Source organism: Camponotus vicinus, unplaced genomic scaffold, assembly GCF_025532165.1.
Source record: "Camponotus vicinus isolate PSW18456_S1 unplaced genomic scaffold, iyCamVici1.0 SCAF_11, whole genome shotgun sequence".
In the NCBI taxonomy this organism is placed as follows: Eukaryota; Metazoa; Arthropoda; class Insecta; order Hymenoptera; family Formicidae; genus Camponotus; species Camponotus vicinus.
The window spans coordinates 3,840,065-3,977,500 of record NW_028141947.1 but is presented as its reverse complement, the minus strand read 5'-3'; the positions used below and the strand labels follow the sequence as shown (position 1 = coordinate 3,977,500).

The 137,436-nt window shown below is 33.6% G+C and overlaps 2 protein-coding genes and 1 pseudogene across 4 annotated transcripts; all 3 read left to right on the top strand.

Moving 5' to 3' along the window:
• Positions 1-2,440: 2,440 nt before the first annotated feature.
• LOC145961651 (uncharacterized) lies at positions 2,441-9,093 on the top strand. 3 transcript variants are annotated; one of them, XM_083082081.1, is made up of 9 exons: positions 2,441-2,553; positions 3,582-3,658; positions 6,135-6,384; positions 6,566-6,841; positions 7,348-7,404; positions 7,584-7,634; positions 7,740-7,987; positions 8,257-8,416; positions 8,945-9,093. In XM_083082081.1, the coding sequence occupies exons 3-9, from the start codon at positions 6,183-6,185 to the stop codon at positions 9,049-9,051; spliced, it is 1,101 nt and encodes a 366-aa protein (XP_082938207.1). In that variant the 5' UTR covers positions 2,441-2,553; positions 3,582-3,658; positions 6,135-6,182; the 3' UTR covers positions 9,052-9,093. The 3 variants fall into 3 exon arrangements, with proteins under 3 accessions (XP_082938207.1, XP_082938206.1, XP_082938208.1); XM_083082080.1 differs by having other exon boundaries at positions 3,582-6,384; XM_083082082.1 differs by lacking the exon at positions 3,582-3,658 and having other exon boundaries at positions 2,498-2,553.
• Positions 9,094-33,442: 24,349 nt separating this feature from the next.
• LOC145961788 (aminopeptidase N-like) lies at positions 33,443-91,140 on the top strand (annotated as a pseudogene).
• A 10,778-nt stretch (positions 91,141-101,918) lies between these two features.
• On the top strand, positions 101,919-122,241 carry LOC145961337 (aminopeptidase N-like). The gene is made up of 13 exons (XM_083081424.1): positions 101,919-102,005; positions 102,134-102,614; positions 104,007-104,459; positions 106,747-106,927; positions 110,477-110,624; positions 111,992-112,073; positions 112,535-112,830; positions 117,228-117,508; positions 118,340-118,530; positions 118,764-119,102; positions 119,189-119,258; positions 119,371-119,475; positions 122,098-122,241. The coding sequence occupies exons 2-13, from the start codon at positions 102,154-102,156 to the stop codon at positions 122,239-122,241; spliced, it is 2,751 nt and encodes a 916-aa protein (XP_082937550.1). The 5' UTR covers positions 101,919-102,005; positions 102,134-102,153.
• Positions 122,242-137,436: the final 15,195 nt, after the last annotated feature.

The following is a 137,436-nucleotide window of genomic DNA, read 5'->3' as shown; positions in this document are numbered from 1 at the left end:
ATCGCGTGTCGCGTGTCGCGGATTCGTCGCGGGAGGCGCGGAGGGGGCATGGACCCCCGCGAGGATCGTATAAATACGGAGAGACGATCGATATTGAAATCAATAATCGTTCGATTATTAGAAGAAGAGTTAAGAGAACATGGCAAGCTATACGATTGAAGAATATTACGACATGATAATGTCACTCGGTGCATCCGACGGGCAGCATTACGTTGCTGCAGGACGATACGCCGAATTATACCCAAATCGGACGAGACATCCAATGCCTGATGTTATACTCGGAGCAGCCCAAAGATTATTCGAAACGGGCAATGTTCTCCCGAATAAACACAACGTTGGAAGAAACCAAACCGCAAGAAATTTGCGGAATACCGAAGAAGTGATTCGTGCTGTCGAGCAAGAGCCTGAGACAAGTATTCGGACTATTGCTCGAGAGCACAATCTCTCATATTCAACGGTACAGAGGATATTACGAGAAGAAAAGTTGCACGCTTATCATTATACCCGCGTGCAACATTTAAGACCAGAAGATTATCCTCTGAGAAGAACATTCTGCGAAAATTTTCTCAGGAGCGTGGATCGGATATTTTAACCAGCGGAGCATATCTGGAATTATTGGAGAATAATTTACCAGATTTCCTAGAAGAAGTGCCGCTATTGGAAAGAGAAGAAATTATATTTCAACAAGACGGTCCACACAATGCCAGGATTGTGACAAATTTTCTAAACAACAAGTTTCCTGGACGTTGGATGGGCTGATATGGTCCGATACGTTGGCCTGCAAGATCCCCGGATTTAAATCCATTGGATTTTTTTCTTTGGAGATACTGCAAAGAAACGATCTACAAAACGCTTCCTGAAGATGTAGAAGATTTAGAAACAAGATTGCGATATTCCATATGGTCCATAGAAGAAGACGTAATGGAAAATATTCAACAAAATTTATTGAAACGCATGAGAGCTTGCGTTAGAATGGATGGGGGCCACTTCGACCATTTATTATAAATGTTCAAAATTAATCCGCCCTTTTTAAGGCGATCAAAAACAATCCGCTCTTTTCAGAGCGACCAATTTTTTAACGTATGGAGTATCTTATTTTGCAATTAAAAACACAAGAAAAAGAGAGAGAGAATAAAACGCGATTAATTAATATGTTTTCATTTATCTATTTCATCTATTTATTTTTAACTATTTATTATCAATGACCGATTTTCGATCATTGATAATAAATAGTTAAAAATAAATAGGTGCAATAGATAAATAAATAGATAAAATAGTTAAATAAATATTTAATATTAATATTTTATATGATAATAGTAAAAGTAATAAATATTTTAAAAACACTTATTTAATCTAATTAATTTTTAAATAGATATCATACGATGTATGGATATCACACACATTCATGATAATAATAATATTAATATGTTAAATGTTTATTATGTTTATCGCATTCTTCAATCGAACACATGATCGCGTTCGATAGCGCCAGTAGTACCTTAACCTACCGCAACCTACCATGACAAAAAACTGCTTGCAGTCGCCGAGTCGTAATTATCGTCGCATTGTCGCGTCGTCGCGTCGTGTAGTAACGTGTCCGCGCGTGTTTCTTTCATCGAGTGATTTTTAATCGCCAACAGTTATTATTCGACAGTGATTAATAGTGATTAGGGATAGAGTCTTTAGTAAATTTCTCGTCTCATCGAGTGAGTAAATAAACCCAGACAGCACCAAATATCCAATGGACATCCAATTTTGGTTTTTATTTAGTCCAAAGATCCATGGATATAATATGAACGTTTTAAAAACATACATTAATAGACATCCAAAATATATTTATAATTACACGTTTTAAAAATGTCCATTTAATGTATTATATATATACAAAAATTTTTGTTCAAAAAATTTATGATTGTTTGTGTGAAACATTTATCAATTTTCTTTGATATCTAATAGAGATACTCTAATCAGAGTGTAGTCTAAATCGATAAAAATAATGGATAAAAAAAATCAGACAGCACGCACATCCAAATAATGTCCAGAAGACATTCCTAAGACATCTTTGAGACGATAAAATATCTACTAGCAGATCAAATTTTCTTAATATATTTGCTAAAAAAAATATATTGTTTTGTTTATTAAATTATAACAACATTGAAAATATTTTTCACACTAAAAATATTTTAATAATTATAATTTCAAGTTTATTCGTTGTACAGTATTTTTGGATTTCACTAGCTGCTATAATATGTGGAGCGTCTGCGCGAGAAGAAATTTTAGTCCAGTGATGCCATATTCTGCTTTGTCGTATATGTATATATGCACAGAAGCGTGAATGCGTACTACACAAGTATATACTGCGTTGGCATCACTGCTTTACCACTTAGGTTATGTTCCAAAATTCACTGCCAGCGCTGAAAATATATAATATTCATAACGTGAACTATAGATTTTCAGCGCTGGCAGTGAATTTTGGAACACGCCCTTAAAACCCTGGAGTGCTGTGTCATTGTGTCTGCAACAGTTATTATCTGGTATTTTTCGTTTTTAACGGTAAGGAATAAATAATATTAATACATATTATTAATTATAATATTTTTAGATACAACATACTGTAAAAAAGTATATAACATTGCTTGAAGAAGAGACGATATTTTAAACTATAAAAATAGTAATACTTTTAAGGTTAGAAAATCTGTGATACCACCGACGAGATACTATTATATCTCGTCGGTGGTGATACTGATATAAAAATAAAATTTATGTATAATATACTTTATTAAAATAATATAAAGGTGTTATTTTATGCACATATATATTATATATATGTACAAAGTTGCAAATATATGTAAATCTTACAATTATAAATATCGTTTTGCTTGTAGCAGTAAGCAGCTTACGTTATAAGTGAAATTTATATTGTAGATTTATATAAGTTTGCAACTTATCATGTAAAACAGGACTACTTCACATATATATGTTTACAATGTAATCAAAAACTGTGATTATATAATATTCTAATAGAATTTCAACTTCTATGCAAAAGAAAATTTATTACTTTGATGAAAGCATAATCAATTTTCTTTTGCGTAGAAGTTAAAATCCCATTTCTTGATAAGCATTGTGAGTATATAATGAAGAACAGATTTTGTTTTACATAAAATATTGCACTAATATATTTCACATTATATGCATATGATATAATATAAAATTATATATATAATTTTATATACGTGCTATGGCACATTATTATTTTAAAATCAAAATAATTTCTATATTGTTAAGAAGATTTTTTAATCTTAAGCTTATATATTTGACTATTTGCCTATTGTCAAGTGGCAATAATTTATTGTTTCTTTTTTTTACAAACAAAGAAACATCGAATAAACATTTTATTGAAAGAGATAAATAAGTAATTCTAAACAAGTATCTCATTTTATTGCTAGATAAAATTTCAAATAAAACTTTAAATAAAACTTTAAATAAAACTTAATAAATTGCTAGTTTTATTTGAATAATATAAGTTACAAAATTAAAATTATAAGTTTAAATTGTTTAATGTAAATTTTATTTTTTTTTAGCTTTATGTCATCTTTACTATTCTATCATTTCATATTCATCACTCATCACTCATCTGTACTGAAGATAAGTATATTGTGTAAGTCTAGTGAGAATAATGTCAGAAATTAAGAAACATTATATGAGAGCAAAGAGAAAGACTTCCCAAGAAGAATCTTTTTCAAGTAATCGTTCTGAAATTGTCACAAAAAGATTCTGTTTTGAACTGAATACAAATGTCTCTGAAAATAGCTCACAGCCAGAACTTTTTGAACATAGCACTTTAGAATCAGATCTATTATTGAATTATGAATCAGATGAAAATCTTTCATTTTCTTCAGATTTACAATTAGTCAACTTTGATATAAATAAGTTTCATGACACTACTGAAGAAAACAATAATTTAGAAGAAGACATACAATTACATCTTATACAGTGGTCATTACAGCATAATATTTCACATACAGCATTAAATGATTTATTAAAATTATTAAAATCTCATATTCCCAAATTACCCACTGATGCTCGAACTCTTTTAGGAACTTGTCGTACAATTGTGAGCAAAGTTATTGAACCTGGTCAATATTATCATTTTGGTGTAGAAAATTGTATAAAAAATCTTATATATTCTTCAAATGACTTTTTTAAAAATAACGGAATGATAGAACTTGCAATTAATATAGATGGTTTGCCGCTAGCAAAAAGTTCTGGAAGTCAAGTTTATCCTATTTTATGTCGGCTTGTCAAACATCATGGTACTGTAGAAATGATTGGTATTTATCATGGTTATCAAAAACCTAAAAACGCTAATTCTTATTTAAATGATTTTGTTAAAGATGTATCAAATGTTATTAATACTGGCATGATTATCGATACTAAACATTATTCTGTGAAAATTTCTCATTTTGTATGTGATGCAGTAGCAAAAAGTTATATTACCTACACAATCGGTCATACGGGTTTTTATTCATGTACTAAATGTTATGAAAAAGGAGTTTATATTAATAATCGTGTTTGCTTTTCCAATACAAATAATTTACATTTAAGAACAGATACTTGCTATAGAACAAAAATCCAAGAAGAACATCACAACGGCACTAGCATATTAGAGCAGATTCCTGGTCTTGATATGATTAAATCTTTTCCTTTAGATTACATGCACCTAATTTGTCTTGGAGTTGTAAAAAAACTAATAGTAAATTTATGGTGTTTTGGAAAACCGTCTACAAAATTATCACATCAAAATATTGCAAATATAACTTCTAATTTAATTAGTCAAGCCAAAAATATACCAATAGAATTTAATCGTAAACCTCGATCATTACTCGAAGCAAAAAGATGGAAAGCTACTGAATTCAGACAATTTTTGTTTTATACTGGCCCTGTTGTTCTTAGAAAAATATTAAACAATGATAGATATATAAATTTTCTTAGTTTACATGTTGCAATAATTATATTAACGTGTCCAAAATATTCACATTTTATTAATTATGCTTCTAATCTTCTTTTGTATTTTGTAAACACATTTAAAATTTTATACGGTGCAGAAAATATATCTCATAATGTTCATAATTTATTGCATCTTTCTGAAGATGTTAAAATTCATGGTCCGTTAGACAATTTTAGTGCCTTTCCGTTCGAAAACTACTTACAAACTATTTTAAAATCTATCCGTAAAGGTGAAAAACCGTTAGCTCAAATAATTAAAAGGAAAAGCGAACAAAATTTACATTCAGCTAAAATAGTAAATATAACAAGTAAAAAATATCCTATTTATGAAAAAGAGCATTCTAATGGTCCGACTATCAACTTGAACATTTGTAAACAATTTAAAAGAATTATTTTACAAGATTGTATGTTGTGTATAGCTCATCCTAATAATTGTTGCACTCTTATCAATGGAGACATAATCTTAATTAAAAATATTGTCTATTACAATAATGAATTTAAGTTTATTGGTAGAAAGTTTTTGGTCGTAGAAAATTTTTATACGCGTCCTTGTGAATCAAAAGAGATCGGAATCTTTGCTGTTGACAATGTTGGTCCTCTCGAAATATTTGATGTAGCAGATATTTCATTTAAATGTGTAATATTAAATTGGGACGAAAAGCATGTAGTATTTCCATTAATACATGCAAATATTTAATTGTTAATATTAGTATACTAATAATTACTATTATGCATATTTTTCTAAGAAAAAAAATTCTATAAATTATAAAAGAATAGTTTCGTGTTTTTAATAATTTTGTTCTTTTTTCATAAAACTGTTTTTTAATTTTAAATCTAAATATTTTCAATTTATATATAGTTGTAAAGATTATTCTGATTTCATTTTATAATTTTCTATTAACAAATGTCGTATGCTCTTTATGAAATTGAAATAAATATGCGCTGCATTGTGTACAATATGTTGATTAAAGAGAAAGAGAGTCAATGACGATTATTTTTAATCTATCCCTTTTTCTTTGTTATTAAATTATTTTATCTTTCTTGGTCACTGGATTTGAAAAAAGAATGATATTTGTGTCGCTTGCTGGAAATTTCTAATATGGGTTGTCTATGGTTTATATGTAAAGGGAAAGGAATATATAAAGGGAGAGGAATTTTATATACTGAAAAGAAAGATGTGCGAACAAACGTGGACCGTAGTGCAATTCGAAGAGGACTCTACTGTGGAAGCAATACCTTCAATATGGATACAAGGACAATTTTGTTATTGGCCTACATATTCGCGGGAAAAGTTAATGTGTGCAATACGAAAGCACGAGCCTTTAAATACATGCTGGCCTAAGTATAAAATTAAGAACTTTAGAAATTCTACTTTCAGTAAGTTTTTACATTTAAAGTAATATATGTACTGAGTTTTACTGTTTACTGTTTCTTTGAGTTTTATTTTACTTTTTTAAAATAAATATTTAAGTTTTTAAAACAATTTACTAGTTTTGATATGATTACATATAAAGCAAATGCAATAAAATAAAAAGATTCAATTTTACAATATTTTTAGATGACTATTCTAAGGCACGCTCGAAAGCGCGTATCGCTGAGTTTACAAGTGATCTAAATACTAGTGAAGCAGAAGATAGTTCTAAAAGAATAAGAATTCAAAAAATATTATCTTCCTCCTCATCAACAGAAGAAAGTTTCCTTTCATTACCACAACCACCAAAATTAAAAAGAAAAACTAAAATATTGGAGCAGGAGAAGGAAAATATTGGAGCAGAAAATTTTAAATCAAAGTATAATTCTCCCAAAAAGATTACATCATATAATATAGAAAATAGTAAGTTGTTACATATTAATAACATTTAATTACATATTTTGATTAATATTTGTGCATATTATATTTCATATATATATATATATATATATATATATATATATATATATATATATTGTTACGTCCTGTCGGCTTCACGTTTCTTCCTTTCAAGATTAAACATATATATATATATATATATATATATATATATAATACTCTTCCAATCGGCGACAAAAAGACCGACCGACAAACAGAACCGTTCTCGCGATACAACAATTTTCCGGCTTGCGATGAAAAAGGCCGGCCGATAAACAAAACCGTTTGTCAATAATGTCATAAACATTTTTGAACATAGGCCCAAACAAATACGTCAGAAAACTTGAGGTATTCCCGCCCCGAAATTTTACACGCCCTCAAAAATTACTATAAAAAGGAAGCACTCGCGGGATCATTTACCATTATTATTACTTATTTTTACTCAGACATATATATTATATTTTATATTTCTAAAATTCTTCTTTTTACAGATAATTCAATTTTTGATAAAGATGTTGCTTCGACAAGTTATGATACAACACTACAAAGTAAGTGTATTTTATATAGTAAGTGTATTTTATAAGTTTCGTCATTTTATAGTCTTATACATATTCATAAAAATAATTTTGAGAGACATTGTCAACGGGCAAACTAATAATAGAAAATTAAACATTTTTATTTAAAAATAAATTTATGAGAAATTGTTATGTGATGTATTTTTTTATAGGTGCTTCATGCAATTCAACATGCAGTTGTTGCAGTAGTAAGAAACTTGATGGTAATACATATGATATAAACATTACACACAATATACACATACATATTGACAATAAATTTCAATATAATAATAAAATTAAATATAAATTAAAATAATTTTTTTCAGAAAAGACTGTTAAAAATTTAGTGGCCCAAAATTATTTAATACGAAGTGCGGTCACTGATATATTATCTGAAGTCAAAGATATTAAATTGAACCTAAAAAATGTCTCTCAGCAAACAAATGCTAACAAAGAAAAAGAACAAATAATTTCAATATTTAATAATAAAGATTTAAATTTTCCCCTTCAAACCGAAGAAGAACTTCAGACAGTGGAACTTATTCTGGAAAATGAAAATGAAATTACTAATGCGGTAATTAAACTTTGAAGTCTATAATATTACTATTTTTACTTATTTTATTAATATGTCATAATTAATTTAAATTAAAAATAATTATACGTTATACATATACATACATATATTTACACACATGCATACATCCACATACATATATACATATATTAAATAGTATGTGTGTAAAAATTAAATCGTATTTATCACATTACATTTCACATGTAAAATATATTATTTTCATTTTTTAATTATATTTAGTTTGTAAGCAACGTTTATTTATTTTTTAGATAAATGAATTGCAAAACCTAGGAGGAAAGAATGGATATGAATTTATTCGAAGAGCACTTTCAATGATAATGACAAATAAACTTGCAGACAAATACAGCTTTTTTGGGAGAAAACAGAAAAAAGCATTCTGTGACCTCAATATTTGTAAAGTTTTAATAAGTGAGTATTATTCTAAAAAATAATTATTATTTCACAAATATTCAAATAAAAAAATTTTAATCCAAATTATTGAAATTTGTAATTATAAACATTAAAAATGAATTTATTGAAAAAAGCTAAAATATGTAAAAAAATTTATCTCATATTTTTACAAAAATTAGAAATTTGCATGCGTTTGATTCACTGCATTCTATTTTATGCATATGCACATATAATTTAAATAGTACATAATACTACATCTAATAGTATACTGATAGTATAGTCTAGCATCTAATAGTATACTATTAGGTTAGATTTAATTAGATAAAGGCGCGTATTATGCGTGAAACGCAATCCTATTCTACTTGTATAAGACACTACTATGTCTCTTGATAATACTTTCTTACAAAAAATTAGCAATTCCCAAATAATTCAAAATAATAAACATATAATCATACACATAGCATAATTTATTTTGCTTATTATTTTGTTAAATTGCATAAATAAAATAATTTTAATATTCTATTTTAATGATATTATTTTAAATAGGTGCATCAACGAAAGGAAGATATTGCGAAACAACTAAACATTCGGAAAAATGTATCCAAGGATGGTTGAGAAGAGCTGCTGAGAGGGGAAAATTAAGACATAATTAAATAAGAAATAATTAATTTTAAAAGAGATTTCGTTTAAAATGTTATTTTAATTTATTCAAAGAATATTTTTGTTTCGTTTAAAAATTTTATTATTTCTTTTATAAATAAAGATATATTATAAAAAATATTTTATAAAAAATATATATTATATACTCTTATAAATAAGAGTATATAATATATATTTTTTATAAAGAATATAAAGTTCGAAAACAGTTTTATTAATATATAATAAAAAAAATATTACAAGAATATATAATCACAATAAATATGTAATATGTTATAATAAAAATTACTATATTGAATTTTTTGTTTGTTAAAATTTGATGTTAAAGCTATATTAGGAACTTAATTTTTTAGTAGGATATTAAAATATTTTACACATTAATATGGACGGTAGTCAATACTTTCAAACATTAAAAGAATTTTTTTAAATAGGTAGGTATATAGATAAAATATTATTCAATTTTAATGCAAATTAGAATTAACTTGTTAACAAAACTCATTGGACGGTATTCATAGTTCAATCTTATTTCTAAGATTGTCTTATAAAATCTCATTCAACTAATGAAATAATGCTGCGGCCATTTCATTGGTTGAATGGGATTTTAAGACACTCTTCAATATAAGATTGAAATATGAATACTGTCCAAGTTTTACTAACAAGTTAAATCTAATTTGCATTAAAATTGAATAATATTTTATCTACATATCTACCTATTTTTAAAAGTTTTTTTAATGTTCGAAACAGGTCCAATTTTGGTCTATTTTGTACTTAAAATGGACATTTTTTGAATGTCCAAGAAAGTAACATTGGATATTTTTAAAATGTCTTAAAAACGTTCAACGATCTAATCTGGATGTTTTAAATACGTCCGAAACGTCCAGTATATATGTTTTTAATACGTTTTTAAAACGTTACTGTGCTGACTGGGAATGTGATTACGTTAAAGTTTATAAAAGAATACAGTTCATGAAAGAAGAAAAACTTTCAGTTAATAATTTAGTGTGAATTTCTTGTCTTTTGCAACGTGATATCTACGTTAAATTTGAGAACGTACGATCTATCGGAAAATTCATTTCTCCTTCAAGCAATTACAGCAATACATCAAAAGTCATCGAACAAGGTAATAATAACTATTTTTTGACGTTATGTGAAAACAGATCTCGGGAAGTCAGAGGGACAGTGTATCAAAGGAAATTCGTGAAAAGAGAGGGGTTTTTAGTGGGTAGGGAGTACCGAGTTGGTAATTCGACTTGGTACTCGAGTCCCACATAACTCACTGGATCGACCGGTGGGTATGCATAAAATGCATTTTCCCCTCTCTCGTAAAAAAAAAAAAAAAAATACCGGTGAGTGAGCGAATGAGAGAGAGAGAGAGAGAGAGAGAGAGAGAGAGAGAGAGAGAGAGAGAGAGAGAGACAGACAGACAGACAGACAGACAGATAGACAGAGACAGACAGACAGACAGACAGACAGACAGACAGAGAATGTATGTGTTCGCATGTGTGTCTGTATGTGTATAGCGTCCAGCTGATCGCAGCAGGCGCCCCGCGTAAGCACCCGCGTCTGACGGTGAATCGCGCCACCCTTGCCTGCCTCTTGTATTCGACCCGTCATACGTTAACTACTTCCTTTAATAATTCAAAAACTAAGCTTCGGACGAAATTTTGTCGAAGGAAAAATCGTCTTAGAATTGATTCAAGAATATGTCATTTCAGGGGGTTATTTTGAATCACCCTGTATATATATATATATGTATGTATACAGGTTGGCCCACGTAGTGTTACAAATTTATATCTCGGAAACGAAGCAATTTAGAGAAAAATGTTTCAGAGCTTTTGAAAACACTATAATTAAGTTAGTTTTCCTTAAGTATTTTCCGAGTTATGAGGCTTGAAATCATTTCTTAATTTTACATAAACCGTAAAATATCTTGTAAAATATTCATTTTTCGATTATCTTACCTTAATACTTTTATGTACAAAATAATAAGAGGAATCAATTGGTGTAAAGAAAACACATAATTGTTTCGAAAGAAAAAATGTAATTTGCAATTAACAATTACATATTTTTTTTAAAAACAACTATGTTTTTTCTTTACACCAATTGAGTCCTCTCATTATTTTGTACATAAAAGTATTTAGGTAAGATAAACGAAAAATGAATATTTACTAGATATTTTATGGTTTACATAAAATTAAGAAATTATTTCAAGCCTCATAACTCGAAAAGTACTTAATGAAGAAATACTTTATTGTAGTGTATTGGAAAGCTGTCGAGATAAGCTGCAAGAATAAGTAATAAAAGGAATTTGATTTAAAAAATTGAAAGTGGCCTTCACATGACCTTCAAACGACTTTTCAACGTCAAACCAATGACACCATCTTATGGCCCCCTTCAAGCCATACAAATTTTGTCTGAGGCATTTTCCGTTATCGCCCCTATCTGAGGAGATATTCCCGTGAACGGATTAAAATGGCCCACCCTGTATAAATCAGCAAAAAAGCATTTCTTCATATAAAGAGCCATACCTTGTGGGTATACACGCGTCGCAAATGTTTGCTCGCGGAAATATATGTGCGATTCATAGGCTGCGGAGACATGAAAGTGAGAGTCCAGTATTACTCTCTCCATGTTCTACAAAAATTGATCCAATTTTTGTTTCATTATACGATATGGCATCTACAGGGTGATTCAAAATAACCCCTGTGTCCCTGAAATGACATATTCTTGAATCAATTCTAAGACGATTTTTCCTTCGGCAAAATTTCGTCCGAAGCTTAGTTTTTGAATTATTAAAGGAAGTAGTTAACGTATGACGGGTCGAATACAAGAGACAGGCAAGGGTGGCGCGATTCACCGTCAGACGCGGGTGCTTACGCGGGGCGCCTGCTGCGATCAGCTGGTCGCTATACACATACAGACACACATGCGAACACATACATTCTCTCTATGTCTGTCTGTCTGTCTGTCTATCAGTCTGTCTGTCTGTCTGTCTGTCTGTCTCTCTCTCTCTCATTCGCTCACTCACCTGTAATTTTTTTTTTTTTTTTACGAGAGAGGGGAATATGCATTTTATGCATACCCACCGGTCGATCCAGTGAGTTATGTGGGACTCGAGTACCAAGTCGAATTACCAACTCGGTACTCCCTACCCACTAAAAACCCCTCTCTTTTCACGAATTTCCTTTGACACACTGTCCCTCTGACTTCCCGAGATCTGTTTTCACATAACGTCAAAAAATAGTTATTATTACCTTGTTCGATGACTTTTGATGTATTGCTGTAATTGCTTGAAGGAGAAATGAATTTTCCGATAGATCGTACGTTCTCAAATTTAACGTAGATATCACGTTGCAAAAGACAAGAAATCCACACTAAATTATTAACTGAAAGTTTTTCTTCTTTCATGAACTGTATTCTTTTATAAACTTTAACGTAATCACATTTATTTACTCACTCGATGAGATGAGAAATTTACTAATGACTCTATCACTGATCACTATTAATCACTGTCGAATAATAACTGTTGGCGATTAAAAATCACTCGATGAAGGAAACACGCGCGGACACGTTACTACACGACGCGACGACGCGACAATGCGACGATAATTACGACTCGGCGACTGCAAGCAGTTTTTTGTCATGGTAGGTTGCGGTAGGTTAAGGTACTACTGGCGCTATCGAACGCGATCATGTGTTCGATTGAAGAATGCGATAAACATAATAAACATTTAACATATTAATATTATTATTATCATGAATGTGTGTGATATCCATACATCGTATGATATCTATTTAAAAATTAATTAGATTAAATAAGTGTTTTTAAAATATTTATTACTTTTACTATTATCTTAAATAAATATTTAATATTAATATTTTATATGATACCGCAACCTACCATGACAAAAAACTGCTTGCAGTCGCCGAGTAATTATCGTCGCATTGTCGCGTCGTCGTGTCGTGTAGTAACGTGTCCGCGCGTGTTTCTTTCATCGAGTGATTTTTAATCGCCAACAGTTATTATTCGACAGTGATTAATAGTGATTAGTGATAGAGTCATTAGTAAATTTCTCGTCTCATCGAGTGAGTAAATAAATGTGATTACGTTAAAGTTTATAAAAGAATACAGTTCATGAAAGAAGAAAAACTTTCAGTTAATAATTTAGTGTGGATTTCTTGTCTTTTGACAAGAACACAACATGATATCTACGTTAAATTTGAGAACGTACGATCTATCGGAAAATTCATTTCTCCTTCAAGCAATTACAGCAATACATCAAAAGTCATCGAACAAGGTAATAATAACTATTTTTTAACGTTATGTGAAAACAGATCTCGGGAAGTCAGAGGGACAGTGTATCAAAGGAAATTCGTGAAAAGAGAGGGGTTTTTAGTGGGTAGGGAGTACCGAGTTGGTAATTCGACTTGGTACTCGAGTCCCACATAACTCACTGGATCGACCGGTGGGTATGCATAAAATGCATTTTCCCCTCTCTCGTAAAAAAAAAAAAAAAAATACCGGTGAGTGAGCGAATGAGAGAGAGAGAGAGAGAGAGAGAGAGAGAGAGAGAGAGAGAGAGAGAGAGAGAGAGACAGACAGACAGACAGACAGACAGATAGACAGAGACAGACAGACAGACAGACAGACAGACAGACAGAGAATGTATGTGTTCGCATGTGTGTCTGTATGTGTATAGCGTCCAGCTGATCGCAGCAGGCGCCCCGCGTAAGCACCCGCGTCTGACGGTGAATCGCGCCACCCTTGCCTGCCTCTTGTATTCGACCCGTCATACGTTAACTACTTCCTTTAATAATTCAAAAACTAAGCTTCGGACGAAATTTTGTCGAAGGAAAAATCGTCTTAGAATTGATTCAAGAATATGTCATTTCAGGGGGTTATTTTGAATCACCCTGTATATATATATATATGTATGTATACAGGTTGGCCCACGTAGTGTTACAAATTTATATCTCGGAAACGAAGCAATTTAGAGAAAAATGTTTCAGAGCTTTTGAAAACACTATAATTAAGTTAGTTTTCCTTAAGTATTTTCCGAGTTATGAGGCTTGAAATCATTTCTTAATTTTACATAAACCGTAAAATATCTTGTAAAATATTCATTTTTCGATTATCTTACCTTAATACTTTTATGTACAAAATAATAAGAGGAATCAATTGGTGTAAAGAAAACACATAATTGTTTCGAAAGAAAAAATGTAATTTGCAATTAACAATTACATATTTTTTTTAAAAACAACTATGTTTTTTCTTTACACCAATTGAGTCCTCTCATTATTTTGTACATAAAAGTATTTAGGTAAGATAAACGAAAAATGAATATTTACTAGATATTTTATGGTTTACATAAAATTAAGAAATTATTTCAAGCCTCATAACTCGAAAAGTACTTAATGAAGAAATACTTTATTGTAGTGTATTGGAAAGCTGTCGAGATAAGCTGCAAGAATAAGTAATAAAAGGAATTTGATTTAAAAAATTGAAAGTGGCCTTCACATGACCTTCAAACGACTTTTCAACGTCAAACCAATGACACCATCTTATGGCCCCCTTCAAGCCATACAAATTTTGTCTGAGGCATTTTCCGTTATCGCCCCTATCTGAGGAGATATTCCCGTGAACGGATTAAAATGGCCCACCCTGTATAAATCAGCAAAAAAGCATTTCTTCATATAAAGAGCCATACCTTGTGGGTATACACGCGTCGCAAATGTTTGCTCGCGGAAATATATGTGCGATTCATAGGCTGCGGAGACATGAAAGTGAGAGTCCAGTATTACTCTCTCCATGTTCTACAAAAATTGATCCAATTTTTGTTTCATTATACGATATGGCATCTACAGGGTGATTCAAAATAACCCCTGTGTCCCTGAAATGACATATTCTTGAATCAATTCTAAGACGATTTTTCCTTCGGCAAAATTTCGTCCGAAGCTTAGTTTTTGAATTATTAAAGGAAGTAGTTAACGTATGACGGGTCGAATACAAGAGGCAGGCAAGGGTGGCGCGATTCACCGTCAGACGCGGGTGCTTACGCGGGGCGCCTGCTGCGATCAGCTGGTCGCTATACACATACAGACACACATGCGAACACATACATTCTCTCTATGTCTGTCTGTCTGTCTGTCTATCAGTCTGTCTGTCTGTCTGTCTGTCTGTCTCTCTCTCTCTCATTCGCTCACTCACCTGTAATTTTTTTTTTTTTTTTACGAGAGAGGGGAATATGCATTTTATGCATACCCACCGGTCGATCCAGTGAGTTATGTGGGACTCGAGTACCAAGTCGAATTACCAACTCGGTACTCCCTACCCACTAAAAACCCCTCTCTTTTCACGAATTTCCTTTGACACACTGTCCCTCTGACTTCCCGAGATCTGTTTTCACATAACGTCAAAAAATAGTTATTATTACCTTGTTCGATGACTTTTGATGTATTGCTGTAATTGCTTGAAGGAGAAATGAATTTTCCGATAGATCGTACGTTCTCAAATTTAACGTAGATATCACGTTGCAAAAGACAAGAAATCCACACTAAATTATTAACTGAAAGTTTTTCTTCTTTCATGAACTGTATTCTTTTATAAACTTTAACGTAATCACATTTATTTACTCACTCGATGAGATGAGAAATTTACTAATGACTCTATCACTGATCACTATTAATCACTGTCGAATAATAACTGTTGGCGATTAAAAATCACTCGATGAAGGAAACACGCGCGGACACGTTACTACACGACGCGACGACGCGACAATGCGACGATAATTACGACTCGGCGACTGCAAGCAGTTTTTTGTCATGGTAGGTTGCGGTAGGTTAAGGTACTACTGGCGCTATCGAACGCGATCATGTGTTCGATTGAAGAATGCGATAAACATAATAAACATTTAACATATTAATATTATTATTATCATGAATGTGTGTGATATCCATACATCGTATGATATCTATTTAAAAATTAATTAGATTAAATAAGTGTTTTTAAAATATTTATTACTTTTACTATTATCTTAAATAAATATTTAATATTAATATTTTATATGATACCGCAACCTACCATGACAAAAAACTGCTTGCAGTCGCCGAGTAATTATCGTCGCATTGTCGCGTCGTCGTGTCGTGTAGTAACGTGTCCGCGCGTGTTTCTTTCATCGAGTGATTTTTAATCGCCAACAGTTATTATTCGACAGTGATTAATAGTGATTAGGGATCTTTAGTAAATTTCTCGTCTCATCGAGTGAGTAAATAAATGTGATTACGTTAAAGTTTATAAAAGAATACAGTTCATGAAAGAAGAAAAACTTTCAGTTAATAATTTAGTGTGGATTTCTTGTCTTTTGCAACACGATATCTACGTTAAATTTGAGAACGTACGATCTATCGGAAAATTCATTTCTCCTTCAAGCAATTACAGCAATACATCAAAAGTCATCGAACAAGGTAATAATAACTATTTTTTAACGTTATGTGAAAACAGATCTCGGGAAGTCAGAGGGACAGTGTGTTAAAGGAAATTCGTGAAAAGAGAGGGGTTTTTAGTGGGTAGGGAGTACCGAGTTGGTAATTCGACTTGGTACTCGAGTCCCACATAACTCACTGGATCGACTGGTGTGTATGCATAAAATGCATTTTCCCCTCTCTCGTAAAAAAAAAAAAATATACAGGTGAGTGAGCGAATGAGAGAGAGAGAGAGAGAGAGAGAGAGAGAGAGAGAATGTATGTGTTCGCATGTGTGTCTGTATGTGTATAGCGATCAGCTGATCGCAGCAGGCGCCCCGCGTAAGCTCCCGCGTCTGACGGTGAATCGCGCCATCCTTGCCTGCCTCTTGTATTCGACCCGTCATACGTTAACTACTTCCTTTAATAATTCAAAAACTAAGCTTTGGACGAAATTTTGCCGAAGGAAAAATCGTCTTAGAATTGATTCAAGAATATGTCATTTCAGGGACACAGGGGTTATTTTGAATCACCCTGTATAACGTCGCATACCTTTGCATCATCTCACCTCTTTTTTCATTGAAGCCCACCTATGCGGCGGATCACGCTATCATATGAATAACCTGCATTCAGTACAGATAACGTGACATATTCCTGTAGCTAGGTAACTAGGTCAACCCCCCCGTGGGCACCACCTTGTCGTGGTGGGGAGGCTTAAGCTGTTCCCGGTCCCTTGGGGCGATTCAGTTAGCCATTGGCTGCTGTCTCGGCCTGGGGGGGGGGGGGGCGGTGAACTAAGAGTGCCCAATGCGTGCGACGGGTGTCGAGCCTGGTCGAGGAGCACGCAACAGCACGTGCGATGGGCGTAAGCTCAGTCAAGAGGGGCACGTACTCGGAGGGAGCGTCATGCTCACTATGGGAGTGGCGCCCACCGCTCCTTCCCGTGGGTATGGGGATGATAGTCATTCCTATTCCCTGCGGGAGGTGCGGGGGGTTGCCTCCTGTGGATCGCGGTGTGGCACCGCGCAGAGGGAGAGGGTGCCCTTTCGCCGCCTCCTATTGCTGGGAGGGGATGCGGTGTCCCCGGCCCTGGTTTGCTCGGGGGGGGGGGGGGGGAGTGGCCGTTAAGAGCCAGCGATTTTCTCAGTAGTAGCCCTTGCCTTGGGCTCTGTCGCGGGGGCGATTGGACCCGCAGCTAACTCGCCCATAACTGCGTCATCCCTTGGCGAGTCTCGGAGTTGGGGCTGCCCGTCCGAGGATCGGCGCGGGGAGGCGCTGCGGGAATGGGCAAGGTTACTTGGGTTGACCCTATTCAATGTCGGGTCCGTTGCCACGTGCGTGAGACCGCAGGGGAGGTCCATTGTCGATTTGACGTGGGCCTCCCCGGCGGCCTTACGCATGGTGAGGGGATGGAGGGTGGCCGCCGAGCTCGAGACCCTGTCGGATCACAGGTACATCGAGCTCAGTTTGGTCGCCCGACATCCGCCCATTGGACCGGACACTCGAGAGGAACGCAGGTTGTCCCTCACCAAGCTGAACCCGGACCTCCTGATGGCCTCGATGCAGGCCACGCTATGGGTCTGGGGGAAGGATTCCTTGGCATGGAAGGGAAAAGGGGTGGAGGAGTTGGCATCGAGGCTTCGCGGTGCTCTCTGGGGAGCTTGTGACGCTTCGATGTCAAGGGTAAGGAAAGGATGCGGGAGGAGGTCGGCGTACTGGTGGACCGAGGAGATTGCGAATCTTCGCGAAGCACAGTGGTAAATTTGATCTAAAAAACTGGCCAAAAATCGATTTTTCCAAAATGGATTAATTCGAAAAATTTTTGTCTCTAAGAATAGTTGAATCATAAAGTTAAAATGACATACAGTTATAATTTTTATAACTGCAACTGTTCGACGATATCAACATCCGAAAGTTGACGATCGTCGCATTACTTTCAGCTTTTGTTAGTGCAAACTATTTATTAGTGTTGTTCGTTAGCGCTGTTTGCAATTGTAGAAAATTTTTTGTGAAGTGTTCAATTATGGAATCTTCAAAACAAGGTATGTACTTCATTTTTATGCATTTCTGACATTAATAAGACTAATCTATAAGTAGTTACTCGTCTTTGAAAATATGTAATAATTTGTGTACTTTTTTGCAAAATGTCAAATATTCCAAAAAGGTTAAGTTATCCTTCCAAAAGCTTCCAAGCTATTTTTTTTACGTCATCTTGAAGAGTAGAGTTTCTATTTCATAGCAAAAAAAGAATCATTTACGCCTTTTTGCGCCTTCGATTTTTATTTACCGTTTTTTCTACGACTACTTAGATAATCAAGAGTGCTAAAATCACGTTCCGGTAAACCTTTGCGGCAAAGTTTCCTTCAATTTTAATAACAATTTTCTAGCAAACATTTGTCTTGCTTCGTTTTGCCTAAATATTTTGAGCAAATTTACGGCAAATTGAAAATTTTGCGCCAAGTTTGCATCATTTTGCTATTTGGTACTGTTAACGTAAATTTTTTGCAACTTAAGAATTTTTTTATTCTTTTAACTTTCAATTGACTAGGGTCGTCGGGAGTCAAAGTAATGGTACGGAGACAACTGTACGACATGATGCAACAACAAGGCCTAGACAAAAACTTGAATATGTGGAAAATATATTGTTGAGACAAGAGAGCTATACTGAAGATGAAGCGAGAAATTTCAAACAAAGATTTTCGCAATTTAAAGCGCAATTTAAAGTGAAATGGTCAGCTGCTCAAAGAAAGGATGAGAGATTTAGAAAAACATATGGTAAATGGCTAGAAGAAACTATTCAGATACCCAAAGGCACAGCTAATCTTAAACCTGGAGCTGGTCGGCCAACTAAGTCTTTTGAAGACTCCAGTGAGTGAAGCAAAAGAAGGAAGACGGAACAACTGCGGAAATCAGCTGAAACCGAAGAACTTATATTTGCCACACAGATGAAGCTCAGAGCCTCTGGCAAAGCGGATGCTTCAAAAATTGTAAAAGATTTCGTTGCATCTCCGAAAAGAGCAACAAGATATAGAAGAGCGTTTGTAGAAAGTTTAAAAGAAACAAGAAAGCAATTGTCTCCTCTTCAAGTCCTTTCTATGTTTGTCGAAGCAGATTTATCCAGAAAACAATACGAAACAATCAGAAGTAACAGTGATAAAAAACTATTTCCTTGCTATCCGATACTACTAAAAGCTAAAAAGGAAGCCTACCCTTTACAAAAATCCTATCGAGTGACAACGACTTGCGCTGAAATTAATCTGCAAGATCTGTTAGATCACACTGTTGCTCGGTTGCTGCAATATTTGGAAGAAGTAATTGAAACCTTAAGCCAGAATGAATGTAATACAATGGAAATTATTTGTAAATGGGGGTGTGATGGATCACATCAGGCACAGTTCAAACAAAGATTTGAAAATCAGGACGACTCTGATAGCAATATTTTTCAAAGCTCTTTGGTACCCTTGCAATTAGTTTGTGGCAACAAGAAAATTATATAGCAGAATCCGACACCCTCTTCTCCTCGCTATTGTAGACCCATTCGCATAAGATTTGTTAAAGAAAGTACTGACATAACAAGAGAAGAGATAAGTTACATAAAATCCAAAAGAAGCAATCTAAAGGAAACCAGGATTGAGGGAGATAAAATTAAAATCATAAAGCATAGTATGGCGTTGACAATGATAGACACCAAAGTGTGCAATGCCGCAACAAATACAACATCCACAATGAAATGCTACATTTGTGGAGCCACATCAAAAGACTTTAACAATTTGACCAGAGAAAAAGAAACTGATCCAAGCACATTCCAGTTTGATCTCTCAATATTACATGCTCGTATAAAGTTTTTCGAAAGCCTGTTACACTTGTCTTACAAATTGGAAGTTAAGAAATGGCAACTCAGAAATGAAGAGGATAAAAATGCTGTGAAAAGAAGAAAAGCCACTATTCAAGAAGATTTCAAGAATATATTAGGCCTAATTGTAGACATTCCAAAGGCTGGCTTTGGTAATACAAATGATGGGAACACTAGTAGAAGATTTTTTGCAGACCCTGAGTTTGCCGCTAAAATTACCGGTCTAAACGTTCAGCTCATTTACCGTTTGAAAGTTATATTAGAAACAATGGCATCTGGACACAAAATTGACACCGAGAAGTTTGCTACTTATGCCATGGACACAGCAAAACTATATGTAGAACAATATCCATGGCATCCAATGACTCCAACAATACACAAGATTCTAATTCATGGGGCAACTGTAATAGAAAACTGCTTGTTACCTATTGGCCAACTTTCCGAAGAAGCGGCTGAAGCACGGAACAAGCACTTCCGATCTTATCGTTTATCCAACTCTAGAAAATTTTTCAAAGAGTCATGCAATATTGATGTCTTGAACAGGCTTCTTTTAACATCAGATCCTCTTTTGACTGGCATAAGACCTATCCCAAGAAAAACCACAAAGCCTTTTTTAAAAGTAACTTTAGGACTTTTGCTGCCTTTTAAAACTTCAAATATAGAAGGAGAAAGTGAAACTGAAGAAGAGTCATTTGTAAGTGAAGCGGAAGAAAATTATGATGAAGAATCCTAAAAACTTCCAATTCTAATTAAATTTACATGAAAATTTATATGTAAATAAAAGATTATATACTCACAAAAATTCTATTATTTAAGAAAATAGCCTATCCTTTAATTAAAAATAAAATTACCAGTTTTTACACTCGAAAAATGTCATTAGGAGAATTACGCATCTTTATTTCAAAATTTATATAAATATTTTATTATTATTCAGGTATTATCTCTAGAAATATGCCTTTTGTCTCCAAAAACTACTTTAATTCCTATATTACTTCATAAATTAATGAATCACAACCATTTGAAAGCAAAAAAGTACAGAAATAATTTTGGCCAGTTTTTTAGGTCAAATTTACCACTGTGCGACGCCTCGGTCCGGGCCAGACGCCGACTTCAAAGATGTATGCGAAGGAGGAACCGTAGCGAGGCCTGTATTGAGCAGGCGCGGGAGGCCCGACATTCCCTCGGCGCTGCCATCGGGAGGTCAGGGACCAGGGCTTGGGAGGAGCTGCTCGCCTCCCTGAATGAGGATCCGTGGGGGCGCCCGTATAGAATGGTTGTCAAATCAAAAAATTGAGGCCGCGGGCGTCTCCGACCACGGAATCCCTGGCTTCCTCGGGGGGGTGGTTGAGACTCTCTTCCCCGGGGGAGCCGGGGGCGCAGTGCCCTTCCCCCTTTCGGACCGTATGTCCGAATGGAGGGAGGGCTGGGAGGTGACAGCGGAGGAGATGGGGGATGCCGTCCGGAGGATGGAGCCGAATAAGGCCCCCGGTCCGGACGGCATCCCGGGCAAGATCTGGGCCCTGGTCATGGGGGAGGTTAGCGGCTCTCTGAGGTACCTCTTCACGAGGTGCCTCAGGGAGAGGGTCTTCCCCTCCCTTTGGAAGGAGGCGAGACTAGTCCTCCTCCCGAAGGGAGGGAGGGACCCCGACGACCCATCGGCTTACAGACCTCTCTGTTTGTTGGATGAGGTCGGTAAGCTGATGGAGCGTGTATTGGTGGGGCGTCTTAACGAGCACCTGCAATAGGTTGCGGGGCTCAATGACCGCCAGTTCGGGTTCCGGGCGGGCCGGTCGACCATCGACGCGATCGATTGTCTGCAGGCCTGCTCGGACCAGATAGTCCAGCGCGGGGGGGTGACGTTAGTTGTGTCCTTGGACATAGCCAACGCGTTTAACACCCTCCCGTGGGACAAAATAGGGGCGGGGTTACTGGCGCACGGGGTCCCGGGTTACCTGTCCAGGGTAATCCGGGACTATTTCAAGGGGAGGAGCATCTCCTACCGCGATGCCGAGGGGGTGTGCAGGCGGCGGCCCATCGTGCGCGGTGTTCCGCAGGGGTCTGTATTGGGCCCGTTGCTGTGGAACATCGCGTACGATGAGGTGTTGGGGAGGATCCTCCTCCCCGGCTGTCATGTCGTCTGTTATGCAGACGACACGTTGCTGGTGGCCGGGGGGAGGGACTGGAGGGACGCGATCGCGTTGGGCAATATCGCGGTGGCCGGGGTGGTCCGCGGTATAAAGGCGTTGGGCCTGGAGGTGGCTCCCCGGAAGACGGAGGCCGTCTTTTTTCACGACGGCTCCCGGGGGGCCTCCCCCAGGCTCACCTTCGTGGTAGACGGGCACGACGTCCAGGTGGGGACCCGGATGAAATATCTGGGTCTCCACTTGGACGGAAGGTGGACCTTCGAGGAGCACTTTGCCCAGCTGGCCCCCAGGATGGGGGGGGGTGGCGGCCTCACTGGCGAGGCTGTTACCCAACTTGGGGGGGGCCGGACGGCCGTGTCCGCAGGTTATATGTGGGCACGGTCGGATCGGTGGCCCTTTACGGGGCTCCGATCTGGGCGGATGCTGCCTCGGGGTCCAACAGGATCAGGGGCGTGCTGCGGGGGATGCATCGTCCCATAATTTTGAGGGCTGCGCGCGCGTACCGCACGGTCGCGTATGCGGCGGCGGCGGTTTTGGCGGGTTCCCCCCTCCTGGAGCTCCTGGCACGTGGCCAAGCGACTGCATACTGGAGGGTCAGGGAGCTCCGTGGGGGGGGGGGAACCATTGTGGGTCCGGGGGCCAAGAGGGCCATCGGTCGTAGAGCGGCGGAGTGGGCCCTCGTGGACTGGCAACGGCAATTAGCCGGGCCGGCCCACGAGGGTCAAAGAGTGGTGGAGGCCGTTCTGCCTGTATTCAGGGAGTGGATGGGGAGGACCTGGGGGCGCATCACCTTCCGGGTGGCGAAGGTGATGACCAGACACGATTGCTTCGGTTGTTACCTGTGCCGCATAGGGAGGGAAGCGACCGCCGGGTGCCACCACTGCGGTGGGGACCGGGACACGGCGCAGCACACTCTCGAGGCCTGTCCGGCATGGGAGGTGCAGCGCCGTGCCCTGGTTGCGGTGGTGGGGGAGGATCTCTCCCTCTGTGCCGTGGTGCGGGCTATGGTGCGGGGGGAGGAGCAGTGGCGGGCAGTAGCCTCTTTCTGTGAAGAGGTCATGCGGAGTAAGGAGGAGGCGGAGAGGGACCGGCGGATGATGCCCCCCCCCGGCGGGGACGCGAGGAGAGGCGGCTGCAGCCAGGAGGACCCGGCGAGGGAGGAGGAGGCTTCCTGGGCCTCTGACCCCCCCGCGGGATGTGACCTGAGTGGGGGGAGGAGCCTCTTTTGAGGCTATTCTCCCCCCCTCACTGCAAAGAACGAGGAGGTAAGCGGGGCGTACATGGGGGGAGGTTTCTGGGGCTGCGGGAGGTCCTGTGACCTATTCGTGCGGCCCCCCCTCCTCCCTCCCCGCCCCGCTCAGCAGTGGAAGAGGCCCCGTGTCTGGGGGCTACGGCGAAGGGTACCCGGGGGAGCGGGGGATCTCCTACCGCGACAGACCCCAGGAGGCGGAACCGGGAGGTGGACGGGTGTCCTCCCTCCCGGCTACAACGAGGGAGCGCGGTGGGAGGGTCGCGGAAGAATGCCGGTGGCGTACCCGTGGCCCCCCCGTGTCACCGCCGTGGAGGACACCCGCAGGGGTTTTAGCCGGTAAGAGTCCGGCATAATCGCCTCTCCCTCCCCGGGGAGAGGAGGTATCCATGAGGATTTCCCCTGCGTACAAAAAAAAAGGGAGCAAGGGATGTGCTTGGGGGGGGGGGGGGCTTGTCCTCCCCTTCGTGCACTTCCCGGCGCTGGGGTTGCGGCCCGTGGTTTGGAGGTGGCAGGGTTAAGTGACTCGCCCTGTCACCCGTTGGGGCTAACATCAGCCCCAACGGAGGGGACCTCTCTCTTCTTACGAGGGGGGGTCTCGCGTGCCTGGGGGGGGTCGCGGCTGAATGCGAAAGCGATCCCGTGGCTCCCCCTTGTGCGCTAAGGAGACAACCAAGGAGTTTTAGCGGGTAATCGGGTTTTACCCGGAATCCGGCGTACCCCCCGTCAATTACCCAATTGGCGAGGGAATGCCTAAATGCATTTCCCCTTGTAAAAAAAAAAGGTAACTAGGTCAAGTTCATTCCGGAGACGAGATAATATAGTAAACACACGGAAGTCTTATTTTATCACGGTCACAATCGCGCTAAAAAGTTATATAATATTTCCGCTAAATTTATTGATGAATTAATAATATTTATTGCTTTTAATTAAAATTTTTTATTGGTATAATTTTATTAATAATTCTAGTAAATATATTCCCCTTTATACATGCTTCCCACCACTAATGATTTTGATCTTGACATATGTTGTCAAGGTCATGTCCCTGAGTAATATGCAAAATAAAATGCGTTTTAATTTCCTAGGGTTTTAATTATACTGGGTAGGATTTTGTCCTGCAATGATACTCGATGCGTTTGTATGTATTATAAGAATACTTCATGCATGATTACAGATTTTCTTATCGCTCTGCAAATCTGAAATATTTAAATTGTACTATTAATTATGCAAATGAGAGAAAGTTATATTTTAATACGTAGATTAATATATTTTGTTAATATTATAAAAACGAGCTGAATTCTGAATCATTAGTATAGTAACTCAATAACTATAAAATTACATTTTAATATTTATTTATTTATTTTAACATCTCTTAAGTTTTTTATTATATTAATAATGTATATCAATATATGTACATTAGTGTTGCATTAATTATTACATAAATTAATATATGTATATTCAGGGTTGGGAAGTAACGCGTTACTTGTAACGCCGTTACCGTTATAGTTACTTTTTTTGGTAACGGACTGATAACGGCGTTACATTTTTTTTTTCTGTAACTGTAACGATAACGTAGTTACATTTTTTTAGTAACGATAACGAATTTAACAGTTACTTTTACCGTTGCTTTTCATATTTTGAAAATACTTATGACATCGTATTTCTGTCATATTCAATTTTTTAATCATTGACCGACATTCATATAAAATTCGATAATATTTCGGATGAAATTTATTGCTCTGAGAGGTGTCTGTGAAGCTGACACGACAATCTACGAATTTCAAAAAAATACTAAAAGTTCTGATAGCACTTTTCATAGTTCTACAGTTCCTGATAAAAATTAAAGAGTTTCGCATTCCTTATATTAAAAAATCGAAATCGAATAAATGTGCTAACTTCGCGAATCTAGCACGACACTTTTCCTTCTAAAGAACCAAAACGCATTGAATATTATTATTTTTAGCAAGAGTTCCCAATAATTCTGTTATAGTTTAGCCTATATATGCAATTTCAGACTGATATTTCAATAATTAATAATTTTTAATGTCCTCGTCCAGCACGACACTTAGTAAAAATGTGTCGTGCTGATGATTTTCCGTAGTTTTAACTGCAGTTCTGGACAGTTCTATAAAAGTTCTATTCTTTAAAAACTTTTTCAAGCAGAGAGATTTTTTAAATAATTATTTATAAAATAGTAAACGGTCGGAACTCTGCGTAAAAATGTTTCTAAAGGATAGAACTTTTATAGAACTATCCAGAATTGCCGTTAAAAATACGAAAAATTATTAGCACGACACATTTTCACTAAATGTCATGCTGGTCAAGAACATTAAAAATTCATAAAAAATTATTTATTTTCGGAATATCGATTAATCGACAAATTTAGCTGTATTTATAAATTTAATGGAAATTAAAATTTTTTTATTTACATGTGAAGTTACATATTAAATGCTTTAAAATCTATATCTCTTTAAATTTTTTACGGTTTTGTAAATTTAAAATAAAGAATTTGTTGCTTTTATATTAATATTTTAATAAAAAATATTACCAAAGTAAATTTTTTATTTAATTCTATCTTGTTTTAACATTAAAAGTAACGGGAAAAGTAACGAATCGTTACTTTTGAAGTAACGGTAACGGTAACTAGTTACTTTTAAAAATAAGTAACTAATAACGGTAACGAGTTACTTTTTTTACTCGGTAACGAGTAACGGTAACGAGTTACTTTTAAAAAGTAACTTTCCCATCCCTGTGTATATTAATGTGTAATATACAGGGTTTGTCAAAAGTGTGGAAACCCCTAAATATCTCACAAACGGTGCATTTTAGAAAAAAATGTTTCAGGCAAAAGTTGTTTGGTTTCAAAGGGGCCATAAGAAGGTACCATTGGTTTGACCTTGAAGAGTCATTTGAAGGTCACGTGAAGGTCACTTCAATTTTTTTAAATGGGACACCCTATATATTTTTGCACACTCTTGTAGCTTATCTCGAGAGCTTTCCAAAACACTATAATTAAGTACCTTTTCGTTAAGTACTTTTTGAGTTATGAGGCTTGAAATAATTTCTTAATTTTACATAAACCGTAAAATGTCTTGTAAAATATTCATTTTTCGATTATCTTACCTTAATACTTTTATGTACAAAATAATGAGAGGAATCAATTGGTGTAAAGAAAACACATAGTTGTTTTTAAGAAAAAATATGGAATTGTTAATTGCAAATTACATATTTTTTCTTCAAAACAACTATGTGTTTTCTTTACACCAATTGATTCCTCTCATTATTTTGTACGTAAAAGTATTAAGGTAAGATAATCGAAAAATGAATATTTTACAAGACATTTTACGGTTTATGTAAAATTAAGAAATTATTTCAAGCCTCATAACTCAAAAAGTACTTAACGAAAAGGTACTTAATTATAGTGTTTTGGAAAGCTCTCGAGATAAGCTACAAGAGTGTGTAAAAATATATAGGGTGTTCCGTTTAAAAAAATTGAAGTGACCTTCACGTGACCTTCAAATGACTCTTCAAGGTCAAACCAATGGTACCGTCTTATGGCCCCTTTGAAACCAAACAACTTTTGCCTGAAACATTTTTTTCTAAAATGCACCGTTTGTGAGATATTTAGGGGTTTCCACACTTTTGACAAACCCTGTATATGTGATTTAATAGTGGATAATAATATAGTATAGATTTATAATTTTAATATAATATAAAATTATTATGAATGTTGTATATAATAAAATATTATATGTGTAAGTAATATTATAAAATATGTACATATAATTAATATTTAAATGTACTTGTATATAAATATTAACAAATTAGTGCGTTATATTAACATATGTTATTAATATTAACATATGTTATTAATATTAAACGTTATAAGGAAGACTTGTTTAGGACCAAAAAATCGCAGGTGATAATATGTGTTTTAATAAATCTATAATTAAAAAAAAATAATTTCTAAAACATACAAACGTTTCGGTCCTCAGTGTGACAATAATTATTTTAATAGAACATATAAAAGGATTACTAGAATAAATCGACAAATATAGAAAATTGAACCATATGGAAAGTAGCACTGTACAAGTCGAATGACAAAATTGTAAAAATAAACATCAATATCGCGATCGAGTTGGTGAACGTAATCGATAAAATTTAAATTAAAAGTAGATAACACGCCAAAATTAACGGAAAATTCTTGTGACGCAAGACGTTGTCTATTCGTGATAAAATTCGTACGATGTTGAACCAATTACATTCCTCACCATCCTTCGCAATAGACGACGGTCTGTTTTCTTAAATTCGCAATAACGTTTGTTCCTAGCAAAACCGTTGGCTCCCAAATTTATGCTCAAACATCCCAACGAAATCCATCCCGCATGACGTTTTGCCAAAGAACGCATGTTAAAGGAAGAGATTTTTCAGTAGTCAATGCCCAAGCGACAGTCCCATGGCAAACCGATGGCTCAATAGCTGTAAGGAGGAGCTGTAAGGAGGAGGCTGATAATTATTTTGAAGCACGATATGAAATTTGAAAATAGGCAATAATACAGGTTAAGAATTTTACCTTTAGCCTCTAAGAGACTTTTTTGAAAAAAAGGTTGGTTCTAAAGAAGCCTTCCTTATAGCGTTTGATTTATCGTTCGGACCAATCACACGTAGTTTTAATTATTATTTTTATAATTAATTCATTTTGATCTTTGTTATTAATATTTTAAATCTTATAAAAATTATTCACATGTTAAGGATGGCTGGTCCTTTGTTACAAATATTAAGAATAAGTTTATTGATGATGATAATATTATGATATCTTTGGATGTCAGTTTATTATTTACAAATATTCCCAAAGATCTGGTCATAAATGCCATTAAAAAACGTTGGGATGATATTGTTAAGAATACAAAATTTAATTTAGCTCAGTTTTTATATGCAATAGAATTGATTTTAGATTCAACTTGCTTTGCCTTTGATGGACGTTTTTATGAACAAATCTTCGGCAGCCCGATGGATTCTCCGTTATTACCTATTTTAGCAGATATGGTGATGGACGATCTGGAGACACAATGTTTAAGTTCTTTGAATTTTACTGTTTCCATTTATTATAGATTTGTAGACGATGTTTTTGCCATAGTGCCACGTACAAAAATAGACGAGATTTTAACGACTTTTAATAATTATCACCAACGCTTGAAATTCACTTATGAAATTGAAGTTAATTCGTCTATCAGTTTTTTAAATGCAACTGTCATTCGGTTCGATAACAGACTTATTACTAACTGGTATAGGAAACCTACGTGGTCTGGGAGGTATATAAACTACCATTCCAACCACCCGTTGAAATATAAAATTAATACTATTTATTAATTTATTAATTTGATTGACCATGCAATTTTTATTATCTAATGACAGTTTCCAACAAAAAAACATTGAGTTAGTACATAATATTTTACTCAATAACTATTTCCCTGAACATATCATAAAACGACACATACAAAAAAGAATTAATTTTTTAAACAATCGTGACCACAACAAGAACGTTGACGCAAATCTTAAACATTTCGACAGGACATCTTTTATTTCATTACCATACGATAAAGATGTGAGTCATGACTTGTGCCGTTTATTGCGAGGCACTGGCTTTAACGTTGTCTATAAAAGAACAAAAAAACTAAATACCTTAATAAAACGTAGGATAAAAATATCCTTACCACGTTTTATTAAGGTATTTAGTTTTGTAACGGTCGTATTTTCGGGCGTTTTCTTTGTAGCGCGGATAGATCGCCGGTGCAAGGTTCGTTGGAAAGAAAATACGCGATGTGTTTTAAACGAACGTATTTATTCGAATATATAAGTGTACAGAGTATGTGTATGCGAATGTGTGTGTGTGTGTGTGTGGTTAATAACTTCGCTGGCTGATTACTAACGCGACAAATGCAGTTTTCGTCGTTAATTCCGGTCTTTGATCGCGAACAGCTGTTTGGGTTTACGGCGCGCGAGACAGCGCGTGTTTTTGCGGCGCTTTTTTCGCGAGGAATCCCCGCGGTTCTTAGAATCCTCGGGCTCTCGGAATCGACGGTTGCTTTCGCGAGAATTATTATTTCCTCGATGATACGATTTAAAGTCCGCGTTCGGTCTACTATAATCGGTGCTCTTTAATCACAGCGGCGGATGCCGTGATAATTGTATGCGCGTGTTGCGCTTTGACGGCGGCGGCGGAGGCCGCGATATTCGGATGCGCTTATGCGTTCGGTAACAAAATACGCGGCGGCGGAGGCCGCGATAAACGGATGCGCTTATGCGTTCGGTAACAAAGTGCGCGGCGGCGGAGGCCGCGATAAGCGGATGCGCTTATGCGTTCGGTACAAAATACGCGGCGGCGGAGGCCGCGATAAACGGATGCGCTTGTGCGCTCGGTGCGGTTGATACGTGCGGCGGCGGAGGCCGCGATGATCAAATGCGCGTATGCGTTCGATGTTAAAGTACGCGAGATAGGATCGCGTCGCGAAGGATGGTGATCGCGTTGCAGCTGGGTCGAGAACACTCGACTCGGGGCGGCTCTGAGCTCCACCTTCCGTGATGGCCCAGCTGCGGATTAGGCGGTTTGCACTTGCACTTCGGAATCGAGATCACTCGGCTAAGACGGAGCGCGCTCCACCTTTCGTCCTCTGTAATGAGTGCTTGGTAGGATTTCTGGATTGCTGCTGAAGCGTACTGCTTAGAGCGGATCAGGAATATGGAGATTAGACGCCGAGATGTGCCCTTTTTATACCGACTAATTGCCCGCGTCGGCGCGCGGCGGTATAACCCTTTCCGAACGGTTTTTCGGAAACGGTACGGTCGGGTCCGTTCGGAGGGGTTCGGGTTGTGCGCCGAACGCGGGTTTTCGCCGGTCGGCGGTTCGGGCCACCTCGGCTCTGATCGGCGGTGTTCGGCCGTTTTGAGCCCTTAACGGCTCTGGGCCGTAATGAGAACGATTAAAAGATGGGCGCACCGCGCCCCTGCCTCTGCCCGGCGGGTGTTCTGCCGGGCGGCAGCTTCCGGCTGATGTTCTGCCGGGAATCAGGAACGATGCATCGGGATGCATCGTTACAGTTTTTTTGTTATTTTATAGACAACGTTAAAGCCACTGCCTCGCAATAAACGGCACAAGTCATGACTCACATCTTTATCGTATGGTAATGAAATAAAAGATGTCCTGTCGAAATGTTTAAGATTTGCGTCAACGTTCTTGTTGTGGTCACGATTGTTTAAAAAATTAATTCTTTTTTGTATGTGTCGTTTTATGATATGTTCAGGGAAACAGTTATTGAGTAAAATATTATGTACTAACTCAATGTTTTTTTGTTGGAAACTGTCATTAGATAATAAAAATTGCATGGTCAACCAAATTATAAATAGTATTAATTTTATATTTCAACGGGTGGTTGAAATGGTAGTTTATATACCTCCCAGACCACGTAGGTTTCCTATATCAGTTACATAATAACGATAACGTTACATAATAACGATAAAACAAATGTTGTATATAAATTAAATTGCAAAAATTGTAATGTGTCATATATTGGGCAAACAAAAAGGCATTTACGTACTCGAGTGAAAGAGCATTTTAGCAATATAAAATTGCATGAAACGAATCATTCTGTTATAAGTAAACATAGATTAGAATCAGGACACGAATTTGACTGGACGAAACCTAATATATTACACAATGAGAAATATGTGCGAAAGAAAGAAATTGCTGAAATGTTTTATATTAAAAAATCCAATAACTCAATCAATCTACAGAAGGACACGGATAATTTAAACAACATCTATGACAAAATAATAAAGATCGTGTAGTTTATTATTTTGGATTTAACATATTCAGTTTTTGACGAAGTCTCACACTGACATAACGTTTTATCTCTCTTTTTCAAATTTGGCAAGACGTTAATGATCTTGTAATTGTGATATGTAGAGTTTACAAAATTAAGATTTACATTGTTATACTCTTTTATCTGAACCGTAAGTTATTCAAATTGTTCACAGTCAATTCATGTCTATTGCTGTTTTTATTCAAACCGCCAAAAAATCAAAAAATCTAATTATCGATTTCAATATTCCAGTGTATACTTGAAAAGGACCACAACCATATGGTCGAAACGTCGTAATTTTTAACAAATAAACAAGAATTTTGGCTAGTTTTGGTCGATTATATATATTTTTTAATGATCCATAAAAATTATTCTTTACGAATGTGTTTCATTAATGTACTGCTAATGTTTATAATTTAATAATAAATTATATGGCATAATTCTTGGAGCACGCTACTACTATTCCACAGTATAAAAAAATCTTTCTCAATTTTAATTTAAAAATCTGCTTCGTCATAAGAAAGACATGATTATTGATTTGATCGATTTAAGGAATTTGAGGGATCCTGTTGTTTCATTCATATATCCACCATATAAATTTGAAAGAGTGAGCAAGAACCTAAAAAATAATCCATAAAAATTATTCTTTACGAATGTGTTTCATTAATGTACTGCTAATGTTTTTAATTTAATAATAAATTATATGGCATAATTCTTGGAGCACGCTACTACTATTCCACAGTATAAAAAAATCTTTCTCAATTTTAATTTAAAAATCTGCTTCGTCATAAGAAAGACATGATTATTGATTTGATCGATTTAAGGAATTTGAGGGATCCTGTTGTTTCATTCATATATCCACCATATAAATTTGAAAGAGTGAGCAAGAACCTTATTCATTATATTCTCTTATATACGATACTGTAATATTATACTCTAGTGTTAAGTTACGTTTTTTCATTAACTTGTTCCAAGACAATTTACCGATACAAACTCGTAATAATATAGTTAATAAAATTTCATTTGAATGTATATTGTAAATTATAAAAATTCTCAAATTTTTGGTAAAGGAATACTACTTTTAAATAGTATAAAAGAATTCAAATATATATATTTCTAGATATTTTTATATTCTACGTAACGGTAGCCTCTTTTGTTTTATGTCTGTTTCAACCAACGTCGTTTAACTTTAATCTTAGCTTAACTCACTCTTTGTCTCCTTCTAACTGTTCCTTTAGAAAGAGACAAAGAATGAGTTAAGCTAAGATTAAAGTTAAGTGGCGTTGGTAGAAATGGCCATTAGACCAATGCGAAATAGACGGCTCTGCCTTCTTACGGCGCCGCGGCGCTCGATCGCTGGCACGAATTTGGAAAGGGACAAACGGCACCGTACTTTGCTACACCTAACTTTGCTTTTACATACCGTTTCTCGATCGAAACGTCTGTTAACGACCTCAGAAGTTGTGTGTTTACATATGACATACACATTTATTGTAATATCGCCAAGTGTTGTTAGTCTTTGGAAGTTTCTCGAAGTAATAAGAAATCATAAGTGCGCATATATATTTTTCATGTTACATGATAGTGGATAAAACATTAATTTATTGCAGCTAATTATTGTAACGAAACATACACTTGCATAGAATTTGTGATATATCTCATTATACAGAGTAAGTCATTCAAAATTAAGTTTATTTTTATATATTTGTCTTAATTCCTTCTTTTCCACTAAATCATGGTAGAAACAGTACTGTGTTTAATTTGTCCGTTTGTACTTTCTAACAAAAATATATTTTTACAGATATCTAAGATAAAAGTATCATGTTTCTAAAACTATTGTTAAGTAGCAGTTTAACAATCATCGTCGCGGCGGCTTTTTTAACCGACGATCAGATAATTAAAATATCTCAAGAAGAGTTAAACGGGCAAACGAATTATATATTACCGCCACAATATGATATCATCGTTACACATATCGAAAAAAATATTCTTGTCAGCAACTGTAGTATACGTATAAGGATTACACATCCAATATCAAGCATATTATTGTACTTACACGTAAAAGATATTGGTCTAACTGCGTCTTATTATCCATATTATTATTCCAAATATGATATTGAAAAAACGATCATTTATCCATCGGAAAAATCTATGTATGATATTGAGAAAAACTGTCAAATATATATTCGCTAATGATCTATTGCCGGGATATTACGTCATAAAATTAGTTTATAATATAACTGAAGATACAGGCCTAAAAAACTTTTATAAAAGAGATGAGCGACAGTGGTAAGTAACTGTTAAAATGTTAAATATATAGTAATTTCACGATGTTTATGAACAAATCCTGGTACAGCATTCTATTTCTATTTAAAAAGTATTTTCTAAGAAAAACACATTTATACATAGACATGTACGTATCTGAAATGTTTCCATTCTTAATTATATGTTTCTTAACATCTTTTAGTAAAACATTTTGCAATTTAATATTACCATTATTATTAAAATGAATGTAAGCTGCAAATAAAAATTAATTTAATTAAAGTAGTCAGCAATAATACACGTCTTATACAGCATTTTATTGTCAACACTCGAACGAAATCAAATATTCCGGTAGAGTTTCGAATTGTTTTCAAAATATAAGTATGATTTTGAAGGATTTATATTTTTATAGAACTTGCTTATTTGAAATTTGAAATTTGAACAAACATTTAAGCTTTACACTTTACTTTGACAATACCAAACATTAGGAAATTCGTTTCTAATATAAGAAAAACTTATAATTCAGAAGGAAAACGTTTCCAGATATATGTTTATATGAATTCTTTTTATCCTTATAATCCATAAAAATCATTATCAAAATTTAATTAGATCATGAACACTCACAACTTTCATAAAAACACTCTGCATATAATATATATGTACAAGCTATACTTATGCTGTTTCATGTATTTAAACGTGCATCTACACACACCCATACTATTTAGAAACAATACTAATTTCGCCAATAACTAAGACATATATACATATGTGTTTTATTTAATAAACTATCACTAAAATAGACAGTTTCTTGAACTTGTATAAAATTATGTAAGGAATCGTTGATAATATATCAATTAAAATCAATTTAAAAAAGTTATTATTCTAATACTGTTTTATATTAAAATTTATTTTAATTTTATTAAATTTTCATACTAAATATTAATTATTAAATATTTATTTTGTACCTGTATATTCTAAAATAAACATTTTATGAATCCCGCACAACTAAAATATATGCAACTTTTATACAATTTCATTGAAACCACTTTTGCATAAGGTTTTTGCGGTGTTCTTTATTATTGTTAATTCATATTTCTAAATGTGATAGGTTGGCAACGTATGTTGATATTGGGATCCAACACATGATTCCGTCTTTGCCCGGATTTGAATCTTTAAGAACCATCATGCTCTATAGGCCCATCTATAATATAATTGTAGAACATTATCAAAACTATACAGTTTTATCAAATGTACCGATACAAAAAATAGAAACGAATGATAAAAACACGACGAAGACACATTTTAATACGTTTGTAAAGCCTATTTATCTTTTATTTCTGACTAACCGAATTAATTTATCTCTTATGCCTGGTACAAATGAAAGTATCAGAGTTAATATGTGGTGTAGAATGCACTGCGAATTTGCACACAAATTTGCTGACAATATAACTTCGTACTTGTTCGATAAATGGAAACGTTTGAATAAATTTTGGCAAATAAATCATGTTGCACTTCCAGATTTTCAAAACGAAAGCATCATAAATCTGGGCCTTATTCTTTACAGGTAACTATATAATTAGAAAAAATTAATATATTTCGAAGATGAAAAAAAGGATAACAATTCATGGTAACTAAAATTATTTACATATCTTTTCTCTATTTTTAAAATATTATTTGAATATATTTTAAAAAATAAGTAAAATTATATGAAGCAATGAGAGGAGAAACATATCTAATCGTTTATTATTAGTCCAGTTTATTATTTGTCCAGAAAGTTATTGCGATTTTTGTTGTTTAAAATTTGGCGCTTTTTTTACGTTGTCTTTCTTTTGTATCTATGTTATATCAATTTAAAAGCGCAAACTTTGCTCTACATTTTAATAAAAATAACTGTGTTTTGATATTGGTTTGCGATTTAATTAAACTATGAAATTAAGAATGGAAAAATAGCAAATTCCAGCGATTTTTTTATATGAATTCAAAATGAGTCGTAAAGCAGCTGAAGGCTTGCAATATTAACGATGCACTTGGTCCAGGAACCGCTAATGAACGTACAATGCAATGGTGGTTTCCGTAAATTTCAGTGGAGATGAGAGCCTTGAAGTTGAAAAGTTCTGGACGATTGCGATTATTGACGACGACCACTTGAAGGTATTAGTTGAAATAAAGTCACGCACATTGATTCGAGAACTAGCGGAAAAACTTGGCGTAAGCAAGTCAGCTGTTTCTGATTACCTGGAACGAATTGGAAAAACAAAAAAGCTCGACAAATGGATGCCGCATCAATTGAGCGAAAATCAAAAGAACCGTCACTTTGAAGTGTGTTCTGCATTGATTTTGCGCAAACAAAATAATCCGTTTCTTGATCGCATTGTAACGTTTGATGAAAAATGGATCTTGTACGATAATCGTCGACGTTTTGCACAATTGTTTGACCATGATGAAGCGCCAAAACACTCTCGGAAACCAAATTTGCATTAAAAAAAGATTATGGTGACTATTTGGTAGTCGTCTGTCGAGATAATCCATTACAGCTTTTTAAATTCGGGCGAAATTATCGCGGCAGAGAGGTACTGTCAAGAAATTGGCAAAATGCATCAGGAACTGATACGTTTGCGTTCGGTTGGTCAACAGAAAAGTTCCAATTGTTCTACACGACAATGTTCGACTACACGCCGCACAACCGACGCTGCATTAATCAATTGAGCTATGAAGCTCTATGAAACTCTGTCTCACCCATTATATTCGCCGGTTTTCTCACCAACCGACTATCACTTTTTTAAACATTTCGACAATTTCTTGCTGGGGAAAACCTTTAACAATAAAGCTACTATCAAAAACACCTTTGAAGAGTTTGTCGCTTCTAGAAATCTAAATTTTATGCTACAGGAATAAATAAATATTGTTTCTCGTTGGCAAAAATATTTAAATTTCAATGGTTATCTTTTCAATTAATAAAGTTCACTTGACATATTAATAAGTTTCACTTTTAAAATATGCGTATTAGAACTTGAAGGTTAAAAACCACAATAACTTTCTGGACAACCTATATCTTCAATGTACATCAACTTATACGAAAAATATTATTAAAATATATATATCTTATAATCATAAAATTGAAAATTACAAATTAAAATATAAAATTGTAAATTAAATAATTATATTAAGGTATAAGTATAGGCATTAATAATAATATATAATTAATATGTTAATTTAATAGAATCATTTAATTATAAATTTGGAAATACAATATTTTTTATGTGTTATTATACAACAGAAATAGACATTATTTATAATTTTCAGAGAAGCAGATATTATCTACAATGACAATGTAGATTCTGTTGCGACTAAAATCAAAGTTGCCCGCTTCATGGCCCATAAAATAATACAGGAATGTTCTTATTATGAAAATCCACTTTGGCCGTTATCCTCTTTGTTAAATGAAGCTATTGTCGCATTTCTTGGATCATATGTCACCAATCAGGTTATTTTAAGCATTTTTTAGCGCAAAACATGCTCACTAGCAAACAACATGATGGATATATACAGGGTGGCCCATTTTAATCCATCCAGTTGAATATCTCGAAAACCAAGCCCGGGAGAGAAAAATGTTTCAGACAAAAGTTGTTTGGTTTCGATGGGGCCATAAGATGGTACCATTGGTTTGACCTTGAAGAGTCATTTGAAGGTCACGTGAAGGTCACTTCAATTTTTTTAAATGGAATATCCTATATATTTTTGCACATTCTTGTAGCTTATCTCGAGAGCTTTCCAAAACACTATAATTAAGTACCTTTTCGTTAAGTACTTTTTGAGTTATGAGGTTTGAAATAATTTCTTAATTTTACATAAACCGTAAAATATCTTGTAAAATATTCATTTTTCGATTATTTTACCTTAATACTTTTATGTACAAAATAATGAGAGAAATCAATTGGTGTAAAGAAAACATATAGTTGTTTTTAAGAAAAAATATGGAATTGTTAATTGCAAATTACATATTTTTTCTTCAAAACAACTATGTGTTTTCTTTACATCAATTGATTCCTCTCATTATTTTGTACGTAAAAGTATTAAGGTAAGATAATCGAAAAATGAATATTTTACAAGATATTTTACGGTTTATGTAAAATTAAGAAATTATTTCAAGCCTCATAACTCAAAAAGTACTTAACAAAAAGGTACTTAATTATAGCGTTTTGGAAAGCTCTCAAGATAAGCTACAAGAATATGTAATGAGTAGGAGCAAATAGTAGGTTCCATTTAAGAAATTGAAGGTGACCTCCATGTGACCTTCAAATAACTCTTCAATGTCAAACCAATGGTACCATCTTATGGCCCCCCCGAAACCATACAACTTTTGTCTGAAACATCTTTCTCTCCCGGGCTTGGTTTTCGAGATATTCGACTGGATGGATTAAAATAAGCCACCCTGTATATATATATATATATATATATATATGTATATATATATATATATATATGTATCATATTATTTGCAAGTGAGCAAGGTTTGCGATAAACATATATATACAGGGTGTTCCATTTTAACTTTCACACTCGAATATCTTGAAACCATGGTGGTTTCGGTGATAATGTTTTAAACAAAAGTTGTATGGTTTTAAGGGACCCATAAGACGGTGTCATTGGTTTTACCTTGAAAAATCGTTTGAAGGTCACGTGAAGGTGACCTCCAACTTTTTAAACAGGATACCCTATATACTTTTCCATACTCTTGTAGTTTGCCTCAAGAGCTTTCCAAAACACTATAACTAAACATTTTTTCATTAAATACTTTTCGAGTTATGAGGCTTGAAATAATTTCTTAATTTTACATAAACCATAAAATATCTAGTAAAATATTCATTTTCCAATTATCTTACTTTAATACTTTTATGTACAAAATAATGAGAGGAATCAATTGATGTAAAGAAAACACATAGTTGTTTTTAAGAAAAAATGTGGAATTGTTAATTGCAAATTACATATTTTTTCTTAAAAACAACTATGTTTTTTCTTTACACTAATTGATTCATCTCATTATTTTGTACATAAAAGTATTAAGGTAAGATAATCGAAAAATGAATATTTTACTAGATATTTTATGGTTTATGTAAAATTAAAAATTATTTCAAGCCTCATAACTCGAAAAGCACTCAATGAAAAAATACTTTATTATAGTGTTTTGGAAAGCTCTCGAGATAAGCTACAAGAATATGTAATAAATAGGGGGTTCCATTTAAAAAATTGAAGGTGACCTTCACGTGACTTTCAAACGACTTTTCAAGGTAAAACCAATGACACCATCTTATGGCCCCCTTAAAACCATACAACTTTTGTTTAAAACATTTTTACCGAAACCGTCATGGTTTCGAGATATTCGAGTGTGAAAGTTAAAATGGGACACCCTGTATATATATATGTATATATATATATATATATATATATATATATATATATATGGTAAATATTTACCTTTACAGCCACACCCAAATGACTTGACCTTGACATATATTGTCAAGGTCACTGTCCTGAGTAACATCTAAAAGGTTTTAGGCGTCGCTCGTTGTTTATTAAAATGTTATGAACAAAAGAAGTTTCATAAATTCATTAATACATTTATCGAAAGAAAAGTCAATTGTTACATAATTTCACATAGATTTGTAACTATCTATGCAGAGAGAAGTGTATGAATTTAATACAATAGAATACAATTGAAAAATATCACAAATGTATGTGCACACACACACACACACACACGCTGGGGGTGCATGGGGGGCCTTCGGTAGGCAAGGTGAACCTTGCTTTACAACTTACAGCATATATCCATTGTGATTGAACTCTTCGCAATGCGTCCCCTACCGGCGGAGTGGCCGCGGGAGGGTGGGCCGAAGGCCCCCCTTGCACCCCCCGCGTGTGTGTGTGTGTGTGTGTACACATACATTTGTAATATTTTTTAATTGTATTAAATTGTATTAAATTCTATATAAATTTAAATTGTTTCTTTACAATGTCATCCTCAATTATAATCGATATATATGCAAAGGTCAAAGAAATTGAGATGTTCTTCAATATGTTTATTCCTTTATAACTTTTAATACGAAAGGTCTATTATTGTACATGGTGTCCAAAAATTCTGTGAATCTTATAAAGCTTCTTTTGTTTGTAACTTTTTAATAAACAACGAGCGACGCTTAAAACCTTTTGGATGTTACTCAGTGCAATGACCTTGACAATATATGTCAAGGTCAAGTCATTTGGCGCTGGCTGTGTAAAGGTAAATATTTACCATTATAGCGTGTAATTTTTTTTATAAATCAGAATATTAGGCGAAGATTCTACATTTACAAAGAAAAAATATGTAATTTGCAATTAACAATTCCATATTTTTTCTTAAAAACAACTATGTGTTTTCTTTACACCAATTGATTCCTCTCATTATTTTGTACATAAAAGTATTAAGGTAAGATAATCGAAAAATGAATATTTTACAAGATATTTTACGGTTTATGTAAAATTAAGAAATTATTTCAAGCCTCATAACTCAAAAAGTACTTAACGAAAAGGTACTTAATTATAGTGTTTTAGAAAGCTCTCGAGATAAGCTACAAGAGTGTGCAAAAATATATAGGGTGTTCTATTTAAAAAAATTGAAGTGACCTTCACGTGACCTTCAAATGACTCTTCAAGGTCAAACCAATTTTTATTTAAATTAAATTAATTTTATTTTTATTTAAACACACCGTTTCTTTCATACTTTATTATCTTTATTATTACCATTTCCAATACTTTTTACCTTCAATGTCATTAAATATTCAAGATATATTTTCATTTTATATATACACTTATCTTAAAAAGTAATCAAGTTTGGCCATTTCTTTTAAATTATAATTTAAACTGTAGCATCAAATATTTATTTAAAAATTATAAATCATATGATTAATTTTGTAATTAATTATATATTTAATTAAATTAAACATAAAATATAATTAACAATTTTATTTGTGATAATTATATATATATATATATATATATATATATTTGCTTATAATACCTTTCGTTGTCACATCAATAAATTTTGCATAAATTTTATAACTTTAGCAAGCCAACTTTTAACTATTTTGGTGAAGTTATGAAGAACCTTTCGTCCACTCAAATGTCTACAGACAATTTACTTATAAGGCAGCTAATTGAGTCTTCAACAAAACGAAAATATTTTCCTGTATTGAAAATAGTACGAGATTATAATCAGCCTATCGGGCGGATAAAAGCAACGATACAACATAGAAATTTACATAAGATAGTGAATAATGAAATACCTACGTCGTATATTACGCCGTTAGGTGACTGGATAGTATTTAATAAACAACAAATTGGTAAGTTTGCAATAAATTTATTACATTTTATAGTGTATATCATACATACACATTGGAGAAAAAGATTTACATTATTAAAAATATTATTTATTATATTATGTATTATATACATTACATTTATTATACATTAAATATACATACATACATACGTACAATTATTAGAAATATTTAACTTTCATGCAAAATGATTTTATACCTAATATAATATACAATTTGCATTTCCATTTATGTTCACTTTATGATACATTTTTGATCGATTTATATAAATTTTTATAAATCGATTTATATAAATTTTAAAAAGTGAATTTACAAGCTTCAAATCTAAATCTTAGTTAGTCAAGATGTTCAGCTCTTAGTTAAATAAATTTAAATGTTTTTCAATATGATTAAGAAAGTATTACGTAATGTGATTCGCATTTCTTTAATATTACACGAGCCATTTGATTACTAAAATAAAAATTTAATAAAGATGGATAAGTTAAGAACAATTAATGCACTTGCTAGATATAACAGTTATAATATTATAATATTATAATGATATTATCTCTGTGACAGCTGCAGCTCATATAAATTTCTAATTTTATTTTAAAAATCTCTAATTATAAATTTTGATTTTTATTTGTTGAAAGTTACTTGCAAAGTATTATTTATAAGCATTCCTTGCAAACAAAAGAGTTGTTAAGTAAAATATAGTGCAACACAATGCACATAATATAATACAACACATAGTACAATAGAAGAATGATTTTATTCTCATTTTAGCAAATTTGTAATTTTCATAATCCATAATTATTATTTATTCCCATTATATTTAAGATTATTATTATTATTGTATGTATTATATATATGTATTAAATGTATTAATATTATATATATATATACACATACACGAGATAATATTTAATATAATATTTAGTAATATTTATTATAATATTAAATATAATATATATTATAATCTGTTTTAGACAAGCAAATTAACAGAATTAACAGAAAATTTCAGATGTATGCAGCAATATATTTCAAATATTGAAAGCAAGATACAAATGCGCTTTTTCGAAATCAAAAGTCAACAGAATTACTTTCAAAATTTTGTCAAATATCAATAATAATCGTTTAATAAAAGTAACAATTGTGACGCGAATACATCTATATATCTTTGTTACAAATAGTTTTTTATAATGTTTATATTTTTCGATTTATTATTTATGTGTATGTGCGTTAATAATATATAATTAAATGCACGTGCATTTACAAGGATTCATTTTAGCCTGCAATTTACTGATGTTTTTATTTCCTTATTAACAAGAAGTAAAGCAAAGTGTAAATTATATTCATAATAATAATATATAAATAATTATAATTAAAGTGTGTTATATTATAATTAAATTTATAATTAAATTAAGTGTAAATTATGTTCATAATTATAAATAATTATAATTAAATTATGTTATATTATATGAATAATTTTAATTATATTAAATGAAAAAGTATCTGCAATATATTTAACATTATATTACTAATGTACTAAAAATATATTATCTAATTTAAATTGTATTCTGATTTATTTTTTAAATTGTATTTGATTTGTTCTATATTTGTAACTTTATATGTTAATATTTATTAATTATATTATCTTGAATTAAATTTTTATTATAGGTATAATATAGATATAATAATGCATATTAATATTTAAATAACATCTAAAATTAAAAATTTATAAAACATATTACAATTCTTTAATATTTATATATATATAATAACAACTTTACATATATATATATATATATATATATATATATATATATATATATATATATATATATGTATATATATATATATATATATATATATAAATAATAAATATACAAATTTATATAATATTATATGGACGTGGCCAGGTAAAGTGGAGGATGGGGTTCTGATTGGTGGACTAGGATATTGAGAAGTTAGTTTAGGTGCTAAATACCTGAAGAAACAATACTCCACCTCCCGGAAGTCTCGATTTTGATTGGCTTGCACCGTAGTGCACCCAGAGCTGCGTTTGGCCGATTCCGGTTATGTCGCCGATTTAGCAAATTTTTATTTCTCTACCTCCACGGTTCTAGACTCGAAGAAGCAATTCTCCTCCCACTCTAGCTCTGGTATAGGGCTCCAAGTCAAATTCCCGTTATTTAACTCTTAGTCGCTACGTCTTGGCAGAACGAACCCCCACTTACCGACTTTCAGGGTAGTCGCTATATGTCTCGACGAAACAATCCTTACCTCCCCACTCCATCTCGGGCCCGCTATGGAACATCGAAACAAGCCCCCGCTCGAACGGTTCATGACGCGCTTTATCGGAAAAGACAAAGTCTCAGCACGAGACAATAATTATAATGAGACTACATTCTCTCGCGCTTCAGTGGATTCTGATAATGGAAAATTAAAGATAAACAGGCTGATGATCGAACGCGAGGTGGGGTGTTATAAAGGAAGAAGGGAAAAGCTAAAAGTATTAAACACGAATTAAGATAAAAAATTTTCACATTTATTAATGTACCTGCATACAATTCGTAGCACTTTGCAAAAATATTTTTATATCTTCTTACAATTAAACACGCTATTAATTAACATTATATTTTTCATGTTTCTTTTCGCGAAGAAAAATTTTATGAAATAATTCTACGATTAAATGATCGTTATATTCGCAATTTTTGGAAAAAAGACTAAGAAATCAAGATCGTAAGCGCTGCACATATAATATAAAAATACACAACTGTAGTGTCCGCAGGTTTGAGAAAAAAGTCCTTGTAGTTGTTCGGTATTCCATCGATAAATGTTGGAATTTCGTCGGAGACGAAGGAAAAAATCGGGATACAAGGGCGGTATTCCGTAGCTATCGAAGTATGTCCCTGTACCGTGTTCGTCGAGGAAGAGAGCGATCCAGTGTTCTCCAGGGCGATTATGATTGTCCGTATTAGCGACGATAGCCGTCGATCTCGTTCACATCATCGGCAATCTGTCGGAAGGATAGACTCCCACATGTATGACATCTAGCTGACGCAATGATTGCGGAAATTCGCGAGAGTCCATTTGTTTGCAGCGAAGACGAGCGAACAAGCGGTATTATTTGAATAATTTCTTTTGGTGGCTTGTTTTCGGCTTGTACAGCTAACGGATTTTCAATGTCTGTTTGCGTGGAGCGGTTAATAGCCGTACGTTCGATTTTTTGCAGATTTTTCTTCTCTATTTTATTATTTGATTATGCTTTAATATTTTTATTTTCATCGTCGTCGTCGTCGTCGTCGCTTACTATCAAAATTTCGGGAGAACTGCAAGTCGTTTGAGTAATGCTGTCTCCGTCGCTGTTGAAATTATTTTGCGCAACTATCCAGCTTTTTAATTTGTAAGCGTTGCGTAATGCGCAATGAAAGATTCCGAATTTTCGAAATGATGTTCGCACTCTTCTTCTACAGTCAGATTTTTGAATGCCGGCGAGATGCCTTTTAAATTATATATATTTCTAGAAAGTAGATTCTACAAATAACTCGCTTTTTCGTTTCCTCTAACATAAATGTGACGCACGCATCTTGTAATTTGCCGCAGTTGCGAAGTAAAATATTTCGGATTAGTTTCGCCATCGAACCATTCAATGCCGTGATGATTTCGCATGAGTCAGTCGTTTTCTTGCCTTATTTTTTCGGGTAATTAGGCAAACGAATGCGGCGGTATCATAATCCAATGATTGACGATTGGAGCGTCAATCGCTACAACAGCAACCTCCTTAGGGATAAACTTTTTCTCCGCATCGCGGAAACCCTGAATATCGACGATTATATCCATCTTACGAAAAACTTATGTGATTCGACGCGAGGTTCTATACGAAACGACGACGCCGAGCGTGTCTCCAACGAAACTGAATATTTTTCGAAACGTTGCGCAATGATGTTGGCGTTTTGAGCAAAGTAGAGGGGGAACAATTTTAAGCGTCTATAAAAAACCTACCCCGAAAAATCGACGATGATCTGACGAGACGAGTCGATTTCTATGACATTATCGAATTCGGCATAATTAATACAATTAACCGTCTCAGAAAGTGCCTTTACGAATCGCACTTCTAATCGTAAACTACCATGTTTGACGAGATTCCAATGTCCAGCGCAATTAGCGGATAGATCGGGAGTAAGATCAAAAGCGAATAAAGTATATCCTTTGAAATAATCGTCTCTGCTTATAGAATTTCCTTCGTTCAAAAATGAATACCTGTTCTCGAGAAAAGCGTTTGATAAGCTTCGATGTAAAGCGGTTCCTCCACGGAGAAAGCTGGTTGCAAAGGTCTACTGGGAATTTGCGTGCCATCGACGTACAGCGAAAAGAAATTTATTCCGTAGATTTTTGAGATTAAACGGATTTAATTTTCTGTCACCGTTAAACGCTTTATTACTAACGAAACCGACTATTACTCGCTTCGGTAATTGACCAAATATTACATTATCTAACGATTCACCCATAACACTGCTATGAATCGTGAATGTTTTAACCTCGACTCTCGTGAGCGGATACTTGGCTGTAACTTTACTCATCTAGTATGTGCGAGTAACAAACCCGAGCTTATTTTCGCCCTTCTAACGAGCAAGGTAGCATCGAGAATGTGAATTTTCGATGTTCCGCTATTTTCCATGAGACAGAACGAATCTTTCGAACGAACGAATCTCAACCGTACTTCTACACCGTTAATTAAAAATTTGTCTTGATTGAAAACGTCGCAATGGAGATGTCCTACGAGATCTAACGCCTTTCCTCCGGAAATGTAACGAGCGCGTCTCGCGAGAGCGGGATTGCCGGGATTTGATTCCAACAGATCGTCCATGTGTCCAGGTGCATCCATGTCCCATAGACATGAAGTTAGATAGGAAGTCTTTGCGGGTGAAGAATAATGTAACAACGCCTCTATGTACGCTCGGTACGCGTAAGCGTTGTTTGGAGGCGACACGAGCTTTTGATTGAAATACACGTCGATTTGATTGAAGATAGAATGAAGCAAATGATTTACAGGGCCTACGGCTATTCTTTCGGCGCTTGTTCCTGAAGCCTGTCTCGCGGAATCGGCGTTTGTTTCTACAAGACGAAGACTCAGCATGGTGTGCGTGAGATCTAAATATTCTTCTCCGTGTCCGGGGATGACGAATTCTATCGGCGAGTCGTCCGAGAGAGAGGTCACGGGTTTGTAATGAATCCATTGCGAATTTTCGATGCTAGTTTGCGTAGGTGGTAGAGAGAAGAGATCTAGTTCGCTCTTTAAACACTCGCTCGAATGCGTGTGAAGAAAAGACATATTTCTTTATCGCAAATTGCTCGCTGTCATCCGTCGGTCACCACCGTCGTTAAATTAGAATGCTTCGAATATAACCGCTTAAGAAAATATATCGAATACGGTACGTTTTTTTATCGATTTTACGTCGTTTCGCAGACGTCTTAAGTCTTTTTTTCACAACCGTATGACTTTTCTTTTTCTTTTTATTTCTCTGTGCTTTTGTACTCGTTCTTTTTTTCCCAACCGCTTTGATTTTCTTACTCGTCCGTCGTCGCTTACGAGCCGATGTTATTGCGGATCGTGCGATGTGATTATCAAGCCCGACAAAAGGGAACTGAGCTACATGCATTTTCGCATCAGACTTATATCCCGAGCCCTTCATTAGACTACTTATTTTTTCTTTGGCTTTTCTCTCGAGTTTGTCTCGCGATTCTCAAAAACGGTGTTTGATCGCTATCAAGCGACGCGGTAGCGTCGTGACGCCAAGTACATAGAAAACAGGATCCGAGCATTGAAAGTCACTGCGGCGCTACCAAGTAGCTTATCCGGAATTTCACATCATATAAACTTTCGATTAAGATATTCAGAAACAAAGACCGTAATCAAAAATATAACGACACTTTTATTATGTAATGTGAATATAAGCTTTCGATTGCGACCAGTTTGAATAAAATCGGTGCAGTCAATCCCGAGAAATGATGATCGTATATCAAAATTGTGACATTTTACGTTCTCCCGGATTTTCTTCAGTCTCACGTACGTATGCTCGCACGCACACAAGCAAAGCGAGTTTGTCCCTCAAGCGGCGTTCATACCGCTGCGTATACGATTATGCATCGATATGTACAATGCTTTAAGAGACAAAATCATATGTGTGCATGTGCATACATACTTGTGATATGTATATATATGTGTGTACGGACGTATGAAAGATAAATTTTTAAAGTATAGTGCGGAATAGTGTAACAAGGAAGAGAAGTGACACGTTAAGCAATCAGGTTATTAAACACAGATTAATAATAAATAAATAAAAATGATAAAAATAAAAATAATAATAATAAATAAATAAGTAAATAAATAAAACTATAGTGCGGAACAAGGAAGAAAAGGTAATTATCAAGCGGCGCGGTAGCGTCGCGACGCCAAGTACATTTATTATATAATAAAAACACAGACTTGTGTGTGTGAGACACTTAACAACAATTAAGTGGATTGTGAAAAATTCACCAAAAGATAAAAATATTGTAAAATTTTTTTCATTATTTAGACATAATATATTTTGACATATTATATATTAATCTTAATAAAGAGAATAGACAGTTATCATTTTGTGGAATATAATTATGTAATTTATAATTATATATATATGTGTGTGTGTGTGTGTGTGTAGAAATTTACATATTTGACCGCGCGACCATAATTATAGTTACATAGACATTTATTACATTTGCCTGCGTAGACAAATATAGTTACGCAGATATATTCCCTACATGTATAATGCCCCCCCAATATTTATCTACGCAGGCAAATGTAATAAATGTCTATGTAACTATAAGCAGTCAAATATGTGAATTTCTACACACACACACACACATACATATGTGTATATATATATATGTGTGTGTGTGTGTGTGTGTGTGTGTGTGTGTGTGTGTGTGTGTGTGTGTGTGTGTGTGTGTGGTGTGTGTATGTGTGTGTATATATACAGGATGTCCTAGACCACCCGTACACCCCTTTTCTTTCAAAAACTAAGCATTTTAGAGAAAAACGTTTTCGATAGAAATTGTATGGTTTTGAGGGGAACATAAGATGGTGTCATGGGTTTGACCTTGGATGGCATCGTTAAGGTGAGGTCAAGGACACCTTTAATTTCTTAAATGGAACCACCTATTTTTTATTGCATATTCTTATAGCTTATGTCGAGAGCTTTCCAAAACACTGTAATAAAGCATTTTTTCATCAAGTACTTTTCGAGTTATAAGGCTTGAAATAATTTTTTAATTTTACATAAACCATAAAATATCTAGTAAAATATTCATTTTTCGATTATCTTACCTTAATACTTTTATGTACAAAATAATGAGAGGAATCGATTGGTGTAAAGAAAACACATAGATTTTTTTAAGAAAAAAAATGTAATTGTTAATTGCAAATTACATTTTTTTTTCGAAACAATTTTTCTTAAATCCTTTAGTTCCAGGTCTACTTAATAAAACTTATGATCTTAAAACAAGTCGATTAGTTTTTCTCTTTTAAATTTAAAATTGGCGATTAATGCAATCGATGTTATTGCAATACCCATACAGCACCGAATATTGCAGCAATATTATTAATATTGTTGTAACATTGCAGCAACATTGCAATATTGCCGCAATATTACTGCAATGTTCTGTGCTGTATGGGGTAAGTATTAAATAGCTTTATGAGTTTGTAATCTGCAATATAAAACCCGCAATATATTAATGCTATTTCATATATTGTACAAATATTTATTTGGATCACACATAATAATGTATTTTTATATATCATACAAAGTATGGAATTTATTTTGAAAATCATTTTCATTTTGTCCAGAATCTATAATACATAAATGCAAGATTGAATTTATGACAAATATTTTAAATAATCAATTGCTTCAATGTACTTGGCTAATTAATTATTGATTTCATATTTAGTTTTGATTTTTTTTAGGAAAATTATATATATTTTTTGAGGGAAAATTTTTATAAATTATTTTTAGGGATATTTTTTCATTAAACGTTTTGTTGCATATAAGGTAGAATATTTTTTATGTACTTGGCGTACTTTTTTTACCTTTGTAAGGTTTTTTTGGAGGGTCTTAAATGGCGTATTGTTTTCGACGTCTTCGATTACATTAACACCGGCTCGTAAAGCTTTTTTCCCCACAGCTCGTACGGCTTTACCTAAATATGATAGTACGCGTCTGAATAATCCCCCGAGAAAACTACTGATTCCGTGACCGCGTTGATAGAGCGATCCGACGAAAATTCGCGGAATTCCGCCGCCGCGACCGCCTCCGTTCTGTAATTTGTCGCGATATACCGAGTAATAGTCCATTAATAATAATAATGATGAACGGTCAAATGCACTTTTTCTCTTTCTCAGATTCCGCGTATTTTATAATATCTAATCGATACGTCTAAAGTGCAAAGTCACAGTCAACGTTCCGAATTCGAATGGTATACCTTCCCCCTGTTGATCTCTTATATTTATTTTGATTGTTCGGAAACATGTTTGACGCAAAGCGATGTATTGTGCGGGCGAAAAACGGCTTATCTGGCTAGATGCAAACGAATAATCATTTCGAGCGTCGAGTGCGACTATTCGAAAAAGAGGCGATTGTACATCACCTGTGATATAAGGTTCGCAAATGTCACAGTAGACGAAAAGTTTGTCGGGAATGCCTCGCATCAAGCTAGCTGGTTTGTCGGCCATTATATACTCGATATCATCCTCGAGTGCAAAAAAAATGACGGGAAAAGTAAGTGTGAACGTTTTTTACCGTCTATATCAAAACCGAGTATTCGACAAAGTTTGTCGGAAAAATATACGTAATGGACCATCGCATTTCTCTTCTACACAAGAAAGTTTCATAACTCTACCTCCGATTTTTAATTCCCAAACGATATGCGAGTTTACCAATTTGGACGCGTAATTCATCGTTTCTATAATATCGTGTATACTTGAATAAACGCCTGGCGGTACTTCGGCATCGTCTATAGGAATTATCTCTTCGTTTTTCCTTCTAACATTGTGGAATTGTAATGTACCTTCTCCAGGGCGTATATGTAAAAAGCTACACGGAAACTGGATCTCCGTGAGCGCTACTTCCCAACGACCACTTAAGTTTATACTTTACGTTGAGGTAATTCAGTGGTGAAACACGTTGTTTTATTTTCCGGAAAGTATCGCATGCTACTATTGCTCGGGAGGATTATGTAAAATTCTTCCCCTCTCATTTTGATATTAAACTCGAGGCTGGTATCCAAGAATCGAATTTAGAAGGATATCCCCGCCAACTAACTAGTAATTGTTTATTGTTACTTCGTCCCTTGGTTTTTATCACACGGTCTACGATAAATTCTCCCTCTCGCAAGTCTTTAATAACATGTGTTAATTCTTGCTCGTAAAAAATTCCGTCTATAACCTCGCCCTGTAAATCACTTAGTTCGTATACAGGAGGTCTTCTTCCATAAATTTTGGATCGTCGGGATATACCTGACGTGCTAAATGATGAATTTGCGCGCGATCGCGCGGATTTTTGAAAACTACTATATAATTCGCGTTGAGAGATATGTCGCGCTGCCCACGCCCCTGATGGAAAAGATTTTGCGAAATGAGTAAAACGCTGAGATTCTTATGATGACTTCCTTTGGTAAATAGATCCACGATAGCGTCGCACGAAGATGATTCCCTCATAAGATCATCGATTATCACCAATTTCGGAGAAAGCGGATCGTTAGAATAATCTTCCGGGCGCGGTAACCCTTCGTGAAATTTGATTATATTTTTCCTCGTTTTTACTAAAGCATTATCATTATATTTGCTCTCACTTTTCTTCTCTCTCGCCCGTGTCGCAATGTAAGAACACCGAAAAAATTGTATTCTTAACTTAAGAATATGCCATTTATCTTTAGAATATATACCACTAAAATAGGCGCCAAGAGGATCCTCTTAAGTTAAGAGGAAAATCTTCTAAAGAGATATTCTTAATACACAGAGAAAAATATTTCTTTGGATTTAATAAATTTTGTTGAAGTCAAATAAATTTAATTATTGGTCTAAAAGTTTTTTTCAGCCTAATTTCAAATAATCTGTTTAATATTCTGAATCCCAACAAGGAATCCAGATTATTAAATAAATTATTTTAAATTCAGCTTAAAATTAAACTGATAAACAGTGATGTCAGAAAGAGGATGTGGCTCACATGCACACAGAGAACCTGTGTGTGAGCAGCATCCTCTCTTTCGCACCACTGCTAAGGGAAAAAAATATACTTTAGATCTTACGTTAATACAAGTCCTTTATATACATTTCATGATAAATATTGAATACGAAAAAAATTAAGAGTGATGTCGCCGCGTTGTAGCAAATGAAGAAACATGTCGCGCACACGAAAATCGAGTTGCGGCGTAGAAGTCTCAAATTAAGAATATATTCTTATTCATTAAGAATATATTCTTATTTATTAAGAATATTTATTAAGAGGACTTATAAAGTATACATTTCAAGAATACAATTTTTTCGGTGCACTGATACGCATCTTGCCACTCGGCGTAATAAAATAAAATTCTCTCGAATCGGACATCGGACATGCGGGATAAATGTCGAAGAAATGTTTTCACGAAAATTGTTTTCCCGCATCCCGTAGGACCGCAGATGATCGACGTCCAAGGGTGTTTCCAGCGCACGTCCATTACACAAAATAATCGATTTCATGTTTAGGAACAATCTCATAAATATAAAAGTAAACGATGATATTTAACAATAATAACCTAAGTAAAAAATGCGCATGCTCCTCGAATATTATTTGCGGGAATGTAAGAAGAAAGTAAGCTTATTCACTGGGGGCCCCATCCGCGCCGGCCGCGTGTTCGAGCTAGCGTTCTCTGTTACGCGTGCGAGCGGAAAGCACCGCCGATTAGCCGATACACGGCGCGCGACCGCGAGTAAGCGTATTCGCGCGAGGGTAGGCTCGCATCGGCGACTTTCGCGAGCACCAACGAGCTCATAATTGATTCTCCATATACGCTTATAGTATAAAAATAAAATGCTTAAATTCTGGAAAATATATTTTAAATCGATGTATCGTCTAAATTACAAAATACCTGTACATGCTCGTATTTTATGAATCATCCGATAACTGACTCAGACAAACACTATCCCCCGCGATATAATAATATCTAGAAATTCTTAAAAGCCTAAACGCACGTTAAAAACTCGAGACATCCAATAAAATAATCTAATCTTAAGATAACCATCGAAGGTTTTCAACGCTAATGAGCTCATAATTGATTCTCCATATACGCTTAGAGTAAAAATAAAATGCTTAAATTCCGGAAAATATATTTTAAATCGATGTATCGTTTAAATTACAAAATACCTGTACATACTCGTATTTTATGAATCAACCGATAGCTGACTCAGACAAACACTCTCCTCCGTGATATAATAATAATAATATCTAGAGATCTTAAAACCCTAAACACACGTTTAAAAAACTAGAGACATCCAATAAAATAATCTCATCTTAAGATAACCGTCAATGGTTTTCATTTTAAAATAGACCCGCTATATTTGCAATAGCAATTAAGAAAACAATTCTCTTTTTAAATAATTTAGGAAAATATGGAAAATATTCTCACCTTGAATCCACCCTCATCCTAAATCGACCTATTTTTTTCTCATGCTGAAACAGCATATATATCGTATCGACTAAGAAATCTGATAAGATTTCACATTTTTAAAATTAAACATCCGGATATATCCCCGCACATAATATCTATAAATTTATCATTTAGATTTATAAGTCTCTTTCTAATTATTTTAGAAGGTTAAGAGAAATATTTTCATGATGAAAAAATCTTCCCTAATAAAACATCCTTAAATATTTTTCCTGTGGTGAATCACCGAGATATAGCTTGGAGAAAATTTTTAGAAGTTTCTAGAAACGTTTATAGAAGTTTCTCGGTATATTTTCTTTGATTATTGTAAAATATTTTGTTTGAACACGCATTTATGCTCACTTCTGCGCATATTATTTTCCCCCATTCTTTTTAGATTTTTTTGAGAGGGAGAAGCAGTAATATAAGCGCGAGGACAAACCGCGTATTCATTTGAATTCCGTCGTTAACAGAAGTTAAGCCTCGAGCGAAGAAGAAAAATTCTACGCAAATACGCTATCGTTGTTGTGACTATTTTTTACATAGTACATTCGAAAGTTAATAGTAATGGCTGGGACGACGGAAATAGCCAGTTTTGTGAAATCCGCGCACGTTTGCGATATTAAGGAGCCGGAAAATGAAGACAATAAAATCAGCAACGGTGGAAGAAATCGACATTTGTTGCTATCAACAACATATGGACTTAATTCATCCTTCACTAAGAAGATACAAGTGGGATTGCAATCGACGAAGGAAGACTGCTTCGTTCCAATTGTTAAATTAACGAGCAATAATGCCGATGGGATTTGTCTCGACTCCGACACGTGGCAACAATTTCAAGCCTGCATGGATCATATGAGGCAGTATTTGAACGAGGATCAAAAAAGAACGGGGGGATTAAATCCGATTATTATTAACAATATCACCATCAACTTTACCAGCGCTTATGACGCGAGGGCTATTCTAGTGGCATACAAGGAAATCACCGAATATTCTGCGACTAATGTCGAGAAGGAAGAACAACCTTCGTTGAAGAAACGAAAAACTTATAACACCGCTATCGTGATGCAGAAAGTTACTTTTCTAGGCTTGGAAAATATTATAAAATGCGTAGATATGCATTTGTCGCAATTAATTAATATCGTTGATACTGTCAATACATGTGTTAACTATATAATAAACGAAATAGAATTAAAACTTCCCTCATCGTACATAGATTGTGAAATTATAAAACTCACAATTAAAGGAAATTATGAAGAAATCGAACAAAGTGTCCGAACTCAAATTAATAATTTAACTAATTAATTATTTTACTTACGGGTAATTATTTTACTTATTTTATTTATTTTTACTTTCGATGAAAAAATACAAAATATCGCGATTATAAAGTTAAATATTTAATTACTAATTAATCACAGGAAACAATAATCCCGCGAGAACAGCGATGGTGCGACCTTCGCGTAGACGCTGCGCTGAGGAAGAACCCGAGGTCCTTCACGTAAGTTTGCACGTAATAAAAACGCGTGCTAATTTTTCTCGGATAGATTCTTCGGTAGTAATAAAAATAATAATTAATACTAATAAAAAATATTCTACATTTCAGGAAGACCGCGATTACTCGAGGAAAATCCGGCGATTCCCATCGTCGTTCTTGACGATGACGACGACGACGACGGCGAGGAAAACATGGACGATGACGCTGCCGACATCACATACGCAGTCAGCAACCCCGATAGCGAAGTATTCTCGCCAGGTAAGATGATGATGTAAAATATATACTAAAACGAAAATCCGAATATAAAAGTATTTTTAAAACTTTTTTTAAATTTTGTTTCTATAATATTAAATATTCAAATCTTAAAATATTATTAGAATTTCTGCGAGAGATGGAGGAGCGCGAGAGAGTGGAGATTAATGAAGAAGAGCCAGAGGAGAACGGGGAAGAAGAAGAAGAAGTGCAGGAAGAGGAAGAAGTGAAGAAGTAGTGGAAGAAGAAAAAGAAGAGACAGAGAGAGAGAAAGAAGAGAGGGATGAAGAAAAAGAGGAAAATGTATACGCTCCCTCCAGAGAAGGTAACATTATTAATTTATTTTTCGGTATATTTTTATGCTCGAATTTAATCCAACAAATTCTTAATTTTTTTTTAGAAACTCATCGCTGGGGGATTAGCTATTCCCCAGAATATTAGTAACGGAATAAAAAACAACGAATATTGCTAAAAAGGTGAGTTATTTCGTTGTATTATAACATTCAAAGTACGGATTACATTCGAGTATAAAAATATTAAAATAATAAAAATAATAAAAATAGTATTTTATAATTTATACGGTTTTTTATTTTTAACAGTGCAATACGGAGGTGGTGTTGACGGCGAACAAAATTCAACGCTCTCCCGCAGCAATGAGGAAAAAGAAAAAGCGGAGGAGGAGGAGATTGAGGGGGAGGTAGCTGAGTTACCCCGCTCGGAAAATATTTCATCCGAGACTGAGGAGGGTGAAGAGGACGCGGAGGAGGAGGAGCATGAGTACCAGCAGCAACAACAACATCAACAACACTAACAACAACAGTAGCAACAGGTCGGAAATAATAATTTTAATTTTGTAAATTTAATATCGGAAAATGCGCGACAATTTAGAAGATTCCGGGTAATCGGTAGAGAAGCGAGTTTCGCGATACGACCGTTGACTGAAGGCGTCGATACATATCACTCGTTAGAAAATGCGTTTTGCGAAATTCACGCGTATGCATTAAATTCATGCGAACTGTTTACTTAGGAATATCGTTTGATTCGCCGAATTTATCGCATGGTTCTGCGGGTATATATTTTCGTCCGGCGCGTGATTTGAGTTATGAAGCTAGATATTTGGAAACTCGTGAGTTCGTTAGCACAGAGCGCCGGTGGTCTCGATATCGCTGACCAATTTATCATACGGGTTTATAATATCTCGATGCCTTCAGGTCGCGGTCGCGTCGCGTTAACACGCGTTGTCGCGAAACGTTCGATAGTCGAAATTAATCATTCGGATAACCTGTGCTTCCCTTGCGCCCTCGTAGTAGCTCAAACTTATAGCGAACGCGGTAATATCCGTACAGGTGAGCTGTATGAGAAATAGAACGCGATAAGATATCTGCATTCTTCGTTACAACGCGAATGTGCATTGCAATTAACGAGAAATGCCGGTGTCGTAATACCGGAAGAGGGATGCGGGATTCGTGAAATCGAACGTTTCCAACGTTATTTCGCCGACAATATCGCGATTGTTGTGTATAATTTTAATACTTTCGGTCGCGGCGAAAAACCGTTGTATGATGGAATCGAAATACTCGCTTCTCTCGGACGCGAGTCCTCGCGACGATTAAATATCGCGTATTGCGAGGATTCGCAACATTATAATCCTATTTTAAATTTAAAAGCCGCCGCTGGTACACGCGATTATTGTGTAGCGTGTAATGTAGGCTTTCGAAATGATAGGCCTAATAGTCACCGGTGTTTAAATAAATGCCCGCGATGTTTATCCGTACCGCCGTGCGATTCCACTTACGCCGAAATAAAATGCGACGCGTGCAATCGGTTATTTTACGGTGCAGGGTGTTTCCAGCGTCATCGTAGCGACAAATCGTACGACGGTAGAACACGCGCTAATGTTTGTAGCATCGTGCGATTTTGCGACAGTTGCAGTCGTATCGTTAAATCGAATTTAAAACACGAATGCGGCGTTTCTTATTGCAAATTATGCCGTTCACAACAACCGCGCAATCATATGTGTTATATGCAACCTCTTCGTCAACGTCGATATTTCCTCTGCCGGGCCATCTTCATTAGCGATGGTACCGGATGAGGTAGATATATCTAGCACGAGAGAAGAAGAAGAAGCACGGAACATATGTGATAACGCGGAAAAGAACGAACGTGCATATGAACGCGGAAAGGGACGTGTGGCTTTCGTATTTTACGATTTCGAAACGCGACAGGACGAGCCGGTCGAAGGAACGGGAAATATAAAAAAACATATTCCGACGCTATGCATCGCACAACAGATTTGCGAAGCATGCGTGGGGGAAAATAACATGTCCGTGTGGTGTCGTTGGTGCGGTGTGCGAGAGTTCGTATTTCAACGCGATCCGGTTAAACAGTTTGTAGATTTCGTTACGCGTCCGGTAAAATATTTTAAACACATAATTTGTATAGCGCATAATGCGAAAGCGTTCGACGCGCAATTTATCTTGAAATATATCGTGGAAAATTGTAGGAATATTGAACCGAAAGTAATTTTAAACGGCACAAAAATTATTCTTTTAACCGCGGGACATACAAAATTCATCGATAGCGTTAATTATATGCCGATGCGCTTATCCGAATTACCTAAAGCTTTCGGACTAAAGGATACTGAGGATAAGGGCATTTTTCCGCATTTATTTAATACTATCGAAAATCAAACGTACGTAGGACCGTTACCCGATGTACAATATTATTCTCCGGATAGCATGAAATCGCAAGAGCGCGAACGCTTTCTCACATGGCATACCGAAATAAGGGGAAAAAATACCGTGTTCGACTTCCAACGCGAGATAGTGCGCTATTGTCGTAACGATGTTGATATTCTTCGACGAGCGTGCGTAGCGTTTAGAAAAATTTTCCTAGATCGCGAAAATGTATGCCCGTTCGAGGAATGTACAACTATTGCTTCGACCTGCACGACGGTTTTCCGGAAAAACTTTTTGCAAGCTGATACGATAGGCATTATTCCTACGGGGGGGGGGGGGATACAGGTGCGCGAGCAATCATTCGCGTAAAGCCTTATAATGGCTGATATGGATGGAGCGCGAACTCATCCGTCATATAAATCACGCGGGGCGTGCACGGGAATATCGCACGATCGAGGGTACGCTCGTCGATGGTTATTTCGAAACGTCTGTTGCGGGAAGGACGCAGTGTCACGTGTTGCAATTTCACGGTTGCTTTTGGCACGGATGTCCTTCTTGTTTCCCTGTAAATCGCGATAAAGCGCTTTCGTCGGGGGAGGATCGCGGAGATACATTAAATTCGCGATATGAACGAACTCTCGTTGTTTCATGGAGCCTTCGTCAGCGGGAATACATAGTGTCGGAAAAGTGGGAGTGCGCCTTCGACCAAGAAATGCGCGACAATCGCGTAATGTATGATTTTCTTGCGAGACATCCGATGATAGAAACACCACCGCTCGATCCTCGCGACGCTTTTTTCGGTGGGCGTACGGGAAATATCGCAACTCAATACGAAGGTACGGAGAAAATACGCTACGTCGACGTATGCTCTTTATACCCGTTTGTATTGAAGACGTGCGCTTTTCCGATCGGTCATCCGGAAATTTACGTCGGCGATGAATGTAGCGCGTTAGTCGGAAGGTCACCGAATTATAATTTCGACTCGCTCGAAGGCCTCATACGTTGTAGAGTACTCCCTCCTCGTGATTTATTTCACCCCGTACTTCCGCATCGCGTACGAGGAAAATTACTCTTCGCGTTATGTCGTAGTTGCTGCGAAACATTTTCTCAGACACCGTGCACTCATAATGATAGCGAGCGTGAATTCGAGGGTACCTGGGTAACCTGCGAATTACGCTAGGCCGTCGAGAAAGGTTATCTCGTAACGTCGGTAAGCGAAATTTGGCAATATAAAGTTAGCCAATACGATCGTACGTCGAGGCAGGGTGGATTGTTCGCCGAATATATTAATACGTTTTTACAGCTTAAAAAGGAAGCCAGTGATTGGCCGAGCGAATGCGGGGAAAACGACGATGAGGCAAAAGAGTGATACTTGAGGGAATATGAAAATATCGAGGGTATCGCTCTTGATAAGCGAAACATCGCGCGGAATCCCGATTTACGCTAGGTCGCGAAACTGTGCTTAAATTCATTCTAGGAAAAATTCGGCCAACAATCCAATTTGCCGAATACCGAAATCGTAAAAACACAACAACGTTTCGCGACATTATTAACGAGCGTCGAATACGATATAACCGATATATTACCTGTGAATGACGAGGTGAGGTATGTTTCGTGGCGACTGCGACAAGAGGCTCTCGTTCCCTCGCCGATAACAAACGTTGTAATAGCTGCGTATACGACTGCACTAGCGCGTTTAAAATTGTACGAGTACCTAGAACGTTTAGATCGTCGTGTATTATATTACGATACGGATTCGTGTATTTTTATAAGCACCGGTGATTCGAACGAATACGTGTCGCCTACGGGAAATTTTCTAGGCGACATGACGGACGAACTCGAAAGCTACGGCCGTGGTAGCTATATCGAGGCGTTCGTGTCCGGGGGTCCGCGCGTCCCGAAATTTTACGCCTACATCGTGCGAACACCGGAGGGTAATACTCACGAAACTTGTAAAGTTAAGGGTATTACTCTCAATTACGAGAACTCGCGGCGAATTAATTTTAATACTATAAAAAATCTACTATTAGCGAGAGAAAAAGACGCGCAAGAAAACGAAGAAGAAAATAGCGAAACTTCGATAAATCTACGCTTTAATGCGATTCGACGTACGGCGTTTCATGAAATTATTACGCGAAGTGAAACAAAAATATGTGCGCCGGTATTAATAAAGCGTAGATGTATCAATAGCAGATATTCGCTACCATACGGATATGCGGCGGTATAACAATATTCTTATTTCTTGGGTGACTTTTTCTATTTTAAATAAAATTCGCGCATTTTCCGATTTTATTTTAAAAGATAGAATTATAAATATTGTAAGTAGCATAAGAAAAATGTAAAATTTATAACAATATAAATATAATTCTTCTTTGTATATATTTCTGTATATTAATAATAAGCAAAAATTTTATTAAAAAATGGCTGGTTTTGAAAAATATTAATAAATGTGAAAATTTTTTATCTTAATTCGTGTTTAATACTTTTAGCTTTTCCCTTCTTCCTTTTTTATAACACCTCACCTCGCGTTCGATCATCTGCATGTTCATCTTTTTACCTCTGTAGTGCAATGTAGTCTAATTATAATTATTGTCTCGTGCCGAGACTTTGTCTTTTCTGATAAAGCGCGTCATGAACCGTTCGAGCGGAGGGGCTTGTTTCGATATTCCATAGCGGGCCCCGAGACGGAGTGGGGAGGTAAGGATTGTTTCCTCGAGACATATACCGGCTACCCCCGAAAGTCGGTAGGTGAGGGGTTCGTTCTGCCAAGACGTAGCAAGAGCGACTAAGGGCTAGGTAACGGGAATTTGACTCGGAACCCTATACAGGTGGGCCAGAGCTGGAGTGGGAGGAGGATTGCTTCTTCGAGTCTAGTACCGTGGAGGTAGGGAAATAAAAATTTGATAAATCGGCGACACAGCCGGCGTCGACCAATCGCAGCTCTGGGCCACTATGGTGCAAGCCAATCAAACTCTGGGCCACTATGGTGCAAGCCAATCAAAATCGAGACTTCGGGAGGCGGGATATTGTTTCCACCAATCAGAACGCCTCCCTCCACTTCAGCCGGTCACGCCCACGGCGCCAGGGGCCGAGTGATGGGGGTTTGTTTTGACGCACCATAGTGGCCCATATCTACTCCCAATACTTTACATTTATTTATGTTAATGTGACTAAGTGTAATGTAGAAGTAATATATAATTAATTAAAAATTACATGAAAAAGTAGTTACAATAACTCGTAAGAAATGTTGAGGACATTAACATAATAGTAATTATTTTAACTTAAATTATTTGTAATAGAAACATTTGATTTTAGTAAATTTGATTATTTTTGTCTGTTAAAGTTCAAGATTATTTGAAGAGTCACTTTAACTTTTCTTAGAATGTTAAACTGACTTTGAGACATGTTGATTGTTTAAAATGATTATGTTCAAAATGCTCAAAATAATATTCCATTTCTAAGAGACATATACAAAGTATTAAGTTATAAAGGAGACATAAATGTAACACATGAAAACGTTATAAAAATAATAACATATAGGTTGCATGTTAATTTTACATTGAAGTATTAATCAAAATGTGGTAACACAAGAAAATTTTAACATATGGACGCACAATTTTTTACTGTGTAACATCGCGTACCTTTACATCATCTTATCTCCTTCTTCACTGAAGCCTACTACGCATATGAGTTACCTGCATTCAGCACAGATAACGTGACATATTCCTGTAACTAGGTAACTAAGTCAAGTTCATCCCGGAGACGAGATAATACAGTAGACACACGGAAGTCTTATTTCGTCACAGTCACAATCGTGCTAAAAAGTTATGTAATATTTCCGCTACATTTATTGGGAGTTAATGATATTTATTGTTTTTAATTAGAATTTTTTGTTGGTATAATTTTATTAATAAAAAATTCTGGTAAATATATTCACCTTTATATATGCTCCCCACCACTAATGATTTTGATTTTGACATATGTTGTCAAGGTCATGTCCCTAAGTAATATGTACAATAAAATGCGTTTTAATTTCTTAGGGTTTTAACTATACTAGAGATAGGATTTTAATTGTCCTGCAATGATACTCGATGCGTTTTGTATTATAAGGATGCTTCACGCATGATTACCAGTTTTCTTATCGCTCTGCAAATCTGAGATATTTAAATCGTACTATTAATTGTGCAAATGAGAGAAAGTTATTTTTTAATACGTAGATTATTATATTTTGTTAATATTATAAAAACAAGTTGAATGCTAGATCCTTACTGTAACTCCTATCTATTAAATTACCTATTAAATACCTAATAAATACCTATTAAATTACATTTTAATATTTATCTATTTATTTTAACTTCTCTTAAGTTTTTTATTATATTAATTATATATTTTTTATTATATTATATTAATAATGTATATCAATATATGTACATTAGTATTGCATTAATTACTATTTGCTAATACATATAAATTAATAAATGTATATTAATGTGCAATATACATATATGTGATTTAATAGTAGATAATAATATAGTATAGATTACAATTTTAATATAATATAGAATCATTATGAACGTTGTATACAATAAAATATTATATGTGTAATTAATATTAAAATTAATATTAAAATACTGTACATATATTTAATATTTAAATATACTTGTATATAAATATTAACAAATTAGTGCGTTATATTAATATATGTTATTAATATTTTAAATCCTATAAAAATTATTTTTTAGGAACATGTTTTATTAATGTACTATTAATGTTTAATTTAATAATAAATTATATGGCACAATTCTTAGAGCATGCTATCTCTTTAATATTTCTATTCCACATTATGAATAAAAAACCTATCAATTTAAATTTAAAAATCTGTTTCGTTATAAGAAAGACACGATTATTGATTTGATCGATTTGAGGGATTTCCTGTTGTTTTATTCATAAATCCACCAAATAAATTTGAAAGAGCTCGTGAACAAAAATCTAATAAATAATAATTATTTATTATATTCTCTTATATACGATACTGTAATACTTTAATTCGGGATCCAGTAATCAGTGAGCACAAGGGCTTCAGTCTTTCCAGCTGAAAAATGTCCGCGCTCGTGAGCTCGTCGTATGAGCTGTGTCTGCATTCTCTTCGGTACTACAAGTTGGACATCACCGCCGGATTCTCTATAAACTAGATCACCTCGTATTATGTAATCTTTCGTTTTGTTCTGCATTATTAGATCTCGGAGCTTTCTCACGCTGTCGTCCTCCTCTTGAGCCTTTCGCAAACAAGCCGTCAAACCAGCTTCCGACTCATCGATCACAAAGCAGACCGGAAGTGGATTCCGAGTGGATTGAGTGTGTCGACGTGTATCATTCTTTTTCCTGGCCGATGCTCTATACGATAATTAAACTCCTCCAAAAGTAACGCCCATCGAGCAACACGCACGCAAAGATCTTTCTTATTCATAGTGAGAGCGAACGCGCGACAATCAGTAACAATCGTAAAAGCGATACCTAATAAGTAAACGCGAAATTTCTTCAACGCCTTTATTATTGCTAAGACTTCCAGTTCGTAACTAGCATATTTCGACTCCGGAGTAGTTTTACCGTTAGAGTAATAAACGGGGTGAAAGTTCTGATCTTCACTACTTCGTTGCAGTAAAATCGCACCGTACCCTAGCGCAGAAGCATCCGTGTGAGAACTCCGTCTCCGCTCCACTTCGATACAAATATAACACCGGTTTTTCATTCATTATATTTTTAAGCCGCACGAGCCGCATTTTTCTCAGCCTCTCCAAAAATAAAATTTAGTGTTTGCTCGCAGCAGATTCGTCAAGGGTCGCGCAATAGTAGAATACCCAGGGATAAATTTACGAAAGTACCTACTTAACCCAAGAAAACTCTGTACCTGCTTGGCATTCGTAGGATTCGGAAATCGCCGAACCGCTTCTGTTTTACGATCTGAAGGGCGGACGCAACCATTGCTAATTACGTGGCCCAAAAACTCGACTGTAGTTTGCATGAAGCAACATTTTTTCCAATTAATTATAATACCCGCTTCACTAGCTGTCGCTAAAACTTTTTTAAGATTCTTTATGCCGCTCTCGATGTCGTCAGACGGAACAATTAAGTCATCCATATAAGCTAAAACTATTTTTTCTCGTATAAGATCTCTAAATATCGTGTTAACGAATCGCTGAAATACTGCCGGCGAATTGCAAAGACCGAAAGGAACTCGCAAGAATTCGTAATGACCGTCCGGTACAATAAACGCAGTATATTTTTGACTCGATTTGTCCATCCGCACATGGAAAAATCCATTTTTGAGGTCGAGTGTACTAAAGACACGAGCGTCCTGCAATAAATCTAACTGGTCCTCGATCAACGGCAACGGATATCTATCTTTAACAATTTTCTTATTCACCATCCGATAATCAACGCATAATCTATAAGAGTCATCTTTCTTTCGAACAACTACCACTGGACTAGCATAGTCAGAGGTAGATGGCTGAACAATTCCATCCGTAATCCATTGATCAATCTGCGTGTTAAATAGTTTTATGACTTACTATTTATAATCTGCAATATAAAATCCATAATATATTAATGTTATTTCATATATTGTACAAGTATTTATTTGGATCATATATAATAATGTATTTTTATATATTATACAAAGTATTGAACTTATTTTGAAAATCATTTTTAATTTTGTCGAGAATCTAATACATAAATGCAAGATTGAATTTGTGACAAATATTTCAAATTACAAATCCCTATCAATTGCTCTAATGTACTTGGCTAATTAATGATTGATTTCATATTTAGTTTTGATTTTTTTTTTAGGAAAAATATATATTTTTTGAGAGAAAATTTTTATTATAAATTATTTTTAGGGATATTTTTTTATAAACGTTTTGTTGCATACAAGGTGAAATATTTTTTATGTACTTGGCGTATTTTTTTTTACCTTTGTAAGGCTTTTTTGGAGGGATAACTATTATCCGCATTTCGCTTTCTCTTACTAGTTCGAAAAATTTAAATTTATATTTCACATTTAGAGCTTTACTAATTTCTTAAAATTCATATCACTTTATTCGATTGCTGACAAGTTTTTTACGAATACGCGAAACCTGCATAGAAATCGACATATTGATTTAAAATGTTTACAAATTTATAAACCCTTTTTTCTTCGGGGTAACTAAATTTTTGATTCTGAGAAGAGAATGTAATTTTCATAATCTATAATTATTATTATTTATTCCAATTATGTTTAAAATTATTATTATAAATAAAATATTCAGGATATATATATATTATATATACATATATATATATATATATATATATATATATATATATATATATATAGGGCGTCCCATTTTAACTTGGACAGTAAAATATTTCAAAAACTAAGCCCAGCAAACAAAAATGTTTCAGACAAAAGTTGTATGGTTTCGAGGGGGCCATAAGATGGTACCATTGTTTGACCTTGAAGAGTTATTTGAAGGTCACATGAAGGTCACCTTCAATTTCTTAAATGGAACCTACTATTTGTCATTGCATATTCTTGTAGCTTATCTAGAGAGCTTTCCAAAACACTATAATTAAGTACCTTTTCATTAAGTACTTTTTGAGTTATGAGGTTTGAAATAATTTCTTAATTTTACATAAACCGTAAAATATCTTGTAAAATATTTATTTTTCGATTATCTTACCTTAATACTTTTACGCACAAAATAATGAGAGGAATCAATTGGTGTAAAGAAAACACATAGTTGTTTTGAAGAAAAAATATATAATATGCAATTAACAATTCCATATTTTTTCTTAAAAACAACTATGTGTTTTCTTTACACCAATTGATTCCTCTCATTATTTTGTACATAAAAGTATTAAGGTAAGATAATCGAAAAATGAATATTTTACAAGATATTTTACGGTTTATGTAAAATTAAGAAATAATTTCAAGCCTCATAACTCAAAAAGTACTTAACGAAAAGGAACTTAATTATAGTGTTTTGGAAAGCTCTCGAGATAAGCTACAAGAATGTACAAAAATATATAGGATGTTCCATTTAAAAAAATTGAAGTGACCTTCACGTGACCTTCAAATGACTCTTCAAGGTCAAACCAATGATACCATCTTATGGCCCCCTCGAAACCATACAACTTTTGTCTAAAACATTTTTCTCTATCTTGCTTATTTTTCGAGTTATTTGGCTGCCTAAGTTAAAATGGGTCACCCTGTATATATATATATATATATATAGATATATATATATATATATATATCACTAATAATTAATATCGATATAATTTGTTTTAGATAAGCAAATTCAGTAAAAATAGTGAAGAGTTCAAAATTATTAAGCAAGATATTTTAAATATTCAAAGCAAGATACAAACACGCTTATTCGAAATCAAAAGTCAACTGGATTACTTTCAGAATTTTGTAAAATATCAATAATACTCGTATAATGAAAGTAACATTTATGACGCGAATACATCTATATATCTTTCTTATAAATAGCTTTTCATAATGTTTATAGTTATCGATGTATTATTTATGCTTATGTGCAGTAATAATATACACTACTCAAAAGAATCTAGGGAACACTTTTCATACCCTAAAAATTGGGCTATTTTCAAACCGCTGAAACTCGTCGAAAAATCATCGTAGAAAAAAAATTAAAAAAGCATTTTGAAGCATGAAGTTTCAACTTTAACGCGCTATCGGTGGTTTTTTAAAAATCTTTTATCTTCCTTATTCTGCGCTTTAAAAAGGAACACACTGTTTAGTTCCTTAAAATTATGTATTTTTAACACGTTGCAACTTGATGAAAGAAATTTTTCTCGAGAAATTCAACTCAAGCTCTATAAATTACAACATTTTCTCTGTAAAATGCTTTTTTAAAAATCTTCCTACGATTTTTGTTGACCGAGTAATGCGATTTTGAAAATAAACCAGTATTTCTTAGATATGATATCGATACTCGGTGAAAAATCATCGTAGATGAAAAATAAAAAAAGCATTTTGAAGCTTGAAACTTCAACTTTAACGCGCTATCGTTAGATTTTTTAAATTTTTTATCTTCTTTTTTCTGCGCTTTAGAAAAGAACATTGTGTTTTTCCTTAAAATTACGTTTCTTTGACACTCTGCAGTTCGATAACAAAATTTTTCTCAAAAAATTCAACTCAAGATCCAAAAACTACAACATTTTACCTACAAAACGCTTTTTTAAAAACTTTCCTACGATTTTTTTTGACCGAGCTACATAACTTCGAAATCAATTCTTCGAATATTGTTTTCTAGCAATTATTCGTTAGGCTGAAAAATGTGTGAATGCTCTCTCCACAGGGTATGCGTCAATGCCGTTGCCACGGATTCTGTCGCTCGTTGATCAAATGGGCGTAAAGACATGTCCGACTTCCTCCCACATACATCCCTATCTTTTTCTGGAGGCCTGCCCCGGCCCTATCTTAGGGTCCATCCGCCATTGCTATTTGGTACAGTGGGGATTTTAATATATACTAGAGGGATCTTGGGGGATGTGGTCACTCTACGGCGTTGTGCTCGTGGGTGCCGTTTCATACGGAAGGCCAGTCGGAAGCCAGCATGCACGCGAATACCTCCACCGGCACTTATTTGGTCAGCGAGCGACCTTTCAGAGATCCTCCGTGGCAATCGGCATTGCATCCATCGAGTGAGATACCAACATCGCTCTGGAGTCGCATATCACTGTGTTAAAAAGCAGCATTAGGTGTGAGGTCTGGATAGCTCAGTGGTCTAGAGCAGTTGCCCGGAAAGCGAAAGACTCGGGTTCGATTCCCGATCCAGCCACTTGCGCCTCACATATTTTTCTATTCTTCGAATATTGTTTTCTAGCAATTATTCGTTAGGCTGAAAAATGTGTGAATGCTCTCTCCACAGGATATGCGTCAATGCCGTTGCCACGGATGGATTCTGTCGCTCGTTGATCAAATGGGCGTAAAGACACGTCCGACCTCCTCCCACATACATCCCTATCTTTTTCTGGATCAATATGAAGAAGAGCGTCTGCAAGCGGTAATTGATCAGAGAGGAGGTAACACACGCTATTAAACACATATGCACTCATGCGCGCACGCGCTGGCGCACACACACACACACACACACACACACTCACACAAACAGAAAGAGAGAGAGAGAGAGCAGAGAGGGTTTGGAGTCATTAAATACTGCAGGAGTGACGAACTGCGGGGTCCTTATCTCTGCTATGTAACATACACACACACACACACACACACAACACATGATGTGCAAAATCCGATCGGCAACCTCCACGTGGTGCACATTGGATAACGCTAATGCCGGCGGTATACATCATTTTACATATTAGTTTCGAAGTTATGTAGCTCGGTCAAAAAAAATCGTAGGAAAGTTTTTAAAAAAGCGTTTTGTAGGTAAAATGTTGTAGTTTATGGATCTTGAGTTGAATTTTTTGAGAAAAATTTTTTTATCGAACTGCAGAGTGTCAAAGAAACGTAATTTTAAGGAAAAACACAATGTTCTTTTCTAAAGCGCAGAAAAAAGAAGATAAAAAATTTAAAAAATCTAACGATAGCGCGTTAAAGTTGAAGTTTCAAACTTCAAAATGCTTTTTTTATTTTTCATCTACGATGATTTTTCACCGAGTATCGATATCATATCTAAAAAATAGTGGTTTATTTTCAAAATCGCATTACTTGGTCAAAAAAAATCGTAGAAAGATTTTTGAAAAAGTATTTTACAGAGAAAATGTTGTAATTTATAGAGCTTGAGTTGAATTTCTCGAAAAAAATTTCTTTCATCAAGTTGCAGCGTGTTAAAAATACATAATTTTAAGGAACTAAACAGTGTGTTCCTTTTTAAAGCGCAGAATAAGGAAGATAAAAGATTTTTAAAAAACCACCGATAGCGCGTTAAAGTTGAAACTTCATGCTTCAAAATGCTTTTTTAATTTTTTTTCTACGATGATTTTTCGACGAGTTTCAGCGGTTTGAAAATAACCCAATTTTTAGGGTATGAAAAGTGTTCCCTAGATTCTTTTGAGTAGTGAATAAATATGTAATTTCAGAATTTTATTAAATTTCTGCAATACATTTAAATCTTCAATAAAATTGTGTTTTGATATTGTATATTATTAGACATGGATATTTTAATTAAAGTTTAAATACAATAAAAACTTTCTTTTTATTTTGCTTAAATAGTTTTTTAAATTCGCAATATAATTATTTAAAGTCAGATATAATTATATTAATTGAATAATATAATTATATAGATACATGTATATATAAAAGTAGGAATTTTTTTATGTAATTAATATATTTATTATTTGATAATTTAATCAATTTATTTAACATGTTACAAACTATTGCAGATCAATTTCATTTTCAATTTTATTATTTTGGTCATACATTTTTGTATTAAATAGCATTATTAAATAGCATTTTGTGTGTGTGCGCGCGTGCGCATGCATGTGTAAATTTTAAGCTACATGTTTTTAAACCATTTACAATCCACCGTATAACACAAAATATAATTAATGATTATAATAAAGAGACAAAAATATACAACAAATAAAAATCTAAAATAAAAAAAAATTAATTAAATAAATTAAGTAAAAAAAATTAAAAAATTAGAAGTAAATAAAAAAATGAAACAAAAATATTAAGTAATAAAAAACAAATATTTCACGAATATTTAATATTTAATAATAAAAACATAAGCTTAGAAAAGTTTGAAGTAATATTTATTTGTAAACATTAATTCAAACTTAACAATTAACTTTATACTATTATTAAATATTACATTTAAAAAAATTATACACATACATATATGAGAAGTAAAGTTATTATTATTTCAATTTATTCTTATTTGAATTGATTCTCTTCACATATTTAGCGTAATATGATTTACAAAGGCTAGGATTTTAGAATTAAATGGTGTTAACAAATTACTTTGTTACATTGTAATTATTATTAATTCTATATTTTACAAGAGCAGTCGGGAAACGCCGCGCTAGATGTGTTCGGTGTGTATACATGAATGTGTGTATGTGTGCGCGTATGTTTTAAAATTAACGCGGAAGAGAAACTTAATATAAAATATAATAAAGATACATTCCCATACGGAAAATAATTGGTATTAGATATCCACTAGATATCCTTCATGGGCACTAAGGATATCCATGAATAAAATGTTGCGTCCGCGGAACGATATATCTCGAATCGCGCGCGACACAACGATCGGCACTCGCGCACACGCTCGCGCACACGGAAATAACACTCGTGTTAAAGGAACGCAAGAACTTTAATAACACCAGAGAACACAGAATGTAACAGATATAACGATAATAATCACACGGGAAATCGAGACGCGTCCGCCCAGCTTGACAGCTGGCTTCCAACTCAGCTGACTCTCGTTGTTTATAAACAATTGACCACGGGATCCGGACAACGGCAGGGCCGCAACGACTCGGGCGCGCGCGTAACACTGCTCCTCCTCTTCAAGATTGTCGTCCCGACAATCAGCAAGGGGCTCGATGACCAATCTTCGCGGACTCCAAGGACCCCGAACGATATCTTGCTCTCCCTGAGCTGTTGCTCCCGGTTACCGAGCTTCGCTCCGACCAGGCTCCAATCCACTGAGCAGACTCCCAATCGATTCCTTCCAGGGAGTTGGCCAAACCCCCAAGAATCGACTCTAGGGCAGCCTCCCATTTCAATCATCTTCCTCGTGCCCGGCGCAAGTCTTTTTTTTCTGTCCCTTTTCCTGTCCTTTCCGTGCCTTTCTTCGGACAAGAGGGGGGTATCCACCGTGGACCCATCGTCCTAAAAGGACTCCCCAAGTACCTGCCTCGGCATTCGCCCTCCGGCCCACGGGAAAACCACGGCTCAAAAACCGTGGACGAGGCAGCCTTCAATTGAAGATTTCTACTTCTGAAGTTTCGACCAGATCACTCCGACGCGTCTCCAAAATTTTCTTCCCTTTAAATAAAAAACAGTAAAACGAGTAACTAGTAACACTAATTTTCATTAAGTTTCCCTTTTTATCTCTTTCGGGCCTCGGATGTAAAACCATTCCCTAATCAATTTACAATTTGGGAGTCCCTCCCACAATTCTTCGAAGATTACTCAACTATTACAAATACACGAATGCCCTTTACAAACATATTCGGAATCAATACAACCATTTTCCTAATAAACACTAAAAAAACCACAACGAATATTGCCGTCCAGGCATTCTAAGAATGAGGAATTACCCCTATTCGAGATACATCCGAGTCCGCACAAATTTTAAACACAACAGCTTATTCTTTAATAAGTTATATTCTGAAACAAAACATTTTTAACATAACGATTTTTTTATAAACCACGCGTGCCGATCTAACCGCGTGAAGCCGCTCTTACAGAATAACAATTATTCATAATATTGGAGCGATTTAGCTGGATCGTTTGCCTCCTCTCCCCCCTTTCTCGGAGCATTTCGCCGCAGCTGCTCCGTATACTCCGTCCGCTGCCGCATTCGTCCTTCACGGAGCGTTGCCATTTTTAACGCCAGGATGTTCTTTTTATTCTCGGGATTCTCAGATCCTTTCACTCCCGGTATTCTCAGATCCTTTCTCCCCGGGATTCTGGTATCCCGGATGAGCCCCCAAAAATGTTGCGTCCGCGGAACGATATATCTCGAATCGCGCGCGACACAACGATCGGCACTCGCGCACACGCTCGCGCACACGGAAATAACACTCGTGTTAAAGGAACGCAAGAACTTTAATAACACCAGAGAACACAGAATATAACAGATATAACGATAATAATCACACGGGAAATCGAGACGCGTCCGCCCAGCTTGACAGCTGGCTTCCAACTCACTCTCGTTGTTTATAAACAATTGACCACGGGATCCGGACAACGGCAGGGCCGCAACGACTCGGGCGCGCGCGTAACAATACAAAAAACAGTCATTAGAAATGCTATAGATATCCAAATGTCCGCAATTCGAAGTTTCGTAGATATCTACAGGATATGTAAATCAATATCCTGTAGATATTCGTACAACTTTCAGTGGATATTTCTATAGATACATTTATTATTAATATAGATACATTTACTATTATGTATTGATATTGATTTTTGCAAGGACATTTATTCTTTTATAATAAATATATGACGGATTCGCCATAAAAAATAATTAACCGTCTGCGGTTAATTTTTGGAGCTCTGGGGCTCCTCTCACAAAAGATAGAAGAGATACGGCTATAACAGTCTTCGAGCTAATGCGCTCTTTGATCGATAAGCTATGACTCGCGGAACCAGTGCCGCGGTCTTATATACTGTCTTAGATTGGATATGGATCCCTTTCGGGTTAGGCGTTTTCCTTTTACCTAGCGGCAAAGCGTGAAACTCGTGGATATATATGAATATCCATTGGATATCTTTGGTAGCTACTTGGTGGATATACACTCACATTCAAAAAAACGGAATACTAAATTTTAGCAAAATATTTTAATATCTTTTAATGGCAACAAATTAGCAAAAATCACCGTATTGATATGAAATAAAGCTTAAATTAATCAGTCCTCTTAAAAATTAAAAAAACCAAATTTGAGTTACAAAAAATGTTTTACAAAATGACAAATGCTGAAGATAGACTTTGAGAAATAGAAAACAAATTATTTTTTTAAACTGCTGCATTGCTCAGGAAAATCGACTCCCTGGTGCAAATATGTTTTTAAGCTTATTTATTTCTTAACAAATTCATATTTTAATAAATTTTTTATCTTTTTTGATAAAGTTACACCGTTTTGAAGAAAATGTTATAAAATGAAACTATCCTTGTAAAATCTGCAATTCAGAAATAAATTATCATGGAAAACTTTTTCAAAAAAGAAATTAAAGTGTAACTCGATCCAAGATGCTTCATAGAGATAGATGGTCAGATTCAAATCTTTCTTCAAAACGATATAACTTTATCAAAAAAGATCGTAGAAAATTGATTAAAATATGAATTTATTAGGAAATAAATGGGCTTAAAAACTCATACATTTTTGCACCAGAAAACAAAAATTTTTGTAAAACTTTTGTACCAGTTAAAAAAAAATTTGTTTCTCATTTCTCAAAGTCTATCTTCAACGCCTGTCATTTTAAAATATCTTTTGTAAAATATTTTTTGTAACTCAAATTTGTGTTTTTGCTTTTTAAAAAAAATGTTCAGGTTTTAATTTGAGTTTTGTTTAATCTTAATACGATGATTTTGGGCTGATTTATTGTTATTAAAAGATGTTAAAAAATTGTGCTAAAATTTAGTGGCTCGTATTTTTTGTGTGTGAATGTAGATATGTGGATAATATGTGTACATTTAGTAAATATTTCTGGTAGCTATTTAGTGGATATAGATATGTGGATGTTATACAGGGTGAGCCATTTTAAGTTACCCATCCCAATAACTTTTTTATTTTTGAATGTACAACAAAATGTTTCAAATAAAAGTTGCTTGACTTCGAGGGGGACAGAAGATGGTGGCAAAAATTTGACCTTGGATAGTCATTTGAAGGTCACATGTAGGTCACCTTCAATTTCCTAAATAGAACCTACTATTTGTCATTGCATATTCTTGTAGCTTATCTCGAGAGCTTTCCAAAACACTATAATTAAGTACCTTTTCGTTAAGTACTTTTTGAGTTATGAGGCTTGAAATAATTTCTTAATTTTACATAAACCGTAAAATATCTTGTAAAATATTCATTTTTCGATTATCTTACCTTAATACTTTTACGTACAAAATAATGAGAGGAATCAACTGGTGTAAAGAAAACACATAGTTGTTTTGAAGAAAAAATATGTAATTTGCAATTAACAATTCCATATTTTTTCTTAAAAACAACTATGTGTTTTCTTTACATCAATTGATTCCTCTCATTATTTTGTACGTAAAAGTATTAAGGTAAGATAATCGAAAAATGAATATTTTACAAGATATTTTACGGTTTATGTAAAATTAAGAAATTATTTCAAGCCTCATAACTCAAAAAGTACTTAACGAAAAGGTACTTAATTATAGTGTTTTGGAAAGCTCTCGAGATAAGCTACAAGAATATGTAATGACAAATAGTAGGTTCCATTTAAGAAATTAAAGGTGATCTTCACGTGACCTTCAAATGACTCTTCAAGGTCAAACCAATGATACCATCTTATGGCCCCCTCGAAACCAAACAACTTTTGTCTGAAACATTTTTCTCTCCCGGGCTTGGTTTTCGAGTTATTCTCCATTAAAGGTTAAAATGGTCCACCCTGTATATACATCTACTAGTTATCTATAGAGGATATGGACCTCATATAGACATTTAGACATTTATTAGATATCTATTAGATAATTTTTTCCGTGTGGGTTTAAATATATAAATTCTGCATATTCCACACTACATAACTATGACTACACAGAAGATAATTCTTTCTCACATTATGTTATTATTTATTAGGACTGCGCAACAACATAACATAATGTAACAGAGAATAATCTTCTATATAGTCACATAATTATGACTATATACAAGTTTTTAGGGTTGCGCAGCAACATAACATAATGTAAGAGTAAATATTAGGGCTGCGCAGCAATATAACATAATGTAAAAATGAATATTAGGGTTGCGCCGCAACATAACATAATGTAAAAATGAATAATCTTCTGCGAGCCACATAATTATGACTATATACAAGTTGTTAGGACTGTGTAGTAACATAACTGCAATCATAGAAGTTTATATATTTGCTGCGTAGCCAAGAATGATTGTAGAAATATCATATAATGATAATTATATGGCTATGCAGAAGATTATTTTCTCTCACATTATGTTATATTATTTATAACTATGCTGCAAATAAAAATAATTATTATTAATAATAGAAAGAGAGAAAAGCTTACCTATTTAGAAACATTTTCTTCAGATATGTCCATATTTTGTAAAACTTTTTTTCTGATAAATATCACTTCAAAATAAATAACTTCACAATTATTCTTTATTCTTGCATTAGACTGAACTAGAACTGAACTTGCACTGAATCAGTGCAAGCGAGAATTAAGAGTATAGGAGTATAGGAAATAAAAAACGCTTGAAGTGCAAGAGTAACATGACGTGACATCCCAGGCAGCACAGTGACATCTTCAGGACGTCCAGGACGGACATTACGGATATCCTATGGATATCCTAATTTATTCCTAGGACATACTCAGGATATCCTGAGGAAGAACAAAAAATACCCGAATATTAGTTCCTAAGACATCCTCAGGATATCCTGTTAGGCATCCTCAGGATATCCGTCGAATAGCCTCAGAATGTTTTCCCATTCAGTACGTAATATTATTGAAACATTATTGCTGCCATATTTCAAATATTTGAAATATTATACTTTTTAATAGTATTACAGAAATATTTCATGACCGTTTGTGTAACACTTCTGCTATGTTTCACTGTCCGTAATCATTTCAAATCGGCAACTTTGTCGAAAGATTTTAATAATATTACTGAAATATTATTATTCGTTTCTGATAAATGAATATCTTGGAAATTTATAAAAATATATAAATGCCCTCGCGGTATTAAGAATACTTTAATACGCAATAAACGTGCTATTTTCCATTTATCCGATTAATTTCAAATAATTTGTTTTTAAATTATTTTAAATTAAGTCAGTTTATCAGAAAACTGGCTAAAAAGAAGAAATATAGTTCGGATCTTATGTTATCCTTTATATAGCGCCTTCTTGTTGAAAAATTGAATACGATCCAAACAGCACACGAACGTCTCTTGGATCTCCTAAGGATGTCCTGCACGAATATAGGAGATATGCTGAGGATATCTGTTTGTAATTTTCGTACATTCTGAGGATGTCCTGAGGAATAGTAAATGAATGCCTCACATAAAGCCTAGATATATCCTCAGGAGATTCTATTTCAAAGTCCTAAAGATATTTGCAGGATGTCCATAGGAAATCTTATAACTCTTAAAACATCTGCAATACATCCTAAATTGGTCCAGAATATATCGTTGAGATGCTTTATATGCTATTTTCAGGATTAATTTAGTTTATATCCAGCATATTTTTTCACATATTTTATATCGCATTGCTTGATTTGGCAGTTTATATGCCAAATATATGTTTGTATATGCAACGCATATATAATTTTTTAAATTTCTTCTTAAATAATCCTGAAAACATATGCTGGACATAATCTAAATTAATCCTTCAAATAGCATATATATAGTACACCGAAAGAATTGTACTCTCAACTTGAGAATATGCCACTTATCTTTAGAATATATTCTACTAAATAGACGCTAAGAGGATCCTCTTAAATTAAGAAGAAAATCTTCTAAAGAGATATTCTTATTAAATATTCTTATTAGATATTCTTAACATACAAATAAAAATTTCTTTAGATTTAATAAATTTTGCTGAAGTCAAAGAAATTTAATTATTGGTCTAAAAGTCTTTTTCCGTCTAATTTCAAATAATCTGTTTAATATTCTGAATCCTAACAAGGAATCCAGATTATTACATAAATTATTTTAAATTCAATTTAAAATTAAACTGATAAACAGATGATGTCAGAAAGAGGATCCTGCTCAAATGCACATAATCAGAGAATCTGTGTGTGAACAATGTCCTCTTTTTCGCAACACTGCTAAGAAAAAAAAATATACTTTAGATCTTACGTTAATACAAGTCCTTTATATACATTTTATGATAAATATTGCATACGAGAAAAGTTAAGAGTGGTGTCGCTGCGTAGCGGCAAATGAAGAAACATGTGTCATTGCACTGCACGCATGTCCCACACGCGGAAATCAAGTTGCGGCGCAGAAATCGCAAATTAAGAATATATTCTTATTCATTAAGAATATATTCTTATTCATTAAGAATATTTATTAAGAGAACTTATAAAGTATACATTTCAAGAATACAATTTTTCGGTGTATCAATCACATATTTTCTGAACTAATTTGGGATGTAATGAGGAACACAAAAAGATATCCTTAAAATATTTCTTATAGCCACGCAGGATTCCCTTAAAAATTCCAAAAAAACATCCTGAGCTGTTTGGATTATGATCCTGAAAACGTCTTGTGCTGTCTAGATAAGGAACGCAAAAGGATATCCTTAAAATATCTCTTACAGTTCCGCAGGACTCCCTTAAGAGATCCAAAAAATATTCTGAGCTGTTTGGCTTTATATCATATCCTGAATAAATCCTGCGTATATCTCGAGGATATTTAGGATATATTCAGGATCATCCTGAGAATCATCTTGTGCTGTTTGGGGAGTTAGTTAAGTTTGGTGTAGCATCGCGTAGCAGCAAAGCGGAGAAACACATTCTAAATATGTAATATTATATGTTTCCAAACAAACAAATATAAAACTTTTTTCTGAAATATTTCAGATACAAAGCTACAATTGAAATGTTAATGAAATATTTCTAAACATTATAATATTTTAGTAATATTACATGCCGAATGAGTTAAGCATTTATGCACTTATAAGCTTTGTTTTCACTCATTCCAGATAGTAAAAAACTCATCTAAAATGTGTTCACGATGTCTTGAGGAGTTTTATAAAATGTATTCAGGATAGTCTTGGATATGCCTCAAGACATGTTTGGATAGGATATGTATGTATAGGATGATATTAGGACTTTTTATATTTAAATTTAATAAATATACATAGTGAACTCTCTAATGGAACAATGGACATTAATGGAAGATTTATACCTTATTGAAATTTTTAACATCTTAAAATTATTTCAAATATTTTATTATAATTAATGAAGTTCGCAAATATACACATAAAATATTTAACATTAACATAAATATCTTAGAAATATCCCAGAGTATCCTGGACATATTCAGGATAATTCTGAAATTGTCCCAGGATATCCTAGACATATTCAGGATGATCCTGAGGATGTCTTGTGCTATCTGGGATATTAAATAAAATAAAATAAATAAACAGAATATTAATAATATTATTTATTATATTATTATTTATTATTTATAGATTATATATTATTATTTATTATATTATAAATTGTGAAAATGTTTATATTATAAATTTGACAAAATTTTAATTTTTATAATCTTTTTATAATTTTTTTATAAATTTTTAACCTATTACATTTTACTATTAGTCAAATATTACCTTTCGTAATTGGTATTGGTTATAACAATTGATTTAACGCGATTGTAACTTTTATTATATTTTAACTTTATTTAACTATATGAGATATTGAGATATTAAACTATAAATATTATAAAACCTTTTAAATATTGTAAAATCTTTTTTATTTTAACCTTTAAGATCTTTACATTTGACAGTTACTTTACTTTCGTTTGAAATTGCACACGAGTGCTTTGCACTGCTTACTCTATCTCCAGACCGAAGGCAGTGCAGTGAATTCGTGCACTCAGTTCAGCTACACTGGAATAACGAACAGTTACACCAGTAACGGAAAACGAACAGTTACACCAGTCCGGAATAAAAAACGCTTTAGTGTACACTTTTTGAACTAGTTCAGTTAGTGCAGGAATAAAAAACAGACCTTATAACTTCACAATTTAATAATAATTACTGACAACAATTTATTATCATCAATAACAATAATTTGACATATAGGGTTATGTCAATTATTATTCCCGCCACTACTTCGAGATGTCTTAACTTCAACTCAAGTATAATTCCCTATACGGTTGCTTAGAACGAATCTTATTGGTGAATCATTTTGCTTCTTAGATTCACTCGCAGCCAATGAGAAGACGTATAGACGAAATAATATTTATTTTTCTTGAAGTTCGCCAGTAAATAAAATAAAAAACGTAATTAAAATCGACCACACTGGCAATTTTTATTGGTGGTAAAGAATCACAACGTTTCGACCATAGGTTTTGGTCCTTTTCGAGTGAACTACAAAAAACATATTATTTCCAATATTACAAACAAAAATAAATTACATTGATTTTTAAAAAGAAAGAGCAACAAGTTATTTACATACGGTAATTTAATTAAGTATTATATCGTGAAAAATAAGGAAATCACTTCGTCAAGATTATCATGTCAACCTCTCCAAACACACAGAGAAAGACTAGACAACCTTTATTATTCTATCATAAATATTGTTTAAATTTTCAGTGTCCTTTTGTAAGTTAATCGTGTTGTCAAACTTTTTTATGAAAAACATTTCGGCAATTTCTCTCTTTCTCACGTGTTTCTCATTATGTAAAATAACAGGTAACGACCAGTCGAAGTCATGATTAGATTCAACTTTATGTTTGCTAATAACAGAAAAATTACTTTCGTGCAATTTTATGTTGTTGCGATGTTCTTTTACCCGAGTGCCAACATGTCTTTTTGTTTGGCCGATATATGACATATTACAATTTTTGCAATCTAATTTGTAAACGACTTCAGTCCTGTTATTGGTAGGCAACCTATCTTTACCGTTTAATCAATGTGTTTAGTTTTTTAGGTACATTGTAAACAACATTAAGACCTACATTACGGTTACTAAACGTTGGAATTACATCGCTCCTAACACGAAATTCAACTTATCTCAGTTTTTATACGCGATTGAAACGGTTTTGGACTCCACTAGTTTTTCATTTAACGGACAGTTCTATGAACAGATTTTTGGTAGTCCTATGGGTTCCCCCCTGTCACCTATTTTGGCAGATATCGTGATGGATGACTTGGAAACGCACTGTTTAGGTCTACTGGGTTTTAATGTTGCGATGTATTATAGGTATGTGGATGACATTTTTACCATTGTTCCACGCTCAAAAGTTGAAGAGATAAAAACGACCTTTAATAATTATCATCAACGTCTGCAATTTACACATGAAACTGAGTATGATTCGTGTATCAGTTTTCTCGACACGATTGTCATCAGATCGGAGGGTCGCCTTTTGACTGATTGGTACAGGAAACCCACCTGTTCCAACAGATATACTAATTTTTATTCTAAGCGTCCGTTTAAATATAAAATGAACACTATTTACAATCTCGTTGACCGCGCCATTTTGTTAGCCAACGTTCGATTTCATTCCAAGAATATTGATATCGTTAAGCAGATTCTTTCTAACAATTGTTTTCCAATGCAAATTATTAACCGTTACGTGCAAAAAAGATTATATATTTTAAAACGTCGTGATAACGTGAATATTGACAATGAATGTGACAATGCAGTTACACCTTCGTACATTTCCTTGCCGTTTGTGGAGGGTTTGAGTGGTGAAATTAGTCGCGTTTTTAAAAATGTAGGTCTTAATGTTGTTTACAATGTACCTAAAAAACTAAACACATTGATTAAACGCGGTAAAGATAGGTTGCCTACCAATAACAGGACTGAAGTCGTTTACAAATTAGATTGCAAAAATTGTAATATGTCATATATCGGCCAAACAAAAAGACATGTTGGCACTCGGGTAAAAGAACATCGCAACAACATAAAATTGCACGAAAGTAATTTTTCTGTTATTAGCAAACATAAAGTTGAATCTAATCATGACTTCGACTGGTCGTTACCTGTTATTTTACATAATGAGAAACACGTGAGAAAGAGAGAAATTGCCGAAATGTTTTTCATAAAAAAGTTTGACAACACGATTAACTTACAAAAGGACACTGAAAATTTAAACAATATTTATGATAGAATAATAAAGGTTGTCTAGTCTTTCTCTGTGTGTTTGGAGAGGTTGACATGATAATCTTGACGAAGTGATTTCCTTATTTTTCACGATATAATACTTAATTAAATTACCGTATGTAAATAACTTGTTGCTCTTTCTTTTTAAAAATCAATGTAATTTATTTTTGTTTGTAATATTGGAAATAATATGTTTTTTGTAGTTCACTCGAAAAGGACCAAAACCTATGGTCGAAACGTTGTGATTCTTTACCACCAATAAAAATTGCCAGTGTGCTCGATTTTAATTACGTTTTTTATTTATTTTTCTGCTTTTTATTAATAAAACAAATAACGATAATTATATGCTTGAAACCTTCCTTGATTAATAAGAAATTGATGTGCAAAAGATGATATCGAAATAAAGTTTAAAGTTTAAAGTTATCGAGAATACCCGTTACAATCAATCCGAACTCGATAACGCATATTCCCTTTACCGTAGGTTTGCAGTAGTCGGTAGTAAAAAAGCTTTTTCATTTTCATTAATTTTAGATTATGTTTTTATATAAATATATAGATAATAACAAATAATATTATATAATCTAATGCAATTTGATTATTTATATAATTAAAAAATTGGATTAAATTTATGGATTTATTTATTATTGGATTAAATAAAATTTCTTGTACAACTATTATATATACTCAATTTTAGTGCAAAATAATTTCATATATATAATATTTTACAATCCGTTTTTCTATTTACTTATAATTTTTGATACCTTTTTTATCTGGGTAAATGTACAAAAACAGATACTTATATTGATAAATCTATCTGAAAGAATTATAGTCGCTATATAATTTATTTGTTATCGGTAGGATATTATCGGGTCAATTACGATATCGAGAATTGGCGAAAAATTGCAAGTTATCTAAATTCTGAAAATTATATGCAAATACATGTTCTTAATCGTGCCCAAATTATCGATGACGCTTTCCACTTAATGGTAACAGGTCAACTTAATTCCACTGTATTTTGGAATATCACGAAATATCTATCACGAGAAACAGATTACGTAGCATGGTATCCTATGTTCAAAGCCTTAGAATATCTGTCCAATATCTTTCTATTTTCGGAAACAAATTTTGAAAACATCAAGGTAAATATTATAAATTGTCAATAATGATGTTAAATATACTAAAACATACTTATTACATATATTAATAATTATTAATCATTATTACATATATTAATAATTAATAATTATTACATATATTAACAAAAATTACATATATTAATAAATTATGCGCTTTTATAACAATAATTATCATATACTTTTCAAAAAGAGACATACAATAAAATACATGTAGCTAAAAAAATTTGATTACATTTTCTAAATATATTTTGGATGAAAGATAATCTATTTGTAAATTAATATTCGAATAGAGTATGTAGGGGAGACCGGAGACAAAAGTAACAGCGTCATGAAAGTAACAAGCCTCCTACTAAACTACACAATATGTTGAATAATTTATACTATATATACTATATACCCACACGGAACATGACATCCATTGGAGGTCCCTATAACCTCCATATCTCCATGTGACCTCTATCTCCACGGTGGATGTTCAATGGAAATAGAAATCCATATTATCTCCACGGTAGATGTCGTTTGTAAATTCATCATGGATGTCCATTAGACGTCGATTATGGATGTATGATAGATGTGTACACATTCCTCTTAACATAAATAATTTTTATCAATTATTTTTCCTAGTATTGGTAAATATTATTTTTTGTTACTTTATCTTATATCTCACTAATAATTATAGTCAGTGGAAGTAAAATTTCACTGTAAAATCAGTAATCGCGCTAGTTCGTTCGTTTACCGCTATGGTGCGCTATTTTTCTCGTACTTGAGTTTTAGTCATGAGAATTATATAAAGCTTGCAAAAGGCGATAGATAAAATTAAAAGTATTACTTCGATCTAACTTCTGATACAGTTTCAATAGAGGAACTTCAGATATTAAATCGATTTTATAAGTCGGACAAGTAAATGTCCGGCCAATAAACGAAAATGATCCGTTCATTATCTATTTGTTACTCCATATAACGTACATATGACATCCATGAAAGCTCGACAAAATATCTATAATTACTCCATATAACGTATATCTGACATCCATAAGAGCTCCACAAAATATCTATAATTACTCCATAGAACGTACATATGACATCCATGAACGCTTCATTCAATATCTATAATTACTCCATATAACGTACATATGATATCTATGAATACGTCTAATGGATGTCGAATGGAGGTATGAAATGCGGAACTGTGGATGTCTAGTAGATGTTTACGGGACGTTTCATGGACATGGTCTAATGGAGGTTTCAAATCTCCATGGTAGACGTCTAGTGGACATCCATTAGAGGTTTTTGTTCCGTGTGGGTATAGTTAAACGCGTACGTCCCGATTCTCTTCCTTTTCAGTTAATTGTTGTAGAACGATTGCACCAATTGCACATGCAGAAGTGAAATTAGTATATTTGCATTATTCACCTAAGTATTTCTTGTTTTTTGTATCTATGCCTAATTAAAGTGTATATATTGACGTAATTATTTGCCGGTGTATTCTTCTAAAATGTATTCATAAGTATTTATTGTTGATTTGGCTAAGTCTTGCATCATATTTAGATTATAATGCTTTTATTCTAAAAAATGTGTTTGGGGACAAATGTAACACGACACTTTGTGGACGAAAGTAACATGTTTCAATGCTTAGAATGTAAGAGCTGGTCCCATAATAACTGTACCAAAGGCGATTCTTATTACGTATGCCATAATTGTGATTCGGAATAGATATCAAACTCTTTTGTATAAGTAATTATCATACAATTTTTACACTATTATTTAGAATTAAACTATTATTTAGACTTAAAAAAGTAGAAAACTGATGTGATATTAAGTATAATTATTTTATGATATTACTTATAATTATTTTGCTTAACGAAGATTATTTCTTTTAAGTTTTTCAAAGATGATAAAAATAAATATTTATTTTATTTTTTATTTTAACATAACATAATACAAAATAATAAAAGTTATCTTGCTTAATAAAAGATTATAATAAAAGTTGCCTTAAATTGAAAAAAGTCATATTTATTTTATTTTCTCGAAAATAAGAACTGGTACTTTTATCCCCATACTATGTTACTTTTGTTCTAGTATAAAAGTAACAATCAACGTACTTGCGAGAAACTATAGTAGCTCTTTAAATATCCATTATTTGAGATTGAAACATAGGTATAATAATAGAACAATAAATGGAGTTTTTTAGCATATAATCTTTTTTTATATATCTAACGATAATTAATTAGTGACCTATAATACAAAAAATGTTACTTTTGTCCCCGGCCTCCTCTATTAATTATAAGAAGTTGGAGAGGGAAAAATTTGAGAATTGTTACCATTTTTAATCACAGCATGATATTCATAATGACGACTTAAATATCATCAATTTTGAGATACAAAATTAGTAGGAAACATATATATTAGTTATCTGTGTGTCTAATACACAAACAGTTAAAATGTTGTTGCATTATATTATACATATAATGTCCAAATGTATGTCTACATGTTTACAATATATGCATGGAATGTATGCACTTCTGTATGTTTATTTTATGATATGGACATGTGTTAAGCATGTGTGAATTTGCATATAAAAAAATACAAATTTGTGTGTAAATACGTATATAATAAGTACAGCTATATAATATCTTTATAAAAAAAAATTCACAGCTTTTTACTAACGCAGAACGTTCTTTATATATAAAATCATGTAAAATATAATTGCGGAAGGTATCTTTTTATATAGCAAAATGTAATGCAAGAATCGAAAAATATAAAATTTATGTCAATTAACAATATATATGCACTTATATATTTAGATGAAAATGAGTAACTTATTATACGATTTGCTTGACAAACTTGGATACAATGAAGTTTCTAATGAACACGATCTTACAAAGAGTTTAAGAATGGAGGCTGCGAAATGGACATGTAATCTTGATGGTCGCATATGCATAGAAAAAGCCCAACATAACTTAAATCGACATCTCGCAGATCCCGAAAAAAATACGTAATTTTTCTTGTATATTCCCGAATATTTTAATTTAATTATTTTGTAGATACATGTGCAATGTTTATTACATTATTTGATCAAAATTTAACTTTATTAGATTATGTTATAAAATTATAATTTGTTAAATTATTTGATCAAAATATTAGATTAATATATGCAAAACTTTTATAACAGAATTTGTTTTATTATTGATTTTGTTATTGAATCCCGTAGGCTCTTGCCATGGTGGAAAGAATGGACATACTGTCAAGGTTTAAGAGTATTGTACTATTCTCTTAGCAATGAAGATTCTCCTTGTTGGGGAGTATATCGTCTGGGAAAAGAAAAATTTGACACTAAATTTTTAAAATATCTGTCTTGCCCTGAGGATTCACAATTTATCAAAGACTATTTAAATCTAATAAAAAATGATAGTACAACATCGATTATGTTTTTAAAAGATTTTTCCGATCAAGATTATATTAATTATTTTCTTTTTACTATCGCGAAGCATGCAAAGAATTCTGCAGTATTCAATTTCATATTACACAATCTTGAGAATATAAAACCTAAGTAATACAGTTTTCTCCGTAAATATATATCTATCATTCAACAATTTATGTGTGTATCAATAAATTTATTATTTTACTGTTATAGACAAGTCAGCGGGTATGCAACGTTTATTGTTATTATTAATCATGTGTATTCTACGAATCAACTCAAAGAGGTAAAAATTGCATGTGTTTATATATATATATATATATATATATATATATATATATAAAATAAATAATCATGATGCGACATCAATTTATCATTAAATATTGTTGTTCAATATAATCAAAATAATCTGTTTTAGATAAACGACTTCCTAACAAATAGATTTATTAGTCTATTACAAGTTGAATTAAGTGAATATAAGAAGGTAACATGGTTTTCATATATGAAAAAGAAAGATGTGAAAGTAAAGGTAAATTTTATGAATATCATTTTATCGAATATACTGTTACGTCCTGACCCTGGAATGGATGGGCCGTATGGAAGGACGCAACTTACTTACCCCGTGACACACTTTATTCGGGCGTGTGTATGGATCGGGTCGAACGAATGTGAAGGGCCTGACACAGGTCAGCGACCGAAGGTCTCTTTAACGCTGCGTTTTTAAGCCTATTCGTTCGATGGCCCCTTTTCGGTAAAGGAATTTAATCCTTGTTACGCGGGATGGGACCTAGTGCGATCTCAGGATTTAGGGAAGAGAACGGTTTAAATAATTAAATTATACATTAAATTAAAAATACATATATTATAAAAAAAAATAATGAAAGAAAAATACATCTTAGCAGTTGTAGGTGAGTGGGTATCTGTGTGTGTATGTATATATTCTCGCGTGTGTTACAATCGTTCGGAGGTTATCAGTCAGAATATACAGGGAAGAATTTACGTTAAGAATTAAATTCTGACTGGTTAATACAATATACATATAATTAATATAATATAAGAAATAAAACAAAATAAAAAGTGAATGTGTAATAAAAATATGAATAACGCTTACTCATTAGAAGAAGTATAGAATTCGTCGCTTGCGCATATGTGTTATAGTTAGAATTAAAATTTTCTAAATTCGCTAAAACACAGGTCTAAATTAAAATACAATAATAAAATTAAGATAAGAGATTCGCCAAGTCTAAGTTCGAAAATTATTCATCTATTTCAACGGTTTCTCCCAAAAGTAATGATAATTCAAAGGAAAATAATATGAAGAGAAAGGAAAAGATAATAGTAATAATAATAATATGAGGATGGAAAATTAAAAGAAAACGAAAGGGAGTCAAGAAAAAATAGAAATGAAAAGATATATATATAAAGAAGGGCTGAAACGAGATATAATGATAGAAAACAATATAAATTCTCGGTAAATAAATCAGAAAGAGCTAATAAAGAGAAATAAGGAATTGTTCGCGAATCGCCTTACGGAGATTCCCGGCGAACGGGGAATTGTTCGCGAATCGCCTTACGGAGATTCCCGGCGAACTGGAAATTGTTCGCGAATCGCCTTACGGAGATTCCCGGCGAACGGGGAATTGTTCGTGAATCGCCTTACGGAGATTCCCGGCGAACGGGGAATTGTTCGCGAATCGCCTTACGGAGATTCCCGGCGAACGAGGAATTGTTCGCGAATCGCCTTGCGGAGATTCTCGGCGAACAGGAAGAACAAGGAATGAGACTGGAGGAGAGGTGAGACAAGGATTGATTGATTGATAGTAATTAGTAAAAATTTAATGGTTATTAAACCGTTTAAAATTATTTGTCAGACATAGATTTTAAATTATGAGATAGTAAGATATGGGAAAGGGAGAAAATGAAAATTACTCAATTTTACTCACAACTCGTTGGCATCACAAAAATGAGTGCGTTCATAAAATTGCAATGGCTGAGGTCGGAGATTTATAACATGAAGAGCTGGGTAATGGAGATGTTCATCAGAAAATTCACACGATGCACAATTAAATGTTAACAAAATCATTTTCACTGTGATATAAAACAGATGAATAACTCAATTGCATAATGCAAGAAAAAAAAGGATCCCCGAGGCTATATAATTTTAAAATTGAATGACTGAATCTTGACTGGAGCTGTGAACTGAACTGTCAACTGCATTGCTGCTCGTTGGAAGAATTAGCGTACTGAACTGTCAACTGGAGTGTTAATAGCGCGCGTCGCGCCTTGCGCTTGCATTTTAAAGTTATTACTCCTCCTCCTTACTGGATGGTGGGAATCTTTTGTAATAATTTTAATACTCCCTTCTTTTAAGGACAAGGAGGCTGATTTTTGGGAGGAGAGGCGTTTCTTAAGATTTTTATTGGTTAAGCCCTTTGGCTCGAGATTTAGCTCCATCCAGTAGAAAGTGGGAGTGAGCTGATTATCTTATCGCTTGATGATTTGGCGATTCGGAGAACGCTCGAGGGTGGCCTGTCGAACGAGCGCACGTGCACTATCAATTTCAAGAATATTGCTGTATGTTTAGATTTTGACAATCTTCCCGAAAACCAGATCTTTATTTTAAAATTTCTTTAGATAGAGAGGCTTCGAACATAAAGCCGTACCAATAGATACGGGACAGTTAGAGTTTCTCATAACAATTTTTCATCTCATAATTCACGAATTTATTTAGAGTTTCGTTAACGCTATCTCGACTGGCCATTCCCTGAATTAGATTTGTTAAAGTTTAATAGCGATACACGCGGATTAGATTGCGTTCTTCTACGCGTTATCATTATTCCTAAGAAGAATCGATTTACATTCCAAATGCAAGTCGATCCTCGATTTCTTTCTTCCACGAAATCGTTTCGAGGAAAGAAAAGAATCGTGGAGTCCACCGGACGTAACAATATATATATTCCGTTATTAATCGTTGATATTTTTTGTTTTCATACAGAATATATTAATTTAGTCACAGTATCTCAAAGCGACAAGCAAAAATTAATGTTATCTAATTTCTTTTATAAAATAACCATATTTTTATTTCTAATTTCCAAAAATATACTGTTTTTAAAATACACTTCTCAAAAAAAACAAATAGAGAATACTTTTTGTACCCTAAAAATTGGGCTATTTTCAAACCGCCGAAACTCGTCGAAAAATCATCGTATATAAGAAATTAGAAAAGCAAGCTTGAAAGCTTCAAAGCTTGAAGTTTCAACCCAGACAGCACAGGACATCCTATGGATATTCATTTTATATCCATTTTACGTCCACACGTCCATGGACATGAAATGAACATCCATCGTACATTCGATTTGAGACATCCGTTAATGGCCAATATTTGGACGTCCATAAGATGTCCGATCTTGGACATCAAAGTTTCGCGCAAGCACGCAAGGATGTGTTAGTTCGTTCGTTTACCGCTACGCGACGTGCGATGCGCTATCTTTCTCGTATTTAAGTTTTAGTTATGAGAATTATATAAAGTTTGCAAAAGGTAACAAATAAGATTAAAAATATACTGTTCAATTTAATTTCTGATCTAAATCACGAGTTTCAGATATTAAATTGATTTTATAAGTTGGACAAGTAAATGTCCGGCGAATAATTTAATATAAAATAATGAAACAAATTTAATATAAAATAATGAAAAATTTAATATAATAAATTTAAATTTTTTCATTAAAATATTTTGTAAAAATTATTTATACCTATTTTTAAAATATTTTTTTAATGTTCAAAACAAGTCCAATTTTAGTCCGTTTGGTCTTTAAAATGGATATTTTTGGGATGTCCAAAATAGTAACACTGGATATCCATAAAACATCCTAAAGATATTTTAGGCTCTAATCTGGATATTTTAAATACGTATGAAACGTCCAATTTGTTTATTTTTAATACGTTTTTAAGATGTCATTGTGCTGTCTGGGAACTTTAATGCGCAGTTGGTGGTTTTTAAAATTTTTTTATCTTCCTTATTCTGCGTTTTAAAAAAGAACACACTGTTTAATTCCTTAAAATTATGTATTTTTAACACGCAACTTAACTCTTGATATAAAAGGGGCCGTGGAGCTGGGACGATTGTGTCAGGGATAAAGTAAAATATTCTTTGCTAATAAACTCTGTTACGATACTTTATTGGAAAGCGAAACGATCCGACACTCGCGTGATTACTGCGTAATGACGAGTGCACAAAGATAAAGAGATGCGCATACCGGGGAGGATCGACAAAAGAAAAAAGTCTTTAACTGAGAATCTATTACATATCGCCACGGGAGTCGCCACATAAGACGATATAACATTAATAATAAAATTTTCTCGAGAAATTCACTTCAAGTTCTATAAATTACATTTTCTCTGCGAAAAGCTTTTTTAAATATTTTCCTCCGACTTTTTTTGACCGAGTAATATAAAAAATAAATACGATTTTGAAAATAAATCAGCATTTTTTAGATATGATGTTGATACTCGGCGAAAAATTGTCGTAGACAAAAAATAAAGAAAGCATTTTGAAGCTTGAAATTTCATCTTTAACGTGCTCGTTATCTCGCTATCGTTAGTTTTTTTAATTTTTTATCTTCCTTGTTCTATGCTTTAAGAAAAGACATTGTTTTGTTTATTAAAATTATGTAATTTTGACACTCTGTAGTTCGATAAAAAATACTGGTTTATTTTCAAAATTGTATATTTGGTCAAAAAAATCGTAAGAAAATTTAAAAAAAAGCATTTTGGCAAAAAGCGTTTCAGGCAAAATGTAGTTTATGAAATTTTAGTTGAATTTCTCGAGAAAAATTTTTTTATCAAGTTTCGGTGTGTTAAAAATATATAATTTTAAGGAACTAAACAATGTGTTGTTTTTTAAAGCGCAGGATAAGAAAGATAAAAAAATTTTTTAAAATTACCAATTGCACGTTAAAGTTGAAGCTTCAAGCTTCAAAATACTTTTTTTATTTTTTGTCTACGATGATTTTTCGACGAATTTCAGCGGTTTAAAAATAGCCCAATTTTTCGGGTACAAAAAGTGTTCCCTATTTTTTTTTAGTAGTGTATTATAATTCTTAGTGAATAAGAGAGTGAGAAAGAACATGGGAGCAAGCGAAAGCAAAAGAGAAAGAGAATTTCTTTACTTGGAAATTTTAGTGATCTTAATAAAAAATAGATTTATATAAATTTTAAAAAGAGAATTTATAGCTTTGAGATGTTAAATAGCTCTTAGTTAAATAAATTGAAATATTTTTTCAATATGATTGAGAGAGTTATTAGGTAATGTGATTAGCATACTCTAATATTACATGAGTCATTTGTTAAACTAAAACTGTGATAATGATAGGTTAACACAATAATTAATGCAATGGCCTGCTAGATATAATAATTATAATATTATAATATAATGATATTTTCTCTGTAATAGCCATATCTCTTATAAATTTCTAATTTTATATTTAAAATCGCTAATTCTAAATTCTGTGAATTTTTATTTGTCAAGAGTTACTTACAAAATATTACTTATAAACATTCTTTGCAGACATAAGAATTGTTAAATAAAATATAGTGCAACACTATGCACATAATGTAATAGAACACGTAGTATAATAGGAGTATGATTTCATTTTTGTTTCAGCAACTTCATCTCGATATTCTTTCGCCTACACTTTTTTATCGGGATTAGGGATTATTTATTTTAATAAAAATCTTAAATTAAGACTTCGATATTTAGTATCGCATTGAGGAAAGAAATGTATTCCATGTACAACGATTTATTTTGAAAGAAAAATTAATTTTCTCTGAAACTGAGGTTATAACTGTCATCCGCATTTCACTTTCTCTTCCTACTTCGAAAAATTTAAATTTATGTTTCACATTTAGAGCTTTACTAATTTCTCAAAATTCATATCACTTTATTCGATTGCTGGCAAATTTTTTACAAATATGCGAAACCTGCACAGAAATCGACATAGTAATTTAAAATGTTTACAAACTTATAAATTCCGTTTTTTCTTCAGGATAACTAAAATTTTGATTCTGAGAAGAGAATATAATCTTCATAATCTATAATTATTATTTATTCCAATTATATTTAAGATTATTATTATAAATAAAATGATTATAATATATATATATATATATATATATATATATATATATATATATATATATGTATATGTATATATACGAGATAATATTTAATTGATAGTTGAAGTATAATACGAGATAATATTTAATTTGATAGTGAGAATATAATTGATAGTTGCTATTCACTAATAATTAATATCGATATAATCTGTTTTAGACAAGCGAATTGAATAGAAATGTCGAAGAGTTCGAAAGTATTAAGCAATATATTTTAAATATTCAAAGCAAGATACAAACACGTTTTTTCGAAATCAAAAGTCAAAAAGATTACTTTCAGAATTTTGAAAAAAAAACAATAATATCCGTTTAATGAAAGTAATAATTATGATGCGAATATATCTATATATCTTTCTTTAAAATAGTTATTTGTAATGTTTATAGTTATCGATTTATTATTTATGCTTATGTGCATTAATAATATATAATTAAATGCATTTATACAAGGATTTATTTTATCCTGCAATTCATATTTGCACTGATGTTTTTATATCCTTATTTACATGAAGTAATGCAAAGTGTAAATTATATTTATAATTATAATATATAAATAATTATAATTAAATTATGTTATATTATAATTAAATTAAATATAAATTACATTCATAATTATAATATGTAAATAATTATAATTAAATTATGTTATATCATAATTAAATTATGTTGTATTATATTGATTGATATCTTTATTCGTCCCCTTCGAGGATTGAAAGCGCTTTTTCGAGGAGCGTACCCGAACCTCTTACAAACCTTTCACAGAAAAAGAATACAGAATCCGCAAACCAAAATAAACAGAAGGAAAATAACAAGAAAATACAAAATAAAAATAGAAATAAAAATAAAAATAAAAATAAATACAGTATAATACAATAAACCACAGTGAAAATAAAGATAAAGGAAAACGGAGAAAAATAAAAATAAAAATAAATCAAAAAATAAACTAAAAATAAAAATAAAAATAAACCGTAAGCATACTGCATCAAACATAGCACCTATGCTGTGATTCGCCGCGCAGGGAAGACACCGCCTGTCTAACAACCGCTCGCTTTGCTTAACACTAACTTATGACTATCCTCGGCTTATGACTGCCTTACATTCTACCTTACAAACTACCCTATCTAACCTAACTAAGAGAGAGAGATCTACCCCTAACTTTTCGACTTCCGGTTCCACATACTCCACATATTCTCCTTCACTCCACACACACCCCTCCATTCACCATACCCTCTCCTTCCACCTCTCCTCCATACTCCCCCTTTTCCTTCTCTCTTTCACTCTCTATCTCCCTGATCCACCATTCCCCTTCCCCTTCCTGACTCAAGATCTCTTCCATTCTTTCTCACCAATTCCCCTCTTTTCCTCCTCCTCTGCATTCTCCCAGTACATGCTCCCATGTCTCCTGACCCCCACCACACCGCCTACACTTCCTTCTTTCTTCTGATTCCCAATATCTCGCTCCTCTCATCTCGTTATTCAACCTAAATCTTATTACCCTCCTCCATCTACTATCCCCCCAACCCTTTTCCAGATATGCCGGTATTCCCTCCTCCTTCACCTCCCCATACCATCTATTGTACCTTGAATCTCTAATCCTTTCCCATCTTTCCTCCTTTTGCATCTCTCTATCCCTCTGCTCCCACCCATCATATACTTCTTCTCCCCTTCCTCTTTTCTCCTCCATCTCTTTCACTTTATGTTGTATTATATGAATAATTCTAATTATATTAAATGAGAAAGTATCTGCAATATATTTAACATTATATTATTAATGTACTAAAAATGTATCATCTAATTTAAATTGTATTCTGATTTATTTTGAATTGTATTTGATTCGTTCTATATTTGTAACTTTATTTATTAATATTTATTAATTTTATTATCTTGAATCAAATTTTTATTATAAGTATAATTTTTATTATAAGTATAATATAGGTATAATAATACATATTAATATTTAAATAATATCTGAAATTAAAAATTTATAAAACATATTATAATTCTTTAATATTTATATATACATTTATAATAACAATTTTATATATATATATATATATATATGAATGATAAATTGTTCTTATAAATTTAATATGTATTATTAATATTTTAAATATATAGTATTAATTGTTTGAAACTCATGAGCTTTGTAAATTTCATATAATCTTTAATTTATAATAAATCACATGGCACAATTTTCTTATACACCTACATGTCTACTTCTTTATACTTCTTCTTACATATATTTAAAGAAATGTAACATATATACACTCGCGTGCATTCGTGCGAATATTTACACACGCACGCGCGCACTAATGCAAACAAATTATTTTGCGCCTACATGAGCAAATAGCGATATTTTTGAATAAAAAAGAAATTATAATCATGAATCATTTTTTTCTGTAATTTATAACAATACAGAAATGATCAAATTTAATTCACTTGATGTCACATAAAAGTCACTGCTTTTTGTTAGATTGCTATATTGATATATAGATTAATATGTATATTCGTGAATCGCTGCATATTATCCGATTTCAATCCGAGTTCAATCTTTGGATGTTCGTTTGAAAAACGGCGTTAATTACAAATTATTATTTAATAAATTTCTCTTTTCTAAAGCATCATAGAAATAATTCACATTTTAATTTATTTTTCATTAAGGAATATTGTGCTTCTTTAGTTCTGTTTGATTTAAGTTTAATTCCATGTCTCATATTTTATATTTATTCTTTTTTTCTTTTAACTGAAAAAAAATTTTATTTTCAGCTGTTTCTTTCATTCTCTATTTGTTTATATTTTTGTCATGTGTTATGTTTAGATTCTACGTAAATTATTATTTCACATGCGCCATTAAATTGTTTTTATGTAAGTTTCACACAAACGAGTAGATGATTCTCTCTCAGCGTATATCCATGTTCTATGATAAGAAACATAGAGATATATTGTAAAACTAATTATTCGTTTGAATAGCATGACATTATAAGACAGTAAAATAATTATCGTTGTTACATTTTATCAAAGCAGGACCGCAAAAATCTATATAATCGTAGATAAAATATATTCGAGCTATGATTTATATTCTCTCCGCATATTGTAACGTTATAACTATAAAAAATAAATTGTGTTTTGATGATTATATCATGAAATATGTAGAGATATTCCTGTTAATAAATTTTCACTTAAACATGCTATTTATATAACTTGTGTAACGGAATAATTTTTATGAAGAAATTTAAATGAATAGTATGCTTGAATGCAAACTATATAAAATCGTAATTGGAATTTCGCCCATATTGGATAATTTTGATAGGCATAATTCACGAGTTATATTTTTTATTACTTTTATTATATACTCTACGTACGAATTTAGAAGTCCAAGAAATACGAGTAGATTAGGATATTGTGTGAAATGGAATCAGGTATGATACGATATACGTACATAAGGGGAACAAAATTCATCGGTATATTAAAATTTATTTCCAGCCTATCTCGGCGCTAGTAGAAACCTTTAGTTTTTTGCTTTGGTCCACCTACTGGACTTCCAAGAATAAATCCATGATTTTGTGAAGGCCGGTGTGACTCTAGGAGAAACTATTTTCGACCCTTATCTCCCGCGGTATCGGCGACACTCAATAAATGTCAATGAAAAAAAAAATTGCCTGCACGGCAGAGATCAATTAGGAAAATGTAGAACGTTATGTACTTAAATAATCAATGACGGAATTGATATGTATCTTCTTTTGCCTCGCCGTGATATTTGTAAACCTCATCCTCTTCCTTTCGCGGCAAAAACAAAAAGAACTTATCTGTCTGCTAAAAATAACGATGGAATAAAGATGCTTTAAACGCGCGTGGTGAAAAATGCAAAAATGGAGGACGGAAGAAACAACTCTTTTGTAAGGACACTCTTCATATTATTAAATTCGAGAGATAAGCTCTGAAGAATTTGATGATCGTATATAAAACATATTTAATAGTTTTTTTAAAGAGATCTTATATTGATGCATGAAAGATATTTTCTAAGCAAAATCTTATTAATTTCTTCCTGTTTCCGAATTCTGTCTGTTCGAATATTGGAGTGAAGATAAAAACTGCGGAGCAAATTAGTAATGTAATTGATTCTAATAAGTGTCATTATTACGAGCAATTATGTTTAAGATACTTTTGATATTTTGTATGTATAAAAAAGCGTTTCTTTATATAAAGAGCCTTATAGGCATAAACGTGTCGCAAATGTTTGCCCCCGCAGTGTATATGCGATCCATAGGCTGCGGAGACATGAAAGTGAGAGTCCGGTATTACTCTTCGACTGTTCGAAGGTTGAAAGATCAATAATCGGGTTTAAAATGCGTCGATACATATGTGTAATTATTTGATTGTATAATATATGAATATAATGTAGTTGAAAGCAAAATTGATTTAATTTCCATCGATTGTTATCGACTGTATCGAGATTTGCCGTCGTAATTTTTTAAACTTTGTTTTGATTTCATTTACCGTTCGATATAAAGTTAATGTGAAATGTGTTATATAATATAATTATAATATATCTATGTTTAACAGAATATCCATCAAGGTTTCTCTTTTTTAAAAAATAGATCTATTAGAGCATAAATATGTGGAAATTCTAAACAATCTGCAATAATACTTGAAATATATTCGTTCATGTGAAGTATTCATATTTTTATATTATTATATTATAAATTGAAAAGATATTATAAGAAAGATCTTACATACAGGGTGAGACATTTAAAATATTACAAGCCATTCTTGAAAGTACACATTATACCTATGAGAAATTCAGAAAATTACATTTATTATATGTTTATAAACGTCTATAAATATCTAATAGCCATCTTTCCAACCTATCATTTCTCACTGGATAGCAAAAATTGTTTTAAGTAAAGTATTTCATTTAAAAGAAAAAAAAGCAATATATACATATTAGTCTGAGTTTGGGGTGTAAGTGCCAAAATATAAAGATCAATCTAGATTTTTTAAATGGAACCACTCTATTTTTTTTTATATAAATCGATTCGTCACAAATATTGGCATAAAAAGTTATAAAGATACAATGGCTAGAAATTGAAGTTTAAAAAATATTATATATTTTACTTTGACATTTTATATAAATTTTATATAAATTGTGAAATACCATAAAATATTTATTTTTCCATTTTATTTTACTTTAATACTTTTATGTATAAAATAATAAAAGAAATAATAAAAGAATCAATTAGTAAATAAAATATATAATTGTTTTTTAAAAAAATATTTAAAAAAAATTTTGAAAGTTATTTTTAAAATAAATATAAATTTGTAACAAGCAAAGTATATACAGGGTGTTTCATTTTAATCCGACCAGTCGAATATCTCGAAAACCAAGCCCGGGAGAGAAAAATATTTCAGACAAAAGTTGTTTGGTTTCGAGGGGGCCATAAGATGGTGACAATGATTTGACCTTGAACAGTCATTTGAAGGTCACATAAAGGTCACCTTAAATTTCTTAAATGGAATACCCTATATATTTTTGCACATTCTTGTAGCTGACATCGAGAGCTTTCCAAAACACTATAATTAAGTACCTTTTCGTTAAGTACTTTTTGAGTTATGAGGCTTGAAATAATTTCTTAATTCTACATAAACCGTAAAATATCTAGTAAAATATTCATTTTTCGATTATCTTACCTTAATACTTTTACGTACAAAATAATGAGAGGAATCAATTGGTGTAAAGAAAACACATAGTTGTTTTGAAGAAAAAATATGTAATTTGCAATTAACAATTCCATATTTTTTCTTAAAAACAACTATGTGTTTTTTTTACACCATTTGATTCCTCTCATTATTTTGTACATAAAAGTATTAAGGTAAGATAATCGAAAAGTGAATATTTTACAAGATATTTTACGGTTTATGTAAAATTAAGAAATTATTTCAACCCTCATAACTCAAAAAGTACTTAACGAAAAGGTACTTAATTATAGTGTTTTGGAAAGCTCTCGAGATAAACTACAAGAGTGTGCAAAAATATATAGGGTGTTCCATTTAAAAAAATTGAAGTGACCTTTACGTGACCTTCAAATGACTCTTCAAGGTCAAACCAATGATACCATCTTATGGCCCCCTCGAAACCAAACAACTTTTGTCTGAAATACTTTTCTCTCCCGGGCTTGGTTTTCGAGATATTCGACTGGTCGGATTAAAATGAAACACCCTGTATATATTGTATATATATTTTATTTTTTGTATATTGTATATACTTGTATTGTATATATATATTTTTTAAACAACTATGTATTCCATTAACAAAAAGAATTAAGTTGACCTTTATAAAATTTTAGCACTTACACCCAAGATTAAATTAATATCCTTATTATTTTCTCCTACAAACGAAATGGTTTTTATCTAAAACATTCTTTGTCATAATGCGTATTTTATGCAAAAATGGCTTGTAACACTTTAAATACCTCACCTTGTATAATACATTTAAAAAGATACTCTATAATACGAAGAGAATTATTTGGCACATTCATTTGCAACACATGTACATTGATTAAATTTAATATGCTTTCCACATCTATAATTTGCGTGATGCGCTCGGTGATGCTTTTAGGCAGAGAGATATATGCTGCGCATCCTAGCGTTCGGCAGCATCGGAGATCGTGTTTGCAATCGTGAACTTGTATATATTGCCATTACGGATAAAATGCACGTACATCGCGATTCCAGATCTTCGGATGATCAAACGCCGGTTACAGCGGCGAATAAACATGGTCATCGTGTGTAATCATAACTTGCACGTGCATACGTTCTGTACGACGTTGCCTATCCTCGACAAACGGCGATCGGATTATGTATCTACGAGTAATCGCTGACAGGTGGCCAGGATAATCAGGGGACGGGAACTGTCGTTCACAAGAGTTTCTGTTATTAGTTCGCACAGCAATAGAATGGCGTGTAATTGTACCCAAGAGGACTCAAAATTTCAAATTCTATTCTTACCTTCGCTATCGCATATATATATATATATATATATATATATATATATATATATATATATATATATCGTGAGTTCCATAATACAGTCAAGTATTCAGTTGCCACACTTCGTCAAAATAGGACCATAAAAATCTATGTAATTGTAGATAAAAAATATGTTCGAGCTATGATAACATTACAATTATAATTGCAAAATGTTAGATTATATGTTTTGATGATGATTGTATTATATAATGAAATATGTAGAGATATTCTCGTTAATAAATTTTCGCGTAAATATGCTGTTTAAATAATTTGTGTAAGGTAATTATTTTTACGAAGAAATTTACATGAAAAGAATACTGCTTGAATGCAAACTATATAAAATCGTAGTTGGAATTTTGCTTATATTGGATAATTTTGAAAGACATTCACGAGTTATGTTTTTTATTATTATATTTATTATTTTTCACATTTTTAAAAAATTTATATTATATTATTTTATTATTTTTATTATATAGCATGTGTATGAATTCAAAAATCCAAGAAACACGAGTAGAGTAGCTTATTGTGTCAAATGGAATCAGATACATGATCGATACGATGTACGTATATGAGGAGAACAAAATTCATCGGTATATTAAAATTTATCTCGTGCCCATCTCGGCGCTAGCAGAGAAACTTTCGATTTTTTGCTTCGGTCCACCTACTGGACTTCCAAGGATGAATCCATAATCTTGTGAAGGTCGGTGGGACTTTAGGAGAAACTATTTGCAACCTTTATCTCCCGCGACATCGACGACAACTAATGAATGTTAATGAAAAAAAAAGATTGCCGGCACGGCAATCTAAATTAAGAAAATGTAGAACGTTACGTACTTGAATAATCAATGGCCGAATCGATACATATCTTTTTTGCTTCGCAGTGATATTTATAAACCTCAGCCTCTTTCTTTCACGACGAAAGGAAAAAGAATTCATCTGTTTGCTAAAGATAACGATGGAATAAAGATACTTCAAACGCGCACGGTGAAAAATGTAAAAATAGAGAACGGAGGAAAGCACTCTTCTGTAAGAACACTCTTCATATTATTAAATTCGAGAGATAAGCTCTGAAGAATTTGATGATCGTATGTAAAACGTATTTAATAGTTCCTTGCAAATACAAGATCTTACATTACGAATGAAGGATGAATATTTTCTATATAAGCAAAATTATCTTATTAATTTCCTCCTCTTTTGGAATTCTGTCCGTTCGAATATTGTTGTGAAGAGAAAAAATACGAAGCAAATTAATAATTTGTTCTGATAAGTGTCATTATTTAAGCACGAGCAATTGTGCTTAACATAGTTTTTATATTTCGTATATATATATCAGCAAAAAGCATTTTTTCATATAAAGTGCTGTGTACAACACGTGTCGCAAATGTTTGCTCCCGGAGGTGTATGTGCGATCCATAGGCTACAGGGACTTGAAAGTGAGAATCCAGTATTACTTTATCCATGTTCCACTAAACTTGACCCAGTCTTTGTCTTATGATACGATATGGCATCTATACACAGTAAAAAATAAAATGTTAATTATAACATTTTTCATATGTCCCAGAAAATCTACTCTAAATTTTAAGTTAAAATAACTCATTCGTCGTATGTTTCTTATTGACAAACTAAAAATGTTAAATAATTGACCAGATACTTTACATTTATTTATGTTAATGTGACTTTAAGTGTAATGTAGAAATAACATATAAATTAATTAAAAATTACATGAAAAAATAGTTACAATAACTCGTAAGAAATGTTGAGGACATTAACATAATAGTAATTATTTTAACTTAAATTATTTGTAATAGAAACATTTGACTTAAGTAAATTTGATTATTTTTGTCTGTTAAAGTTCAAGATTATTTGAAGAATCACTTTAACTTTTCTTAGAATGTTAAACTGACTTTGAGACATGTTGATTGTTTAAAATGATTATGTTCAAAATGCTCAAAATAATATTCCATTTCTAAGAGACATATACAAAGTATTAAGTTATAAAGGAGACATAAATGTAACACATGAAATCGTTATAAAAATAATAACATATAAGTTGCATGTTAATTTTACATTGAAGTATTAATCAAAATGTGGTCACACAAGAAAATTTTAACATATGGACGCACAATTTTTTACTGTGTAACATCGCGTACCTTTGCATCATCTTATCTCCTTCTTCACTGAAGCTTACCACGCATATGAATTACCTGCATTCAGCACAGATAACGTGATATATTCCTGCAGCTAGATAACTAGGTCAAGATCATCCCGGAGACGAGATAATACAGTAGACACACGGAAGTCTTATTTCGTCACAGTCACAATCGTGCTAAAAAGTTATGTAATATATCCGCTACATTTATTGGGAGTTAATGATATTTATTGCTTTCAATTAGAATTTTTTGTTGGTATAATTTTATTAATAAAAAATTCTGATAAATATATTCATCTTTATATGTATATGCTCCCCACCACTAATGATTTTGATTTTGACATATTGTCAAAGTTATGCCCCTAAGTAATATGTAAAATAAAATGCGTTTTAATTTCTTAGGGTTTTAATTATACTGGAGATAGGATTTTAATTGTCCTGCAATGATACTCGATGCGTTTTGTATTATAAAGATACTTCACGCACGATTACCAATTTTCTTATCGCTCTACAAATCTGAGATATTTAAATCGTACTATTAATTGTGCAAATGAGAGAAAGTTATTTTTTAATACGTAGATTAATATATTTTGTTAATATTATAAAAACAAGTTGAATGCTGGATCCTTCCTTACACTGTAACTCCTACCTATTAAATTACTTATTAAATACCTAATAAATACATATTAAATTACATTTTAATATTTATCTATTTATTTTAACTTCTCTTAAGTTTTTTATTATATTAATTATATATTTTTTATCATATTATGTTAATAATGTATATCAATATATGTACATTAGTATTGCATTAATTACTATTTGCTAATACATATAAATTAATACATGTATATTAATGTGCAATATACATATATGTGATTTAATAGTGGATAATAATATAGTATAGATTACAATTTTAATATAATATATAATCATTATGAACGTTGTATATAATAAAATATTATATATGTAATTAATATTATAAAATACAGTACATATAATTAATATTTAAATATACTTGTATATAAATATTAACAAATTAGTGCGTTATATTAATATATGTTGTTAATATTTTAAATCCTATAAAAATTATTCTTTACGAATATGTTTTATTAATGTACTATTAATGTTTTTAATTTAATAATAAATTATATGGCATAATTCTTGGAGCACGCTATCTCTATAATATTTTTATTCCATATTGTGAATAAAAAAACCTCTCTCAATTTTAATTTAAAAATCTGCTTCGTTATAAGAAAGACATGATTATTGATTTGATCGATTTGAGGGATTTCCTGTTGTTTTATTCATACATCCACCAAATAAATTTGAAAGAGTGAACAAAAACCTAAAAAATAATAGTTATTCATTATATTCTCTTATATATATATATATATATGATACTGTAATATTATATTCTAGTGAGAATAAGTTACGTTTTTTCATTAACTTGTTCAAAGACAATTTACCGATACAATCTCGTAATAATATAGTTTATAAAATTTCATTTGAATGTATATTGTAAATTATAAAAATTCTTAAATTTTTGGTAAAGGAATATACTACTTTTAAATAGTATAGAAAAATTCAAATATATATATTTATAGATATTTTTGTATTCTACGCGACGGTGGCCTCTTTTGGTTTAAACAGCGCGAAATAGACGGACCTGCTTTCTTACGGCGTTCGACCGCTAGCACGCATTTGGAGTGGGAAAAACCGTGGACACCGTGCTTTGCTCTTACATACCATTTCTCGATCAAAACGGCTGCTAACGACCTCAGAAGTTGTGTGTTTACATGACACACATATTTATTACAATATCGCATACTCCAAATGTTGTTAGTCTTTGGAAGTTTCTCGAGATATTAAGAAGTCATAACTCTGTGCATATATATTTTTTATATTACACTGATGATAATGAATAAAGCATTGATTTATTGCAACTAATTCTTATAAGAGGACATACATTTGCATACATTTTGTGATATATCTCAATATACAAAGTAAGTTGTTAAAAATTAAATTTATTTCTATGTATTTGTCTTAATTCTTTCTTTTCCATTAAATCATGAGGCAATGTTTTTGTTTAATATGTCAGTTTGTACTTTCTAACAAAATTATATCTTTATAGATATCTGAGAAAGTAGTATCATGTTTGCAAAACTATTATTATGTAGCAGTTTAACAATCATCGTATCGGTCTTTTCAATTGATTACCAGATAAGCAAACTAAATGAAACAGACACATACATGCAATCATTCTATATAATACCGAAACAATATGATATCATTCTTACATCATATATTGAGGAAGATACTTTTGTCGGCAATTGTAATATGAGTATTGAGATATTAAAATCAGTTCGAAGAATACAATTGTATTTAGACGTAAAACGTGTTATGAATATAACGATGATTAATGATCCACAATATTTTCGCGGAAAAATAATCCCTTATGAACCGGTAGATTGTTTGTATGATAATGAGAAGAACATTACCGAATACATATTCCGGAATAATCTATTGCCGAAGTATTACATCATAAAATTAAATTATATTATAATGGGTGATATAGATCTAAAAAAGTTTTATAAAAGAAATGAACGACAATGGTAAGTAACTATTAAAATATTAAATATATAGTAATTACAGGGTGACACAATCCTGGTACAGCATTCTATTTATTAAAAAGTATTTTCTAAGAAAAGACATTTATATAGAAATGTGCCTATCTGAAAAGTTTTCATTCCTAATTATATGTTTCTTAGGATCTTAGTAACAAATTTTGCAATTTATTATTATTATTAAAATGAATGTAAATTGCAAATAAAAATCAATTTAATTAAATCAGCAGTAATGCACGTCTTATACAACATTTTATCATCAACTGTCAGACGAATTTAAATATTCCGGTAGTGTTTTGAATTGTTTTCAAAATCTAAATAATACAATTCTGAAAGATTTATGTTTACGTTTTTATAGAACTTGCTTATTTGAAATTTAAAATTTTGGCAAATATTTCACTTTTACACTGTTTACTAATAACAAACTTTAGGAAATTATTAATATTTAATGAAACCTATTACAGAAGCATTTATAACATAAAATTAATCTATAATAAAGTTGATGACACAGATCTAAAAAATTGTTTTAAAAGTTATAATAATTCGGAAAGAAAACATTTCCAGACACATGTATGAATTTTTGTATGAATTTTGTATGAATTATTTGTATGAAGTTTATATGAATTTTTATGTTCATATATTTTAGAAGTCACTAACAAAATTTGATTAGATCATGAACAATCACTCACTTTTCATAAACACTTTATATATACAATTAAATATAAATATATAAAATTAAATATATATATAAGCTATATTTATGCTGTTTCTTATATTTAAACATTCACATACACGCACACATAGTATTAGAAACCATTTAGAAACTATTTTCGCTATAATATGCGAATAACTAAAAACATATATATGTGATTCATTTAACAAATTATCACTAAAATATGCAATTTTTTTAACATATATAAAATTATGTATGGAATAGTTAGGTAATATATCAATGTCAATAATCACAATACATTAATTAAAAACAATTAAAAGAAGTCATTAGTCTAATATTGTGTAATATGAAATTTTTCTTTATTTTAATTTTATTGAAATTTATAATTTTGATACTAAAATATTAACTATTAAATACTAACTATTCATTTTATACTAGTATATTCTAAAGTAAACATTACATGACCATTACGTTTTACTAATATCAAAATACTATCAAAATCAGTGTTAAGATATAAATCATGTTAGATTACATAATGTTATACAAGATATAGAACAAAAGAGTAAGAAGAACTCTATGCCATAATTTTCTATAGATATTATTCTTATATATAAATTGCGTCCGTATATCTTTTTATTCAATTTTTAATATTTCTATATAAATGTCGAAAATTTATTATCGTTATTTCATATTTCTAAATGTGATAGGTTGGCAGCGTATGTTGATACTATTGAGATTCAACACATGATTCCACGTTTGCCCGAATTTGCTGTATCTTCTTCGCCTGCCTATAATATTATTATAAAACATTATCAAAATTATAGAGTTTTATCAAATATGCCGATACAAAAAATGGAAATGAATGATGAAAACATGACGGTGACACATTTTCATACTACGTTTGTAAGGCCTAATTATTTTGTATTTCTGTCTAACCGGACTAATATATCTTTCATGTCTGGTCCAAGTAAAAGTAAGGTCAAGATTGATATGTGGTGTGGAATGCACTGCGCATTTGCACACGAAATTATTCAAAATATAACTCTATACTTGTTTAATAAATGGAAACGCCTGAATAAAACTTGGCAAATAAATCATGTTGCAATTCCGGATTTTCCGGAAAACGAGAGCATCATAAATCTGGGCGTTGTTATTTATAGGTAATTATATAATTAAAAAACATTAATATATTTCGAATGAAAAAAGGATAATAATTGATGGTACCTAAAATTATCTACATATCTTTTGTCTATTTCAAAATATATACATATTTTCAAATATTATTTGAAAATATGTATATATTTTATAATCACAAAATTATAAATTATAAATTAAAAATTAAAAACATAAAATTAAATAACGTATTATATTCAAGTTTTCATATTCCTTATCGATCAAAATTTAAAAAACTTTATATATATATATATATATACAGGGTGAGCCATTTTAATTAACGCACGCAATTATTTCGGAAACAAAGCATTTTAGAGAAAAATGTTTCAGACAAAAGTTTTATGCTTTCGAGGGGGCCATAAGATGGTATCATTGGTTTGACCTTGAAGAGTTATTTGAAGGTCACATGAAGGTCACCTTCAATTTCTTAAATGGAACCTACTATTTGTCATTACATATTCTTGTAGCTTATCTCGAGAGCTTTCCAAAACACTATAATTAAGTACCTTTTCGTTAAGTACTTTTTGAGTTATGAGGCTTGAAATAATTTCTTAATTTTACATAAACCGTAAAATATCTTGTAAAATATTCATTTTTCGATTATCTTACCTTAATACTTTTATGTACAAAATAATGAGAGGAATCAATTGGTGTAAAGAAAACACATAGTTGTTTCGAAGAAAAAATATGTAATTTGCAATTAACAATTCCATATTTTTTCTTAAAAACAACTATGTGTTTTCTTTACACCAATTGATTCCTCTCATTATTTTGTACATAAAAGTATTAAGGTAAGATAATCGAAAAATGAATATTTTACAAGATATTTTACGGTTTATGTAAAATTAAGAAATTATTTCAAGCATCATAACTCAAAAAGTACTTAACGGAAAGGTACTTAATTATAGTGTTTTGGAAAGCTCTCGAAATAAGCTACAAGAATGTACAAAAATATATAGGGTATTCCATTTAAAAAAATTGAAGTGACCTTCACGTGACCTTCAAATGACTCTTCAAGGTCAAACCAATGATACCATCTTATGGCCCCCTCGAAACCATACAACTTTTGTCTAAAACATTTTTCTCTATCTTGCTTATTTTTCGAGTTATTTGGCTGCCTAAGTTAAAATGGGTCACCCTGTATATACAGGGTGACCCATTTTAACTTAGGCAGCCAAATAACTCGAAAAATAAGCAAGATAGAGAAAAATGTTTTAGACAAAAGTTGTATGGTTTCGAGGGGGCCATAAGATGGTATCATTGGTTTGACTTTGAAGAGTCATTTGAAGGTCACGTGAAGGTCACTTCAATTTTTTTAAATGGAACATTCTATATATTTTTGTACATTCTTGTAGCTCATCTCGAGAGCTTTCCAAAACACTATAATTAAGTACCTTTCCGTTAAGTACTTTTTGAGTTATGAGGCTTGAAATAATTTCTTAATTTTACATAAACCGTAAAATATCTTGTAAAATATTCATTTTTCGATTATCTTATCTTAATACTTTTATGTACAAAATAATGAGAGGAATCAATTGGTGTAAAGAAAACACATAGTTGTTTTTAAGAAAAAATATGGAATTGTTAATTGCAAATTATATATTTTTTCTTCAAAACAACTATGTGTTTTCTTTACACCAGTTGATTCCTCTCATTATTTTGTACGTAAAAGTATTAAAGTAAGATAATCGAAAAATGAATATTTTACAAGATATTTTACGGTTTATGTAAAATTAAGAAACTATTTCAAGCCTCATAACTCAAAAAGTACTTAACGAAAAGGTACTTAATTATAGTGTTTTGGAAAGCTCTCGAGATAAGCTACAAGAATATGCAATGACAAATAGTAGGTTCCATTTAAGAAATTGAAGGTGACCTTCATGTGACTTTCAAATAACTCTTCAAGGTCAAACCAATGATACCATCTTATGGCCCCCTCGAAACCATAAAACTTTTGTCTGAAACATTTTTCTCTAAAATGCTTTGTTTCCGAAATAATTGCGTGCGTTAATTAAAATGGCTCACCCTGTATATATATATATATATATATATATATATATATATATATATATATATATATTGGAAGCATTACATATATGTTAAGTATGTATCGCATTATTTTGCGATGAGTCATTCATACGCGCAGACATTATAAAACATTAATATATAATTAATATGTTAATTTATAGAATTATTTAATTATATTAAATTTGCAAGCACAAAATATCTTCAACAGTAATAAGCTTTCTATAAAACATTTTCTTAAATTTTCAGAGAAGCAGATGTTACCTACATTGAGAATGTCGATTCTGTTGCGACTAAAATCAAAGTTGCTAACTTCATAGCCCATAAAGTAGTACAGGAATGTCTTTATTATGAAAATCCACTTTGGCCGTTATCCTCTTTGTTAAATGAGGCTATTGTCGCATTTCTTGGATTATATGTCACCAATCAGGTTATTTTAAGCATTCTTTAGCGCAGAACTTGCTCACTAGCAAATAATATGATATATATATATATATATATATGGTAAATATTTACCTTTACACAGCCACCCCCAAATTATTCGATCTTGACATATATTGTCAAGGTCACTGCCCTGAATAACATCCAAAAGGTTTTAGGCGTTGCTCGTTGTTTATTAAAAAGTTATAAACAAAAGAAGTTTATAAATTCATTAATACATTTATCGAAAGAAAAGTCAATTGTTACATAATTTCACATAGATTTGTAACTTTCTATGCAAAGAGAAGTGTATGAATTTAATACAATTTAATACAATTGAAAAATATCACAAATGTATGTATACACACACACACACGCTGGGGGTGCAAGGGGGGGGCCTTCGGCCCTTTCACTTGCAACCACCCCGCCGGTAGGCAAGGTGGACCTCGCTTTACAATTTACAGCATATATCCATTGTGATTGAACTCTTCGCAATGCGTCCCCTACCGGCGGGGTGGTTGCGGTAGGGTGGGCCGAAGGCCCCCCTTGCACCCCCTCCTCGTATGTGTGTGTGTGTACACATACATTTGTAATATTTTTTAATTGTATTAAATTGTATTAATTTCTATATAAATTTAAATTGTTTCTTTTACAATGTCATCCTCAATTATAATCGATATATATGCAAAGGTCAAAGAAATTGAAATGTTCTTCAATATGTTTATTCCTTTATAAATTTTAATACGAAAGGTCTATTATTGTACATGGTGTCCAAAAATTCTGTGAACCTTATAAAGCTTCTTTTGTTTATAACTTTTTAATAAACAACGAGCGACGCCTAAAACCTTTTGTATGTTACTCAGTGCAGTGACCTTGACAATATATGTCAAGGTCAAGTCATTTGGGGCTGGCAGTGTAAAGGTAAATATTTACCATTATAGCGTATAATTTTTTTTATAAATCAGAATATTAGACGAAGATTCTATATTTACAAAGAAAAGTGAGTTTCTTAAAAATGCTAATTTTCAAGTAAATCTGCAACATACATGGATAATACAATGTAAAATATTTTTACATTTTTATGTTTCTTTTATTTTGTGTGTGTGTCAAATTCACTATGTTACATTTGTCCGACTTTAAATTATTATATAAAAGAAAAGAAAAATTATCATTCAGATTCCACATAATATATGTACACATATAGAAATTGTGTAATAAAATAATTTTGCTATATAATATATTTTAATAATTCTAGAAATATTTAGTTTTAAAGTTATATGTCGAGTAATCATTTTTGTTGTATGTATGTATGTAATAGATACTTTATTTCCCCTAAGGGTTCAAAGGGCGTTTTTCCGGGAACGTACCCAAACCCTTACACCATGGCGCTTTTCGGGGAGCGTACCCGACCCCTTACAACCGTATACTTTAAACCCCCCCGGCCTGGCCCTTGTGCGACCATTACAATCTACCATCCCCCTCCCACCCAACGCACCCTCCCCCTCCATACTCTCCCTCCCCTTCCCCCTTTTCCTCCCTCCTGCCTCCCTTCTACTTCCACCCATGCTTCCTTCCTTGCCTTTTCTCTGTCCATCCATCAGTCTCTCTTCTCTCCTTCCCCTGCTTATGCTTCCTTCGCCCTGCCCCTCTTCTTTCCTCACGTCCGTTCCTCTCCTTCTTCATCTTTTCCTTTCCTTTATCTCTCCTGCCTCGGGACTAACTGCAAAATCAGATAATCAAAAGGACAAAATTTCTTATAATCGTTCTTATAAACCTAGCAGTTATCGACTCCCCCCCCTATCCTCCCCTTCCTTCCATTCCCTTCCGCCCTCTCTCCTCCTTTCCCTACCTTTTTCTTTTCCCTCTCTCCCTATTCTCTCCTTTTGACCCTACTCTTACCCCCTTCCTCCTCTTCCTTTCCCCCTCTCCATTTCTTGCCTTTTTCTCTCTCGCCCCTTCCCTCTAACCATCACTCTCCTCCTCTGTCTCCTCTGTCTCCTCATATTACTCCTCTCCCAACAAATCCCACCCCCAAGCCTTTCCGTCTATCCAGATCCTTCTATTAGTCGTAACCACTATCCTCCCCCTTGCCCTCTCCGTCCTCGCCCTTTCCACCAGTTTCCACCTTACCCTCCTTTCCTCCATTGACAAATCCTCATCTACCCCTACCCCCCAATTCCTCCTTATTTCCCATCCTCTTTCTAACAGATCCTTCTTATCCCTCACCCTCCCCATGCACGCTATCAAAACTATCCCCGCGCTCCCTCTCCTTTCCCTAACCTCCCTAATCTCTACCTTTCTCCGCAATTCCTCCTTCAGTATCCCCTCTATCACCCTCTTCCTTTCCTCCGTGCTGTCCCCCTCTACACCTCTCCACACTATGTTCCTCCTTGTTTCCCTCCTCTTCTCCGCCTCCACCTCTCTCTCCCTTTCCTTTCTCTCTAACTCCTTCCTCTCTCTTTCCCTCCTCACTCTTTCCCTCTTTTCTTCAAATTTCCTCCATGCATCCTCTCCGGCAGTCCTCTTGCCCTCCCCCCCTAGAGCCTCTTCTTTCTCCCCTCCTCTTCCCTCCTCCGCCTTCTTCCTCTTCCTTCTCTCCTCCTGTTCCTCTTCCACCATCTTCCACCAATCTTCTTCTCTCTCTCTGTCCTCTGAACTCTCCTCTCTTCCACTTTCCCTTTCCTTCTCTATCCCCCTCTCCCCCTCCCTCTCTCCTGCCTCTTTCATCCTCTTCCCCTCCTCCCGTTTCTTTCCTTTCCCCCTTCTCTCCTGTGCCTTCTCCTTTTCTTCCTTCTTTTCTGTTCCTCTTCCTTCCTTCCCCCCCTCATTCCACTTGTTCCTCTTCTCCTTGTCTTCCACCCTCCCTCCGTCTCCTTTCTTCTCTCCTGCCTCCTTCCTCCCCTCTGATGTCTTTCCTTTCTCCATCCTCGGCTCCTCCACCTTCGCATCCTTCTCTCTTCTTTCTTCTTCCACTCCGCTTCCTTCCCCTCTCTTCTCTCTTGTCTCCCTTCTCCCCTCTGTCATCTTCCCTTTCCCTGTCCTTGACTCCTCTGCCTTCCTAACCTCCTCTCTTCCTCTTCTCTCTTCCTTCTCTCTCCTTTCTCCTTCCTCTCCTCTCTCCTCTCTCACACCTTCTCTCTCCTTTCTAACCTCCTCTCCCACGTGCTCACGACCGGCTTCCTCTCTTCTCTCCATCCCCCTCACCATCCTCCTTAATATCAGCACCATTTCCACCATTACTTTCCTTAATTCTCTCACCTCCTCCACCAGCTCTCCACCCTCTGTCTTCCTTTCCATTACTCACTGTGACCCTGTCACTTCTCACTGACTACTCCGTCCACTATAACCCCCCTCATCGATCTCCTCCGAGTAATCATTTTTGTTATTAATATATTATATTTTGAAATTATTTATTCTATATTTTAAGAGTATAATTAATTATAAGAGTATAACCAATTTTTTTTACATACACGTAGAAAGTAGCAGCCCTAATGCATATTGCTATTGTGTATTAAATATAATATTAATTAAATAAATACATTTAAACCATTTTTTATAGGCTCTCCCAAGTACCCGGATGATGAACTTGTTTGTGGTACAAATTCAACACGAATCTCTTCACATCGATACTGAATATAAAACATCACTTTATTACACACAATTCAGCACAATCAACAGTTCTGTTGAAAATTTTCGTTACATTAAAGGTATGATAATATAATTAAAAATTGATTATGCGTAAATTTTTGAATATAAATGCTTAAAAAACAAACAGAATAACTGATAAAAACTTTAATTTTATATATAATCTCTTCATTATACACATGCACACATATATACATACATAATGGAGCTGTAGTGTATAAAATTATATATAAAAATTATATATATTACATATACAGGATGTTTCTTTTTAAATGATACAGTCGATTATCTCGCGAACCGATGATTTTATTGAAAAATTTTTCGAACAAAAATTGCATAGCTTAAAGGGGTACACATGATGAAAATATGGACTTGATCTTGTCAAAGTAAGGTCAAGGTCATTAATTCTTTTTTAAATGAATCTCTATTTCTTTATTACATATTCTTGTAGATTACCTCGAGAGCTTTTCAAAACGCTATAATAAAGTATTTTTTCATTGAGTATTTTTCAAGTTATGTCTTAATTTTACATAAGCTATAAAATAGTAAATCTAGTAAAATATTCATTTTTCGATTATCTTACCTTAAAACTTTAATGTACTAAATAATGAGACGAATTAATTGGTGTAAAGAAAAAACATAGTTGTTTCTAAGAAAAATATGTAATTTGCAATTAACAATTACATATTTTTTCTTAAAAACAACTATGTTTTTTCTTTACACCAATTGATTCGTCTCATTATTTAGTACATAAAAGTATTAAGGTAAGATAATCGAAAAATTAATATTTTACTAGATATTTTATAGATTATAAAATTAAGAAATTATTTTAAGCCTCAACTCGAAAATCACTCAACGAAAAAATACTTTACTATAGCGTTTTGAAAAGCTCTCGAGATAAGCTATAAGATAAAGCAATAAAAAATGGGCATTTCCGTTTAAAAAATTGAAGGTAACCTACATGTGACCTTCAAACAATTATCCAAGGTCGAACCAATGGCATCTTATGTTCTCCTTCGAGTCAATCAACTTTTGTCTAAAACATTTTTCTCTAAAATCATTGGTTTACGAGATACAGCACTGTAAAAAGAGACACCCTGCGTAGACGAAACTCTCAGCGAGGATCAAGATTAGATGTAGAATGAACTTCGATTTGTCTTACAAAGTACACTGCGTGGACGCAATGAGTTCCGTCTCCCTCCCCCTCATTCCTTACGGGAGAGTTCTACTTCCAGAACGTACAACATAATGCAAACGTATTCCTTTAAATATTATAGTACAAAGAGTATCTTATTGTAAATTAGTACAATGTAAACTAACCTCATACATAATGCTTTTAATATCATATTATGCACTTTTACCATAATTATTAATTATTTACTATAACTATTATCTTATTCATATTCTGATATAAATTATATAATTATAGTATCCAGTGTATTGCGTATATTACAACACATGATTACTGAAGAGATATTTTGGCAGAGTATCCGTACATATGTAAAGGACAAGTAAGTAATACACTATACTGCTATAATTACTATTTTTATTTAAATTAAATTAATTTTAATTTTATTTAAATTTACACCGTTTCTTTCATATTTTATTATCTTTATTATTACCATTTCCAATATTTTTTACCTTCAATGTCATTAAATATTCAAGATATATTTTCAATTTATATATACACTTATCTTTTAAAAGTAATCAAGTTTGGCCATTCCTTTTAAATTATAATTTAAACTGTAGCATCAAATATTTATATAAAAATTATAAATCATATGATTAATTATCTAATTAATTATATATTTAATTAAATTAATCATAAAATATAATTACCAACTTTATATTGTGATAATTATACACACACACACACACACACACACACACACACACACACACATATATATATTTGCTTATAATACCTTTCGTTAACACATCAATAAATTTTGAATAAATTTTATAACTTTAGCAAGCCAACTTTTAACTATTTTGGTGAAGTTATGAAGAACCTTTCGCCCATTCCATTGTCTACAGACAATTTATTTATTATAACGCAGCTAATTAAGTTTTCAACCAAACGAAAATATTGTCCTGTAGTGAAAATAGAACGAGATTATAATATCCCATCGCACTATATTTATCCTATCGGACAGATAAAAGCAACGATACAATATCAAAATTTAAATAACATGGTGGATGATTACATACTTAGGTCGTATACTACGGAGTTGGGTGACTTTATAGTATATAATCTACAACAAACTGGTAAGTTTGCAATAAATTTATTACATTTTATAGCGTTTATCATACATACACATTAGAGAGAAAGATTTAAATTATTAAAAATATTATTCATTATATTATGTATTATATACATTACATTTATTATACATTATATATACATACATACATACGTACAATTATTAGAAATGTTCAATTTTCATGCAAAATGATTTTATATCTATTATAATATAAAATTTGCATTTCCATTTATGTTCACTTTATGATAAATTTTTGATCTCTGTTAATGTACAAAAGTATAAGTACAAAAGTATAAACACATACTTGTACTGATAAACTCTTTGAAAGAATTATATATATATATATATATATATATATATATAATTCTTTCAAAGGGTTTATCAGTACAAGTATCTGTTTATACTTTTATATATATATATATATATATATATATATATATATATATATATATATACAGGGTGACCCATTTTAACTTAGGCAGCCAAATAACTCGAAAAATAAGCAAGATAGAGAAAAATGTTTTAGACAAAAGTTGTATGGTTTCGAGGGGGCCATAAGATGGTATCATTGGTTTGACCTTGAAGAGTCATTTGAAGGTCACGTGAAGGTCACTTCAATTTTTTTAAATGGAACATCCTATATATTTTTGTACATTCTTGTAGCTCATCTCGAGAGCTTTCCAAAACACTATAATTAAGTAAATTTTCGCTAAGTACTTTTTGAGTTATGAGGCTTGAAATAATTTCTTAATTTTACATAAACCGTAAAATATCTTGTAAAATATTCATTTTTCGATTACCTTACCTTAATAGTTTTATGTACAAAATAATGAGAGGAATCAATTGGTGTAAAGAAAACACATAGTTGTTTCGAAGAAAAAATATGTAATTTGCAATTAACAATTCCATATTTTTTCTTAAAAACAACTATGTGTTTTCTTTACACCAATTGATTCCTCTCATTATTTTGTACATAAAAGTATTAAGGTAAGATAATCGAAAAATGAATATTTTACAAGATATTTTACGGTTTATGTAAAATTAAGAAATTATTTCAAGCATCATAACTCAAAAAGTACTTAACGGAAAGGTACTTAATTATAGTGTTTTGGAAAGCTCTCGAAATAAGCTACAAGAATATACAAAAATATATAGGGTATTCCATTTAAAAAAATTGAAGTGACCTTCACGTGACCTTCAAATGACTCTTCAAGGTCAAACCAATGATACCATCTTATGGCCCCCTCGAAACCATACAACTTTTGTCTAAAACATTTTTCTCTATCTTGCTTATTTTTCGAGTTATTTGGCTGCCTAAGTTAAAATGGGTCACCCTGTATATATATATATATATACAGGGTGATTCAAAATAACCCTATTGTCCGTGAAATGACACATTCTTGAGTCAATTCTAAGACGATTTTTCCTTTGGCAAAATTTCGTCCGACGCTTAGTTTTTGAATTATTAAAGGAAGTAATTAACTTATAATTGGTCGAATACAAGAGGCAGGCAAGGGTAGCGCGATTCACTGTCAGACGCGGGTGCTTACGCGGGGCGCCTGCTGCGATCATCTGATCGCTACATACACACACATGCGAATACATACATTCTCATTCTCTCTCTCTCTCTGCCTCTCTCTCTCCCACCCTCACTCTCTCTCTCATTTACTTAATCACTTGAAGTCATTATTACTTTTACTTAAATTATTATTTACTTTTTATTATTACACATTTTCACTTTAATTATTATTATTTTTCTATATTGTACTGTTTTTTTTTTTTTTTTTTTTTTTTACGAGAGAGGGGAAGATGCATTTTATGCATACTCACAGGCCTGTCCGGTGAGTTATGTGGGACTCGAGTACCAAGTCGAATTACCAACTCGGTACTCCTTACCCACTAAAAACCCCTCTCTTTCGCGAATTTTCTCTGACACTGTTTATTTGACATCCGGAAATCTGTTTTCACACAACACCAAAGAATAGTTATTATTACCTTGTTCGATGCATTGCTGTAATTTCTTGAGAAATAAATTTTCCGACAAATCGTACTTTCACTCAAATTGAACGTAGATATCACGTTCTAAGGGATAGAGATCCACTCTAAATAATTAATCGAAGGTTCTATTTTCTTTTATAAACTGTATTCTTTTATAAACTTCAACATAATCACATTCATTCACTCACTCGATAAGATGAGAAATTTACCAATGACTCTATCACTAATCACTATCAATCACTGTCGAATAATCACTGTTGCCAATTAAAAACCACTCGATTAAAGAAACACACGCGCACATACGTTATTACACGACGCGACGATATTTACCCGGCGACAGCAAACAGTTTTTGGTTATGGTAAGTTACAAGGTAGATTCTTCAATCAAATCCATGTTCACGTTCGACAACGCTGTTAGTACCTTAACCTACCGTAACCTATCATAACCAAAAACTATTTGCTGTCGCCGGATAAATATCGTCGCGTCGTCGCGTCGTGTAATAACGTATGTGCGCGTGTGTTTCTTTAATCGAGTGGTTTTTAATTGCCAACAGTGATTATTCGACAGTGATTGATAGTGATTAGTGACAGAGTCATTGGTAAATTTCTCATCTTGTCGAGTGAGTGAATGAATGTGATTATGTTAAAGTTTATAAAAGAATACAGTTTATAAAAGAAAAAAGAATCTTCGATTAATTATTTAGAGTGGATCTCTGTCCCTTAGAACGTGATATCTACGTTCAATTTGAGTGAAAGTACAATTTGTCGGAAAATTCATTTCTCAAGAAATTACAGCAATGCATCGAACAAGGTAATAATAACTATTCTTTGGTGTTGTGTGAAAACAGATTTCCGGATGTCAAATAAACAGTGTCAGAGAAAATTCGCGAAAGAGAGGGGTTTTTAGTGGATAAGGAGTACCGAGTTGGTAATTCGATTTGGTACTCGAGTCCCATATAACTCACCGGACAGGCCTGTGAGTATGCATAAAATGCATCTTCCCCTCTCTCGTAAAAAAAAAAAATAAATAAATAAAACTGTACAATATAAAAAAATAATAATAATTAAAGTGAAAATGTATAATAATAAAAAGTAAATAATAATTTAAGTAAAAGTAATAATAATTTCAAGTGATTAAGCAAATGAGAGAGAGAGAGTGAGGGTGGGAGAAAGAGAGGCAGAGAGAGAGAGAGAGAGAGAGAGAATGAGAATGTATGTATTCGCATGTGTGTGTATGTAGCGATCAGATGATCGCAGCAGACGCCCCGCGTAAGCACCCGCGTCTGACGGTGAATCGCACCACCCTTGCCTGCCTCTTGTATTCGACCCATTATAAGTTAATTACTTCCTTTAATAATTCAAAAACTAAGCGTCGGACGAAATTTTGCCAAAGGAAAAATCGTCTTAGAATTGACTCAAGAATGTGTCATTTCACGGACAATAGGGTTATTTTGAATCACCCTGTATATATATGTATATACAGGGTGACCCATTTTAACTTAGGCAGCCAAATAACTCGAAAAATAAGCAAGATAGAGAAAAATGTTTTAGACAAAAGTTGTATGGTTTCGAGGGGGCCATAAGATGGTATCATTGGTTTGACCTTGAAGAGTCATTTGAAGGTCACGTGAAGGTCACTTCAATTTTTTTAAATGGAACATCCTATATATTTTTGTACATTCTTGTAGCTCATCTCGAGAGCTTTCCAAAACACTATAATTAAGTACATTTTCGTTAAGTACTTTTTGAGTTATGAGGCTTGAAATAATTTCTTAATTTTACATAAACCGTAAAATATCTTGTAAAATATTCATTTTTCGATTACCTTACCTTAATAGTTTTATGTACAAAATAATGAGAGGAATCAATTGGTGTAAAGAAAACACATAGTTGTTTCGAAGAAAAAATATGTAATTTGCAATTAACAATTCCATATTTTTTCTTAAAAACAACTATGTGTTTTCTTTACACCAATTGATTCCTCTCATTATTTTGTACATAAAAGTATTAAGGTAAGATAATCGAAAAATGAATATTTTACAAGATATTTTACGGTTTATGTAAAATTAAGAAATTATTTCAAGCATCATAACTCAAAAAGTACTTAACGGAAAGGTACTTAATTATAGTGTTTTGGAAAGCTCCCGAAATAAGCTACAAGAATGTACAAAAATATATAGGGTATTCCATTTAAAAAAATTGAAGTGTCCTTCACGTGACCTTCAAATGACTCTTCAAGGTCAAACCAATGATACCATCTTATGGCCCCCTCGAAACCATACAACTTTTGTCTAAAACATTTTTCTCTATCTTGCTTATTTTTCGAGTTATTTGGCTGCCTAAGTTAAAATGGGTCACCCTGTATATATATATATATATATACAATTTATTTATTTTTGGCAGGATATTATCGAGTCAATTACGATATCGAGAACTGGCGAAGAATTGCAAGTTATCTAAATTCTAAAAATTATAGGAAATTACATGTTTTGAATCGTGCCCAAATTATCGATGACGCTTTCCACTTAATGATAACAAACCAACTTAATTCCACTGTATTCTGGAATATTGCAAAATATCTATCACGAGAAACAGACTACGTGGCATGGTATCCTATGTTCAAAGCTTTGGAATATCTGTCCAATATCTTTCTATTTCAGGAACCAATATATTTTAATATCAAGGTAATAACACAAATTATTAAACAATGTCAATGATGCCTTAAACATACTAAAAACATATTACTTATTGCACATATTAATATTGTGTTTATTTATAACAATAATTATTAAGTGCTTTCAGAAAAAATACATACAATAAAATACATGTAGCTAAAATAATTTGATTACGATTTTTAAATATATTTTGGATGAATGATAAGTATCTATTTCCATTCGAATAGAGTGTGTACTAATTATAAAAAGTTGGAGAGGAAAATAAAGGAAAATATGAAAATTGTTACCATTTTTAATCCAAGCATGATATTCATAATGACGATTTAAATATCATTAATTTTTAGATAGAAAATTAGTAGGAAACGTATATGTACATCAGTTATCTGTGTGTTTAGTACACACACAAACAGTTAAAAAGTTATTAAATTATATTATACATATAATGTCTACATGTATGTCTATATGTCTACAAAATATGTATTTTTGTATGTATATTTTGATATGGACATGTTTGCATGTGTTAAGCATGTGTGAATATGCACGCAAGTAAAATTCAAATTTGTGTAAATACATATACAATATAAGTATAGCTATACATATAATAGATATTTTTATAAAAAGAAATTTAGAGCTGTTTACCAAGACAAAACGTTCTTAATATATAAAATAATTTAACGTTATTAATATATAAAATAATTAATATGTAAAATATATTTGCGCAAGATATCTTTCGGTATGGCAATATATAATGCAAGAATCGAAAAATATAAAATTTATATCAAGTAACAATATAAATACATATAAATATATATATATATATATATATATTTATATATTTAGGGGAAAATGCTAAACTTACTAAACGATTTGCTTGATAAACTTAAATACGATGAAGTTTCTAATGAACACGATTTTACAAAGAGTTTAAGAATGGAGGCTGCGAAATGGGCATGTAATCTTGATGGTCGCATATGCATAGAAAATGCCCGACATAATTTAAATCGACATCTCGCAGATCCCGAAAAGAACACGTAATTTTTCTTATATATTCTCGGTTATTTTAATTTAATTGTTTTGTAGATACATGTGCAATGTTTATTTCATTATTTAAAATTATCAAAAAATTATTCAAAATTATATATCAAAATTGAAATTTATTATGTTATGTTATGAAATTATAATTTGTTAAATTATTTAATCAAAATATAAGATTAATATGTGCAAAACTTTTATATTAGAATTTGTTTTTTGTTAAATCTCGTAGGCTTTTGCCATGGTGGAAAGAATGGACATACTGTCAAGGTTTAAAAGTATTGTACTATTCTCTTAGCAATGAAGATTCTCCTTGGTGGGGAGTACATCGTCTGGGAAAAGAAAAATTTAAATCTAAACTTTTAAAATTTCTCTCTTGCCCTGAAAATTCACAATTTATCAAAAACTATCTAAATCTAATAAAGAATGATAGTACAACATCGATTATGTTTTTAAAAGATTTTTTCGATAAAGATTATATTAATTATTTTCTTTTTACTATTGCGAAGCATGCAAGGAATCCTGTAATACTCAATTTCATATTACATAATCTTGAGCATATAAAACCTAAGTAACACAGTTTTCTCTCCGTAAATATATATCTATCATTCAACAATTTATGTGTGTATCAATACATTTATTGTTTTACTGTTATAGACAAGTCAGCGAGTATGCAACGTTTATTATTATTATTAATCATGTGTATTCCGCAAATCAACTCGAAAAGGTAAAAATTGCATGTGCTTATGTACATATATATATATATATGTGTGTGTAAAATAAATAACCACACGACATCAAATATTGCTGTTTAATATCATCAAAATGATCTGTTTTAGATAAACGACTTGCTAACAGATAAATTTTTTAAAGTAACGCAAGTTGAATTAAATGAATGTAAGAAGTTATGGTTTTTTGTGAAAGAAAAAAATACGAAAGTAAAGGTAAATTTTATGAATATCATTATACTAATATTTCATTTACTAATCATTGATCTTTTTGTTTTCATACAGAATATATTAATATCACAGTATCAAAGTAACAAGCAGAAATTAATGTCATTTAATTTTTTTGATAAAATAAACATTTTTATTTCTAATTTCCGAAAATACATTATTTTGTAAATATGTAATTTTTAATGAATAAAAAAATGGGAAAGAGTGAGGGAGCAAGCGAAAGCAAAAGAGAAATATAATTTCTTTACTTGGAAATTTTAGTGAAAATCGATTTATATAAATTTTAAAAAGAGAATTTACAAGCTTCAAATTTAAATCTTAGTTAGTCTAGATGTTCAGCTCTTAGTTAAATAAATTTAAATGTTTTTCAATATGATTGAGAAAGTATTACGTAATGTGATTCGCATTTCTTTAATATTACACGAGCCATTTGATTACTAAAATAAAAATTTAATAAAGATGGATAAGTTAAGAACAATTAATGCACTTGCTAGATATAACAGTTATAATATTATAATATTATAATGATATTATCTCTGTGACAGCTGCAGCTCATCTAAATTTCTAATTTTATTTTAAAAATCTCTAATTCTAAATTTTGATTTTTATTTGTTGAAAGTTACTTGCAAAGTATTATTTATAAGCATTCCTTGCAAACAAAAGAGTTGTTAAGTAAAATATAGTGCAACACAATGCACATAATATAATACAACACATAGTACAATAGAAGAATAATTTTATTCTCATTTTAGCAAATTTGTAATTTTCATAATCCATAATTATTATTTATTCCTATTATATTTAAGATTATTATTATTATTGTATGTATTATATATATGTATTAAATGTATTAATATTATATATATATATACACATACACGAGATAATATTTAATATAATATTTAGTAATATTTATTATAATATTAAATATTAAATATAATATAAAGCACTGAGAGAGACGAAAAGTAGGGTAAGAACAGGAGGGGAAACGGGGGAGAGTTTTTGGACGGCAAGGGGAGTAAGACAGGGATGTCCATTGAGTCCGTTGTTATTTAGTATAATGATTGCGGACTTGGAGGAGGAGATGGGAAAGGTGAAGTAGGGAGGGATCAAGATGAGTGGGGGAGAAAGGATATATACCCTAGCTTATGCGGATGATATAGTGATATTGGCGGAGGAGGAAGATGAAATGAGGAGCATGATTGGTAGATTGGAGGAATATATAGACAGGAAAGGTTTAGAGTTGAATGTAGGTAAGACGAAGGTAATGAGGTTTAAGAAGGGAGGAGGTAGAATGAAGAAGAGAGAGTGGAGGTGGAGAGGAAAAAGGATGGAGGAGGTAAGGGAATTTAGGTACCTAGGGTATACGTTGCAGAGGAATGGAGGACAAGAAGCGCATATTAGGGAAAGGATTAAGAGGGCGGCGGCGGTAATGGGAGAAGTATGGGGAATAGGGAGGAGAAAGTTTGGCAAGGATTGGAGTAGAAGGCTATGGCTGTTTGACAGGCTAATATGGACAGTATTGAGCTATGGAGTTGAGATATGGGGTTGGAAAGAAAGGGAAGGAATAGAAAGACTGGAGGAAAGATATATGAGGTGGGTAATGGGCCTAGAGAGAAGAACACCGGAATATTTGATAAGGGAAGAAATTAAGAGGGGAAAGTTAAGAGAGAGAGCGGGAAGGAGAGCTTGGGGATTTGAGGAAAGGCTGAAGGAAGGGAAAGGTAGTGAGTTGACGAGACTATGTTGGGAGGAATTAAGGGAGGGGGCGAGGGAGGGAAAGGTAGGATCAGAGTGGGAGGAGGAGAGAAAGAGGTTTTTTGAAAGCAGGGGATGGGGGATTGGAGAGAGGAAGAGAGAGGAAGGGGATGAATGGTTTGGAGAATTGATTAAGAAAGACAAAGAGGAGCAAAGGTTGGAGAGGGAAGGAAGGATAAGAGACTCAAGATATAACAGATGGTATAAGATGATAAAGGAAGAAGGAATACCAGAATATCTAAAGAAGGGATGGGGAGAGAGCAGGTGGAGGAGGGTATTGAGGTTTAGATTGGGGAATGAGATAGGGGAGAGTAATTATTGGGAAGAGGAAGATAAAAGGATGTGTAGGTTATGTGAAGGGGAGACGGAGACTTGGGAACACGTATGGGAGGGGTGTAGAGTATGGAGGACTGGGGGGGAAAGCTGGCAGGAAATGGCAGGGTGGATATTGGGGGGGGAAGGGGGGAGAATGGTGGATGAGAGAGATAGAGAAAGAAAGAGAAGTAGGAAAAGATAGAGGAGGGAGAAGAGAGGAAGAGGAAGAGAGAGAGTGAGAGTGAGAGTGAGAGAGAGGGGGGGAAAGAGAGAGAGAAAGAGGGTAGAGGGAGGGACGACGGAGTTGGGAGGTTGAAGGAAAAAGCAAGAGGAAGCGGAAGTCGAGGGCGTGTGTATGTGTGTAAAGGAGGGAGGGGGAGCGAAGAGATTCGCGATCCCTCAAGTAGTTAATAAGTATAGGTTAAGTTTTAGGATAAAAGTAGTTTTAAGAGTTTTTTGTAATAGATTATAACCCTGAGGGGAACAATAAAGATATTAATAATAATTAAATATAATATATATTATAATCTGTTTTAGACAAGCAAATTAACAGAATTAGAAGAAAATTTCAGATGTATGCAGCAATATATTTCAAATATTGAAAGCAAGATACAAATGCGCTTTTTCGAAATCAAAAGTCAACAGAATTACTTTCAAAATTTTGTCAAATATCAACAATAACCGTTTAATAAAAGTAACAATTGTGACGCGAATACATCTATATATCTTTGTTACAAATAGTTTTTTATAATGTTTATATTTTTCGATTTATTATTTATGCTTATGTGCGTTAATAATATATAATTAAATGCACGTGCATTTACAAGGATTCATTTTAGCCTGTAATTTACTGATGTTTTTATTTCCTTATTAACATGAAGTAAAGCAAAGTGTAAATTATATTCATAATAATAATATATAAATAATTATAATTAAAGTATGTTATATTATAATTAAATATATAATTAAATTAAGTGTAAATTATGTTCATAATTATAATATATAAATAATTATAATTAAATTATGTTATATTATATGAATAATTTTAATTATATTAAATGAAAAAGTATCTGCAATATATTTAACATTATATTACTAATGTACTAAAAATGTATTATCTAATTTAAATTGTATTCTGATTTATTTTTTAAATTGTATTTGATTTGTTCTATATTTGTAACTTTATATGTTAATATTTATTAATTATATTATCTTGAATTAAATTTTTATTATAGGTATAATATAGATATAATAATGCATATTAATATTTAAATAACATCTAAAATTAAAAATTTATAAAACATATTACAATTCTTTAATATTTATATATATATAATAACAACTTCTTATATATATATATATATATATATATATATATATATATATAAATTTGTATATATATATATATATATATATATATATATATATATATATTTGTATATTTATTATATATATATATATATATATAATAAATATACAAATTTATATAATATTATATATATATATATATATTTATATGATAAATTGTTATTATAAATTTAATATGTATTATTAATATTTTAAATATATATTATTAATTGTTTGAAACTCATGATCTTTCATAATCTTTGATTTTTAATAAATCACATGGCACAATTTTCTTATTACATGTCTATTCCTCTATACTTATTCTTACATATAAGTAGATATGGGCCTATGGTGCGTCAAAACAAACCCCCACCACTCGGCCCCTGGCGCCGTGGACGTGGCCAGGTAAAGTGGAGGGTGGCGTTCTGATTGGTGGACTAGAATATTGAAAAGTTAGTTTAGGTGCTAAATACCTGAAGAAACAATACCCCCTCCCGGAAGTATCGATTTTGATTGGCTTGCACCATAGTGGCCCAGAGCTGCGTTTGGCCGATTCCGGTTATGTCGCCGATTTAGCAAATTTTTATTTCTCTACCTCCACGGTTCTAGACTCGAAGAAGCAATTCTCCTCCCACTCCAGCTCTGGTATAGGGCTCCAAGTCAAATTCCCGTTACCTAACTCTTAGTCGCTACGTCTTGGCAGAACGAACCCCCACCTACCGACTTTCAGGGTAGTCGCTATATGTCTCGACGAAACAATCCTTACCTCCCCACTTCATCTCGGGCCCGCTATGGAACATCGAAACAAGCCCCCGCTCGAACGGTTCATGACGCGCTTTATCGGAAAAGACAAAGTCTCAGCACGAGACAATAATTATAATGAGACTACACTCTCTCGCGCTTCAGTGGATTCTGATAATGGAAAATTAAAGATAAACAGGCTGATGATCGAACGCGAGGTGGGGTGTTATAAAGGAAGAAGGGAAAAGCTAAAAGTATTAAACACGAATTAAGATAAAAAATTTTCACATTTATTAATGTACCTGCATACAATTCGTAGCACTTTGCAAAAATATTTTTATATCTTCTTACAATTAAACACGCTATTAATTAACATTATATTTTTCATGTTTCTTTTCGCGAAGAAAAATTTTATGAAATAATTCTACGATTAAATGATCGTTAAATTCGCAATTTTTGGAAAAAAGACTAAGAAATCCATCAAGATCGTAAGCGCTGCACATATAATATAAAAATATACAACTGTAGTGTCCGCAGGTTTGAGAAAAAAGTCCTTGTAGTTGTTCGGTATTCCATCGATAAATGTTGGAATTTCGTCGGAGACGAAGGAAAAAACCGAGATACAAGGGCGGTATTCCGTAGCTATCGAAGTATGTCCCTGTACCGTGTTCGTCGAGGAAGAGAGCGATCCAGTGTTCTCCAGGGCGATTATGATTGTCCGTATTAGCGACGATAGCCGTCGACCTCGTCCACATCATCGGCAATCTGTCGGAAGGATAGACTCCCACATGTATGACATCTAGCTGACGCAATGATTGCGGAAATTCGCGAGAGTCCATTTGTTTGCAGCGAAGACGAGCGAACAAGCGGTATTATTTGAATAATTTCTTTTGGTGGCTTGTTTTCGGCTTGTACAGCTAACGGATTTTCAATGTCTGTTTGCGTGGAGCGGTTAATAGCCGTATGTTCGATTTTTTGCAGATTTTTCTTCTCTATTTTATTATTTGATTATGCTTTAATATTTACATTTTCATCGTCGTCGTCGTCGTCGTCGCTTACTATCAAAATTTCGGGAGAACTGCAAGTCGTTTGAGTAATGGTGTCTCCGTCGCTGTTGAAATTATTTTGCGCAACTATCCAGCTTTTTAATTTGTAAGCGTTGCGTAATGCGCAATGAAAGATTCCGAATTTTCGAAATCCGTGATGTCCGCACTCTTCTTCTACCGTCAGATTTTTGAATGCCGGTGAGATGCCTTCCAAATTATATATATTTCTAGAAAGTAGATTCTGCAAATAATTCGCTTTTTCGTTTCCTCTAACATAAATGTGACGCACGCATCTTGTAATTTGCCGCAGTTGCGAAGTAAAATATTTCGGATTAGTTTCGCCACCGAATCATTCAATGCCGTGATGATTTCGCGTGAGCCAGATGTTTTCTTGTCTTATTTTTTCGGGTAATTCGGCAAACAAATGCGGCGGTATCATAATCCAATGATCGACGATTGGAGCGTCAACCGCTACAACAGCAACCTCCTTAGGGATAAACTTTTTCTTCGCATCGCGGAAACCCTGAATATCGACGATTATATCCATCTTACGAAAAACTTATGTGATTCGACGCGAGACTTTATACGAAACGACGACGCCGAGCGTGTCTCCAACGAAACTGAATATTTTTCGAAACGTTGCGCAATGATGTTGGCGTTTTGAGCAAAGTAGAGGGGGAACAATTTTAAGCGTCTATAAAAAACCTACCCCGAAAAATCGACGATGATCTGACGAGACGAGTCGATTTCTATGACATTATCGAATTCGGCATAATTAATACAATTAACCGTCTCAGAAAGTGCCTTTACGAATCGCACTTCTAATCGTAAACTACCATGTTTGACGAGATTCCAATGTCCAGCGCAATTAGCGGATAGATCGGGAGTAAGATCAAAAGCGAATAAAGTATATCCTTTGAAATAATCGTCTCTGCTTATAGAATTTCCTTTGTTCAAAAAATGTATACCTGTTCCTGAGAAAAGCGTTTGATAAGCTTCGATGTAAAGCGGTTCCTCCGCGGAGAAAGCTGGTTGCAAAGGTCTACTGGGAATTTGCGTGCCATCGACGTACAGCGAAAAGAAATTTATTCCGTAGATTTTTGAAATTAAACGGATTTAATCCGATTTTTTTCTGTCACCGTTAAACCCTTTATTACTAACGAAACCGACTATTACTCGCTTCGGTAATTGACAAATATTACATTATCTAACGATTCACCCATAACACTGCTAGGAATCGTGAATGTTTTAACCTCGACTCTCGTGAGCAGATACTTGGCTGTAATTTTACTCATTCTAGCATGCGCAAGTAACAAATCTGAGCTTATTTTCGCCCTTCTAACGAGCAAGGTAGCATCGAGAATATGAATTTTCGATGTTCCGCTATTTTCCTTGAGACAGAACGAATCTTTCGAACGAACGAATCTCAACCGTACTTCTACACCGTTAATTAAAAATTTGTCTTGATTGAAAACGTCGCAATGGAGATGTCCTACGAGATCTAACGCCTTCCCTTCGGAAATGTAACGAGCGCGTCTCGCGAGAGCGGGATTGCCGGGATTTGATTCCAACAGATCGTCCATGTGTCCAGGTGCATCCATGTCCCATAAACAGGAAGTTAGATGGGAAGTTTTTGCGGGTGAAGAATAATTTAACAACGCCTCTATGTACGCTCGGTACGCGTAAGCGTTGTTTGGAGGCAACACGAGCTTTTGATTGAAATACACGTCGATTTGATTGAAGATAGAATGAAGCAATTGATTTACGGGGCCTACGGTTATTCTTTCGGCGCTTGTTCCTGAAGCCTGTCTCGCGGAATCGGCGTTTGTTTCTACACGTAGACGAAGACTCAGCATGGTGTGCGTGATATCCAAATATTCTTCTCCATATCCGGAGATGACGAATTTTATCGGCGAGTCGCCCGAGAGAGAAAGGTCACGGGTTTGTAATGAATCCATTGCGAACTTTCAATGCTAGTTTGCGTAGGTGGTAGAGAGAAGAGATCGAGTTCGCTCTTTAAACACTCGTTCGAATGCGTGTGAAGAAAAGACATATTTCTTTATCGCAAATTGCTCGCTGTCATCCGTCGGTCACCACCGTCGTTAAATTAGAATGCTTCGAATATAACCGCTTAAGAAAATATATCGAATACGGTACGTTTTTTATCGATTTTACGTCGTTTCGCAGACATCTTAAGTCTTTTTTTCACAACCGTATGACTTTTCTTTTCCTTTTTATTTCTCTGTGCTTTTGTACTCGAGAGAAGTCTTTTTTTCCCAGCCGCTTTGATTTTCTTACTCGTCCGTCGTCGCTTACGAGCCGATGTTATTGCGGATTGTGCGATGTGATTATCAAGCCCGACAAAAGGGAACTGAGCTACATGCATTTTCGCATCAAACTTATATCCCGAGCCCTTCATTAGACTACTTATTTTTTCTTTGGCTTTTCTCTCGAGTTTGTCTCGCGATTCTCAAAAACGGTGTTTGACCGCTATCTTAAATGGCGTATTGTTTTCGACGTCTTCGATTACATTAACACCGGCTCGTAAAGCTTTTTTCCCCACAGCTCGTACGGCTTTACCTAAATATGGTAGTACGCGTCTGAATAATCCCCCGAGAAAACTACCGATTCCGTGACCGCGTTGATAGAGCGATTCGACGAAAACTCGCGGAATTCCGCCGCCGCGGCCGCCTCTGTTCTGTAATTCGTCGCGATATACCGAGTAATAGTCCATTAATAATAATAATAATAAACGGTCAAGTGCATTTTTTCTCTTTCGCAAATTCCGTGTATTTTATAATATCTAATTGATACGTCTAAAGTGCAAAGTCACAGTCAACGTTCCGAATTCGAATGGTATACCTCTCCCCAGTTGATATCTATTTCGATTGTTCGGAAACATGTTTGACGCAAAGCGATGTATTGTGCGGGCGAAAAATGGCTTATCTAGCTAGATGCAAACGAATAATCATTTCGAGCGTCGAGTGCGACTATTCGAAAAAGAGGCGATTGTACATCACCCGTGATATAAGGCTCGCAAATGTTACAGTAGACGAAAAGTTTGTCGGGAATGCCTCGCATCCCAGACAGCACAGGACATCCTATGGATATTCATTTTATATCCATTTTACGTCCACACGTCCATGGACATGAAATGAACATCCATCGTACATTCGATTTGAGACATCCGTTAATGGCCAATATTTGGACGTCCATAAGATGTCCGATCTTGGACATCAAAGTTTCGCGCAAGCACGCAAGGATGTGTTAGTTCGTTCGTTTACCGCTACGCGACGTGCGATGCGCTATCTTTCTCGTATTTAAGTTTTAGTTATGAGAATTATATAAAGTTTGCAAAAGGTAACAAATAAGATTAAAAATATACTGTTCAATTTAATTTCTGATCTAAATCACGAGTTTCAGATATTAAATTGATTTTATAAGTTGGACAAGTAAATGTCCGGCGAATAATTTAATATAAAATAATGAAACAAATTTAATATAAAATAATGAAAAATTTAATATAATAAATTTAAATTTTTTCATTAAAATATTTTGTAAAAATTATTTATACCTATTTTTAAAATATTTTTTTAATGTTCAAAACAAGTCCAATTTTAGTCCGTTTGGTCTTTAAAATGGACATTTTTGGGATGTCCAAAATAGTAACACTGGATATCCATAAAACATCCTAAAGATATTTTAGGCTCTAATCTGGATATTTTAAATACGTATGAAACGTCCAATTTGTTTATTTTTAATACGTTTTTAAGATGTCATTGTGCTGTCTGGGATCAAGTTAGCTGGTTTGTCGGCTATTATATACTCGATATCATCCTCGAGTGCAAAAAAAATGACGGGAAAAGTAAGTGTGAACGTTTTTTACCGTCTATATCAAAACCGAGTATTCGACAAAGTTTGTCGGAAAAATATACGTAATGGACCATATCGCATTTCTCTTCTACACAAGAAAGTTTCATAACAACTCTACCTCCGACTTTTAATTCCCAAACGATATGCGAGTTTACCAATTTGGACGCGTAATTCATCGTTTCTATAATATCGTGTATACTTGAATAAACGCTTGGCGGTACTTCGGCATCGTCTACAGGAATTATCTCTTCGTTTTTCCTTCTAACATTGAGGAATTGTAATGTACCTTCTCCAGGGCGTATATGTAAAAAGCTACACGGAAACTGGATCTCCGTGAGCGCTACTTCCCAACGACCACTTAAGTTTATACTTTACGTAGAGGTAATTCAGTGGTGAAACACGTTTTATTTTCCGGAAAGTATCGCATGCTACTATTGCTCGGGAGGATTATGTAAAATTCTTCCCCTCTCATTTTGATATTAAACTCGAGGCTGGTATCCAAGAATCGAATTTAGAAGGATATCCCCGCCAACTAACTAGTAATTGTTTATTGTTACCTCGTCCCTTGGTTTTTATCACACGGTCTACGATAAATTCTCCCTCTCGCAAGTCTTTAATAACATGTGTTAATTCTTGCTCGTAAAAAATCCCGTCTATAACCTCGCCCTGTAAATCACTTAGTTCGTATACAGGAGGTCTTCTTCCATAAATTTTGGATCGTCGGGATATACCTGACGTGCTAAATGACGAATTTGCGCGCGATCGCGCGGATTTTTGAAAACTACTACATAATTCGCGTTGAGAGATATGTCGCGCTGCCCACGCCCCTGATGGAAAAGATTTTGCGAAATGAGTAAAACGCTGAGATTCTTATGATGACTTCCTTTGGTGAATAGATCCATGATAGCGTCGCACGAAGATGATTCCCTCATAAGATCATCGATTATCACCAATTTCGGAGAAAGCGGATCGTTAGAATAATCTTCCGGGCGCGGTAACCCTTCGTGAAATTTGATTATATTTTTCCTTGATTTTACTAAAGCATTATCACTATATTTGCTCTCACTTTTCTTCTCTCTCGCCCGTGTCGCAATGTAAGCACTGATACGCATCTTGCCACTCGGCGTAATAAAATAAAATTCTCTCGAATCGGACATCGGACTTGCGGGATAAATGTCGAAGAAATGTTTTCACGAAAATTGTTTTCCCGCATCCCGTAGGACCGCAGACGATCGACGTCCAAGGATGTTTCCAGCGCACGTCCATTACACAAAATAATCGATTTCATGTTTAGGAACAATCTCATAAATAAAAAAGTAAACGATGATATTTAACAATAATAACCGAAGTAAAAAATGCGCATGCACCTCGAATATTATTTGCGGGAATGTAAAAAGAAAATAAGCTTATTCACTGGGGGCCCCATCCGCGCCGGCCGCGTGTTCGAGCTAGCGTTCTCTGTTACGTGTGCGAGCGGAAAGCACCGCCGATTAGCCGATACACGGTGCGCGACCACGAGTAAGTGTATTCGTGGGAGGGTAGGCTCGCATCAGCGACTTTCGCGAGCACCAACGCTAATGAGCTCATAATTGATTCTCCATATACGCTTATAGTAAAAATAAAATGCTTAAAAATTCCGGAAAATATATTTTAAATCGATGTATCGTCTAAATTACAAAATACCTGTACATACTCGTATTTTGTGAATCAACCGCTAGCTGACTCAGACAAACACTATCATCCGTGATATAATAATAATAATATCTAGAGATTCTTAAAAGCCTAAACACTCGTTAAAAAAACTAGAGACATCCAATAAAATAATCTCATCTTAAGATAACCGTCAATGGTTTTCATTTTAAAATAGACCCGCTATATTTGCAATAGCGATTAAGAAAAAATTCTCTTTCTAAATAATTTAGGAAGATATAGAAAATATTCTCACCTTGAATCCACTCTAGCGAAACCCTTATCCTAAATCGACCTATTTTTTTCTCATGCTGAAACAGCATATATACCGTATCGACTAAGAAATCTGATAAGATTTCACATTTTTTAAATTAAACATTCGGATATACCCCCGCACGTAATATCTATAAATTTATCATTTACATTTACAAGTCACTTTCTAATTAATTTAAAAGGTTAAGAAAAATATTTTCATGAAAAAATCTTCCCTAATAAAACATCCTTAAATATTTTTCCCGTGGTGAATCACCGAGATATAGCTTGGAGAAAATTTTTAGAAGTTTCTAGAAACGTTTACAGAAGTTTCTCGGTAATTTTTTTTTGATTATTGTAAAATATTTTGTTTGAACACGCATTTATGCTCACTTTTGCGCATATTATTTTCCCCCCACTCTTTTTTAGATTTTTTTTTGAGGGGGAGAAGCAGTAATATAAGCGCGAGGACAAACCACGTATTCATTCGAATTCCGTCGTTAACAGAAGTTAAGCCTCGAGCGAAGAAGAAAATTCTACGTAAATACGCTATCGTTGTTGTGACTACTTTTTACATAGTGCATTCGAAAGTTAATAGTAATGGCTGGAACGACGGAAATAGCCGGTTTTGTGAAATCCGCGCACGTTTGCCATATTAAGGAGCCGGGAAATGGAGACAATAAAATCGGTAACGGTAAGAAACCGACATTTGTTGCTATCAACAGCATATGGACTTAATTCATCCTTCACTAAGAAGATACAAGTGGGATTGCAATCGACGAAGGAAGACTGCTTCGTTCCAATTGTTAAATTAACGAGCAATAATGCCGACGGGATTTGTATCGACTCCGACACGTGGCAGCAATTTCAAGTCTGCATAGATCATATGAGGCAGTATTTGAACGAGGATCAAAAAAGAACGGGGGGATTAAATCCGATTATTATTAACAATATCACCAGCAACTTTACCAGCGCTTATGGCGCGAGGGCTATTCTAGTGGCATACAAGGAAACCACCGAATATTCCGCGACTAATGGCGAGAAGGAAGAACAACCTCCGTTGAAGAAACGAAAAACTTATAACACCGCTATCGTGATGCAGAAAGTTACTTTCCTCGGCTTGGAAAATATTATAAAATGCGTAGATATGCATTTGTTGCAATTAATTAATATCGTTGATACTGTCAATACATGTGCTAACTATATAATAAACGAAATAGAATTAAAACTTCCCTCATCGTACATAGATTGTGAAATTATAAAACTCACAATTAAAGGAAATTATGAAGAAATCGAAGAAAGTGTCCGAACTCAAATTAATAATTTAACTAATTAATTATTTTACTTACGGGTAATTATTTTACTTACTTCATTTATTTTTACTTTCGATGAAAAAATACAAAAAATCGCGATTATAAAGTTAAATATTTAATTACTAATTAATCACAGGAAACAATAATCCCGCGAGAACAGCGATGGTGCGACCTTCGCGTAGACGCCGCGCTGAGGAAGAACCCGAGGTCATTCACGTAAGTTTGCACGTAATAAAAACGCGTGCTAATTTTTCTCGGATAGATTGTTCGGTAGTAATAAAAATAATAATTAATACTAATAAAAAATATTCTACATTTCAGGAAGACCGCGATTACTCGAGGAAAATCCGGCGATTCCCGTCGTCGTTCTTGACGATGACGACGACGACGACGGCGAGGAAAACATGGACGATGACGCTGCCGACATCACATACGCAGTCAGCAGCCCCGATAGCGAAGTATTCTCGCCAGGTAAGATGATGATGTAAAATATATACTAAAACGAAAATCCGAATATAAAAGTATTTTTAAAACTTTTTTTATATTTTGTTTCTATAATATTAAATATTTAAATCTTAAAATATTATTAGAATTTCTGCGAGAGATGGAGGAGCGCGAGAGAGTGGATTAATGGAGAAGAGCCAGAGGAGAGCGGGGAAGAAGAAGAAGAAATGCAGGAAGAGGAAGAAGTGAAGAAGTAGTGGAAGAAGGAAAAGAAGAGACAGAGAGAGAGGAAGAAGAGAGGGATGAAAAAAAAGAGGAATATGTATACGCTCCCTCCAGAGAAGGTAACATTATTAATTTATTTTTCGGTATATTTTTATGCTCGAATTTAATCTAACAAATTCTTAATTTTTTTTTAGAAACTCATCGCTGGGGGATTAGCTATTCACCAGAATATTAGTAACGGAATAAAAAACGAATATCGCTAAAAAGGTGAGTTATTTCGTTGTATTATAACATTCAAAGTACGGATTACATTCGAGTATAAAAATATTAAAATAATAAAAATATTAAAAATAGTATTTTATAACTTATACGGCTTTTTATTTTTAACAGTGCAATACGGAGGTGGTGTTGACGGCGAACAAAATTCAACGCTCTCCCGCAGCAATGAGGAAAAAGAAAAAGCGGAGGAGGAGGAGACTGAGGGGGAGGTAGCTGAGTTACCCCGCTCGGAAAATATTTCATCTGAGACTGAGGAGGGTGAAGAGGACGTGGAGGAGGAGGAGCATGAGTACCAGCAGCAACAACAACAACAACAACAACAGCAACAACTTCAGCAACAGGTCGGAAATAATAATTTTAACATTGTAAATTTAATATCGGAAAATGCGCGATAATTTGGAAGATTCCGAGTAATCGGTAGAGAAGCGAGTTTCGCGATACGACCGTTGACTGAAGGCGTCGATATATATCACTCGTTAAAAAACGCGTTTCGCGAAATTCACGCGTATGCATTAAATTCATGCGAACCGTTTACGTAGGAATATCGTTTGATTCGCCGAATTTATCGCATGGTTCTGCGGGTATATATTTTCGTCCGGCGCGTGATTTGAGTTATGAAGCTAGATATTTGGAGACTCGTGAGTTCGTTAGCACAGAGCGCCGGTGGTCTCGATATCGCTGACCAATTTATCATACGGGTTTATAATATCTCGATGCCTTCAGGTCGCGGTCGCGTCGCATTAACACGCGTTGTCGCGAAACGTTCGATAGTCGAAATTAATCATTCGGATAACCTGTGCTTCCCTGGCGCCCTCGTAGTAGCTCAAACTTATAGCGAACGTGGTAATATCCGTACAGGTGAGCTGTATGAGAAATAGAACGCGATAAGATATCTGCATTCTTCGTTACAACGCTAATGTGCATTGCAATTAACGAGAAATGGCGGTGTCGTAATACCGGAAGAGGGTTGTGGAATTCGTGAAATCGAACGTTTCCAACGTTATTTCGCCGCCGACAATATCGCGATTGTTGTGTATAATTTTAATACTTTCGGTCGCGGCGAAAAACCGATGTATGACGGAACCGAAATACTCACTTCTCTCGGACGCGAGTCCTCGCGACGATTAAATATCGCGTATTGCGAGGATTCGCAACATTATAATCTTATTTTAAATTTAAAAGCCGCCGCTGGTACTCGCGATTATTGTGTAGCATGTAATGTAGGCTTTCGAAATGATGGGCCTAATAGTCACCAGTGTTTAAATAAATGCCCGCGATGTTTATCCGTACCGCCGTGCGATTCCACTCACACCGAAATAAAATGCGACGCGTGCAATCGGTTATTTTACGGTGCAGGGTGTTTCGAGCGTCATCGTAGCGACAAATCGTACGACGGTAGAACATGCGCTAATGTTTGTAGCATCGTGCGATTTTGCGACAGTTGCAGTCGTATCGTTAAATCGAATTTAAAACACGAATGCGGCGTTTCTTACTGTAAATTATGACGTTCACAACAACCGCGCAATCATATGTGTTATATGCAACCTCTTCGTCAACATGACGATATTTCCTCTGCCGGGCCATTTTCGTCAACGATGGTACGGGATGAGGTAGATATATCTAGCACGAGAGAAGAAGAAGCACGGAACATATGTGATAACGCGGAAAAGAACGAACGTGCATATGAACGCGGAAAAGGACGTGTGGCTTTCGTATTTTACGATTTCGAAACGCGGCAGGACGAGACGGTCGAAGGAACGGGAAATATAAAAAAACATATTCCGACGCTATGCATCGCGCAACAGATTTGCGAAGCATGCGTGGGGGAAAATAACATGTCCGTGTGGTGTCGTTGGTGCGGAGTGCGAGAGTTCGTATTTCAACGCGATCCGGTTAAACAGTTTGTAGATTTCGTTACGCGTCCGGTAAAATATTTTAAACACATAATTTGTATAGCGCATAATGCGAAAGCGTTCGACGCGCAATTTATTTTGAAATATATCGTGGAAAATTGTAAGGATATTGAACCGAAAGTAATTTTAAACGGCACAAAAATTATTCTTTTAACCGCGGGACATACAAAATTCATCGATAGCGTTAATTATATGCCGATGCGCTTATCCGAATTACCTAAGGCTTTCGGGCTAAAGGATACTGAGGATAAGGGCATTTTTCCGCATTTATTTAATACTATCGAAAATCAAACGTACGTCGGACCGTTACCCGATGTACAATATTATTCTCCGGATAGCATGAAATCGCAAGAGCGCGAACGCTTTCTCACATGGCATACCGAAATAAGGGGAAAAAATACCGTGTTCGACTTCCAACGCGAGATAGTGCGCTATTGTCGTAACGATGTTGATATTCTTCGACGAGCGTGCGTAGCGTTTAGAAAAATTTTCCTAGATCGCGAAAATGTATGCCCGTTCGAGGAATGTACAACTATTGCTTCGACCTGCACGACGGTTTTCCGGAAAAACTTTTTGCAAGCTGATACGATAGGCATTATTCCTACGGGGGGGGGGGGATACAGGTGCGCGAGCAATCATTCGCGTAAAGCCTTACAATGGCTGATATGGATGGAGCGCGAACTCGACCATCGTATAAATCATGCGGGACGTGGGCGAGAATATCGCACGATCGAGGGTACGCTCGTCGACGGTTACTTCGAAACGTCTGTTGCGGGAAGGACGCAGCGTCACGTGTTGCAATTTCACGGTTGCTTTTGGCACGGATGTCCTTCTTGTTTCCCTGTAAATCGCGATAAAGCGCTTTCGTCGAGGCAGGATCGCGGAGATACATTAAATTCGCGATATGAACGAACTCTCGCTGTTTCATGGCGCCTTCGTCAGCGGGGATACATAGTGTCGGAAAAGTGGGAATGCGTCTTTGACCAAGAAATGCGCGACAATCGCGTAATATATGATTTTCTCGCGAGACATCCGATGGTAGAAACACCACCGCTCGATCCTCTCGACGCGTTTTTCGGTGGGCGTACGGGAAATATCGCAACTCAATACGAAGTCACAGGTACGGAGAAAATACGCTACGTCGACGTATGCTCCTTATACCCGTTTGTATTGAAGACGGGCGCTTTTCCGATCGGTCATCCGGAAATTTACGTCGGCGATGAATGTAGCGCGTTAGTCGGAAGGTCACCGAATTATAATTTCGACTCGCTCGAAGGCCTCATACGCTGTAGAGTACTCCCTCCTCGTGATTTATTTCACCCCGTACTTCCGCATCGCGTACAAAGAAAATTATTCTTCGCGTTATGTCGTAGTTGCTGCGAAACATTTTCTCAGACACCGTGCACTCATAATGATAGCGAGCGTGAATTCGAGGGTACCTGGATAACCTGCGAATTACGCAAGGCCGTCGAGAAAGGTTATCTCGTAACGTCAGTAAGTGAAATTTGGCAATATAAAGTTAGCCAATATGATCGTACGTCGCGGCAAGGTGGATTGTTCGCCGAATATATTAATACGTTTTTGCAGCTTAAACAGGAAGCCAGTGGTTGGCCGAGCGAATGCGGGGAAAACGACGATGAGGCAAAAGAGCGATATTTGAGGGAATATGAAAAAACCGAGGGTATCGCTCTTGATAAGCGAAACATCGCGCGAAATCCCGGTTTACGCTCGGTCGCGAAACTGTGCTTAAATTCATTCTGGGAAAAATTCGGCCAACGATCCAATTTGCCGAATACCGAAATCGTAAAAACACAACAACGTTTCGCGACATTATTAATGAGCGTCGAATACGAGATAACCGACATATTACCCGTGAATGACGAGGTAATGTATGTTTCGTGGCGACTGCGACAAGAGGCTCTCGTTCCCTCGCCGATAACAAACGTCGTGATAGCAGCGTATACGACTGCACTAGCGCGTTTAAAATTGTACGAGTACCTAGAACGTTTAGATCGTCGTGTATTATATTACGATACGGATTCGTGTATTTTTATAAACACCGGTGATTCGAACGAATACGTGCCGCCTACGGGAAATTTTCTAGGCGACATGACGGATGAACTCGAAAGCTACGGCCGTGGTAGCTATATCGAGACGAAAATGTTTCGCAGCAACTACGGCATAACGCGAAGAGTAATTTTCCTCGCGCGCGATGCGGAAGTACGGGGTGAAATAAATCACGAGGAGGGAGTACTCTACAGCGTATGAGGCCTTCGAGCGAGTCGAAATTATAATTCGGTGACCTTCCGACTAACGCGCTACATTCATAGCCGACGTAAATTTCCGGATGACCGATCGGAAAAGCGCCCGTCTTCAATACAAACGGGTATAAAGAGCATACGTCGACGTAGCGTATTTTCTCCGTACCTGTGACTTCGTATTGAGTTGCGATATTTCCCGTACGCCCACCGAAAAACGCGTCGCGAGGATCGAGCGGTGGTGTTTCTACCATCGGATGGTTCGCGAGAAAATCATACATTACGCGATTGTCGCGCATTTCTTGGTCGAAGGCGCACTCCCACTTTTCCGACACTATGTATCCCCGCTGACGATGGCGCCATGAAACTGCGAGAGTTCGTTCATATCGCGAATTTAATGTATCTCCGCGATCCTCCCCCGACGAAAGCGCTTTATCGCGATTTACAGGGAAACAAGTTGGACATCCGTGCCAAAAGCAACCGTGAAATTGCAACA

Excerpts from the sequence above, each read along its gene's own strand:
- LOC145961651 (XM_083082081.1), top strand. The coding sequence starts at position 6,183 with ATGTGCGAACAAACGTGGACCGTAGTGCAATTCGAAGAGGACTCTACT. Across the intron at positions 6,385-6,565 it reads CTTTAGAAATTCTACTTTCA|ATGACTATTCTAAGGCACGC; the intron begins GTAAGTTTTTAC and ends CAATATTTTTAG. Across the intron at positions 7,405-7,583 it reads TTATGATACAACACTACAAA|GTGCTTCATGCAATTCAACA; the intron begins GTAAGTGTATTT and ends ATTTTTTTATAG.
- LOC145961337 (XM_083081424.1), top strand. The coding sequence starts at position 102,154 with ATGTTTGCAAAACTATTATTATGTAGCAGTTTAACAATCATCGTATCG. Across the intron at positions 102,615-104,006 it reads AAAAGAAATGAACGACAATG|GTTGGCAGCGTATGTTGATA; the intron begins GTAAGTAACTAT and ends TAAATGTGATAG. Across the intron at positions 119,259-119,370 it reads CCGCAAATCAACTCGAAAAG|ATAAACGACTTGCTAACAGA; the intron begins GTAAAAATTGCA and ends GATCTGTTTTAG.